At 42.3% G+C, this 121,896-nt stretch overlaps 1 protein-coding gene and 1 pseudogene across 1 annotated transcript; one reads left to right on the top strand and one right to left on the bottom strand.

The window, feature by feature from the left end:
• Positions 1-9,113: 9,113 nt before the first annotated feature.
• ALDH8A1 (aldehyde dehydrogenase 8 family member A1) lies at positions 9,114-34,096 on the top strand. The gene is made up of 7 exons (XM_045544406.1): positions 9,114-9,334; positions 14,246-14,393; positions 15,937-16,092; positions 17,749-17,898; positions 21,982-22,238; positions 25,398-25,559; positions 32,919-34,096. The coding sequence occupies exons 1-7, from the start codon at positions 9,197-9,199 to the stop codon at positions 33,369-33,371; spliced, it is 1,464 nt and encodes a 487-aa protein (XP_045400362.1). The 5' UTR covers positions 9,114-9,196; the 3' UTR covers positions 33,372-34,096.
• Positions 34,097-52,601: 18,505 nt separating this feature from the next.
• Positions 52,602-53,588, bottom strand: LOC123632144 (annotated as a pseudogene).
• Between the last annotated feature and the right edge of the window lie 68,308 nt (positions 53,589-121,896).

Genomic DNA, 121,896 nt, shown 5'->3' with positions numbered 1-121,896 from the left:
AAATATAGGGGCGTGAGAGCTGGAGGCAGGGTTACATTTGCAAAATCATCCATCAGGGCAGCTTTTGGCCTTCAAACTGACACTGTTTAAAATCCCACCAACAGTAAAAACATTCTTTAGAACACATCCGCCTCCAGTAAGAAGAGCCACACACCCATGAGAATCTAGGTGGGATCAAAAGGTGGATTGGGTGCTGTCAGAAAGTGAGGGTGATCTCTACCTATTAGGTACAATGTACACTACGAGGGGTACCCTGAAAGCCCTGACTTCAGCATGATACAATTCATCCATGTAACAAAACTTGTACCTCCTAAATGTTTTGAAATAATAAAAAAAAGTGAGGGTGATTTTGCAATTGGGTATCAATTTTTCAGTAAGGAGTGGGCGGACTGGGAAGAAGCAGCAATCAGGTTAGCCATAAGAAGGATTTTGTTAATCATTGTTACGATTTACACAGTGACTTTCTTTTTAAATTTTTTTATTTCAGGAAATTATGGGGATACAAACATTTTGGTTACATGTTATAACTTTGCCACATCCCAACCATGATTTGTTTTTGACCGTGCTCAGGCATGATTACAGTATCTCACTTATCAGGATCACAGAGTGACCTCATTTGATGTCAGAGATTTGGGAATTGTTAATGTTCAACAGGAGAACACCATGGCCTAGCTGTGAGTGCCAGGCCAGCTCTGAGCTGTCAGAAGCTGCTTTTCCTCTCTCACGTTGAAACAACTGAAATATGTAAAAGTAAATTGATAGTGTAAATATAGTTGTAAAATACAATGCAAAACAAAATAATGAAATAAGTGAATTAAATTATAGCTCCAAATATGGGGATGTGATGTAGAGGAATAAAAAGCATTAAATTACTTATAGTCCATAAAAGGACTACATTATTTTGTTTGTAATTCTGATAATCACATAAAACATAAATCATATAAATCATAAAAAAATTTTCAGAATGTTTAGGGTAACCACTAATGGAATTAGTAAAACTGTTCATATCAATGCAAAAGACAAATGCAAAGAAACTTAGTCTGTACAGCAAAAGATGGAAACAAAATTAATCAAATGAAGAGAAAGGTAGCAATTATTATAATAAATGAAAATAGCTTAGATTTTTCTCTTAAAAAGCTAATGATATACTGTTTACAAAAGATATGCCTAAAGTGAAACCATAGATTGAAAGCAAAAGGGCACAGACGCACTGGGGAAACAAAAATAACTACAATCAGTTGGGTATCTATGGTGTGCCAGCAATTTTCATACAATAGTTCATTTATGAACAGATGACATTTGTATAGTTATGTGAGGCAGGCATTATTAACTTCAGTCTATGGTTGAGAAAACTGAAGCCCAGAGGGGTTAATACAAACTCGTAAATAAATCACGGAGCCATGATTTGAATTTGGATTTAAGTATGACTGAGGCATGTTCACTACAATGCCTTTCTAGAAATTAGGAGTAGCAATATTAATGTTGGACTAAGAATTTAAAACAAGCAAACAAAAAACAGTAAGATAAAGAAAATTTCATAGTGATGGGGGTACAATGCATACAAAAATGAAACAATATGCCACATAGCATAAAAATGCATGGTGAAATTTTATTAGAAATTAAACATTAAAGGATATAAGTACAATTATTAATGAATTCTCATAATACTGCCTTATAGATCATGTGAACAAATATCATAGAAGACTTAAAGCAGAAAGAATGAACATACTTACAAAGAGAATACACTGTTAGAAGTCAAGTTTTCTTCAAGAATTTGATAATGTAAGTAACACTGCTCTGGAGGAGTTATGTTGTAAAGTCAATTCAATGGATCAGGCCATAGATGTAAGAATTATCTTTCAGCTTTGCAATGGCTTAAACAGTTTAAACTCCCCACCTTGGACTACAAATATTGCAATTATTGGTTGCAGAATGTATTAATAAAATATTTGGGTGAAGTATTTAAATCTTTAATATGTACTTAAATAAGAAGTGAAAATGTGAATAAGGAAGAAAAGACTACAAAAATGACCAGACAGGTTTTAAAATCAACTAAGTACAACTTTTAGAAGTGAAAAATACAATAATTACAGCTAAAAACTGGAATTTAGATTAAACAGTTTAGATATAGCTAAAAAAGAATTAGTGGCTTAGAAGATAGATCAGAAAATTTAGTCCATTTTGCTGAGCAATTCTTTCCACTTAATATATCAGTGTATGGTATCATTTTCCCTGATTATCCTTGGCCGTTTGGCCCAGAGCAGCTGCACCTAGATTGATTCTAATGTCTGATCCTCGCCAAGCATCCAGTCACAAATATCAATCAAGGGACTGTGGAGTTAAAGGGCAATAGCTGCTTCCACAGCGTGTGACCTTTGTAATGTCAGCTTGATACCCTGTTAACTGGGTTTAATTTTTGTAATCTCAGCAGTGTTCCCATGCTGGACGACGCACACACCTTTGCCCTGTGAAGTTCCTATCTTCCTGCACTGCCCATAGCTTTAAGTCTTCCCTCTAAGTGGGGCACCGGGCTTTCTCCTCCTCGGTTAGGGTACTAGGCTAGGATTGCATCACCAATGCAGTGTGTAGCACGCACAAAGCCCCAGGCATTTGGCCACTCCCTTTTCTTTAAGGAAAGAGCCCCCACCCCTCACAGAGGGCTCTATCTCTATTTGTGGGGTCTGTGCCCAGGGACTGGTGCCTGCAGGGCAGAGAGCATCAATGAGAAATTTTGGTTGGCTAAAGTTTTATGTTTGCTAACCACGCTAGGCTGGTTTATGCTGTGATTGGTTAGAAATGGGCCTCCAAATACAGTGGCATAGCAAAACATGTTTATTTCATGCTAAGCATCACTATACAGTACAGCTGTACTCCATACAGTCACTCAGCAGTCCAGGCTGACAGAGGTTCCTCATCCTGTCCCTGCCACCTGGAACACACAGCCGGAACACACAGCCTCCTTAGTCTTTGTGAAAGTAGGAGAGACAGTGGACCATCCCCAGCAGGCTTTGCTTCTACACATAGCCCCTGGCTGGAACTATCCTCATGGCCTCACCTAATTACAAGGGGGCTGATAAGTGCTCAGGAGGAGAAGTGGATATTAGAGAACATTAGTGGTGTCCACCACAGGGGATACCTAGCATTTCCCCAGAATGGCTGAGCTTAATGTAAGCGTATGTGTTAGGGTGTTATCTGTTTACACTTAAGTCCCATATAGATATTGCTTGAACTTCTCTCTTCTACCTTGTTCCTCTCCTCTCCTAGTTTTTCTAGCCTTCAGCTCTCTCGGGGCATCCTGCAACCATTATGTTACTACTCCTTGTGGTAGAGGCCAGCTGGCCCCATCCCAAGACCAAGGCCAGTGGTCCCATTCTGAGCTCCACACTGGGAGGGCGGGTACTCATCCCCAAATTCCCCAGAGTGCAGCACTTTCAACCAAAGAAACACCTGGTGTTTCATATTGATCATCTTTCATAACATAGTTTTGATATGTGATTGTTTTAGGACTTCTTCCTCCTAGGAGTGAGGCTAAGAAGACAGTGGGTTTGTGAGTGGTATGTGACAACATCTTGCCACATATAAGTTAGGGTAGTTATTCCTATCATGACAACGCTTTCATGCTCATTCATTCTGTGGGAAAGAAACATTAAAGACACAGGACAGAAGGGCATGGGGAGGGTCTTTTAAAATTTCATTTAACTTTAATTTGTTAAATTATATTGTTTAAATGGTATTATATAGGAGAGGCTCATTTAAAGGCTGAAAGAGCCAGGAGACAGGAGGAGGAAGAGTCAGAGAGAGGATAATTCAGTGATCAAGGTTTTTGTGGAGACAGAAGGAAGATGGCATCACAGAGCAGGAATTTCCTTGGCCTGGAATTACCTTCTTCTTCCTGTCTACCTTTTAACTTCCTCCCTTTGCGTTTTTATCCATCCTCCGCCATCCACCTCCAGTCTCATCCTCTAATAGCTTCATTGCACCCCCATGGAGCTCTCCATTCCCTACCTGGTGTTTCTCCCCAGTGCAGCGTGTCCTTCTAGGGGTGCCTCAGGCCACCATATTGTGATGCTGGTTTGCCACTCCGTCTCCCCTAGCAGAAGGTGAGTTCTTCCAGCATCTATTGCCCATATCTTTCCCCATGGATCCTGGCATACAGGAGGTGCTCAATTAAACTCACTGCCCTCCCTGGACCTGCAGCCTACCAGGATAGTTTGAGCTTCAAAACACTCGGAGCTCCCTAAATCACGATCGCTTCTCCCGTTTCAAAGAGCATAACTCGTGTCTATGAAGTAAAAGCACCGTATCCTCTTCTGGAATAGTCTAGAAATACTAGTTCTCTTAGAATACCAGTATACTTAATACCTCACATTTACAGTTTTTTCTCAGTTGAGCTCAAGGTCCTGAGTCCCCTACCCTCACTGCACAGGGCCTGGCAGTCAACCCACCACGGGGATGTGGTTGGGGGCAGACTGGTCACTGCTCGTGGGTGAAGATGACACCCCAGGCGTGGCAAGAACAGATCAGCGAGCAGCAGGGTGTGCTGGACAGCAGCTGGAGCCAGTGGGAGAATCCAGGAGCAGGGGATGCCCAGACCGACAGCGAGGCGGCGGAGCCATGTGGAAGTCTCAACCCCTAGGCCCCAGATACAGGATTTTATGTCTCTTCCAGGGAGACAGACAAGAGAAAGGTTGGTACCAAGTCTAGAGAGAAGGCGTGGAGGCCACGTCGGAGCTCAGGCAGGAGGACTGCGGTCACAGGACACCGCCAGCCTCTCTGCGAGGCCCCAGGCTGTGTCCTCCAGGGTTGGAGTCTCCCCTGCCCCAGCCGAGCTTCGGTTCCAGCGTCGGTTCTGTGGTTGATCTGCAAGTGGGGATCAGGTGGATGCACGGTGGACAGAGAAGGGCTGACAAGACAGGAAGGGAGGGAACGGTCAGCACATTGTGGAAAAAGAGCGAAGGTCCAGCTCGAGCAGTAAATGGCACAAGGACGTGACTGCCGGGCCTGCTTCCCGTGGGGGTTCGGGTGAGCACCGGGCACTCTAGAAGGACCGTGCCCCGTTCTGACTCTACTGCTATTGCGTGGCAGAAAACTCCTCCCTCGTGCCCTTGGAAAGCTCTTTTCTTCAAAAAGATCTCCCTTCCATAGTCCTCTCATTAGAATCTTTTGGATTGCTAAGAAATATGCAAAAAGACAAACAGTGAAACAAAAATTAACATTAGTCTGAGTTGCATCAGGTATATAATCAGATTTCTTTTTCTCAATAGCTTGGGTGAGATTAATCTCAGCGAAGTGGCAGGGGAAAGGGAAGGTGATGTGTTACTTTGGAGCAGGGAGCGGCTGGGAGAAGGGTGGGCTTCTACGAGGCTCTGCAGGGGCAAAGACACCCTCCGGAGCTGGGAGTGGGAGGCCCAGGAGCCGGGCTGCAAAAACCTTATGCACAGGCTGGATGTCCACCCACCGATTCTCGGCTCCAAGCTCACTCCTTGGTACTTTGCTCCATGGTGCCAGGACTGGGATCTGCAGCCCACGTTCCTTACCTGTCGTTGCCAGCTGACTGTTGCCAATGGGAGACATTGGAGAGAGCCTGGAAGGAGGGGAGGGAGAAGAGACGGCCTTCCTCTCCAGCAACAGGTGATGCGCTGGCCTCCAGCTGCGCTTGGCCTCCCCCCATCAGCCACACCACATGTCTTCAGAAATGCCAGCGCCTGCGCCAGCTGGGGTGGCAGGTGGGAGGCTCTCCTGCCAGCTTCTGGGTTCTGGCAGCTACCTCTTCCTTTCTGTCCCTCAGGCTAAAGAATGGTAGCCGCTTTTTGCACTTGCTAATCTCTGGGTTATCTCCACAGCCCTTTCAGGCTTTTTCAACCTCCAACATCTATGTAAACATTTCCTGGTATTAAACATTGAAACATCTACTGTGGTTTCTTTTTTCTAAATGGACCCTGACTGTGTAGATTATTGTATTTATTTATCCATGTATGTGTGTATAGTCATGCCTCGCTTAACGGTGGGGATGCATTCTGAGAAATGCATTGTTAGGTGATTTTGTCCTCACGTGAACATCACCGAGTGTATTCACACAGACGTACATGGTGCAGCCTACGACACACCTAGGCTACATGCTAGAGCCTGTTGCTCTGAGGCTACAAACCTGTACAGCATGTTACCATACTAAATACCGTAGGCACTTGTGACATAATGGTAAGTATTTGTGTATCTAAATATATCCAAGCAGAGAAAAGGCACAGTAAAAATGCAGTATAAGAGATAAAAAAATAGTGCACCTGTATAGGACACTTACCATGAATGGAGCTTGCAGGACTGGAAGTTGCCCTGGGTGAGTCAGTGAGTGAGCGGGGAGTGCATGTGAAGGCCTAGGATGTTACTGTACACTACTGTAGACTTTAGAAACACTGTATTACATAGGCTACACTAAATTCATAAAAAATTTTTTTCTTTCTTTGATAATATGTTAACCTTAGCTTACTGTAACTTTTTTACTTTATAAACCTTTTAATTTTTTAAAAACTTTTTGACTCGTAATAACGCTTAATTTAAAACACAAACACGTTGTATAGGTGTACAAAAATATTTTCTTTGTTTATACTTTTATTCTATAAGCTTTTTTGTGCTTTACTTTAAAAGTTTTTATTCCATTTTTAACTTTTTAAAATTTTTGGTAAAAACTAAGACACAAACACACACATTAGCTTAGACCTACACAGGGTGAGGGTCATCAGTATCACTGTCTTCCACCTCTGCGTCTTATCCCACTGGAAGTTCTTCAGGGACAATAACACGTGAAGCTGTCATCTCCTTTGCTAACAATGCCTTCTTCTGGAATGTCCCCTGAAGGACCTGCCTGAGGCTGTTTTATAGTTAATTTTTTTCTTTTAACAAGTCGAAGGAGTACACTTTAAAATAATGATAAAAAATATAGTAAATACATCAACCACTAACATGACCATTTATTTATCATTATCAAGTATTATGTACTGTACATAATTGTATTCTCTATACTTTTATACGACTGGCAGCACAGTAGGCTTGTCCACACCAGCATCACCACAAACATGTAATTTGTTGCGCTATGATGTTAGGACAGGTACGATGTCACTAGGTGGTAGGGATTTTTCAGCTCTGTTATAATCTTATGGGACCACCGTCATATATATGGTACATCATTGACTGAAATGGCATTATATGGCATATGGCTGCACTTATTTACAGGTGACTAATGTCTAAAAACAAAAATAAGAAGAGGTTTTCAACAAAAACACAGCAATATGACCAAAAATCATTAACACAAGAGGAAAAGGGAAAAAGGTAATCCGGAAAAGAAAATGTTAAGAATTTTAGGCTGAGAAAAAACATGTATATCTTTATACGGCTTTTCTGTTTTTTCACTGGGTGAGGAGAGAGAATTCTTCCCAAGAACATGGTTTAGAATAAAATGAGTTATATTTCCAAAGCTTTTGCAGAGGTTTTGAGCCACAAAGAAGAAAAGACCAGAAGTTGGTCCTATGTTCAGCAGAGCATCATAGATAATTTTCAGATTGCAGAGAAAGACCTGGAAGCAATGGATTGCCTATAACTTGGCATCAGTGATTAGCAAGAATTTTGGAGAATATCTAGAGAGAGACTAATTAAGAGGAAGCAGGGAGGGACTTAGGAGGTGTGCAGTCAACAAATGTCCCCGTGTGGCCAGTGTATTTTACAATCGTTACATCTAACATTGACTTAATTATAACTATAAATTATAACCATAAAAGTAATATAAATGTAAAAGTAATGTAGGCTTATCATAAAATATTCAAGGAATTTAAAAGTATATAGAGTAAAAACTGCTCCCCCTCAACCCTCTCAACCATGTCGTTATCCAAAGAGATTGTACCAACTTACTAGCTTTCTTTTGTCACTTAAGTCATCCTTCAAATGGCTAAATAATATTCCTTATTATGGATGTAACAATTAATTATACTGTAATTAATATTCTCAAATTGATGCACATTTAGGTTGTTTTCAAGTTTTTAATTATCATAAAAAACGATGTCCTATGACTTATCTACTTTGTTCATGAGCAAGTAATTCTGTAGGAGAGACTTCTGGAAAGGGAATTGCTAGACCAGAGAAGGAAGCACGTTTAAGTGCCGACACTGGCACATTGCCCCAAGCAGTGTTCTGTGAACCCTCCCATCAGAGGAGCGGGAGAACGTGTGCCTCTCCACATCCCCAGAGTGGATGTTATCAACCTCCAGTGTAATTGGCAAATCGGGGCATCTCTTTGTATCTCACATTCCTGATTAACAGGCTGAGCATCTGTTGGTATATTCATTAGCCAATTGTGTTCCCCTTTGCTATAAATTACTTTTTAAATATCTTTTACCTGTCCTTTCTGTTGGGTTGCTGATTTCTCTTACCAGGATGTAGAAATTCTCACCCACACCACGAATCCCTTGCTTGCATTATGTGTTGTGCACATTTTTGGCTTGTAGCGTCATCTCCGTGCACATCTGGGCAGATGCGAGCTGCTGCTGCAGCCCTGGTTTTGGGGATAGAGACAGCTCTTCACGGAGAAGAAAAACAGAGTAACAGTGGAGAGAGAGAGTGTCTGTCTTCAGTCACCTCTGCAGGGTGAGCAGTGATGCATTGAAGAAAAAGCACGTGATTTGGAGACAAAAGGGCTAGAGTTCATTTCTTGTTAATTATGCAACCATGGGCAAATTGTCTAACTCTCCAAGGCTCAGTTTCATCCATAAAAGAAAGGGAGGAATGACATTTGCTTCATATAAGGTTGTCGTGTGGAATAAATGAGTCAATGCATGTAAAGGACTTGCTTCAGGGCCTGGCACTCCATCAGTGTTCAAGCAATGAACGCTTTATGGTGTGAACCCAGTAAAATCCTACGCTCAGATGCCTTCTGGCAGTTTTAAGGGCTATGAACATGTACGTTGATGTTAATTTGACACACGAGTATCCATTTCTCATAACGTAGTGTAAGTCTGTGAAACATTTGAGGGCTCTCTTAGTTCCTAGTTTGGAGACTGGAACTCTCTCTGAGTGTTAGGTCACCTCCCACTTCCACTGATTAGCAAATGAGTAGGGCTGGGAGCCAGGAGACTGACTCAGGAATAGGGAAAGTGGTGGGGACAGCCTGAGTGCAGGACTGTGAAGGGGAAAGGCAGGCGTCTTCCTTGCTATGGCTGCAACAAAGGCACTTCTGATGCTGGAAAACTTCATAGATGGAAAGTTTTTACCTTGTAACTCGTACATAGATTCTTATGACCCATCGACAGGGGAGGTGTATTGCAGAGTGCCAGATAGCGGAAAAGAAGAGGTGAGTACATTCACTCAAAGAAGGCTGAAATGTATTGAAAATGTTGACAAATTATGGTTAACTTAATTTTCTAAAAGCAGGGGGAGTTGGGAGAAGGTGTAGAACTGCTAAACAATAGCAGAAGGAAGATTCTAGTTCTAAGAAGGTTTACTTTGTGACAAGACATGTATGATAGAATAAATCTCAGGTTACCGTATTCAAAAGCAAGTAATTTTTCTAGCTAATCTAACACATAGCCATGTGTACTTTTTTTGGTAATTCTCGGATATTCCCTAATAGGTGTCTAGTACAAAGTATTATTTGTAAGAACTGTCACTGTTAAGTGTTCCCTTTTCTCTACCAAGTGTCTCAATTTACCATTATATTCATGGATTTCTAAAAAAGGTATCATTTCACTTAAAAAAAAAAGAACAGAACAAAAACAACAGAGATCCCCTGGGCTTTATTTTAGATTGTCTTCTAATAATTCCTCATGTCTTCTAAATACCTAGTAAAATAAAATCAACCATTTGAATGATCGAACTCAATCAAATTCCTATATATTTTTGGAGTTACATTTAATACCTTTTTCTTTTCAAAGTGCTTAATGGCATATACATTATATTTTTTAAGTGATACAGAATTAATTTTACTTCAGGAATTTTGGAAAATATTTGAGATATGTTTGATTAGTTATCAGTTATTGCACTGAGAATATAAATATATCTAGAGTGGTAAATGTGGCTGATGTATGTATAGTCATCCAATGCCTATTGGATTATAATTTATTCTTTTTAAGGCACAAAGAACTAGATTATTTAAAATGTAATTGTAGACTTTATATATAAATACATAGATATTATATGCAAAGTTTTTTTGAAGAACTCAGCTATTTTTCTCTTTTGTTAATATTTTAAATCTGTCTCATATTAAAACAACCTTTAGACTTATGGATTAATGTTTGCAAATATTGGCTAATTTGTTGGTTAAACTGTAACCTGCAATTTTGTTTGCTTCAAATGACCTAACATAGATGTAGGAAATCCAGCTTTGTGTTTTCCACCCCCCTTGTCTCAGAGTGTTTGTCAAAGTCAAAAATGTCAAATATGCCAAATTCAGCTGAAATATTTTCTGCAGCTAATGTCTCATGCCTTTTTAGAAAATAGCATGAGGTATGGATGTACCTACTAGTAGCAGAATAATAGATATTTTTTATTTCTCAGCAATTCAACTTGCAAATATCCCATCTGAGTCCCATTTTTTTTTTCTGGCTTGAAAAATATGGTCACTGTAGAAACTACATGCTCAGTTTCCTAAAAAGTCACTCACAGAAAATGTTGCTGGTGCTGCTAACAGTAGCTCCCATGTATTCAGCTTTTGCTATGTGCTTTGCATTCACTAAGCCATTTTCTTAAATTAAAAAAGTTATTGATATATAATAATTGTACATCTTTATGGGGTACATGTGATATTTTCATACATGCATACAATGCATAATGATCAAATCAGGGTAATTAGGATATTCATCACCTTAAATGTTTATCATTTCTTTATGTTGGGAATATTCCAAATCTTCTCTTCTAGCTATTTTGAAATATACAATAAATTATTGTTAACTATTGTCCTTCCTCTGTGCTATCAAACACTAGAACTTATTCCTTCTAACTGTATTTTTGTACCCATTAGCCAGCCTCTCTTCATCCTCCCCTCCACCTCTCTCAGCCTCTGGTAACCGTAATTCTACTCTCTACCTTCATGAGATCAACTTTTTTAGCTCCCACATATGAGTGAGAACATGTGGCGTTTGTCTTTCTGTGCCTGGCTTATTTCACTTAACATAAAATCCCATGCCGTCCTCCAGTTCCATCCATGTTGTTGCAAATGACAGGATTTCATTCCTTTTTGTGACCGAGTAATATTCCATTGTGTATGTTCATTCATCTGTTGATGGACATTAGGTTGATTCCATATCTTGAGTATTACAAATAGAGCTGCAAGAAACATGGGTGTGTAGATATCTCTTTGATATATTGATTTCCTTTTCTTTGCATAAATACCCAATAGTGGGATTGCTGCATCATATGGTAGATCTATTTTTAGTTTTTTGAGGAACCCCCATACTGTTCTTCATAGTAGCTGTACTAATTTACATTCCCACAACAAATGTATGAGTGTTCCCCTTTCTCTGCATCCTTGCTAGCATTTGTTATTTTTTGTCTTTTTGATGCTAGACATTCTAACTGGGATGAGATGTTATCTTATTGTAATTTTGATATGCATTTCCCTGATTAGTGATGTTGAACACTTTCTGTGATCATTTGTATGGCTTCTTTTGTGAAATGTCTACCTAGATTATTTGTCCATTTTTTACTTGTATTATTAGTTAATTTATTTTTTTGCTATTGAGTTGTTCAAGTTCCTTATACATTCTGGTTATGAATCCCTTGTCAGATGGGTAGTTTGGAGATATTTTCTCCCATTCTGTGGATTGTGTCTTTGATTTGTTGATTGTTTCCTTTGCTGTGCAGAAGCCTTTTAGTTTAATGTGATCCCGTTTATCTATTTTTGCCTTTGTTGTCTGTGCTTTTGTGGTCTCTTTACTCAGTCCAATTGTCCTGAAATTGTTTTCCCTATGTTTTCTTCTAGTAGTTTCATAGTTTCAAGTCTGACATTTAAGTCTTTGATTCATTTTGATTTAATTTTTACATATGGTGAGAGATGAGGGTCTAGATTCATTCTTCTGCATGTGGATATCTAGTTTCCCCAGCACCATTTATTGAGGAGACTGTCCTTTCCCCAATGTATGTTTTTGGCACCTTTGTTGAAAATGAGTTGGCTGTAGATGCATAGGTTTATTTCTGGGTTCTCTATTATGTTCCATCAGTCTACATGTCTGTTTTTATGCCAGGACTATGCTATTTTGGCTACTATAGTTTTGTAGCATATTTTGAAGTCTGGTAGTGTGCATTCGCTAAGCCCTTTAATATGGATTGTCCCAAGTAATGAGTTGTAACAACCTGAAAATTAGACCCTATCATCATCCTTATTTTATAAGGGGCAGCATGCTAACACTCTTGTCTTTGATGCTTAGGTCCATGGCTGTGCCCCCTCACACACACACGTGTTTGTGTAGCACATTTGCATTATAGCATCAGTCATAAGCATGGACTAGAGTCAGACTGCCTGGTTCAAAGACCAGCTCTATCATTTGGTATCTTTGACCTTAACTTAGAGCTGACCCTCCGTGTGCCTCAGTCTCCTTATCTATAAAATGGGGATAATAATAATACTTACTTCATAATGTTGTTCTGAGGATTGAACAGACGAATATACATAAAGCCCTTAGTGCCTGGCATATAGTAAACACTTTCTAAGTATTACTTTATGCTCGTAGTATTGTACATAGTAGATTAATATGTATTCGATATTGCATGGACATATGACATGTGACATAAGACAACTTTGAAGATATGAATGAGTGGACTTGAATTTTCTGAATAATAAAAAGATCAGATTTTTACATTGACTGTAGAAATTAACCCTTCTATTGCTGGCTGGCAGCGGGGCTTCCCCACGGCTGCAGCTTGTGGTGGAGGTCACCAAAGCCCCGTCCTCCTGTCCTCAGGTTCACATTATAGATTTAGTTTTTGGGGTGAAGCTATCATCTTTTCAGAAATTTCTAAATAAGATGAGAATCATTTTATACCTCGCTTCAGCTCAGCTGAAAGTGACCTTGTTCGCATGAGGAAAAGGAAGGAGCGGCGCGAGCTGGGATCTGTGTGAGAGGGCTGGCACGGGCTCAGGTGGCTGGACTGCCGTCGGATCACGTGCTACAAGAAAGACGCCTGTGGCTGCCTGAGGCCTGTGCGGAAGGATTCTGAGGCTGAGCCGGGCCCAGTTCAAGGCAGCTTTATGTGATTATAAATGTTTGTCATGCCTGTGTGAGAGGAGAGAGGCGTGAGACACAGGCTAGGGATCTGCCATCTTTGGAAAAGGCATTGCTTAGCCATTTCCTGAGAGAAGAGAAAGGCAGATGAGGACTGGGAAATTCATTTTGCCTACATCGCATTTTGGCCACGAGTTGGCCCTGCCCATACCTTCCCATATTTTGTTTCCTTCTGGATGTAACTCCAAAACCAGGTACGCAAGCTAGCAGTTCAACCATCGATCCCCGCCTCTCTCACACAGGCCTCCTCCACTGGGCAGAGCTGGGCAGGGGCACGAATGGTGCTTATGTCACAGCAGGTCAACGTTTGGTGTTGGGAACCACCAAGATCTGGATCTGAATCCTGATTCTGCCACTTATTAGCTGTGTGAACTCTGGCAAGTTACTCGGATGAGCTGTAATTGCTGTAATGTTGCTTATCTTGAGGCCAGTGTTCCTTTAGCTGCCAGAGAAAAAGAAACACTTGTGAACAGTTAGAACGTGGTTTATCCTCTAAGTGTAGGGGAGGGCGACTTAAGCCTTGCCTGGCATGGCCTTAGATCCTGTTTGTAATTTGTGTCTTATGGCCAGACAGAGTCTGTTCTGTCAGTCTTATGGTATCTATTTTAACACTAATGTTGGTCAGTTGTGTCTAAACTGCAACCAGGAGGGGAAAAAATAAAGCGTGTCCAACCTCCTGTCCTGTCATGGCCAGGAACTCAGTTTTTAATGTTTCTCTAGGGTCTTCATGACCAAGAGGTTTGGGGGCTTAGGCTTTTTATTTCTCAAATGGGATGTTTTTCTCTGTTTTTGTGGTGCCTGTGCTTTGCTGGTCATATAAACTCCTGTGTCATCTACTTTGTGCGTAACTCAGCGCTGGGACATGTTGAATATTTGAAATTAGACAGGAAAAAAATTAGGTTTCTAGGGACCTGTGGATTCTGGATTCATCCAGCCCCTCAGGGGCAATAGCTTTAAGGTGACCTGCTCCCATTTTCCTCTCAAAGATTGAAGCTGCAGTCGAGGCTGCCAGAAGAGCCTTTCCCGGCTGGTCATCCCGGAGTCCCCAGGAGCGAGCGCAGGTCCTCAACAAGCTGGCAGATTTGCTAGAGCAGTCCCTGGAGGAGCTGGCCCAGGCGGAATCTAAAGACCAAGGTGAGAGCTGTCCCTCTAACAGGTGGGACTCAGGACGCTTCTGATTATTCATATTGTCCCTTCTGGGGCCGTCAGGCCAGCCCATGCACGTGCTCCTCATGGCAATGGCAGAGGGGAAGAGCAGCACCCCGAAGGCTTGTCAGGCCAGGGCCACAGCTGTTACACTTCCGCCCCGTTCTGATGGCCAAGGCAAATCGCATGGCTGAACCCAAAGCCAGTGGGCAGGAAACGTACTCTATTTGGTGGAAGGAACTGAAAAGATGCATGGCAAAGGAAGGGCTTGGATATGGGAAGAGATGAAGAACTCAGGCTGATCATGCAATCTTCCACCCATTCTAAGTAGAGCAAAGATAACTAGAAGAGCAGTTATACAGTCAGGTTATTTAGAAAGTCTTTTGATACGTCAGTCACTATTCCATTTTCAATGCAATTTCCCGTTTTTTCCCCACTCCTTCCCAGACAGAGCTCAGGGCAATGGTGTAAATATCTGCAAATCTTTGCAATAGTATCTGTTAGGAAAAGCCAAGGCTTTTAAAATTATATGCATGCTATCAACCAACCTAAAGTTAGGAAACAGCCTGAGTCTGATCCGTTTAAAAAGATGTTTCCTCTGCTGTTGTTCTTGACTGTAGAGTCTCCCTGCATTGCTAAAGATAACCCAGCAACAACAAGGTAATTCACTCAGTAAGCTCATGTGTCTTTTTGTTCCATCCAGGAGCTAGGACGGGCATGTGATGGGTGAGCAAGTGACACACAGCATCCTGTGCCAGAGGTTCCCGTCAGTCCTTCTTACAACTTCACCATGTGTTGGGAGGACATTTAATATATATCCTGTTTTCATAAAAATAGATTATTGATATGCAAATACAGCTGTCTTAACACCCATATTTCAACTCCTTTGTCACATGTACAAAATCTGGTGATTTTGAATTGTAAGAGTTTGTGTGGGTGAAATGAATCTGGCAAATTCATTTTTTTTCTTTTTGAGACAGGGTCTCACTCTGTTGCCCCAGCTAGAGTGCAGTGGCATCACCACAGCTCACTGCAACCTCAAACTCCCGGGCTAGCGATCCTCCTTCCTCAGCCTAGCTTTTAGCTGGGACCACGGTGTGCACCACCACACCTGGATAATTTTTCTATTTTTTGTAGAGATGGGGTCTCACTTTTGCTCAGGCTGCTGGTCTTCAGTTTCTGACCTCAAGTGATCCCCTTGCCTTGGCCTCCCAAAGTGCTAGGATTATAGGTGTGAGCCACTGTGCCTGGCCAGCATCTGGCAAATTCATAAGAGCTGCAAAGTGTTCAGTCCACAAAGCAAAGATTGTCTGACTCTATGTTAACCCCCCTAGCTCATTTTATAACCTCACATCTAATTATTTCGTAGCTTTATCAAACCACTGTCAACTCTTTTTGTGGTCAAGGAACAGCTTGCCCCAGGCTAGAAGGAACCAAGAGTATTTCAGTGTGAGTTGGGATACATGTGTGACGAAAGTTGACTGATAGAGTGTCTCCACTGACGGTGCTTGATGTTGTTTACCTCTTACAGGGAAAACCTTAGCACTGGCAAGAACCATGGACATTCCCCGGTCTGTACAGAACTTCCGGTTCTTTGCTTCCTCCATCCTGCACCACACGTCAGAGTGCACGCAGATGGACCACCTGGGCTGTATGCACTACACCGTGCGGACCCCTGTGGGAATCGGTAGGTGCTGTTCAGTGACAGCCTACGTCACAATTATGCATAGGGATGCTCACAAAATTTCACAGAATTGACCTCAGGGAACAGACAAAGGAAAAAGGAAGAGGCAATTTTTTTGACTTTTACCTAAAATTTGTTGGCCTCAGAAATCTATTTATGGTGTATTCTCTTCATGTCAAATTCCCTACTTATTCCTGGAACATTATCTTGGAAAATCACAAGGAAAAGAATGATGCTAAGAGTAAAGTCATATACCAGGATTTTTTTTTTTTTTTTTTTTGCTGCCTATAATTTAAAAATAAAAAAAATCTATTTCCAGAGAGAGCAGTGGTTAAGATCTAGAATTGTGTGTGGAGGTCACTTCTGTGTGCTTCAGTATCTTACCTGCAAAGGGGATAATAGTTTAATTTTCTCTTTTTACATGTTTTATATAAATTAAATAAATTAATAAGTGTAGGGCATTTAGAATAGTGCCAGGTATGTGGTAAATAAGCCTAGACTGAGAATTATCTACTTCCCTCATTCATTCCTTTGTCTTTTGGAGAAATATATAAATGTCTGTGATGACTGAAACGATCCACTAGATGTCACTGTTTCCTCTGAGAAAAAACAAACCATCTTGTTTTTTACTACAGTTCATGAATAGAAGTTAAAAGGGAAGAAAATGGGACATTTTACTGCTTTGGTTCTTTGAACCCTTCAGAAATAATATTTTTAAAGCATTATGGAAATCTCTGTGTTCCTCCTAAGAAGTATACTAGTATATTTTGCTGCAAAATATTGGTATTCCTTAGAGAACAGATTTTTCAATGGGAAATTTAATAATATAAAATATACATTTACTTTCATAGCACAGGCTTGAGGGCAGAGTACAAAATAAGGTAAGTCCATTTCCTCATTCATAAGGTAGATTTTATGTTGTGGTTGGAAACCTGGATAGCTTTGGAATATTGCATGGAGACACAGTCTAGACATTAGTTACTTACCCAGCAAACCTATCTGGTCTGGATACAGATGAGAATCTAGAGAGAATTTTTATTAAAAAATTTTCTGAGTACCCAAATGGATTTCACAGTCTGTGCATCAGAGTTCATTGGCTTTAGTGATAGGACCCCCCCCACCAACGGCCCCCCTGCCCAAGGAACACTCAGGATATTTTTGTTCCCATTTTACAAATAATTCTATAAAGTTTGAGATTTTCTTTCAAACCACAACAGATTTGAAACAGAGATGGAGAAACTTGTTAGAAGAAATAGCAAGTGGACAATTTAATAATGGGGAGGGGGAATTTTCGTTTTTATTTTAAGGAAAGTAAAGCTCAGTCTATGAATCCCAAAATACATCACATTCTAGAACTGTTTAGTGATAGGTACCAGCTCTTAGCTCTGGAGCTGATATTGCTGTTGCTCATAATTATAATTTTGAACCATCAAGAAATGGGTAAATTGTATTGCTTTTATTCTATTCTAAAAGGTACAGTTGCTTGTAATGCATTTTAGAGTTATTGACCTGAAGGTAGCTACAAATCAGTGAAGTTTGGGAAAAAGAGTGAATAAAGTGTCATGTGACATGAAGGAATTCTGCATTAATAACCCACTTGGCCAGTCTGCTTCTGAGGGGCTTGCCATTACTGGCAATGCTTCCCCTCTCGTCCCTTAGCTGGTTTGATCAGTCCTTGGAATTTGCCACTCTGCTTGCTGACCTGGAAGATAGCTCCGGCGATGGCTGCAGGGAATACCGTGATAGCCAAGCCCAGCGAGCTGACCTCAGTGACCGCGTGGATGTTGTGTAAACTCCTGGATAAAGCAGGTAATTACGTGTTGGGGTTTGAGGGGAGCACAGAGTTGCAGCAAAGTTATATTATAGAGAAATCTTCCACTCAGCAGCAAAATTGATTCCAATGACGTCTTTGGGTTTTGTCTTCCTGATCCTTTTCTGAGAAATCCCTTTCGGGCACAGGGCTCCCTCACCCTGCCTCCTCTCTTCAGCTAGAGCCCTGCTAGTGCAGAACAGTCTCACCCCAGGGGGGTCGACTGGCAGTGTGGTTAGAGCACAATAGTGACCCAGGCTTGAAGGGTCCAGGCAAATCAAAGACACCAGCCTGCTCCAGACAGAATCTTCAATAGCCAATTTAAATCTTATGTTTGAACCACAAGTTCATTTTGATGACAGAATATTGCTAGGTACTCCTTTAGTTTGTATAGCTATAGGATACCTAGGAGAAATAGCCCATTTTCAAGAGATTTGAATATATATCCCTCCGATTTCCCCCACTTTGGACTGCTACTCGGAAGCTGATACAATATGCCTCTTATCAGCGTATCAGGGTTCACATATTTGCTCCTTGTCCTCTTTCTGCCAGTAGTTTCATGGCCACGTTCAGGGTGGCTTCCTGGTTTTGTTCTGGGGTGTTCTCACGGGCACGGCCTGGCGCTGCACCAGGAAGCCCCAGCCAGTAACCTACGAGAAAGCCCCTTAGTGTTGGGTCCCCCAGCTCATGTCCCCTCATGGCCTGGGCAGGAATGACGGCTGGGTGGTAGGGACAGACCTACCATCCTTCTAGCCGTGTGTGCTCTGCCTTTCAGCCCACAGAGTGGGTGCTGCTCGCTCTCCCACGTGCACAGAATGGCTGGTGGATACGAGTCCATCTCTCTCTCTCCCTCTTCTGGGTAACTTTCTCTTGAAGCAAAACATACACGTTCGCTTCCAGTGAAGTTTAGCCAATTCTTTCCTCCAGGATTGAGATGACAGGTTAAAATGGAGGCAATTTAGGGCAGGCATCGGGCATTATGACCCTCTTGTCCTATGGAGGAGTGAGGCCTCCCCGCCTAGGTCTTTGGGATGGTGTCTGTGGAGACCCTGGGCCTCTGGGGGTGCATGACATAAACGTGCCTACCTCTCCCATGTCCCTCACAAAGGAGACCACATTCTAACCCCATTCTTTGTGAAATCGAGTCCCTGGTGTCTGCAAAGGCCCAAGACATTTCTTCCCTGCCTGGTGACTGCAGGCTCCTCAGAGTGGGCTGGGATTCGGACTTATGCTCTGCTTTGATCTGTCGCTGAGGAGGGGCCCTGCGGAGGAGGAGGAGGCTCCACAGAGCCAGGTCCCATAGCCACTCTCTCCTGAGACCAAACACATCTTGATCTGGGCTGAGTTCTCTTTCCTAACCAGTCTGCACAGAACCTGGTCTACACGAGAGTTTTCCGTTACCATCTACTAATATTTGTGCACCGTTGACTTTATTTCTTATTAACTAATAAGTCTGTTACAGCAAATAGCCCTTCTCTTTCCTCCCTGGGCTGGTTTTGCCAAACTTCCCTCCCCTGACAGACACTGAGAGTGTAATACTCACATGGCACCTCTCTTAAGCCCTCAGTTTCCCCACCGGCATTGGTGGAAAGTGTGAACCATATCTTTGTAATCCTGCTTTAGAGCAGTGTAAGAGAAACTTTGAATAGTGTGAGGGGAAAAACCCCTATAAACTGCTAGTACACCTTGGGTATTTAAAGATCTAGCTCCCCCAGTCCTGGGTGTTCAAACAGACTTGACAGATGACCTTCCTTGAAATAAAGTACACAGTGAATACCTCTTTGGGAGTCCTAGAACATTTATTTTCTTCTTGGGGGCACCAAATGTTTGCACTCGTTCCTGGAGTGTCCACTGACTGCGTTTTCCTGGGCCTTCTCCTTAGTTTTCTTTCATGCTCTATTTAAGTTTAAAATCCTTCCCGTTGCCACCCTGCCATGCCCTGGCATTTGAGGGACTTCATTCTTGTCCATTCTTGTCTGTTCCTAACTTGTCTATTAGCCAACTAACTATCCTGAGTTTTGCCAAATTGCTATTTGCCAATTAAACTGCTTTCCTTCTCTTATAACCAGAATCTCTTAAGGGTTAGGGAGCGGATATCTCTAAAAGAATTTCATTAATGTTGGGATAAAATGGCGAAATGGTCTCGAGATGCAACGGCCAGCAGACGTTGACATCAGAGCCCAAGGAAATGTAATAAAAACATTAATGCCGTTGCGCGGCAGCCACTGTCTGCTGAAACGAGCTCGTTTTCCTGTGCTGATAAATATGTGGTCTTTCTGTGTTTTCTCTCACCCTCTATCAAAATGCTGCCAACAGTATTAGAAGTGATTGGATCCATTTTTTGCTTTCGTGGTTGATAAAGCCTGACAGTCCACCTCCTCCCGCCCACCCACCCATCCACCCCCACGCGCCCATGGTGGAGATGCAGGGCCACCTAGGACATGGGGGGTGGGGGGAGGGGAACTTGTCCTTGTTTTCTTCCCATCAGCTGCTGGGAGGGCCTCTCCTCCCACACACTTCCATGCCCCAGCCTGGGGCCCAGGTGCTGTCACACGGGGCCAGGCAGTTCTCCGACAGTGACCCACGATTCAGGACCGACCTGACCCAGATTCAACACACGTGCACATGGGGTGTGGAGGTGCAGCCATTAGTAGGGGGGCTCTGTCAGACGCTCTCATGACTTACGGAATCTTCCCACCTGTCTCCTTGAGGGCTCACCTGGATGGGGCCGTCCTTGCCCCTCAAGGTGGTTAGGCTAGGGCTGCGGCTCTGTGGGAGGGGCCTCTGGATGATAATGAATCTTCAATGTGAAATTATTATTTATACCTTCAAAGCAGATTCTTGAAGAGATAGTTTGAATCCAGGACAGTATGTTTCTAATGAGGAGAGAATGTCTAAGCTGGGGCAAGGGAAGGATACCGGAACCAAGGAAGCAGCTGAGCTTACAGGCTGCACCTACTGTAGTTCAAGCGTGAAGAACCAGAGGGAATAAATTCAGCTACCTGCAGGCAAACCCTAAGAACATCCTGGCCACAGCTTGATTCCACATGTGGTTTTCTTTTTGGACACTTAAAGCTTCCCAAATTCATGAATCATTTCTAATTTGGATAATGTACACTAAGCACTCATTCATTTACTTAACAATTATTTATTAACCTGCAATGACCAGCTTTGCTACTTACTGGCTGTTATTCAATCTAATCTTGCCTCAAATTTCTCACTGGTGAAATAAGTGCAATAATTCTAACCTCATGGGGACATCGTGAGTGAATTGCTGATAGCCTGGGCCTCAGTAAGCACCGATCAATGTTCATTTACTGGCACTAGTTCTGTGCCAGACTAGGCTGTGGCAGGACTATATGACGGAGAATGTGAAACATACACCATTTCTGTCCTCAGCTGGTGTACCTTCTAATGGAGGCAGGCAGGAGACAAGTATATCCAGAAAACATAGATAACTGCATGCAGATATAGGGTGGTAGGGGCTTGTAATAGAAAAGACTGGGGCACCCACTTCTGGTTGTTCTTGGTACTTGCAGGTTGGCTCTAGAGTGTTAGGGTGCTGTCCGTAGTTATGAAGCACATGACCTTCAACTCAAACCCACCCTCCCTGGGGAGCCTTCCCCTGCTCCCCAGGGCTAAGAAAGTTGATCTCTTCTCTGCATCTTGGCAGCAGCTACATATTTCTCTACTTAACATTTTCACGCTGCACTGTGACTCCTGGATACCAAGCTGGAGCCGGGCACTGCTCCCCCATGGGGCTTGGCCGGCCTCTCAGCCCCTAAAGCATCTCAGCTCCTAAAGCCTGGTCAATATTATGGAATGAATTACCTAGAATGTTCTACCCTGTGTCTCTATAGGGCAAAGCACCCAGAGAAATCCCACCTACTGCGTACCGTGGGCAGAGGTGACTGTAATCTTCCCTTTGCTGTTAAACCAGAGGCAGCCACAAGAGTTCTAAGTGTTGTCAAACCCAAGTGCTTCCCCATCCCCACCCGCCCCCCTTCAAGCTATTGGACTTTCAAGGAATCTTCTCAACACCCGGAGGAGAATTACTGTAACTGACACTGTTTCCTATGCAGGTGTTCCACCAGGTGTGGTCAATATCGTGTTTGGAACGGGGCCCAGGGTCGGGGAGGCCCTGGTGTCCCATCCAGAGGTGCCGCTCATCTCCTTCACGGGGAGCCAGCCCACGGCGGAGCGGATCACCCAGCTCAGTGCTCCCCACTGCAAGAAGCTCTCCCTGGAGCTGGGGGGCAAGAATCCCGCCATCATCTTTGAGGACGCCAACCTGGACGAGTGCATTCCGGCCACCGTCAGGTCCAGCTTCGCTAACCAGGTGTGTCCTCCCAGGTATTTCCACTCCCCGACCCCATGGCCCTGTCAAGACAGATCTGTTTCATCACAGCGCAAAGCCCAGGAGTGAGCAGGTCAATCCAGTGCCATTTCAGTGGAAGGAGGATCAGAACATTGTGTTGCTCCACTGGCTGTCTGTTCAATCTCCATGTTGATGAGTGGCTTTGTAGAATCACAGCTTCTGTTCAGCAAATTCCTCTTCTTGAGTTACACAATTTTTATCAGGCACCAGCCATGGGCAGAAGGATTGATTTGCTGCTCCAAGCTTCTACGTTCCTTTACACACACAGATGCTTCTTGCTGTCCAAATGTCCTATTTCCAGTACAGTTTATTCTCCCTCCAAAAGCATCCCAGATGTATTCACACACTGAGTTACAAATACCTGGAACAGTCTAGAGCAGGTCTCTCAGCTTGGAGTCATGAATCAGCTGTAGGTCATCTTGGCATCTCCTGAAATTATATAGCAGATGTTTGTCTGGGCTCCATAGTTATTGTCAGATTCTTCAAGGTCATGGCATCCCAAAGGGCTAAGAACACTAGACTAGATCAACTAGACAGTAGGATTCTTGAAGATGGGAACAGTGCCTGCTTTTGTGTGGCATTTTTAGCATCAGTACCTAGAATATTGCCTAGGATATAGCAAATGTGCATAAACATTGAATGCTTTTCTCCAAAGGATTTTTTATTTTAGCAGAGAATAAAAACATAACTCAAAGAGTTAGAACTTCCATACAAGAAAAGGGAAGTAGAATGAGATATATCTGTATTTACCTAACACAGGTAACACTGGCTATTGCATAACCTTTTGAGCCTGTATTTCTTCACCAGTAAAATCAAGTAAGCAATAATGATGCCTCAAAATAGGGTTTTGGTGAATGTAGAAAGAAGAATATTATTAATACTTTTGTGATGATTATAATTATTTCTCTCATAATTCCTAAAGTGGCTAGAAATATAGAGGGTTTCTGGATCAATAGACAATGCAATTTTACGATGCAACTAAAGTATGATGCATTTTATGATGCACTAAAGTAAGCAAATATCAAGTGAATTATTAAACCAAGTGTTTTAATGGCTTAGAGATGACAAGAGAGGGACAAATTGTGTGGACTGGGAAACTGAGATAAGAGAAAGTTAAGGTGAACTCTCTGTATTGAAGTAAACGAATTCTGAGCATGGAGGTACACACTGTAAGCCTCGTGGCTGCCAGAATTGTGCTAGCATTTGAGTTTGCCTAGAGAGCCCTTCTCTTGGGGGTGTTTTAAAATGTCAATGAGAAACGGGACATGAACCTAACTAATTTGCCAATCCCAATGTAACAAATAGATTTTAGGCAAAATAAATAAAGCAGATTGATTTCTTTACTTAGCTGACTGAAGAGTTCCATGTAGTGCGTACTTCTTCCTTAATTGAATACAGTTGGCTTTTTTGGGAAGCATCTCTGTGTGACCTTGGACATATATTAATTCCAAACTCTATTTCTTAACTGTAAACTGGGAAAGCTAATAGACCACAGAATTATTATGAGGACAGCATCCTATAGGTGCTTGGCATACTGTAGGCACTCAACAGATATTATCCTTTCTCCATTTCCTCCAAAGTCACTCTCCTGGGGAACTTGGCATGCTTACCTGTGCTTTCCTGGCACTGAGTAACAGGAAATTTGGTAAAACCCTCAAGCCTCCTTCCCACTGTGGCACAGGCACTTGTGCCAAATGAAACTGTCAGATGTTTGGACATTTCCCAAGCCAGATATGCAGATGATTCTCATAGTGATCCTGGTTGTAGAAAGGATTTATTATTTCAAAACATTAACTATTTAATTTGGACAATGAACCTTTGTACAGATGCCAAGATAATTAGATGCATTCTACTTCCTAGGATTGTTGGGAAGACCAAATATAAACACGATGAAATATATTTATGCATTTATGTACCTGTCATACATACATCATGCTGTGAAATGTCTAGAATGTGGCTTGTAAACTGTTACATGCTAACTTCATATGAGAGTCAGTATTATTTTTCACTGAAAAACCTGCTAGGCCTTCTCTCCTGAACACTTAGCGTCTCTACTGGGATGTCTATTGTGAGGTGTCTGAAACCCAACATGTCCAAAGCAGAACTCTTGAGTTTCCTTCGTCTCCTTCCCTGCAGCAGCGATCCTGTCCCTGCCTGGTGGTTGCCTTTCTGGGGAACAGCACCACCATCTGCTCTGTGGCTCAGGTCAGAATGCTAGGGCTCATCCTTCCTCCTGCCGCCTCTTTTCCTCATGCCCTGTATCTAATCCATCAACAGGCCTTGTTGGTTCTCTCTTTAAGATACACCCTGAACCCTGTCACTTCTCCAGTGCACCTCTGCCAGCTTCCTCATACTTTGGGGGTCCCAAGCCCCTGTTAGACTCTGTTGGACTGGGTGGATCCCTATCACTCCTCTCTATCTCCATTGGTACAGCCAGGTCCAAGCTACCACCACTGACCTGGACTTCTGGAATGTTCTCTTAACTCTCCACTCTGTCCCCACTTCTGTTTCCTTCCATTGTATTTTCCACACAGCTGTGGGAATGATCACTTAAAAATGTAAATCCAATCCTAGCACTCTGCTGCTTAAAAACTTCCCAAATCTTTTTACTTTTTGAGACCAGGTCTCGTTCTGTTACCCAGGCTGGAGTTCAGTGGCATCGTCATGGCTCACAGCAACCTTGAACTCCTGGGCTCCAAGCGATCCTCCTGCCTCTACTCACTGCAGAGAGTTCCCTGCCTCTAGATCTGTGCCTGTCCCGCTGCTTTACTCAGTCAAGAGCCAATTCAAATAGCCCCTCTTTGCAGGTCCCTCCCATGACTCCATTTAGTACAATAGCTGCCTCCCCAGCAGATTCTAGTCCCACCCTATGATTAATTTTCTTCTCTTGTTTTGATGACTACCCCAAGTTCCATTATTTATTGAGTTTGTTTACTTGTGTTTTTGTCTGTCTTGCCCACAAGATTCTCCATTCCACCTGGTGGGGACTTGTTCTCATTCACCAATGTCACCTGCTGCCTAGACCAGCACCTGATACATGGCAGGTGCTCAAAAGTACAGGGTGATCTATCCATGGAGGAGAGTGTCCTCTAGCCTCGCCATTGTCCTCATTTTTGGCAGGGTGAAATCTGCCTCTGTACCAGCAGGATCTTTGTCCAGAAGAGCATCTATAGTGAATTTTTGAAGAGATTTGTAGAAGCTACCAGAAAGTGGAAAGTCGGCATTCCCTCTGATCCATCGGCCAGCATGGGTGCTCTGATAAGTAAAGCACATTTGGAGAAAGTAAGTAAATTTCTGCCATGTAAGTTACAGAATAAGTTCTTATTTGAAGAGAAGATCAGTGCAAGCATAGTGCACATTAGGCTTTGAAATATTGTTAATTACTACCCTATTTTTGAAAAATTATGACCTGTGAGAAATTGACTATGGACAGAGTCTAAAAATTTTGGATATGAACATGCAAATGTAGTCCAGGTTAAAGTAGGATCCACATTAAATGAATGAACTTGAGAAGTCAGCATGGAGATACCATTGGCAGAGTGGTGAAGTCAATTTCAATACATAAAGGTCAGCTATAGGAATGGTATAGACCAAGAGTGGTGGGGAATTCCACAGGCAAACAAACATTCCCTATGGAAAAGGCCTGCCTCTGGTTTATAGCAGATGGGATTCCAGAAATGCCAGCACAGACAATCCAAATTGTGTGGTCTTTAGTCAGTGGGGGACCAGGGCTAGCCAATCTGGAAGAAAGTGTTGGTGATCTCTGAGTGATTTATGGAATTCGGATCTTTAGAGTCATTTTAATTTATTACCAGATGTGACTCCCAAAATAAGTCACAGATTTCTGGAGTTTGAAGGACCTTGTTTTCAGCTGCAGTAACCGAGGCCCACTGAGGGAAACTTGTCCCCATCAGTCAGCCAGTGAGGGACAGAGCCTTCACTTTGCTTTGTAGAAATCACTGATACTACATCGTGCATTGGACAATCACTACATTTAACTTTGACTTTCACGACACTGCAGCACAGATGCCTGGAGATGGGAAGATGTAGTAGCTTGATGGTCTCTTCTTATTTTTTTCCCTTTTTTTTTCAGTGAAATAGGCAGCAGGGTGAGGAGGGGAGAAGGTATGGAAGGTTTCAGAAGGGAAGAGAGGCGTGAAATAGTCTTGCAGAAGGCTAGAAGAGAAGAAGGGCTGGGGAACGACAAAGTCATCAGCAGGGCAGCTTGAAGGGCTCACTTGAGGCTTGTGGTTATTTATTTAAAGTGAGGCTGGCTAGCATGGCTATATTTTTCTCAGAGCTAAATTTACCTACGAGACTGCCAATGCATAGGCAGCAGTCCTGGGATGTCCATGGGGACTCACAGTTGTGGATGGTCCTACCTTCACGGAGTGAGGGTTCACCAGTTACGAGAGGCTCCCTTGTCCTCTCTCTCTGTCATCTGGCTCTTTAGGACACTAGGGCTACGTGCCTGCCTGCCCACACCTGCAAACACACTATTGATATATGACTTATTCCTTTACTGACTACCTTCCCTTGACTAGAATGCAAGCTTCATGGTCAGTTGTACTCACTACTATACCCTTAGACTCTAGAAAAGGCCCTGGAACACAGTAGGTGCATAGTATTGGTTGAGTGAGTGACTGAATTGGCACCAGATCATGTGTTTCAGTGACAGCACATCCCCCAAACCTAAAGTATCCATTTTCCTCGAATTCGTTTTGATCTTTTGCTTAAACTACCTGGAATTGGGTACAAAATTCCCTGGTCCAGGCCATCTTTTGCTAGCATGGCTCAGCATCAAGACTCTGAAAGGAAAAACAAAATAGACACAAAACAAAAACCCAGCCTTTTTCCAAGAAAACACTTGAAAATACGTAAGCATAGAGCATCTAGTGTCACTGGTCATTAAGTCATAACAATGACGAAGGAACTGTATAGACACACACAAGCCTTTGAGGTTTTGCTTAAAACTCCGCTTTTACTCTTCATCTTGTCACTGGTGCCAGTATTGGTTATGTCAGCTCATGTCACAAGTGTCTTTAGTATTGAATTGCAGTTTCTTAAAAACCTTTGGCTAAATATGGATCTTCAATACCACAGTATTATATAGATCCAACTTTTTAAGTGCCAATTAGAAATTTCAAAAAAATGTAACCAGATTATTATCAACATTACTTTGAGATTTCTCTCACATTGCTACAAGTATACAAGTGTAACAATATCTGTAGGTCCATATTTTTCCAATGTTCTTGTGTTTCTCAAGAACCAACTTATAAAAAAGGTACCAAAAAATTTCTATTATCCCACATTTTAGTTAAAAACACTATTCACATTGCATTTAGATGCCTCCCCAAATCTCAAACTTTTGTTTTGTTTTGCTTTTTGGTGATTCCTAGCAGTTTTCATTATCCATAAAATGAACACAGAGAATTTAGCAAGTTTAGGTGTCAGAATATTTCACCATAAAATATTCACATTTTTTTCTTGAGAGTAAAATATACACCTTGAACATTATGTCTGTGAGTGACTCCACAGAGAAGACCCAAATTACCTTTAGTTTAGTAGGTGGGTGGTTAGGGTCTGCCAGCCTAAAATGGCAACAGGGAGAAAGGCTTTCTAAAGAAAAGAAATGACTTTATTCAGGACTGAATGACAAGAGATTTTTGAACAAGTACTTACGTGGTGTGATGTCAGGCATATCCAGGGGGGTAAAGGAAGGGAAAGATTTTTAAAGGTAAAATGAGGAAGGTGACATATACTGTTTTGAAACAATTATCCTTGGCTACAAGGATCAATAACAAGGGTGGCGTCAGTCCAAGGTTGAACAGGCAGCTGCTGCGTAAGCATCCTTGTAGAAGTATTTTTTGTGCAAGGCTGTGGTTTTGGTAGTCTCTCGTGATAGTTCTTGTTATCAGGCAAATATGCATGTGGACCCTCTCTTCATGGTTTCCCAACTCCATTTTATTAGGGTTTGACATAAGTGACTCCATTTTGTTACAGACAGCTTCCACAGGGCCAATGACCTTGGCCCTGAGCAGGCAGGGGGCTTCCTCATGGAGGTGGGTGGGGCCAGGGTTTATAATTCATTCTTATGTTTCTGGTGTTCCTCCCCAAGTGAGTTGCAGGAACCTCACTGTTGCAGACTGAGACTCCGTCTGGACTCAGGCGGCAGCAGAAGTCTCACTTTGCATGTGCATGTCCCAGCAGTACCTGCACGCAGGTGGGAGGAACCCCACACCTGGAGTTTCTGAAGACCACTCCACCCCCGGGCTGTTTCCTTCTGCCTCAGCCCAGCTCCCTGTTTGGATTTCTGCACACAAATTCTTAACTGAGTCCAGACTAAGATACACAAGGAGGGTCTGGTTTCCCTCGGGCTGGTCTCATCTTGGCCAGACCCAAGCTGCCTGTGCAGGGAGCAGGGGGCACACAGCGCTTTGCTGGGCTTGATTACAGTGACTCCCAGGGAAAAGATCCTCATGTCTGAACTCCTAATATTTTTACAACTAATTTTCATCCCTTGCACCCGCCTAAGTAATAAACTTGCCTTAACTTGTGATGACATCACCCCATCTTATATGCCATGTTTTTACCAAGCCCATCTTTTCCTAAAGGAAGGGGAAATGGGAAGGCTATCATTCCTCATTATTTCTAACATCATCAACACAGAAGCTGTGGACAAAAGCCAAGATTCCTAATAGATCTAAATGATATGATATTTGATTTTCTTAAGACTTGAAACATTGGCCTACATGGTGCCGGTCTTTCCCTAAGTCCAGAATTGTCATCTTCTACTAAACCAAATTATACCTGAAAATCAAGCATCTATTTAACATGTTGTTGTGTTATCCTGATAGCATTCAATTTAGTATACTTACATACCATGGATCACTCTGGAAATTATGAAACTTAACAGTTATTAATTTTTTGACCACATTCAAAATAAGGCCATAAGCACATGTTTATCTTTTAAACAAAAGTTTTTAAAGCCCCTAGATATTTTGATCATTGGATATTTTCTCTCTCGGTCAATTGCTTTTTTAAAAAAATAAACTTTCTATTTTGGAATAATTCAAGATTTATAGAAAGTTTCAAAGATAAGGCAGAGAATTTCTATTTCTATTTCTATTTCTATATAATTTCTATTTCTCTCAAAAATTCACCCGGTTTTTCCTCTTGTTAGCATCTCACATTCCCAAGGTACATTTGTCCACACTAAGAAACCAACGTTGGCACATTACTGTTAACTAAACTGCAGACTTTTCAATCAACGATCTTTTATTTTCTACTTGATCCTTACAGAAAATAACTTTCCAGCCACTTTTCTTATTAAAATAAAGTGCGGCTAAACAGTTTGCACTCAGAAAGCTTCAAAATTCCACTGCTTTAAAGGGGAAGATTTTGTGCACAGTTAAAAAGTTATTCATGGTTAAAAACTTGAAAATAGTATCAGCCAATTTTTTAAAGGGAAGAACAATAAAGATGGTATTTGCATTGCCCCACCACACATAAAACTGCTGGGATCATGCAGTTTGCTTTGTTTTGTTGTCCTCTCTGTTGGATTCCTCCGCCTAGAGTAGAACTCCTCTCAGTTCTGCCCACGGGGCCTGCCCCACATAAGGCCTCAGGGGGATCTGGCCTCTGCTGGAAACCAGCCTGCTGAGCCCATCTGACTGTGGCTGAGAGGGTCCCCGGGCGTCTGCCATCTTCACGGTTGCACATGGAGCACGTGTTCCCTGATGCAGCAGTCACGGCTTCACCCTCCGAGGCTCCCACCCAGTGGACTCCTGACGGGGCTCTCAGCTCAGTTCTCATGAGAAAGCCCTGCTGTCTCTGCCCTTTGGGAGAGAACCAATAGGAGCAACCAGAGCAGTGTACGTGCGGCCTTTGCAGATTGTGGCTCTTTCCAGTTCAGTGTGGCAGACTCTCTGGGAGGGAGGAGGCAGTGATGCCCTCCACTGGTGCTCATGTTTCCTCGCCTTTTTCCAGAAACTCTGGGGGCTGCGTGCCCAGGAAGGCCTGGCTGCCTCCTCTGCATTCCAGCACCCTCTGCCCCTGCAGTTGTGTCCCTGTCTTCTCCCAATCAAGTGGGCTATGTGGAGTCTGGGGTCTGTGTCCTTCCTATTTCTGTGTGATTGTCACAATAGATGGTGATGTGGTTGACAGCAGAATCCAGTTCAAAGATGTAAAAGTTGTTTTGTAATGGCCCAGGGCTCAGAGACGTAGGGGATACAGCATGCTCCTAAATGGAGGTGCGACGTGCCGTGTTCCCAGTAACTCCATGGGGACACACGCTAACCTGCAGGGGATTCCGTCTTCATGGAATGAAGAAAAGCCTCCTTTGTTCTTTCCACAGGGTTGCTTTTTGTTTTTGTTTCTACCCTCCTGAATCCTTCCCTGCTTTCCACTCTGGAGAATCGTGCCTGCTCAAAGATGCAGGCAACTGGAGAGAGGATTCTGGAGAGAATCCTCCAGAAGGAAGCTGGTGGGAGCACAGAGGAAGTTCACGGTGCATCTCCCAAGAGGGGCAGGTGTCAGGCCTAACAAAGGTCCCCCCTTGCAGCTCCCTGTCCCCTTCCATCAGATTAAAAAACTGACATACAGATCCAGGGGCATCTGTGAGGTCTCTGAGCTAGTAAGTGTCGGGTCATGCATTACATTGTCACCATCACCATCACGACCATCATCAATGACAAACAGCAGCTGATATTCAAAAAGGCTTACCACGTGCCAGGCAGTATGCTAAATCTTTTGCATGTATTATTTTATTTAATCCTCTTAAGAACATTATGAATAAGTGACTGTTCATTCTATTTTTCAGATGAGGAAACAGGCATAGAACATTTAAAACCCCTTTGCTAGTAAATGGAGGAACTGGTTGGTATTTGAACAAAGTTTGGCCCCCAAGTCCACTCTTTCAACCTCTATGCTCTGATCTCATGTCCAAAGCTACTAAGTACTATTAGCTCCCCTCAAAAAAAGTTTTATAATAATTCCTTACATTTGCAGCATACTACCAGTCACAGATTTTTTCTCCCCAGATTTTATTGGAAATCTCTGTTCTTCAGCTGCTAGGGTAGATATCATTCTATTATCCCGTCCTACTTTCTCAAGGAAATAACTTCAGTTTAGTGTGACTCACCTTATATATTAAATGTTTTGGTAAGTTCACAATTTGAAAACTGCTACTTCTCTTCCTATTGTATTACCCCAAGAGCTTCTGGGAGATAAACCATGTCATCTTGTTTAGCCACAATAGCGTGAAGCCAGGGCACGCCTTGCACAGTTCTGAATCATTGACAAAACTCCCAGCTCCGGCCTCCCAGCGGGGTCTCTGGCAATATGCACCTTCATTTCCCCTGTTCACACAGGACACTCTCCTTTGGCATCTTTTAATTAATATGGGCAGGCTGTTTCAAAAGAAGCAAGAAAGTAGATTCAGGAAAGGGAAGCACAGACTTATTTTAGTCTCTACCCACAAACCAGAATAGGGTAAGTTCTGGGAAGGCTTTGAGCTCATTATGGGTGTTGGGGGAGGAGGTTGAGTGGAAGGGAATATAAATCTGTACAAAATGTATTATATTTTAAAGTCTTTAACTTCATGGCTTATTAATTATTTTATAAACTGGAAGCACAGTTAATGGAATAAAATTACTTTTTTTTTTTAACATGGCATATAGACATATGCTTCACGTTGAAATAGTTCTACAATGGATTCCTAATCTAACACTGGGCAGAATGCTCAAATAGATCAATAAGTAGGAATCTGAAGCATCATTTCAAAACTTACCCTGCCTTTGATTTACTACTTGACTTCTGTTGTATACTTGTAATTTTTAGGACTACTTTTCTACTTTTCTTATGCTTATAATACCCCTCGGGGGTAGGACAATGAATCATTGTGACTTTGACAATATTTCCATATATAAATATATATCTGTCTCACTATGATGATGAGTTATTTCTACAACCACTATTAATAAACATCTGTCATTATCTCTGAGTCACTGGGTAAATTTATTACATAATTTATTTCCCTTTATAGTTAGCTATACTATATTACCTAGCTATATTTTCAAAGTGTATTCAGTAATGAGACTAGAAATTAGAAATGATTTGTTCTGGAAGCTCAGCTATTGAAGAGCATCCTGGCCTTTTACTAAATCTTACATATCATTCACTTCCCCAAAAGGGAGAAAATATTCTTTTGTGTATTTAACTACAGAATGTAGCTGAGGGTGAATTCTAGCTTTACCATTTATTAGCTGTATAAACCATTTTCACTTTCTTAGGCTTAATTATATCATCAGCAAATAGAGGATAATAACAGATAAAAATAGCTAATAGAATTTTGAGAGAATCAAGTGAGAATGTCTGAAAAGCACTCATGTGAGTGCCTGGCACTCAGACATTAAGTAAATTACTTGTCTCCCTCCTCTTGTTGGAAGGCTGAATGCCCAGCTGATGGTTGGAGCCCCTCTGCCCTCAGGCTTAGCAGCTGAGTGGTAAGATAATCAACCCTAGATTTCTTAGGAATGACCTTATTCCTGTTTGCAAGATGATTAGGAAATACTGAATTTTCTGCTGATTTATGTGAAGCCAAACGGTAAGATGTTTCTAAATACGGTTTTGCCCACCCAGGTCAGAAGCTATGTCAAGAAAGCTCTTTCCGAAGGCGCCCGAATTCAGTGCGGGGAGGGTGTGGATAAGTTGCACCTCCCCGCCAGGAATCAGGCAGGCTATTTTATGCTTCCCACGGTGATAACAGACATTAAGGATGAATCCTGCTGCATGAAGGAAGAGATATTTGGTCCAGTGACGTGTGTCACCCCCTTCGATAGCGAAGAGGAAGTGATTCAAAGAGCCAACAACGTTAAATATGGGCTGGCAGCCACTGTGTGGTCAAGAGACGTGGGGCGCGTCCACCGCGTGGCTAAGAAGCTGCAGTCGGGCTTGGTCTGGACCAACTGCTGGCTCATCAGAGAGCTGAACCTTCCTTTCGGGGGGATGAAGAGTTCTGGGATAGGTAGAGAGGGAGTTAAGGATTCTTACGACTTCTTCACTGAAATCAAAACCATCACTGTTAAACACTGACCTTTGCCCATGGTGAAGCCCTTATGGTCAATGCCTGGCTGCAGAAATCGGTTGCCCAGTGTGGTGAACTGAAATATTAGCATGAATTCTAGCCATGTTGTGACTTGGCAGAAGCTTATCTCTAGCCTATCCTTAGTAGTTAGTAATTTTACCTGCTGGTGAAGAGATGCTGTTTATGTTCAATATGGACTCAGAAAAGGAAAGACTTCTGAATAGGAAGGCACAACAAGAAAGCCAAACAATCGCTAGGTTCCTCCCAAGTATGTCTTTATAATATTTTTTTCCATCATCGTGATAGAATTCTTGGGAACTGCCAGATAATCAGATATTTTCATCTGCAAGTATATGGTAAAAAAAATCTACAAAGCCAAAGAGAAATGAATAACCATAATTTCTTAGCTTTGGGGAGATTGTGGAGATGGTCTCCTCATCCATTAACCACTAGCATGGCCAGTTGATAATTGATTGGACCTTATTATGTAAGGGGACAGTGGATGTCCTTGGAATTTGTCAGGGGAGACCTATATGGTAGGCTCTGCTAAATATATCTGTACAAGGACAAAGAAAATAACTACCACTTTTTGGAGAAAACTTGGAACCAGAAGAGAAAATAGTTTAATCCATTCCTACTGTCAAGTCTGATCAATTCCAGTTCTTTGTGTCTGCACTTAATGATGCTTACAACTTACTAAACCTGAAAGAAGAATAAATGTTAAGCAAATTTAGCAACTGTGGCATAAACCTTCTTCTTGAATTGCCCTTTATTCTTCCTTATCCCATCCTCTTAGGAATATGGACTTTTCATCAAGTAATAAAGGTATTTCTAGCACATTTTTTTTGATCCCTCCAAGGATCAGAGGAGAAAACGGAGGTTTCCACAGGTTAAATTTAAGTAACACACACAAGGTCACACAAATGGCCTGGGGCAGAGGTAGGATTTGAACCCAGGGCTCTCAGACTTCAAAACGCACCATCTCTGACTGCCTCACATTTATTGTGGATCATGCCCCAGAGGCAGTGAAGTACTTGTGGCTCCTGGCACATGTCATGGCTGGTGCCCCTCTTCCAAGTCTCCCTCCCACTTTGCCTTACCCCTCCTCTCTGCTACCCAGTTCCACTCAGAATGGGACAGGGGCTGCCCGCATGGCATGCAGCCCAGCCCCACGTCCAGCACAGCCCTTCCCACACTGACGGAAGCCACCCGTCTGCAGGTTTTATTCCCCCACTGGACAGGACTGTCAAGGCCAAGGCTGGTGTTACTCCTCTGAAGTCTCAATTCACAGCATAGTGCCTGTCACACAGAAGGTGCTCAAAACAAGTTCCAGGAATGGAACAAGGTCTTCCTGTGCTCAGGGGTGTTTGTCCCATAGTTTGTGCCTGTGTAGTTGGGAGAGGTGGTAGAGGTGGTGGGGGAAAACTAAGCTTTATAAATTTGCTTAGGATTTCAGGTATATTGGCTTATTCATAAACACTGAGAAATAAAAGCCACCCCTTTGAGATCAAGTGATGGTGTTGGATTATACCTGGTTCCTAGTGCCTACCTTCCCTCCCCTCTCCTGTCCTCACCCGTCCCCAGCCGAGTCCCCTTGTTCTTGATCAGTTTAGTCCAGAACCGATGTGAACACTAGCAGGAGGAAGTTCAGCGGCTCCAGTCTCTAGGAATCTGCCTCTTCATTCACATAGGTGGTCTGGCCTGAGCTCATCCTTGTCCCTGAGACCTAAGCCATATCCTCCTTCCAGATTCTGACCACGGACTCTCCTTGCCCCCTGTGCCTGAACCCACCTCCCACCACTTGTCTCTACCCAGGAGCCCGTCCTCTCTGGGACCACAGCCAGCCCTGCTCTTGCCAGTCCCTTCTTGGCTCTGGGTCCTGCCCGTGGAGGATCTTGTCTGCTTCCCGCCAGCACACATTCTGGGTGCCATTTCCCTACCTCTGTGTCTCTCAAATCTCTAGAAGCTTCTCCAGGGCTCACAAGGCAGCCTTATTAATGCATGTTTGACCAAATTTTCTTTCTTCACCCTCGCACTATCCTAGGTCTCAGTTATAGCCATCGCCTATGTCTTAGCACCCCAGTCGGACCTTTCCTACTTGGCTCCACCTGTTCAACCGGGCGAATACAGACCTGAGACCCTACTCCTTCCAGGCCATCCATCCTAACTGTCACATCCTAAAAAGAAGCCTGTCTTTGACCCAGGCACACAGAAAGTGTGGAGTTAGTCCACCAATCAGTGATGGCCCTAAGGTAAACGATTTTTCCAGCTAACTTTGCCAATGACCTAATCAACCATATGCTTTTTTTTAATTTCAAAATATTACAGGGGTACAAATGTTTATGTTACATGTGTTACCTTTGCCTCGTCTAAGTCAGAGCTACAAGCAAGAGTGTCCATCCCCCAGACAGTCACACCACACCCATTAGGTGTGAATATACTCGTCCCCTCCTCCCAACCATATGCTTTTTATTAAAAATTATTACTAATCAATCAAGGATTATCAAATATTTGGTTAAAGAAAAATACCAAGATGTGTGAGAGAGCAACTGACTGTGGGAGAAACAGATAAAAGAAAGAATAAACAGTTGAATTAGTCTCCTTGGAAAGATTTGAGGGGATAGTGCATTCATAAACAAGAATAGGCTACTATGAAAAAGGAACAGTCAGAGAACATAAATGAGGTTTTGAGGAAGTAAACACTGATTCTTTAAATAAATTGTAAAAATTAATAGAACTGAAACATTGCTATGGCTGAAAACTAAATTAGTAATCTGGATGATAAAGTTAAAAAAACAGATGTAGAGAATGACAGAAAGGGAAAAATATAAGAAAGACATTGAGATATAGGATAGACCTAGAAAGCTATTAATAGGTAACTCATTCAAAATATGAGAACAAAGTCAAAAAAGGGAAAAAAATCAAATAAAGAGTAAAAGAAAATTTTCATGAACTAGAAAAACTCTTTTTAGATGGAAAGTACTCACCATGTGTTAAGAAATATTCTGTTGAAATTTTAACATTTCTACTATAAAGCTTGCAGAGTGAATTAACAGGATACCTACAAAAAAAAAGCATCAGATTGTCATCAAAGTTTTCATTCATAATATTGATGCTAGAAAACAGAGGAGGAAGACTTCCAAGTTTTCCAGGAAAATTATTTTGAACCTAAATTCTATAGGCAGCCAAACTGTTATTCATGAATGAAGGCAAAATAAGATGTTTAATGACTCAGAAAGTTTCTCTCTATTTATCCTTTTTGGTATGACTTGGTAATGTCATGCAGCAAAAGGAAACATGGATCTAACAAACAGAAGAACTGCCTGAGGAATGAAATGAAAAGACATTTTAAGTTGTTAGCTGCAAAAAAGGTCTAAAAAGCAATTGGCCCAAGTTAGAACACAGAAGACAGGAGGTGGTGATTGAAGAACATCTTTAAGAAGAACATGGATTTAAAAAATATGTTTAATAATCTGGAAAATCTTAGATATGTAAAAATGATTAAAGGGGGCCAGGCACGGTGGCTTACGCCTGTAATCCTAGCACTCTGGGAGGTGGAGGAGGGAGGATCACTTGGTCAGGAGTTTGAGACCAACCTGAGCAAGAGTGAGACCCTGTCTCTACTAAAAATAGAAAAAAAATAGCTGGGCAACTAAAAATAGAAAAAATTAGCTGGGTATGGTGGCTAACGCCTGTAGTCCCAGCTATTCAGGAGGCTGAGGCAGGAGGATCACTTGAGCCCAGAAGTTTGAGGTTGCTGTGAGCTAGGCTAATGCCATGGTACTCTATCCTGGGCAACAGAGTGAGACTCTGTCTCAAAAAAAAAAAAAAAAAAAAAAAGACTAGAAAAACAGTTAAAGGGGATCAGAATATGCTATCCCAAAATATGCTACTTTGGCATATTGATTATTTTGAGCTGAAGGTAGTTAAGAAAAAGCAGATGCAGGACAAGTTCTCTGCCTTCCCCCTATTTGCCTGCAAGTAGGGCATAAATTTCCCTTGTGCAGGTGTTCTCTCTGGTACCAGGATGGAAAGATGCAACCTTTATCACCATAGATGGAGAAGGCACTGAGATGAGTCTGCATAAATGAACCTTACTAAATAATCCTTATCTTCCCCCCACATATTTACCTTGCCACAATTTACTGCCCCTAGGAGCCCAAACTCCTTTGCTTTTGTTAGTGATTTCTTAACAATTTATCTTCCTTTGTTAAAATGGTATTTAAGTCCCCAAGACTGCTGCTTCTTTGGGTTTCTATGGAGCCCCCATATACATAAAATTTGAAATAAAATTTGTATGTCTTTCCTCCTGTCAGTCTGTCCTTTGCCAGTTTAATTCACAAGGCACAGATGCAGAACAAAAGCGGGTAAAGTTTTTCCTCTCTTACAGAAATAAGATGAAAAACGTGTTTATTTACTTCTTGGTTGTCAGGCATGGATCAAATTCAAAACTTTACATTTTCCATGATTACAGACCCAGTAGGAATAAAGAAGAGGAGAAAAAAATTGGCTTCAGGGTTTTTTAGGAGCTAAAATTAGAAGTTGTGGATGACATGACCAAACACTGGCCCATGATGTTATCTCCTTGTTATGTGGTCAGATCTTCCTACTAGGAGATTTCATTTTATAAGAGAAGAATTCATTGCTTTTAATAAGTTTAATCCAAACACTTGAGTCAGTAAATTCTGGATTTAAAATTCCTACAAAATGTTGTCTACACTCCCAATTCAACTTTTTTTTCTTATTAGATTGGTTTATTGGTACTCTCCCTCTTAAGTTTTCCTCTGCACCATATTTTCTTCTTTATCCAAGTCACTGATCTTGAATCTGTAGGGATAAAAGAAATCCTGACATGTATCTAACATGAAAAACATCCCCACCTTGAAGGAGCTTGCACTCTCTGGAGAATGAAAGAGTGTTGGAACTCATTTTCAGAGCACTGCATGTAAGCATAGAGATGATGCTTGCTTATATATGTTTAAAAATATAAAAATAATGTAAAAAAAGAAAAAGAAAAAACAGGGATGGAGCATTTTAAGATTCTTCAGAGTATGGAAATCTAGTGTTGCTTTCTCTATGGTTAACCTCTAAGACAATCAAAATAGGATATAAAAAACTATCTATTGCTGCCAAGGGTTAAATCATTTTTCCAAACTGTGTTTGCCAAGACAAAAGGATGTGTTTTCTGCAGCAAAGGGGAGGTGAGAGGGTGAGTGTGTTGGACATTCCTGAGTAATTATTGCATTTATTTAGGTTTCTGCAGATATCTAACAGGCTTATGATAGCAAATCATAATGAACAGTCAAAAGGCAGAAATAGCAACGTTCACCTTATCATGCCACTGGGATGTTAAATTCTTTCTATGCACAATACAGTGCAAAGGTTCATGGAGAGAGAGAAGTCTGACCTGAAGCAATTTTTCCACTACTCATCACTTTTGACAGTTACAAGAAGTCCAGAGAAGGGATTTTCTTGTCTAATTATCTCTAACCTTTAAGTTCAGGGAGTCAGTCTTTCTCAAGATTAGGATGCACTAAATGCATCCTGAGGAAAGGGTGCGTACATTTTCTGCAAATACTGTCCAGATGTGAACTTTCTCCCTTTATTTAGGATATCAGAGGAAGGGGCCAGAGGGGAGGAGAGTTCGGTCCGCTCAGCTCAGAGTAAGTGCTTCAGTAAGCGCTTTAGTATCGCTTCCAGGGGGACAGTATCACTTCCATCCTGATGACTGAACTCAGCCTAGATGCAGACCACTAACTCAGCCTGAGCCCCAGCCAGTGGCCTCAGGAGTTGCTATAAATAGCCCCTCAGAACTGCTTCCTGGCCAGCTATTACTATTAAGTGGGAGAGTGCATTCCCCTGAAGATACCTAAAATCAATGCAAAGAGGACTTCAGAAGTATGCATTTTGCTAAACTTTAAACATCAGAGAAATTGTTCAAAAATCCCCCTGAAGAGAGAAATATGCTGATCTTCAAATTTTTACCCATCTTGATGAGCCTCACAGGCTTTGATTTCTCAAGGCTGTTGCATGAAAATCAGATTTCTCCTGTTAGAAATTCATGAGCGCCTGCAGTTTATTTCGCAGTGGCAGTCCTTGTGATCAGCTATCCGGGCACCTTCATGAGATGCTGCAGGAGAGCATTTTATGCCCCGCGCAGGAACCTGTTCCCAAGGGCAACGGGCACCTGGAACCGCAGAGCCTGCAGCTCTTGGGCTGTCACATAAATGACACGGAATCAGAAACCACTCCTCACTGGGCAGCCCAGCCGCCCCTGATGGTGCCGGCTGAACTTCAGTCCTCGGGGAGGGGGTTTCTGCTCTCTCCTGCCATTCACTATGTCTGAGCTTGAAACATTGAAATAAAGTGCTTCTTGTTTCACATATAAACTCAATTCCAACAGCTGTAATTAAGAACATATAGAAGCCAGCTGCTTACCGTACGTGGGTAGGAACTCCAAAATACTTACCAGAATCTGCAATTATTTTTCATTGTCCTCAGAATACCTCTATTTCTGTGATGCTTGTATATTTCTGTATGTTCTATACATTTGTATTCTAGTTGCACTTAGGGGGAACTGGAATTTCCCCTGTGTTAACATTTTTCTGTTTGCTGTAAGACCTTTGGCAAGCCAGGGCACCTCTCTGTGCCTCAGCTGTCCCCCTGGGAGCGGGGAGAGAGCTACCCAGGGTGATCTCAAGATCTCTGGCAATCAACCTGGTTATGACTCAGTGACTCCATTGGTCCTTAATATTCCAAGGAGTACTTTTCAATGCTCTGCTGGAAATTGTTGAGTCACACTGGAATGGATTGCAATTATAAGACGGGGTTGGAATGTTACAATAGCTCCAAGGGTAAGACAGGACTGAGGAACGCGGAGGAGGACTGTGGCGAGGCGCGGGATGGGAAAGCCGCAATCAGATGCGTGGCAATGGCATCTGCCAGGCCAATAGGTGAGATCAGGCGAATTTCCAATGCTTGACGAATGGCCAGCTGCAATCGGAAACATGACACTTCCCAGAAGAGCTGCCTATCATAGGGTTGGCAGAGGCTGCAGAGTCGTGATGGCGATGGTTTGCGCAGGCCCTGGGGTGAGTCAGCGCTGACGGGGCACTGATGAGTTGGCAGCGGAGACTGACAACGCAAATGCTCAGGACTGTGAGATGCATTCCAGAAAGCTCGCTGTAGAGACCCACGAACAAAATGCCTTCCTAAAACTGCACCCTGAAACCCTCATCGGCAAAGCCTGGGACGTCACAGGGGCAAGTCTACCTTATTGACGGGGTCCCAGTTAGTGGCAGTCTCCCCCAAGTAAAGGGCAGTGGAAATTCCCAGGTGACAAGCAGATCCAAAGCAAAGAAGGACCAAGGGCATTGGAATTTTCTTTTAAAAGTCTGAGCTCAGGCTTAGGGGGCATCTATGGATGGCCAGAAGGCAGGGGAATTATCCCGAAACGGCCTCTCACCGCTCCCTGTGCCAGGCAGGAGGAAAAGAACAGGCACAGTGGGAGCACGTTGTCACCAGGTCTGCTTCTCCAGATCCTTCTGCTGAACAGCCTGGCAGCTGGGACACAGAGGACTCATCCTCCTTTGACCGCATGTGAGTCGGGCGTCCCAGGTTGTCTCTGGAGGAAGGTGTTCTCTCCCATGGCCCTGGGTCTCCCAAGACTCCAGGTGATCTCAGACCTCTTAAAGCAGCTGGGGTGAGAGGGCTGGAGACCTGGAATGCCCTTCCTGTTCCCACTCCTGTGAAAGAGCATCACAAGCAGTTTGTAAATACATACATTACTATTTATAAAAGGCTGATCCCACATGTTAAAAAAAATGAAAATAACTGAAAGAGTACCTACTGGTATGAATGAAAGTAAAAGTGTTTCTCTCTCTCTGTTAAGCTAATCCCCCCTCTCCAATCCTTAGTTCTTCTTCCCAGAAGAACTAACCATTTAAAATAGCTCTGGTTTTAGATCTTCTATATCATAGAACTAATCTGTATTTCTGGCCTTATTAACTGCATGTAATATATACAGTATATCAAATGAAAGGTATGAAATTCAGTACAGGTATCCTACCTCATTCTACCTGCATTTTGCCTTTCAATTTTTATTAGTTACATTGATATTGTAAGATATTTAACAGTTCGATGAATAACTTTAAATAATACGCATAAATTCCTGTTTCTTGATTTATCAGCTTCTGACATTATCAGTCTACTCCCTGTTCTGTAAGATGGGGAAAGGGGATCACAGCCACCAGCCCCGGCTCCACCCTTTCCCCCTCCCACCTCATCAGCTGATTACTTTCGTTATCTAGACTCATAACCTTTGCACTCTGCACTGTAATTTTAAGTTAGCTTTCTGTCCTTTGTCTACAGCCTGACTTTGAAAACCAACAAGAGACATTTGTAATATTAAGAGTATGTAAACGTTATTTGCAGAATCAAGTAATACATAAAGCCCATAAAGATGGAAAGGTGATTTTATGTTGACAAAAATATCCATCCAAAAAAGGATGAAAAAATGGGTTCCTTTTGCTTATATACTTATACCCCTGCTATTTTTCCAAGTCACGTCACATTTCAGTTTGCCTGTCTTATCATGACTTCTGAATAGGTTTTTTGTTCCTTTAATGGATAGAACAGATAGATATCTTGTAAGGGAGGGAGAAGAATTTTCTTATACCCCTTAGGTTCTGCATCTGGGGCCTACAAATTAGACTGACAAAAAACAGATTAATAGAAAAAAAGGCATACAATATTAATTTGATATTAATATTTTAATTTTTACATGCACAGAGGTCTTCATAGAAAAGAAGACCCGAAGAAATGGTTACACTTGGTAGGGGGACTTTATACCATCTTAACAAAGGGCAATAAATTGTGGAGAAGTGATAAGAGAAAGAAGGAGTTTGGGCTTCTAGGGGGAGGAAATTTGCTTACCAAAGTTGAAGAGGTGGGGGTTGTTCATTTTAAAACCATTAGCCTCTCTATGGAACGAAGTGGAGGGCACTCAGTAATGACCGTCTGTCGCGTTGTGTTATGCTTATGTGGGCACCTAACCTGGGCGGGGGATGTGGGAGGCCTGTTTGCTTTCCTCTCTTTTTGCATTCTTTTTCCTTCTCCTCTTCCATTTCCTTCTCCTCCTTCCCCGTCTCTTCATTTTTTATTTTTGGTAGGTTTTACATAGTAATTTTATTAGTGTGCTGATCTCTGGATTTTTGAAGTATCTGCATTATCAAACATTCTCCAGCCTCCTCCATCTCTCCCACCCGTAGGTATTTCTTAGATACCATCGGAACAGCCTGTACTCAGAGCCCATATCATGGGCTCCCTGGCAATCTGTCCACACATTTGTGTCACGGAGCATTGCTAAATAAGAGGAAGTGTTAAGATTACGGGGCTGTGTGTTAGGTTACAGATTCTGGGACATCATGTGAGGTGACATGATAACTAATGTTCCCTGGCACATTTTCCCAGTTTGGCTTTTGTGCAACCTGTGCAGTTTACAAGGAAATGGCTGAGTGGTTTTGTTCTGGTTGGGTGGCAGGGGACGGGGACATATTAGGAGACACCCATCTTATCTTCTTTGCACATTGGGTCAAAGATCAGAAACAGAGAAAAAGAAAAGTGCAGCTTGGGTGGGTGGTTGTTCCCACTGACCTAGCATGTGACTCACACTGCGATGCCCTCCTTGGTCCAGTGATTGTTGAGGTGGCTGGGCAGGGACAGGCTCCTTTTTAGCCAGGTGTATTTCTACAAGGCCTGGTCAATATTGGGAAGAATTGATGGTTTTCACCTTTCTGCTGCCTTGAGTGCTCCTGAGAGTTGAGCAGAGAAACCCTGCAGCCATTTGCAGCCTGTCCCCACGGGAACCCTGGCCTACTGCAGGGAGAGGAAGTGGGTGAGATCTGGTCAGATCTATCTGTGTGTCCTGACCTAATCATCGTGGCTCCTGGCCACTCAGTTTACTGCTTGTGGTATCTGTCAATCTGTAGACAGTGTGAGTTTCATCAGGCGGAAGATGGCTGCACTGCAGAATGTCTTTTGAGCAGCCAAAGAAATATCACACCGAGGACGACAGTGCTCCTCAAGTAATGAAAATAATATCCCTCACTAATCATGAATTATTTTTCACAGCCAAATCTGAGCTCACAAATCCCAGTTCACAGAGCTAGTTTTGTTTAGCAGTTATAGGACTTGGATGGAATTTGAAAGAGCCTGGACCAGCCATCAGGAGAGGTGTCTCTGCTGGATTCCAGACCAAGGTCTGCTATGACTGGGCTATGGCCTGGTTAGTTGTAGAAGACTAGTAAGAGCCGGGACCTTGCACTGGGTGTTCCCAAAGGACTGAGGCAGGTGCTGAAGGGCCAGATATGCAGCAGAGCTGTGATAGGAAGTGAGAGCATGACTGGCAATAACCACGAGGGGTGGTCACTGCAAGCAGAAGGGCCCTAGTGGAGGCAGCACATTACAATGGGAAATACAGAGCAGGAGAGGGCCCCAAATTCTGGCAAGTGGAATGGGGCCTTAGGAGATCTGGTTGTGGACAGCAGGGCTCTGCTGGAAGTCAGGGGCAGGCCTCTGATTCCCAGCAAGGAGATAGGAAAAAGCAAGGCAGAGCCCCAATGCTAGACGGTGGTGGGAGCACCAGGAAGGTTACCCAGAGAGGGAGCTGTCACTAGGTGTGCAGGGAAGATAGTCTTATCTTAGTGACCTGATTATCAGAAGTGAGGCACCACCAGGTCGGGATAAATTAGCCACCATACTGACTTGAACCTGGAGTCCTTTAATCCCTCCTGTCTCAGCCTAGGAGGTGCAGCTGGGCAGAGCCTGCGGATGAAGAGCAAATGGATGGGGGTGTGCAGAGGAAGGTAAGGAGGCGGGATGAGAAATGGGCCACAGAAGCTGGGACCTTGCCCAAACCTGGTAATTCTTGATCTAACAGCACTGTTATGAGTTCAACATTAGACATAGTATATTAAAGCAATTTCAGAAAGAACATCCTTGTGAAAACTATCAGGTAAAATAAGAATGGAAGTTTCTCAATGGAAATTTCTTGAGACAGAGATGCCAGGCCATCTTCAATCATAGAACTTTTGCCTGTGCTATCTGTTCTTCTGCGAAGACCCTTCCTTCCTGCTTAGCCCCCCACTATTCCACGTAGGTAGCGCCTACTTAGCCTTTATTATAAAACTCATTGTAATCAACCTTTCCTGGGGAAGCCTTTTCTGCATCCCTGACCAGGTGACATCCTCCTTCAAAGTTTCTTAGTTAGCCGAGCTGGAATTTTATGTATTGTTGCCCGTTGGTCTCTCCCACTGGAAGGCATGCTTCACAAGGACACAGGGCATGTCTGTCTTGTTTGTTGCTGGGTCCCTGGAACCTAGCCCAGTGCCTGATGTATTTTAGGTGTTCAGTCATTATTTGCTGACTGAATGAATATTTTTGGAGAAATAGGACATTTTTTGGTAGGAGAAAACAGGAACATGACTGTCAGCATTTGGTATTGTAGAACACTTATGGAAATCTAGGCCATCCTAGAAACATATTTCAAAGACTATGAAGATATTTGTGGAGACCAGATTGGAAGGAGTTATAAAACCCAGAAATACTGATAACTAAGTCCTTAAATGTTTGGCCAAGATTTGATATAAAAATAAGCAAAAATGAATATAAATAGTTTCTTGAAAGAAATTCAAGTTCATTTATAGGGCAAATAGATGGCATCACAGTCCTATTTTTCTCTTTCCCTCCATGCTGCACTCTGCATCCTGTCCCCACAAATCTATGCAGGCAAATAATACAAAAGTGAATATTGAATGCATTCTTTTAAGGGGGAACTAAATCATGCCTATAGCTAGGATGGAGGCTGTGGAAGTAGGGTACCCCTTATTTAGTTGTGATGAATGTTAGAGTTTTTTGGTTTCCAGCAGCCAAACCTAATATTGGCTGAGGTGTAAACTGTATAATCAAAAGGAAGGTTGGATAATCAGACTTGGGAATGAATAAGAACTGGAACAGTTCTATGTAGCCAAAATGACCACTCAGTCTTTACCCCACCTGGGGTATAGCTGTGTGTGTATTTTTTTTTAAGACTTTTCCATTTTTACTCTATTTATCATGTTGCTTGGGTTTCAAGTTCTTGGAGACAGCAGCTGCTTAGGTTGTTTCCTGCCCAGAGAACCTTAATTAATACTTGCACCAGACTTTACCCAATGGGAAGAGATAATTTCCTAAAAGAAAGCTAAAGTGCCATTTCTCAAGGAGGGAGGTAAGAATGCAGAGCATTATAACAAACGAAGGGATGAAAAAAATGTAGTCTAGACATATGGTGCATATTATTCAGCCTTAAGAAGGATTGAAATTCTGACTCATGCAACAACATGGATGCGCCTTGAAAACATTATGCTAAAGTGAAAAACGCCAGACACAAGACAAATACTGTCTGATTTCACTTATATGCACTTCCCAGAGTAGTCAAATTCATAGAGATGGAAAGTAGAATGGTGGCTACCAGAGCTGGAGAGGTGGGGGGTGGGGAGTTATTGTTTAATGGGAGCAGAGTCTCAGTTTGGAATGAGGGAAAAGTTCTGGAGATGGAAGATTTTATATATTTGGGTGCTCCAGTGTTGGGGGCATATATATTTAGAATTGTTATATCCTCTTGCTGAATTCACCCTTTTATCCTTATATAATGACTTTCTTTGTCTCTTTTTACAATTTTAGTCTTGAAATCTATTTTATCTGATAGAAGTATGGCTACTCCTGCTCTTTTTTGGTTTCCATTTTCATGGAATATCTTTTTCCATTCCTTTATTTTCAGTCTATGAGTGTCTTTATAGGGGAAGTGTGTTTCTTGCAGACAACATATAATTAGGCTTTTTTTTTTTTTATCCATTCAGCCACTCTATGTCTTTTGATTGGAGAGTTCAGTCCATTCACATTCAATGTTGTTGTCAATAGGTATGGACTTACTACTGCCAAGATATTTGATTTCTGGTTGTTTCCTGGTCTTCTCTTCCTTCCTTCCTGTCTTCTTTTGTTAAAAGTGATTTTTCCGGTAATGTGTTTTAATTTCTTGCTTTTTATTTTTTGTGTATCTGTTGTTGTTTTTTTGATTTGAGGTTACCATGAGGCTTGCAAAAAATATATTATAACCAATTATGTTAAACATGTGACAACTCTGCCTACAAACAGACAAGCAAAGAGAAATCTAACAGAAATTCTACGCTTTAACTCCATCCCCCCTTCGCTTTTTAACTTTTTGTTGTTTTCATCCAGATATTTTTATACTATCTATTTCTCAACAAGTTGTTATATTTGATAGGTTTGTCTTTTGGTCTTCCTACTGAAGAAATGAGTGAGTTATACACCACAATGACAGCAACAGAGTATTCTGTATTTGTGTCCTTTCTGTTGCCAGTGAGTTGCATACCTTCAGATGATTTCTTGTTGTTCACTAATGTCCTTTTCTTTCAGATTGAAGAACTCCTTTTAGCATTTCTTGTAGGACAGGTCTGGTGTTGATGAAATCCCTTAGCTTTTGATTGTCTGCGAAAGTCTTTATTTCTCCATCATGTTTGAAGGATGTTTTTGCAGGATATAATATTCTAGGGTTAAAGTCTTTTTCCTTCAGCCCTTTGAATATGTCATGCCACTCTGTCCTGGCCTGTAAGGCCACTGAGAAGTCTGCTGCCAGACGTATTGGAGCCCTGTTATATGTTATTTTTTTTCTTTTTTCTTGCTTCCCTTAGGACTTTTTCTTTATCAGTGACATTTAGGAGCTTGCTTATTAAATGCCTTGAGATAACCTTGATTGGGTTAAATCGACTTGGTGTTCTATGACATTCTTGTGCCTGAATATTGATATCTTTCTCTAGGTTTGGAAAGTTCTCTGTTATTATTTCTTTGAATAAAACTTCTACCCCAATCTGTCTCTCTACCTCCTTTTTTAAGGCCAATAACTCTTATATTTGCTCTTTTGAGGCTATTTCCTAGATCTTGTAGCCATGCTTCATTCTTATTTATTCTTTTTTCTCTTCTGACTGTGTATTTTCAAATAGCCTGTCTTCAGTCTCACTTACTCTTTCTTCAAACTCCAGAATTTCTGCTTGATTTTGTTTTATTATTTTAATCTCTTTGTTAAATTTCTCTGATAGGCTTCTGAATTCCTTCTCTGTGTTGTCTTGAAGTTCATTGAGCTTCTTTAGGACAGCTATTTTGAATTCTTTGTCATATCTCCATCACTCCAGGATTGGTCATTGGTACCTTATTTAGTTCGTTTGGTGAAGTCATGTCTTCCTGGGTGTTCTTGATGCTGTGGATGTTCATCAATGTCTGGACACTGAAAAGTTAGGTATTTATTTTAATCTTTGAAGTCTGGACTTGTTTGAACCCGTCCTTCTTGAGAAAGTTTTCCAGATAATCCAAGGGAATTGAGTGTTGTGATCTAAGTCTTTGGTCACTGCATTGTATCAGTACTGGGGATGCCCCAAGCCCAGTAATGCTGTGACTCTTACAGACTCCCGGTGGTACCATCTTGGTGGACTTGGGTAAGATATGAGAGAATTCCTCGGATTATCAGGCAAAGTCTCTCACTCTCTCCTCTCATTCTCTGTGCTGGGCTGATGAAATTGGGGAAGGAGTGACATGGGCTTTCCTTTGTGGCCACCAGTACCAGGTCACACCTGAAGCCAGCCAAGCTCACCCAAAGCCTATAGTGACTTTTGCCTGGCTACTTCTAGTGTTTATTCAAAGCCCAAGGGCTCTTTAATCAGCAGGTGGTGGATCCTGCCAGGACTGGGTCCTTCCCTTCAGGGCAGCATGTTTCTTTCTGGCCCAGGGTGGGTCCAGAAATGCCTTCCAGGAACTAAGGCCAGGACTCAGGGGCTTCGGAGTCTGCTTGGTACTTTATTTGACTGTGGCTGAGCTGGAACCCAAGTTGCAAAACAAAGTCCTCTGAGCTCCCCCCTTTCCTTTCCTCAAGTGGAAGAAAACTCCCTGAGCTGCACTGCCTGGAGTTGGGGAGGGGGGTTGTGACACAGATACCGACTTGGCCGACACCACTGTTGTCTCACTGGGTTATGTGCACCCCAAGTCCACTGACTCTGAGCCAGCACAGCTGTAGGAATTGCCTAAGGACTGCAGCCTTTGTGACCTGACTGCCTTATGAACTTAGTCCAGGCCCCAGGCTACTTTTTCTCAGCTGGTGGTGGGGCTAGTGGGAACTCTGGTTTCAGGGTGGAGGATTTCCCTCTGGCCAGGCTGGTCTAAATGCTCCCTCCATGGGCATTGGCAGATTTCTGCCCTGTGCTGTGTTCCCCTGAGCTAGGGTGGTGCTGGGTTTCAATGCAAAGTCCTGCAGTCACTTCACTCTCCCTCCCCCAGGCACACAGAGTCTCTCTGGGAGCGCAGGGTTGTGGTGGGGATGGGGGGGCGTGGGGGAGGGGCCTGCAATGGGGCAGTCGTGGTGTAGGGAACTTGAGCTGTCTTTTCTGCCCTCTCCAGTGCCTCTTTCCTTGATATAAAGCTAAAACCAAGTAGTATGATCGCGCAACTGATTTTTGGTTCTTCTGAAGGTGCTTCCTTGTTTTTGTGGATAGTTGTGAATTTGGTGTTTGTGCTGAGCGACGATCCCTGAGGTTTCTATTCCACTGTAGGATGGTGGTGATGGTTGCTAATAACCAGAATGTACCTGATGCCACTGAACTGTACACTTAAAATGCCTTATGCTATATTTTACAACATTAAAAATAAAGAGTACATGGCAGCCAGGGACAATTGGCATCAAGACAGGGAGAATAGGAAGCCAGGGACATTGGAAGCAGAGGCCACCTGGGCTCCTGGTACAGTTGGCTGCAAACCTGTGAGCCGCAGCTCTGCTGTGTGTCTTTGGGTGAGTCCCAGAGTCTCACTGGGCCTGTTTTTCTCATTCGAGGGGAGTAAATCCAGCCCCATTACCTGCCTCATAGAAGACTGGGTTATCCTGTGAAAACATTTGGTAAACCTTAAGTATTCTATATAAATGGAAGGCATTGCTGTCTCAGGGATGGAAATGACCTTTGTAACTCTGTATTTTAGTGGCCTGGCTGCTAAGTGGCAAATAATAACCACTTTCTTAGGTTAGTATTCTGGGAGTGGCTATTCCAGGCAAATGGAAACTGTTTGAACAAAAATCAGAGCAGGACAGGAAACAGTGGTTCATGTACATCCTACAAAATCTAAATTGGCCTGAATTGCCCTACGGTGCTGCCACTCCACTAAGACTTTACAGCCCTTGGTGGAAGGCTCAGACATATCCATAAGTTCAGCGAAGCAGCTGGCATTTCTAGCTGAGTGTCTCCAAATGGCCTGGCAACAATGGAGCTGTTAATTAACATCCATAAAAAGCCAATCAGGGGTGGCTGTTGGACACATATGACCTATGTCTGATACAGGGTATGGGCAAATAAAATAATGATTGGTTCCGGGCAAAATTCCAAAGTTTCAGCTTTAGAAACCAAGGGTCTATTTCTGTGCTAACTGCTCATTTGCTAACATGAAATGCAAGGTACAGGATTGAATCATATTTCATTGCAAAGATTCTCCTGGTTCTGATTTCTGCCTAGATTAAAATCTTGAGAGTCTAGAATTATGGCTTGATCAGCCTTTAGGGTTATAGGAAGAAATTCTAGCAGCTTTATCACTTTTGGTAGAGTCTTCTGGTTGCTCTTCAGAGAGGGCACTCTTCTTGGCTTTATGCAGGGAGCTTACTTCCAGCACCTACCGAGCAGGACTGACTTAGGGGCTTCAATTCCAGAGCTTCAGTTCTGAGGTACATGTCTGCTCCCCGCACACCTGAGGGCTACCTGAGTTTAATACTTTTTCACTGCTATGTCCTTGAAGGTCTTATTCTCAAAATTTTATTTCTTTCTTTTGAATTTGGCTATGCAGTATAACTTTTATCTATCTACACACACACACACACACACACACACACACACACACACACTCAGGTGGCCCCTTTTTCCAATGACAATGACCTCCCGTTCTCCCTGTCTTGACACTGATTGACTGGTTGCCCTGTTTAGTTTTATTGTGGTAAAATATACACAATATTTACCATCTTAACCATTTCTCAGTGTACAATTTAGTGGCATTAAGCATATTCACACACACATATTTTTTATCCAGCATTTCCACCTACTCTATGTTTAGGAGTAGAAAGGGTGCTTCCTACACATGCTCAGTTTTCCACCTCAACTGGGAATGGAGCTAGAAATTGGCATCATTAAATTTTGATGATTCTGATGTTTGGCCATTCAGGGAACCAGGGAACCAAGATGGCACTGCCTTTATGGAGCTTGGTGGGTCCCACTTGGGCTGGTGGTTCTGATCCATGGTGGCCAGCCCATGACCATTTGGAGGCTTTTAGGAGGAGAGGGCAGACCCCACTCATTACCATTAGGATTAGTTTCTTAAGGCATTGAAATTATTGATTTATATTGATTGAATGTGACTTCATTTACATTTATCCAGGAGTAGACAGACCAGAGTTGGGGTTAAGTATTAGAAAGAAGAGACATGGTAAAGAGGAAAATAGGAAAAAGACAGAAAGAGGAGCAGAGAGGGAAGAATAAGAATGAAGCCAAAGCAAAAGGAAAGGAGGTTCAGGGGAAATTTGGATGGTCCAAGGCAGAGAAAAGAAGAAGTTAGGAGGTGGCAGGGGAAGGTAGGGAGAATGCTGCTTTCTTCTCTCCTGCCCTCCCTGGGAGGGGCCAGCTTCCAGCAGCAGCCAGCCTTGGTTGCAATGACACCTGGATGAGGCAGCTGGCAGGAAACACTCCTTTAGTCGCCTCCCTTCATTTGTCAGACACACTCAAAGTCCAGCTCAGACCCTGGAGCCTGCCTCTGTGTGGCCTCAGGGAAGCTCATTTTCAGTAAACACATCATCTGGGAAAAGGACCAGTTGCTTTGACCACAACTTCTAGATGTTGACTTTCAAGTAAGGCTGCTGCAACCACATTTGTTTTCCTTTTTGGGCTGGGGAAGGGGCATGTTGGGAAAAGTTTTCAACAAGCTCGATTTCCATATGGGAGGAAACATTATTGAAAATTAACAGGAAATGAATGTAATGAAAGGATTTTGACAGTGTTCTTCAATGTTCTTGAAGATCTAAAGAAGCAATCTCTCTGACTGACCTCCTGCATTCAAACGATCTGCCATGCAGGTTTTGCTCCAGTGCACAGAATTAATGTGGGGCCTCTGCATTATGAGATTGATGAATTCCAATTAGTTCTCTCTTTAAACAGCAATTTTTGGTGGATGGTGCCATTTAGAAACTTCTACCACCCTATTCTATTTATAAATTGCTTTTATAACCATAGGATTTAAAGACTGAAAGAGACCTTAGAAATGCTTTAATGAAAAGAGCTCTTTCCAATTCCAGCTCTGACACCCAATTGTTCGTGACCTTGAATACACCACTTAACTTCTGTGTCTGATTTTTCTCCTCTGTAAAATGAAAATGCTTGAACTGACTGTGAAGTTACTTTGAGTCCCACATGCCTTTACATATTGCCCCCCTGTTGCCTCACAGTGAGAAACTGAGACTCTGAGTGGTTAAGTGTCTTGGTCAGGGCCCCACCTCTCTTTCCGAGGGACCTTCCCACATACTCTGGGGTGCGGTGCTGTCCCCTCACAGGGGTCCCAGAGCTGACCCACATCAGCCCTGGAGAGTCAGCTAGGATGGGGATCCTTGTTCAGCGGGAGAGGGACCTACCACCCAGCATTCACCATGTAGAGCCTCTCTCACCTTAGCGAGAATGAAGGTGAAGCTTTTCCAGTCTGAATATTAACACTTTTCTAAACGAATTTGATATCTCTTCAGAGTCACTCATCTATAGCTCTGGGCTATTTCTACCTCCCTGCCTAGCTTAGCCTTTTAAATGCTGACTGGACATGTCCGATTAGGTGGACCATGGGGCTGTGACTTACACATCAGACGCTGAACTGGTGCCTTGTCCCCGCCCACTGCTCCTTCTACGTGTTCTATGTCCATTAGTACAGATCACGGCACTAACATGGACCCAGTGGCCCAAGGCAGACTCACCTAGGTCATCGCTGATCCACCTTCTTCCTGGCCACTCTCACCAGTTGGCCTCTGTATTAGTTTCCTAGGAGTGACATAACAAAGATCAGTGGTCCTGCCTTATCTGAGGGGGACATGTTCAGAGATCCCCCAGTGGACGCCTGAAATCGCAGATTTAGAAATAACTTTCTTCTGTTTTTACTTCTTTAGGCAACAGTGAATCAATGGATCAATCTTTAGTAACAAACCTTCACTTGTTGAACTACGAAGGAAAGCATGTACCCCAAAGCGACCCAAACTCAGCGGTCTGTGCCTACAAACTACGTTAATAGCTGTGTGCAGATTGGCAGTTACATGGTTGCTTGACATATCCAATGTTGCTATCTTGGTCTTGAGAAAGTTCTCCTTTCCTTCATCTACCTTACTTTCGTGCCCATTTTTAGATAATTCAAGCATTTTGGGGATGTCACAGCCCATGGAATTTTGAATAAACTTTGGAAATCTTTTTTTTCAGTTTCTTCTTTAATGGATTAAGCTCAGGCATTATTTCTGGAGCAGCTACATAAAAGTCTATGTGAATTTGATCATTCAAAATCTTCTGAATCAGATTAGTTCCTCCTGTAAATGCAGCTCCATTTTCTCCTGCTATTTTAAACTCCAATGCCTTCCCTGTACATCCAGCCACTTCATTGATTTCTGAAAAGAATGGATGTGGCAGACTAAGAACACTGGCAAATGGCTCCACCTCTTTCTTCCTTCCCAGTGCCATGTCTAGTGTCAAATCAAGACAAACACCTTGCTTTGGGTTAGTAAAGTCAAGAACTTGAAAAATTTTAAGTAAGTAAATAGTTTTCTCCACCTCATATATCTGCCGTGGGTAGAAGATGTAAAATAGACATCATCCTCAGGTTTGCCTTGCACAGAGCGGTATGACTTTATTTTTTCTATTACATCTTTTTTTTCATCTGGTGATTTTCCTTTAGCACCTTTTTGTTTGTTTGTTTATTTTCTTTGCAGGCTTTGTAGCAGCAGCAAAATGTCTGTTGGGTACCTGAATGTTTACAGAACAAGGATAAAGAGATGTCTGATAAACCACCTTGGAAAGGCTATGTCTTTGATGATGTATCCAGATTCTACCAAGGCACCTTACAGCTGCCTTCATGTTGACCACTCCAGATGGTCTTCTGTATGTCTTCTTTTTTTGAGACTGAGTCTCGCTCTATTGTCTGCGCTAGAGTGCGGTGGTGTTATCATAGCTCACTGCAACCTCAAACTCTTGGGCTCAAACGATTCTCTTGCTTCAGCCTCCTGGGTAGCTGGGACTATAGGTGCATGCTACCGCACCTGGCTATTTAAAACAACTTTTTTTGTAGAGATGGGGCCTTGCTATGTTGCCCAGTCTGTTCTCAAACTCCTGGCCTCAAGCGATCCTCCTGCCTCGTCCTCCCAAAGCACTGAGATTACAGATGTGAGCCACCACATCTGGCCTGTGTGTCTGCTTTTGAGAAATGTCTATGCAGCCTTTTGTTCATCTTTTAATTGAAAGTATTTCTTTCTTTCTTTCTTTCTTTCTTTCTTTCTTTCTTTCTTTCTTTCTTTCTTTCTTTCTTTCTTTCTTTCTTTCTTTCTTTCTTTCTTTTTGCTATTGAGTTGTTTGGGTTCCTTATATATTCCGGTTATTAATCCCTTATTGGATGGATAGTTTGCAAATAGTTTCTTCCTTTCTGTAGGTTGTATCTTCACTTTATTAATTGTTTCCTGTACTGTTAAGAAGTCTTTAGCTTGATATAATTCCAGTTGTCTAGTTTTGCTTTTGTTGCCTGTGCTTTTGAGTCTTACCCAGAAACTTTTTGCCCAGATCAATGTCTTGCAGCATTTCCCAAATGTTTTCCTCCAGGAGTTTCATAGTTTCAGGTCTAACATTTAAGTCTTTGGATTATTTTAAGTTAGTATATATTCCTTGATACAGAAAAAAATCAAAGAGCCAGATTTGTTTTCTGCTTTTGTATACACATTTGTGACCTTGAAACCCCTCTTTTTATCTCTGTGCCTCTTACACATTCAGGGCATCTTTTCATATCTTAGAATAATTTCATCCTGCATGTGACTGTCAGGTGAGTCTTCTTAAGACACAGTTTTTATCAGTTTATTTTCCTTCCCAGAAATCTTCAATGGTTTTCAATTGCTTACAGTAATAAGCTCAAACTCCTTATCCTTGCATTTACGGAATCATCTAATCATGTCTCAGCTTCCCTTTCCTGCCTTATCTCAAAGTACTCTCTTAAAAAGTCCTACTCAGGTTAAATTGATCTTCCTGGTGTTTCTCAAGCACATTTCATTTTTTTCTTATCAAAACTTTTAACCTGTTTTTTGCCTCTATTTTTTCATAGTTGCTTCATTTTTTCTCATCATCCCTGAATGTCATCAAAATTCTTGTCCCAGGTGTGGCTCAAGAAACCCTTCCTTTATAAAACCCTTTCTGGCCCTCAGCCTGAAACACTGGTTCTCAAAATAGCTCTTGCCCACCCCACTCTTGGACATATTTTGTCGACTGGCATGATTATTTACTTCTTATAATTGCTATTTATCTTTGTATATTTTCATGCTAAGTCTCCAAAACAAGAGATCAGGGACATGTCTTACACTTCTCCATATATCCTACAGTATATAAAATACCCACGTTTAATAGAACTCAATTAAATACGTGATTTTCTCCATACAGTTAAATTCTAAAGCTGGAAGGAGACTTGGAGGTCTGGTAGTCTGATTAGTTGGGCAGTTGCTTAATGGAGTCTGAAGTAAAGGAGACTTCAGACCTGTGAGCCAGCTGTGTACTCTAAATAACAGATTTTGACTAAGTGTTTTTTATTAGTACATATCGAGATTGATTTATGAAGAAAGATGTATGGCATGGATGAACAGTTTGAAGCAAAAGTAAATCTGAGACATGGCTAAAATTAACCCATGGAGAAATCTTTCCACAGTCTGGTGGTCTTGAAAACTCAGCTTCTGATTAAGATTAATGGTCTCCATTTGATATTCGGTTAAAACCCAGGCTGGCCAGTCGTCACGATTTTCACTTATTACATGCAATAGCACCTCATCCCAGCAGGGGGCGCTGCTTCTCTGCAGAATATTCTCCGTGACTCAACAGCCTTTCCCATCCTCACTTGCTTTGCTCCTGCAAAGGCCTGACCCAGAAAAGCAACTTGAATCTTTCACTTCAGTGGAAACACGAATTGCTTGCATTTGTTACCCTTGATCGACAAGGGTTTCCAAAAGGGCCAGGTTTTTTTTTTTTTTTTTCTGCTTTCATTTTAACATTTCTGACCTTGGAATAGGGCTCCTCCTTAAAATCCCTGAGCCCTGCTCACAACTCGGGGGCCTCTCAGGTATCATCACCAGCTGAGACTGAGAGGACTGGGGTAGGCATGGAGCCCCACCCCTCCTTTCTACACCTGAGGATTTTGTAGCTCAGCTTCCTTATCAAGGTCATTCAGAAAGTCAAAGTCAGAGCTGGGGGTCAAACTCCTATCAGTGGCAGTCATTACCCCATGCTAACTTGGCCTTTACCTTGCCACATAGATCAGGTGTTCCGCACCACTAACTGTAATGTGACAAGAGCCAACAGTGGTCTCAGTCCAAGAAGCTGCTCTCCTGAAACAGGAGAGCTTGTTAACACCATTCTGCGTGTGTGTGTGTGTGTGTGTGTGTGTGTGTGTGTGTGTGTGTGTTGTGTCTGTCTGTGTTGAGCAGGGATTTGTGGAATTATCTTTGTGTCATTCTTCTTCATAGCATCTGGCCTGGGGTAAACCCTCAACAAGTATTTATTGAATGAATGAAGGATGAAAGGAAATGAAGAAAGGCAGGAAGGAGAGAAGGAAGGGAGAGTGTTATCGGCTGAATTGTGTTTCCCCTCTGCCCCCTGCCAAATTCATATGTTGAAGTCTGAGCCCTCAGTATCTCAGATTGTGACCTTTAAAAGAGTGATTAAATCAAAATAAGGCCATTCGGGTGGGCCCTGATCCCATCTGACTGGTGTGCCAATAAGAAGAGGAGACTAGGACACAAGGACAGACGCAGTCTTCACAGAGGGGAGACCGTGTGAAGAGGGAGCAAGAGGGTGGCCGTCTGCAAGCCAAGGAGAGAGGCCTCAGAAGGGAACAAGCCATGCTGGCACCTTGATTTTGGACTTCCAGCCTCTAGCACGGTGAGAAAATAAATTTCTAGTGTTCAAACCACTCAGCCTGTAGTATTTTGTTCTGGCAACCCAAGCAAACTAATATGGGAGGGAAGAAAGAAAGACAGGAGCAACAGAAGGGAAGAAAGGAAGGAAAGGAAGGAAGGAGGGGAAGGAAGGGAGAAAAAGAGGAAAGAAAGGGAGGGAGGATGGGAGAGAAAGAGGGAGGGAAAGAGGAGCCCAGTGACTTGTAGCAACTCCTAATGACTGGTGACGTCTGGCAGATCTTGAGATGATTCAGCTTGGTTCAGAACACTCTTACAAATAAGATGTAGAAAACTTTCTGGCCAACTGGATTATTTTATTAGCTCTCATTTCATTATATTTTGACTCAAGAAATAAATTAAAAAGTAAATTCAGTGTCTCATATATCAGGGTGAGCATAAATCTTCACCTGCCACTTGGGGCAGATCTGGCGGCCGCGTGACTCTCCCTGAGTGGAAACTGCCCATTCAGGAGGGCAGATGGAACATGGACGTTTTTGGGAACAAGTCCATATTCACAGTCAGAAAAATTGCAGGAAATCCAAACACAGGGTTTCATTAGATTCATGTCTAGAATGAGAATTATCGCTCTAAGTGGAAGCAGGGTGTGAGCGGCTGTGGCCCCAGACAGGAAGTACAGCCTCTCTTATTTCTGACTCGAGCATGAATTATTGGATTTTCTTTCTTATGATAGTTCTGATTCCAGGGGCAAAGCCTAAATGCCCTGAGTTTTATTTCTGTGATTTTCTGTTAGACTCAGTCCCTCCATGGGGCAATATCTTGTGCTGTGGATCTCACTTGGCCTAATCAGCTGTCACAACTCACCCACCCGTTCTATGTTCCATTTCCTCAGGACCTTGAGAATTGACGCAGTATATTGATCTGATGTGATAACTTTTATCTTAGAGAACTTATTTGATTTTTAACACCGGCCTCCTGGAAACAGCGCTTTAGCTCAGGAGTTAAATCCATTCCACCAGAAGAGATTTCTGGCATTTTGTCATGCTGTGAGGGAAGTGCGTTGGAATCACTTCTGCACTCCATTTGGTTGCCTGCCAGTCATACCACCTGGGCAGCCATATGGTCTTGCAAATGAATGAAGAGTTTGTGTAAGAAAATCATTGCTTCAGCAATTGTGATTGAGGACCTACTAGGTGCCAGGCACTGTGTTGTCAGGGGCTGATGCACAAAGACCGAGTAAAAATGGGTCTGAGCCTTTAGGGAAGAGATGGTCTTTTCACTGCAGAGTGCTGAGTGCTGGAATAGGGTGCAGTGGGTAGGGGGAGAAGAGGATGGATTTCAGGGTCTTAAAGAGGTAGATTGAGGCAAATGGCTACTGGAGCGGAGAGGACAGAACCGAAGATGACTCCCAGTTTAATTTTAGATACCAGGGGAGTATAATGAAGTGTAGCTACAGGGGGAACCATAGTTACACAAAAGTAAGTCTGTGTGTGCAGGCATGTTGTGTATGAGAAATGTGTATGAGAAAATGTGAGTATGTTGGGGGTTGGGGAGGGTAATATTTCAGTTTAGAGGACTAATGACTTTAAGCCTAAAGAAAGGCAAGCCTCGAGAGACCTCATTGGTACCGACCAGGAATACAGTGCATATCACACTCTTTAACATTGCCATAAAATTTCAATTATTAAAAGTTCAGGCTCGGTTTTCTGTATAAGGTCAAACATATATAGTTTTTGCATTTCAGGCTCTTACGACTAAGAAAAACTGTATAGATAAAGACCACAAGGACAACTGAGCACACATAATCTGAATTTCATGTAATTTTCACTTGCCATGAAACCTTCTTTTGATTTTTTTTCACCATTTAAAAATGGAAAATTCGTTTTTGGGTCGAGGACTGTGCAAAAACAAGCAGTGGGCCAAATTTGGCCCATGGGCTATAGTTTGTTGACTTCTGGTCTAAGAGCATAATTAGAAGCAAAGATTTTTCCTAAGAGCAATAGGAATTTGTTGAGGATTTTAAGGAGGTGTGGGGCAGGTGCCTGGGGGTGGGATGCAGTTTGTGACATCATCTCATTCAAAATGAACGAAGTTGAAAAATTATTTATAAAATTCCCTTACAAAATGACTTTGAAGACTGTATGGAGAGGGCATGTGAGGGGCTATGCATGAAAACAGAGCGTCACTGTGGGAATTTGGAGCAGTGGTCCAGGCTACAGCCATGGGGGGAGGGGGAGGGTGGCGGGTCCCTGGAGCAAAGGGAGCTAAGGAGGGCTCAGATCTCACTCCCTGTTCCAGGCCCTGTGCTGGCTCCTTCCACACATCTCCCCTTTATTTGAAGCCAAGTGCAAATCTCCACATTCTCTCAAGCATTCCTATTTCCAGCTTTAAAGATGCCTGAAATTCTTGCCATTCTGTCCCGTATTTCAGTAATAACATTGTCCCCAGAAAGCTCCTATTACCTAGGAGATTGATATACTCACAAACTGAAAGGATCAAATTGTTTATCATCTATAATTTGTCAGATAATTTGGCTATAATACTTGAAAGTAGAAATGATAAGGAAAACCCCCAGCTATTACTTGGCGCATCAGCCACCTGAGACTCCCACCCCTCACGGAAGACCCGCATCAGCATAATACTAACCTGTTACCTGGCCCATCAGCTAATCTATTACCTGGTGCATCAGCATAATACTAACCTATTACCTGACACATCAACTAACCTATTACCTTAGCCACCTGAGACCCCACCCCTCGAGCACCCCAACTTAATGAAAGTAGGAAAAATTGGGTAGATGGGGCTCAGAATTTGGTGGCCAGACCCCTTTGAGCCTGCTGGTGAATAAACCTTGATTCTCCAACTCTCTGTGTGCCGCTTGGTTTGTCTTCAGGACCACCCGCCTTAGCACTTGCTGTAACAGAAAGAAAGCATGGTCTGAAAGAAAGGGACCAAGGAATGACGCATTTTGAACAGGGGAAGAGAGGGAAGGCCAGAGCAAAAACATCTTCCCTTTGGGAAGCCATGGCATGAGTTGCACAGGAGAAAAGAAATAATTATTGACTGTTATGGGCTGAATGTGTTCCCCCAAAATTCTGGTGTTGAAGTCTGAACCCCTAGAACCTTCGAAAGTAACTATTTGGAGATTGGGTCTTTAAAGAGGTGCCTAATTCTACCAAAGAATCCAGGTTAAAAAAAAAAAAAAAAGAAAGAGGTGATTAAGTTAAAATTAGGTCATTAAAGTAGGGCCCTAATCCAGTATGACTGGTGTCCTTGTAAGAAGAGGGGATTAGGACACAGACACGCACAGAGGGGAGATTGTGTGAAGACATATGGAAAAGGGGGCTGTTTACCATCCAAGTATGGAGACTTTGGGAAAAGCCACTACCTTGATCTTAGACTTCTGGTCTCCAGAACTGTGAGGAAGTATATCTCTGTTACTTAAGCCACCCAGTCTGTAGTATCGTGTTATGGCAGCCTTGGCCAACAGGTACACTAACCAAAGACATGAGTAGAGAGCCTGCTTGTTATGTAGAGATTCTACGAACCAGAGTTGATGGCTATTATAACTTTACTGAGGGCCAGGGTATTGTAACAAGTTTTATGATCTTAAAATGCACTTTCTCTGTGCCTGTAGGGGGAAAGTGGAAGCTGGAGCACTTATTCAGGATGAGCTATGGAGCACTGAACTAAAGAAAGCATCCTTAACACACTCAAGCTAAGTGATTCAGAACTGTCTGGCATAATTGTCCATTTGTCAGGCTCTGCAAAATTGGAATGACACTGCGGTTCTGTGTCAAAAGAAAGGTATGTCTGAGCTTCATTTTGCCTATTCAAGATGATTCCAGAATCCATTTACACCATTCTTCTGTTCTGTATTTTTCAAATCTGTATGGTTTTTCTAATAAAATATGAAAAATGCCTTGCAATTTGAGTTCTGCTTGAAATGATAGCCACAGCTGGCTAACCTCCTCCAAATCCTTTCTTTCTCTCACAGTCCTGTTTTTCATCAGAATAAAAAAAAAAACTTTAATTTTTTTCAAGACACGTAAGTGCACGGCTAAATGATTTGATTCCCTACTTGTTCTTGAGGCTACACAGAAGTAGAAGAAGGAATGCAGAGTGAAGGGAAGGAAAAGAGTATGAGCCTGGGTGGGTGATTCCCCTTTGCCTCAGTCCCCCAGCTCCATCTTGCACCCTGCTGTGTCCTGCTCTGCACCTGGGAGCTGAACTCAGTGGACTGCAGCACCTGGGCTCTTGCCCTCTGCTTTCTGGTTGGTTTGGCCAATGGGAGGCAGTGGAAGAGGAGGGAGGGAGGCGTAGAGAGAGGTCTGGCCATTTATCTGCCCCTGTCCCTGCATGCCTTGCCACAGTTCTGGAAGATTCTCTCCCTGTGGCTAGAGCTCCTCTTGGTTGGTTCCAAGAATGGCATCCTCTCCCTTTGCTCCTGCAGGCGTAGGGGTAGTGATGGCTCCTGTCTCCTCTGTCGCTTGTACCTGGATGCTTCGGCATTCCTTGTTGTTTCCCTCAACTCTGCCCACAGTGCTGCAAATAATCTTTTCATTAAACTGTTCTCAGTTAAAGCTTTGAGTATGCCAATGTTGGGATCCTGGCCAGTACACACTCACAGCTCAGAGGACATTTGCTTTCTTCTATTAGACGCTGAACACAGTTAACACGGATTCTAGTGCACCTTGGTATCATTTCTCCTTCCACATATTTTATGGAGAGGAAATGTAGAATTGGTCCTCATCACGGTCTCCGAGTGAACCCTTGTACCTTTTAAATCATTCATGCTATGCATCCTGTGGTTTTCACCAGACATACTCGAGGTAGGACAGGAAGGAGGGTGGATAAAGTTCCCTATGTGAAGCAAGGACAGATGTATCTATCCAATGGTGTGCAGGTCAATGTTTAAAAATCAGCTCTGGTGGGGGTGGGAGGATAGGAAGCCCTGATTTGTGCCGTTTGCCATTTTCTGTGGTGTAAATTTTTTTGCCATGCTGCTTTTAAACTACAAGTGCAACACCGTTAAACATAAACTGGGAATAGATGCTACCCAACCATCAGCTCCTGCAAGCTGGTACAAGCTGGTTCCAGCAGCCCACTGTTTATACCCAGTTATAAGACAGATTGGGATGAACACATTTATGGTACAGTGGGAATTTAATAGGTTAAAACATGACAGTAAAGTAGTGTGCCAGGAATGTCATTGTGGGAGTATTAGTCAGTCAGCAGGTGAACGTAAATAGGAAGCACAGGTGTGTTTGTGTTGTCCGTGGAGAGCCCAACTGCTGCTCAGTCATTCCAGGTTGCAGATGCAAAGCGAAGGCAGCCTTGTGATTCTAGCATCCTGGTACATTGTCACAGTTTCTGAACTATTGAATGCATTGGCTTATCATTTGCAAATAAAACTTCAGTTATAGCTTGAGGCTTATTTTCTCCTTTCTCAAATTAGTTTATGTTTAATTAACAACATAAGGTGGGATGAAAAAATTATCTACAAATGGTAGAACAACCAATATGAGTTCATTGAAGTTCTCTGAATATATTCTTGAAATATGACCAAAATCATATGACCAAATCTCAGGATTTAGAACCCAGAAGATAGCCCTTAGTGCTTGAAAGAACAATTTGAAGAGAGCAATACATAGCAGTAGGAAACTGCAGGCATTGAAGTTGTGGTACTTATAACATGGGCCGTGATGAAAATATAAATAGGTTCCAAAAGTAGTTAGAGAAATTCTGGGATAAAAAAGTACCATAAGTTATTTTTTGAGAACTAGTTAAATTTTAAATTGATACCAAACTTCTTAAAGTGGAGTAAGTGCCAACCATGACCCCTGACATGTTATATCTCTAAATGAAACTGTCAAAAATCCAGTGGAGGCCGAGATAGACTATTCAGAATCTATTCCAATATTTTTTAAGTTGCTTGCAAATTGCATTTCTGCAACCACACATTCCCTTAGATGCATTAGTGGAACTTGGTGGTGTACCGAGAGTGAGGTGTCAGGAGTGGTCAGTCCTCTGTGCAAACATACAGAGATGCTTTGTCTAAAGAGAATTTAAAAACAATAATAAAACTGACTACAAGCCAGTCTGCTTTTTATCATCACCATGAGCTAGCAATTCTAAACATGATAGGTCCATGATAAAATACTCCTTGAAGGAAATCTGTTGTTGGTTTAAGTTCTGAACAATTTTTATGATTACTACTACGTTTTAATCATATATATATATATGTGCTTCAAATTCACATATATTTATTACTTGTCCTTTAATAAACATTATATTCTACATGGTAGTTAATTCAGAAAATTCCCAACTATCCAGTGAGCCCCCAGCGTGTGTGGCTTTAGTCACAAATGCTTGTTCCTAGAGTACGTTTATAACAGTGTGGAATTTAAATCCGCTTCTGACAAAGTTTGTGTTTCCAGTCCCTGGGGTGCAACATACGCCTGCATTTAAATAGTAGATTTGAAATAAACAAGAAAGCATAGAGATTATAAAGATGAAGAAACAGAACTTGAGTTATGTCTACTCTTCATTTTTTGTGACCATTTTGCTTTTATTTGTGTTTAGATTAAAAACGGTGAAGCAGTGCTAGCTGCAGGGTGTAATATTGTTATTTGGTTAGCACAAATCTAATTCCTGCATGATATAGTTTTCTGAATTTGACTCAGTCTTTAAAATAGAAGTGTATTCTTCTTTTAAATTGTTAATTAGTTTAAAGCTAAAGAAAAAAATCAAGAAAACAAAACATTACAACAGTGATATGATTTTTAAAGCCACCTGAATTTTAATTTTTGGAAATATTTTGGCTTTATTAAAATCACTTCTTATTAATTTTTACTGGTATGGTTACAGATACAGCGTTCCATAAAAGAAAAGTTTAACTGCATTGATTTTCTGTCTATTATTAATTTCATTTTGTGTTTTTACCAAAAGTAATTTTGTCTTGGAGAAGAGGGGGTGAAAAATGCTATGTTGTATGTGAACTAGGTAAAAACTTTAAGTAAATATTGGAAGTACTATTATAGTTATTTGCAGGATCTAAGATGAATGCCTTTATAGAATCACTCCCTAGTGTGCCTGCTGTGTAACTATAGTGTTTTATCTATTCTTAAAACAATATTATTCATAGTAAGCAGTAAGAGCCTACCCTAAAGGATGCCCTGTGTAATAGACTCGGTGACACAGAAATAGAAATGATATCTGTTCATGGGAGCCTGTGGAGGAAGAAATGAGGGTACATCCAAGTTACCTTTGCCTAACACAGTGGTCACTGCGGGCTCAGAGACTGAGGGAAAATTGCAAACTCAGTGCTAAATAGTCAGAGGCCAAGAGAGAAAGAAGCATAGAAAAATGTCTTTCCAGGCTGAGCAGCACACATGCACACACACATTTTGGTAAGATGGCATCTTTTCTTCCTTTGTCAGTATTGTCACCCAATGTGAACTCTGTCCGTCTGTAATTCACATGGGAGTGATAGGAGGAATCAGGTTGCCTTGTCACTGAAAATACTAATCACAACCCACTCTGTGGTTTCCTACAAGATCTATTACCTGGAGCTGGAATTCATCTTTGGAGTCTCGTACCAGCAACCAATAAAATGAAAATGTTGCTATTATATTTTAAATTGCCTGCTCAATCTTCAATCTTATATTTTTTAATGAACATCACTTTTTATGTCCTAGGTGGAGACAGGCAACTGTGCAGCTGTGTTGTTACTAGAAAAAAAGCTAGCTGTGCCCAAAAGCAGTTTTCATAACAATTAAAAAAATAGCATATTCAAAAAAGTTTACAGTTGTGACTTAGTTTGAAAAATTTTATTTGTCCTTTCTTTTGAAGAGCATGTGTTACAAGGGCAATAGGTTGAACTCCCAATACTGGTGGAGGCAGGTTCTCTGAGTTCCTAACTTAATGTGCTTTTAATTTAATTACATATGGAATCTGTGTGATTTCTTTATAAAAATAAATCTATCAAAGGTTGGCAGCATCTCTTGGATGATGGAGTTTAAAAAATTAACTCCTTGATGTCTTAGATTATTTTTTAAAGCATGGGGTGGTAGGTGAGAGAACATTTCTCACAAGTTTCAGGGAGTATAATCTCCACTTCTTCACTCTCTTTCCCCAAGTAATCTTTGAATGTAAATTTAGAAGTTAAGGACTAAATTAAGAGGTATATTATAGACCAGGGTATGTATGAAAGATATGTCCATTTTCCAAGCCAAAGCCAAACTAGTTGATCACAGGTGTATTTGTCTCATCAGTCTGATCAAATATGCCTTTCTGCCTTCAAGTTAGCTACTTACTTCCTTATATCTCTTATGGCTACTAACGACAGTGCTCAGGTGTTGGAACAACCCATTATACTGATTTAAGTAAGACTGATAACTAACCTGAATGTTTCAAGATGCATTCACTCCACAGGTTGGTGTTTGTAGTAGGACAATAAACTTGAGAAACCAACTTGTACATTCTTTTCTTCATGTGAGTGGGAGATTTGGGGAAGTTATCAGACCTGTGCTTGAGAACAAAGAGAGTAAGTTCTTAATCTTCCAAGCTTAGAAGCTGTAAGTCCAAGTGCAAGAAAGACAGAAAGAATTCCAAAGTAGACTGTTGTGTCTACTTCCAGAGATGTTTCTATTCACCTGTGTCTTCCTCTACCAGGAGAAATGCCTCCTAAGCTGGGATGGGGAGTGAGAAGAGAGTTTGGAAATGAAAGGGTAGGATAGGAATTGACATATTATGAAATACTTTTTAAAATTTGAGCATCTGAAAAACAAGCGGACCTGTGCCTGCCTTCCTGGTTAAAGCCTAAGTGCTTCAGGCTTTGTGGGGAACCCCCCTCTACCCCACCTGTGCCCTCACACAGTGGCTGCCATATGCACAGCTGGCAGCAAGGGAGACCCAAGGTTCCTGGAGTCCCAGAGTGGGTGGGATAACATCTGGAAATTTCTGGGGCACTTGGGAAGCTCCATAGAAGTGCATGGGAGCACAGTTCAAAGCCAAGTTCCTGATCCATGTGTACTAAAGTTTACGTAATAAGTGACTAATGAAACTGTGATTAATTGGATCAAGCAGCCAGTCCCATCTTCTGATTCATTCTCCAGGGCTCATACAGTACATGGGAACTTTTAGTGCCTCTGAGAGAATTAACCAACACAAATGATAGAGAAAACTGTTAGGAAAATGGAATATTTTTATTTTTGGCATGACATGATCCCTCATTTGGCACATAGTGTCAGGAGATTGCTGTTTATTTATCATAAATACATCACTATTATCTGAGCACCTTGTGGAAAGTTCATAGTGTTTCTAGGCTGCTACCCTACAATGCTGCTGGTGGGCAAGAAACGGCAAGCTTGAAACTGTCCTTTTCAAGTGTGAACAAGATAAAACCTAAGATATTCCATGCAATTTATAATTTTAATAATCTCAAAGGAGACATGTTTCTAGATTTGTGATGTTTTTCCTCACTGGTTTTTAACTTATATAAATCATAGACTCTAAATCAGCAGTCTCCAACAGAACTTTTTGTACTGATGGAAATGTTCTGCATCTATGCCATCTAGTACAGTGACTACCAGCCACATGTCGCTATGAAGCAGTCGAAATGTGGCTAGTGGGACTGAAGCACTGATTTTCAATTTAATTCATTTTAATTTGGATTTAAATAGCCCCAGGTGGCTACTGTCTATCATAATTGGACAGTATAGATCTAAACTCAATTGATTTTTTCCTCCAAAGTCTATGTAAAAAATAATTCATGACATAGCCATGACAGGAATAAAGTCTGCATACCTTTTATATAACATGTATTATTTCCGTTACTCAGCCAACACTGGCTTTCTCCTGCTTTATTTGTTATTTATTTCATGCACAAATTCTTTGGCTCCCCAACAATCTATACTTGGGGAAAGCGATTGTGAATTCATACTTTTTGCACATTTTTAAGGATCTATCACAGAACCCTGTGGCCTATAGTAGGTATCAATAAATATTGATTGAATTATAATGTGACTATAAAGTAATGACACTGATTTTATATATATATATATATATATATATGGTTGATACTCATTATTTGCAGAGTCTGTACTTGTGCATTTGTCTACTCACGACAATTTGTTTGCAACCCCCAAATCAGCACTTGCATAGCTGTCTCGGTAGTTCACAGACACGTGCAAAGCAGTGACAAATTTGAGTTGCTTATTGTGCATGTTCTCAGCTGAGAGCAAACAAGGCTGCGCTCTGCCTGCTTGTTTCAGGTCTATTATGTAAACAAGTATCCTTTACACAGTCTATCTAGTGCCACTTTTTTCCCCACATTTTTGTGCTTTTTGGTGATTTCAGAGTTTCAAATGGCCCCATGCATGGTGCTGAAGTGCTGGCTAATGTTCCAAACCCCGAGAAGGCTGAGGAGTGCCTTACAGAGAAATTACGTGTGCTAGGTAAGGTTCATTCGGCCACGAGTGACAGTGCTGTTGGCTGTGAGTTCCATGGCAATGCATCAACAGTATATGTTACATACAGAGTCTTTAAACAGATACACACATAAAACAAGGTTGTATATTGATCAGTTCAGAAAGATGTTGTGAACAAAGGCTCGCAGGAACCCAACCCCGTATTTCTCCCTAGGAGCAATACTTCAGTATGCACGAATTCAGTGCAGAGACTTCACAGAACATAAGTACCATGAATAATGAGGGTCTACAGATATGCGTGTGTGATGTATGTGTGTACATATGTACACACACAAAAATCTGGGGTGTATGGACCAAGTTCATTACTTTACAAGCCAACTATGTACATTATTCTGAGCCCGGGGAAGGATTGATTTTAGTAGGTGATTTGTAATGACACTGAAGAGAGGGAAGAGTCTAATGGAAGCCATGTCACTATTTCTACTGCCTGTGATCACTGCCATCAATTTCATTTGTGGCTTCTTTCTCGATCTTTGGACTCCAGCTCTGCTTGATATTTTCTCGCCTTAGGCTCTGTGATGGGGAACAGGTTGAAAGAATGCCTGATAGCCGGTACTGAATATAGAAGCACGGCCAACCTTCCTTAGCTGAGTTCATCCTAGTAAGGTTTATAACAAAGCTAAACATGTCACTCCTCGGTATCACTTTTCCCAACATAATGCCCATCATTTTTTACATCCTCCTGGGGGGAAATAGAACATATCTACTTTTATTTCAGTAATAGTGGCTGTGCTGGTCAGTAGCAGATGAAATAAGGACCCCTGCAGTCTTTAGTCTGTGCTAGTTCGGGGAACTAGGGAAAGACAGGGAAACTAGGTCCCTTTGAATAAGTCATGTTGTCATTTTTATCTGCCCCAGAACACATCTCATCTTTGAAAGGAATAAAGGCAAGAGCCATCAGTGGCTTTAGTAATAGTGAATTGTTCATCCATAAATTAAGATGCTGAGGATCTAAATGAAGAAATGGAATCTCTAAGAAGCTGTAGGGTTATAGCAGAGAACAAAATAGCTGTTCTCCTGCTTCCAACTGCAGTGTTAAGTAACCTGTGTTAAACTCAGAAGAAATTCGGACGGAAGCTTGTGGCTTCTTGAAGAGGTACGGTCAATTGTAACCAAAATGAACTCCCAGTCTCAGGCAATCTTTAAAATTGGTTTTCATTTGTATAAACATAAAATTTATCAGCCCTGAAAACTTTCTAGAAAACCAACCCATTCTCTTGATTGCAAACATGAAAAACAAGAAACGGGCACTCTCTCCCCCACAGCCTGCATGCATCAACACCCACGGAGTACGAATGGTTATATTTGATTGAGCAACTTTAAAGTTAGCTAATTTTAGTGCCCTTCTCTCTGATATTAGATGCAGTTCTGGTGTGTACCTTTAGCATTCATTCCCCTGGGAATCGACAATTTGCCAGTGTTGTAAGCAGCTGTGTCTACCAACCATATTTTATTTATTGAGGACATTTTTTTCCCTTGGTAAAAATGCATATATCTTTTTTACTTGTGACTTGTTTTTATTTTAGGAGGGCATCTGCTACCTCGTTTAAGTCTGGAAATAATTTCAAAAGTTAGTTGTCAAAATTTGTCAGCAGCCCTCATTCTACCTTCTGTTTCTCTCTCTCCCCCAACACTCTTGAAGCTGGGTAAGCATTGAGCTAGAATGTTCTAATTTCATATTCTTTTTCCTAAAAAAGATCCCTCCCTGCCCCTCCACAATGGTCTAAGCTTCAGGTCCCACAAAACCTGAGTCCATCTCTGTCCCTGTGGCTCCATGGATGATCCTTAGTCCCGTGTGTCCTTTTCCCCCTTCCCCAGGCAGCCTCTCCTGGCCTAGAAACCGAAGGCTGTCCCAGTCGGAGTCTGAAGGCTGGCCGGCTGCTGTAGAAGCAGGAAGATCTGATGTTCTAGTTCAAAGGCTTCTAAGGCAGAAAAATTCTCTCTTACCCGGGGGATGGCCAGCCTTTTGTTCTATTTAGACTTTTAACTGAATAGAACATCCATATTATGGATGGCAATTTACTTTATTCCATATATTGATTTAAAGATTAATCTCATCCAAAACAACCTCACAGAAACACCCAGAATAATGTTTGGCCAAATATCTAGGTACCTTGTGGCCCAGTCAGGTTGACAAATACAATTGTCCATCACACTCTACGAACTGCATTAACTGTTATTTCCATGGCTGGCCTATTTATATCTGGGTTCATAATAACCCATTTTTGTTGTTATTTTTAAAAAGCATATACGTAATTCTATTTTAGTAAGCATTATTTGAAAAGTTACTGTGTCTTATAAACAAAACGTAGAGAGAGAATAAAGGTGAAATATAGTGTCTTGTCTTTGAGAAATTTGTCATCTAGGTGTAACCCCGTGATTAAACTATTCATTGAAACACTTCAATGAGAATTCAAAGGTCAGGCAAGGATTTAGTTCAGCTCAGTCTGTAGATTCTATGGGGGGCGAGGGGCAGAGTTCTTTCCAGAAAGAAATACTCAGGAAAAACTTCAGGTGGGTTTTGAAGCTAAATTAAAAAAACAAAGCAAAACAAAACAACATAGCAGTTGACTTGATGGGGACCAGGAGGTGGGAATTCCTGTCAGACATGAACAATATCTGCAGAGATGCCAAAAGCACAGTTCGGAAGCCTGGTTGATTGACGAGGTGAGACCACGTTCGGGCTGAAGAAACCCCAGACGAACAGGGAAGGTGGGCTAGGGGTCGGCAAGACACGAACTCAGTGTAGTTATGGTGAAGTTTAAAATTGAGAGGTGGCTCCTCACAGCAGAGAAGTGACATTTAACCAGCACTTCTAACTGAACCAAAGGGAAAACAGCTTTGTACAACAAACGGAATTCTTATTGCAGTACTTTTTTCCCCCTCTTTTAAAGACCAAAGAGAGTTGTTCTTCTTTATAACATTAGCCTAGCCTTTGAAAACTGTGAATTTTTTTGTGAGGCTAATTGAGAATCTGGCACATATAAACGTAGTCATTTTGACCTTAAAATGCTTATATTATTATGCCTCATGTTGTCTATAATAACTGTGCATTTACAAGTTTAATTCCTTTTCCTGCATCAGTGGTTTCAGACTCTGCTTCAGGAGTACCTGCGGGGTAGGTGAAGGGGAGAGTCCTGCTTTATACGATGGGGGTCTGTCTAAAAAGTTGCTTGAAGAAAGAGATTCTTGATTTGAAGAAAAAAAAAACAACAGAAAAAACCATGACCATAGTGTCGCGCCGCACTCGCCTGCAAGGACGACGCAACAAACTGGAGTTCTTCCAACAGCAGTTTAATGAGGCATCTAGTCTAGTTACATGGCGAGAGACCCCGAACAGGAAGGACAGTGGGCTTATATACCATTGCAGGTAGTCGTGGCGGGAAGTGATTGGTAGAGGGCCCTGACAAGGCTCCCAGCAATGATTCTATTGGCTATGTGCTCACCCGTAATCAGAGACCGCTCCCAACACCATAGGTTAAAATTAATAGTTACGGAGAAAATAAAAACGAGGTTAATAAAGCTCAGAAAAGTATGTGCTGCATGTGTGTTGGGGGGAGGTGAGGAGAGAGGGAAGAAGAGACAGGAGACATAAAGATATCATTTGATTTTCCAAAACATTTGCATACAGAATCTTTTCTATTATGTCTATAAAACACAAGATGAAACACAGTTGTACATTTTAAAGTGGTGTAGGTAACTGAAAAAGGCACAAACTAGCCATCATCGACTTTGTGGGGTTACAACAGAGACCTAAGAAGTTAACATTTAAATTTTTCTCCTTTCTATCAGCAGTATGTTCAAGAGGCAAACATTGGACCTGCTTTAAAATTATTTAGTCTTAATTATGATTTAGCTGATTATTTAGTCTAGGAAGCACTATATCTTAGCAAGAATAATTGATTTCATTTTTTCGGATAAATCAGATGCTCCTTCAGGAACTTGCAAAACAATACTGTGATGTATTGACAGAGACTCTAAATTGGAAACTCCCAGCTTTCTCACTATCCTTTTGTTTCCCTAATTTCAAATGTTATTTTTATGACTAGAATCCACTTCAGATCATTTGGCTGACTCTATTTCCAGACCTGTTTCCCCCCACACCACCCTCAATCATCTCTTTATCTAAATCAGAGGCTGTCACTCAAAGGTGATTTTGTCCCCCAGGAGATATTTGACAATGTCCGGGGACATTTTTGTTTGTTACACCTGGGAAGTGCTACTGGGATCCAGTGGGAAGGGGCAGGAATACCGCTAAATAGCCCATGGTGCACAGGAGAGTCCTTGACAAAGAGTTTTCTGGCTCCACGTGTCAGTAGTTCTGAGGTTGGGGCCCTGGTCTAAATAGATCTAGCAAGTCCCATTTTGTATTAGGTGTCTGATCGGTTGTCCATTTTTCAGTGCATTTGCTGTAAAAAACAAAAGGCTGTGTCTGTGATAGCAGAAAAACATGCATGCAAGTATTTAGCCTCGCTTCAAATTAAACGTGCTGAACCTCTTGTAAGTACTCTTGAAATAATGAAATCAAATCAATCCCGTGCTTGCAAGTAACATTAAAAGAGACCTTTTTTTTGCCCCAAGAGAGAAAAAAACTGATTAAAGAATTTCTAAGTAGTGAGAATAGCAGATTCATGAATATCACATTAAAAGGCAATTTGGTGCTTAACACCTTTCCTTTGTTGACCTTTTGCATGGGATTGTTGACAATTCTCATCTGATAGCAAAAAATGATCACTCTGATTCTTTGAAAAGCAGAGAGCAGTTTACATAAAATTGCCCCACCTGCTCCAGTATAAATGATAACACCCACCCACAAGTCTTGTCCTTACCGGATTCAAGGAGAACCTTTTTGTTTTGCCTTCCAAGCGGCAGCAGCAGCCTCTCCGAAGGCAGCAAACTAAGTGTCAGAGTCGGTGGAGGGACCGACTTCAGATCTGGGTGAATTTCTTTCCTGACTCTCAGTATATCAAAGGGATACCTGCACCTCTGTGTTTCTTGCAGCTCTATTCACAGTAGCCGAGGTAGGGAACTATCCGAAGTGTCCATCACTGGATGAATGGATAAGGAAGGTGTGGTGTATACACACAAGGGAATAATATTCAGCTATAAAAAAGAATGAAATCCTGTCATTTGCAGCAACATGCATGGAACTGGAGGTCATTATGTTAAGTGAAATAAGCCAGGCACAGAAAGACAAATATTGCATGTTCTCACTCATATGCAGGACCTAAAAAAGTTGATCTCATGGAGGTAGAGAGTAGAATAAGAGGTACAAGAGGCTGGGAAGGGTGTGTGTGTGGAAGTGGAGGTGGTGAAGAGAGGTTGGTTAATGGATACAAACATACAGTTAGATAGAAGGAGCAAGTTCTAGTGTTTGATAGCATGGTAGAGTGACCATAGTTAATAACAATATATTGTATATTTCAAAGTAGCTAGAAGAGAAGATGTGAAATGTCCCCAACACAAAGAAATGACAAATGCTTGAGGTGATAGATGGCCTAAATACCCTGATTTGATCACTACACATCATATGCATTTATCAAAATATCACATGTACCCCATAAATATGTACAAATAATATGTATCAATAAAAACTTTAAAAAAATAGTTCCTTTTATTCTAGCAATGATCAACATTTTCTCCCAGTCCACCTGGGGTGCTCCAACTGATAAAAGCTTAGGAACATAAGCAAAGGGGCTGAGATTTTCATCTTTGCGCATTTGCAATAAGAGAATGCTTTGAAACATTAAAAAAATTATATTTCTTCCAAGCAAAGAGAAGGGCTGTTCAAAACAGCCCACTGAGAGCTATTTGTTTAACTTCAAGTTTGCTTGACCTTGTTTTGACATCACGTGTCCCTGCTTATCTGCCTCATGATGAGAATTTTTCGTCAGCTCCTGCAAAATATTTTGACTACAACGAAAGCTGATCTATCTTGTTTTGTTCAAATGGATTGGGAAACAAAACCTTGTGAAAATCTCAGGGACAGAAATGAAGCCTGCATGGATTAGGGTTTGCTTTTGATTTATGAATTCTTTCGGTAAGGGTCACCGTTCACAAACTGGAAACGCAAGCTACCTTTAATCCCAAAGGGTAGTTTAAATATGTTTAAATATGTTTCTATGTAAACTGTGTGATTTACAGACCTGTTCCTGAATTGTTTGCAGTGTGCATTGGAGTGTCAGTTCTTGAGAAGCTATAAAACAGGGCAGCACCCGGCCGTAAGAGCAGGTACAGTATGTACAGTAGACCTCTTGCCCCTTTCAGACTGCGCCAGAGTGTCATGTGCCCTCACTGCTATCTGTAGCCTTGGTGCCATAAAGGAATGAATGTCCAGAGATCATCGTTAGGTCCTTCGATAAAGAGGGCTGATCTAGAATAAAGGAATCCCAGTCAGCCCGAGTAATCATGTAATCAGAGAAACCACCGGGCAATTGGACTCTTAGCCACTGGCATGAAAGGCAAAGTCCACTCGGGTAACAAAGCAACCTTTTCCAGATCCTCAAATAGGAAGGGCAGCAAGTGACCCATAAAAGCAGGGCCTAAGGCTAGGTGCATTTTATAATTAGCTCTCTGTTCCTCAGGTACTAGTTACACAGTTTCTGTTTCATGCTCTGCCGTCTTCTCCTTCCTGTGGCTTGACTGTAAGCCAGCTTGGAGCTTAACACCTTCAGAAGGATGTTGGTTTTCCTAGAGAGATATTAGAATACTCTGTCCCTGTGACAACAATTAAAAAGCAAGGCTGAGGCCAGGCACAGTGGCTCACGCCTATAATCCCAGCACTTGGGGAGGCTGAGGTGGGAGGATTGCTTGAGACCAGGAGTTTGAGACCAGCCTGGACAACACAGTAAGACCCCATGTGTACAAAAAATAAAAAAATTAGCCAGGTGTGGTGGCATAGGCCTGTAGTTTCAGCTACTCAGGAGGCTGAGGTGGGAGGATCACTTGAGCCCAGGAGTTTGAGGTTACAATGAACTACAGTCGGGTCACTGCACTCCAGCCTGGGCAACAGAGTGAGACCTGTCTCTAAAAAAAAAAAAAAAAAAGGAAAAAAAAAAAAAGCAAGGATGATAAGTACAACTTTGTTCTTTAATCCCATTGCTACATAAAAAGATACTTGCCATGTTTAATCCTATCTTCGCTTGACTGAAGACCAGTGGCTTACTGGAATGTTTTTTCAATTCTCAAACCACTTACTGATGAACAGAGGCTCATTTGGCCGAAGTCACCACTCGAGTTTCCCTTTCTGGACTTCAGTCTGACTCTGGGAGCTTAGCCCTGAGAGAGTTCACGCTGGTGCTACATTCTCGCATTAATTCATGTGTGAGAAGAAACTTTGGTAGATTCTTAGGGCTGCAGGGGTCTGGGGGATCATCGCTGTTTTACATTTGAAGAAGGCCGATAAAGAAACAAAAGCAGTTGTCTAAGGTCACAAAGATATTGAATGAATGAGTCAAGATTTGCTCCAGGTATTTTGGGTCCATGTTTACTACTCTTTTTACTACAGTGTTCTGAACAAAATTATGTAGTCTCATGGTTGGGCAATGCAAATGATCATCGTAATACAACAGATACGCATATTGGATTGTACCCAGGTGTCCAAAAGATTCAGCTACAAGATATAAATTTAGTTTAGCCTGGTTTTCATGAATATGCATGTTCAATATGCTTTCCTAAATTGGAGCCTTACTTGGCTGTCTGGATTAATGGGCTGCTCCCCGTGGCGCTCCTTGGCTCTCTGGCCACTTGTGGGAACACATGAGGGTCCGGGGGTTGATGGCTACCTCCTTCTGCTAGCTCATGCCTGACCCGTTAATCCACTTCTGGATCCAGCCTCCTCGCCGCCATCCTGGGATTCTCCACAAGGTCTCAGAGATTGGAGAAACTAATGAAATGCACTTTTGTTTTCTTTTCAAATTGAGAATGGGTTTGAGATGGCTTTTATTCTCATTATTTGTTTCTCTCTAAGAGCAGTGTGGGAGTTTACTTCTTCATAAGCAATGAAATAGCACACCTCAAGCAAAGATTTAAAACCATAGATGGCTTCCTAGCCTGGGGCTGTCATGAGCTTGCAGAAGGGTTTATGGTTTCACAAAGCTTCTATCCTCAGTCTCCTTCTATAGGTCAAGTCTCCTAGCAGGGGAGATACTGAGTCATGCGCCTTAGCTGTCAGGGGTTCTCTGCCGACGTGGTGGAAAACAGGGAGGAAGGAGGCTGGAACAATAGGCCTGCGGCTCTGTATCGCTGTTGTGCTGTGTGGGATGGAAAATGAGCTTCAAAGCTTAACATGTTTCAAAACCCCAAATCCAGCTGAGCCTCCCCCTGTCAGCCCACTGAGAGGCTGTTACCATGAGCGAATGCAGCTGACACTTTATTATTTTTGGGGAAAAGGGTGGTAGGATCCTGTTATTTTGCTTCTAAAGTGTAAAGGTTTCTTTCGTAGTTGTGTGATCTTCACAAAAGGCCACAGATTGTATGATGCCATTTATATGAAATGTCCCAAATAGGCAAATCCAGAAGCAGAAAGATCAGTGGGTGAGAGAGAGGACAGGGTGGGGGGCGGGGTGTGACTCTATGGGTGGGGCCTCTTTTTGGGCTGATAAGACACGTCCTGGATTAGATAGTGATGAGGGTTGCTCAACACAGCCGATACACTAAGAAAACCGAATTGTACACTTTACAATGGTGACTTTTATGTTATGCGAATCAAACCTTAATAAAAACAATTAATACATAGTTGTGTCATCTTAATATGAGGATGTGAAAAGTGACATTGAGGGTGACAGGTCCTGCAATGCTCTGGATGACAATAATAGCAGCTCATGCTTCTTGTGCACCAGCCATTGTTCTAAGAGCCTGACCTGTGCTCACCCACTGAACTCACAACGGCCTCCCGAGGTGGATGCTGTCATTACCCACACCTTACAGGTGAGGGAACTGAGGCACACGGAGGCCCTGGGATTAGTTCGAGGTCACACAGCTAAAGAACGGCAGGGTCAGACTCCTCACCAGGTAGTTTGGCTCCAGAGTCTGCCTCCGGACCCTAGTCCTGTGCCCTTTCTGGATTCTAACACGATCACTGCAGCAGGATAGTGGGGAGGTCGTGAGAGAGGGCGGGAACTCAGGGCGTCCCGGGCTGAATGTTGGCGTAGGCTCCGTGTTCAGCAACGGTTATCTGCACAAACAGAGTAACCCACCTGGCTGTCACGCCAACACTGAGGCTGACGTCAACTCACACGGGCCCCTGTTTGTTCAGAGCTGGGGCCCACAGGTGTCTCCTGCTGCAGATTGGTCTGTGCGACACACCTCTCCCTCCCCAGGGGACCTTCTTTCTGATGGGTGGGACGGAGCGAGCTGGGCACCCGCTTCTGAGGCAACATTGGTGTCTGTCTCAATCAATGCACCATGACCTTGAGGATTATTGTGTGCACGCACCACCCTCCACGTTAGGTCCTCTGCAAGAAATAAGCTGTAAAGCAACTTTGCATATTGTTTTATGCTTTAAAATCAGGAACGCTGATCTCTGAGGGACAGAAAATGGGTCACTTTACAGACCTTAAAATGACCTTCATTTTAAGTCAATAATATATAGAAATAATGATCTAGCTACTTTCCATTTGCTGAATACTTCAAAATATATATAATTTCTAGTGTTCTAATTTATCTTTATAGATTTTCTTTTCTTTTTTTTTCCTAACAAGTGAAACATAGGTACCTGTTTGGCACCTGGCACTCCAAGCCACATGAACTGAGGGCTGAGACAGAGCAGTGGGTAAGAAGTTGCAGCCTGGGTTTGCAGCCTGGCTTGACCACCCAGCAGGCGTGTTCACGTGAGTAGAGCTCTTAGGCTCTCTGTGCTTCCAGCAGAGAATGCAAGTGTAAAACGAGGACAGTCACGACACCTACCTCTTGGCGTTGTTGTGAAGTTTATGTGACCTAACAAGTGCAAAGCACTTAGGAGGTGGCACAAGGTCTGTGCTACACCTGCTCTTCATATTAAATCTGGATATTTTAATCTCATAAACGACCAATTAAAATGGCAACAGTAAGTTGTACATTTGTGCCAATCCTTGTACTCTTCAAAGCATGTTCTGTCCGTGACCTCATTTGATTCCAACACGGTCCCCATTCGATACATGGGGAAATGGGAAGAGTGAGAGGTGTCTTTGCAGACTTGGCGCATCATTAACTTCTCAGCTTTCCTGCTGGTAAAATAGGCACAATTCCACTCATTCCATAAAGTTTTTGAAGAGATGAAATGAGCTAATAAACGTAGGTGATCTGGCACAGTGTTGGGTACGTAATTACTTAGTACAGCTGATATTGTAACAGTATTATTATTCTGCACTGCTCTTCGGATTCCTCTTAATAAGAATGGAAACTTGTTGGTAGGAGTAGGGACAAGACGTTTGCTCTGGGCTCCATAGCCGGCAGGCTTGTGCCTCCGGCTTTTGGTTCATACAACTTCAGCCCTCAGTGTTGTCCGGTGGAGACTTCACTATGCCGCTTTTGCTGACTCCCCAAGGGTCAGGGCTCTGTTTCTTCTCTGGTCAGAAGGTGTGACAAGAGACACCAATTACACTCACCGGAATGCTAAAGACAGTTGTGCGTGCCGCCTACTGAAAAGACACACGCACATGAGAACATTGAGGGGTCTCCAAGAGCAGCGGCAGGGTGGGTTCTGTCCTTCCTGGCTGTCCCCTGGCAGTGCGCTGCGCTTCTGGACTAAGAGCCCACCGGCAGCAAAGCACGTGCTGACAGCTTTTCTCAGGAGTAACATGCAGGTCTTTGCTGAACTTTCAGTACTCCCTCCCCCACCCTCCTCTATCAACAGCAGCACAGCATTGTTTAGCACTGGGGGCTTAGGCTGCTCACAGGACTCTTCACACTCGACTGAATGGCCCCCTTGCTTGCCCTTGTCTCCTGCTGGACTGTGCACTCCCTATCCTTAGGGATTATCTTGTCACCTATCCTTTCCAAAAAATCACCGGCTAGACAAACTTCCGTGCAAGGGCAGCGTGCATGAACATGGACCCAAGGATGAAACGTGTTGAACTCTCCAGGCTTAGGAGACGGGACTTGGCACGACCTGGCCTTGCCTTATCTTGTGTCTCTGTCTCCCTCACCCTCCTTGTCATACCACTCTGGCCCCCTTTCTCTGTGTTCATCACGTCCATTCCTGCCACGCAGGGTGCGCAGTACCCAAGGCCACGCCATCAAAAGGTGCACCGATGCTGGTCAGTAGTAACGACATTTGAGCCATAAAGCCACCTATGTTATTTTAAATTAAATTTTCTTGTAGTCATATTAAGAAAGTAAAAAGAAACAAGTAAAATTAAGTTTAAGGATATGTTTTATTTAATCCAATATATTCACATAGTATCATTTTAGCATATAATCAATATAAAAGTAATTGAGATAGTTTACATTCCTTTTTTATACTAAATCTTTAAAATCTAATGTGTATTGTGTACTTACAGAGCATCTCAACTTAGACTAGTCACGTTTTAAGTGCTTGGTAGCCACACGTGACTAGTTGCTATGATACTGAGCAGCAGAGGGTTATGACACTCTAGATAATGCAGAATTGTCTAAACAACAGTTTTCTAGAAGTTAACAGTAAAAAGTCTTGCTCTAACAAAAAATTAGTCAACTATGACAATTTTCTAATAGAAGCAAAGGGTCTCAAGGAGGTAGTACCTTTTTTCTAATTTGCACACAGATGCTGTCTGGACCAGTGGGGGCCTTGCTACCACAGGGCCTTTGCACATGCTGTTCCCTCTGCCTGGAAGCCCATCCCTCACCCCTCCCCTTTGAATTCACTTCTGTGAAGACTTCTCACAGAACCCTAATTTCTTTGATTCATAGCATTTATTTGGATTTGTAATGTTATATTCACGGGTGAGACAATTTGATTACATTCTGTCTCCAACACAAAATGGTCAACTCTAGGAGGGCAAGTTCACATTTGGTTTTGCTGACCACTGAATCTCTAACTTGCAACACTTGGAGCAGAGAAGGAGCTCAGCGAAGACGCACTGAGAGACTGCCTGGCTGACCTCACCAGTCACTGCCACCAGCCCAAGCAGCCAGAGACACTCCTGTTCTTATGGCCCCAGATATAGATACCTTATTCTCTGCCACCAGAGTTAAGCAGGAGTAGGATGTGGTTCAGGGTCTCTCCAGGGAAGAAAGGTGACCCTCCCCTCCTCACTGCTCAAACATGTTTCTTGTTCCAAGTGTGTGAATGCATCTGACCAGGTTCACCCAAAGCTATTCCCGGGTGCAGTTGCCCTATGTCTCTGTAGTCCTGAGTGACCCTGAGTTTTATCTTTGACTCATTCAGGAGATTTAATCTTTAATGGCCATTTAAAAACAAACACATTTTAAAAGTAGGTCAGTTTGTTATAGAGAAAGCCAGCAACTTGGACGATAAAACTCCCTGCATTTTGGAGGATAAAGATTGTGCAAGTTTTTATCTGAAACCCCAGGAGCTGGCAAGCTGGGAAATTTACTCAATTGCTTCATACACTATCTTCTCCCTTCCCATCCTCCTAGTATTCCCATCAGTAAATAAAATCCACATGGGGGACAGTTGCAAATAAAAGCTGTAAGATGAATTATTGGCACAAGGCAAAATTCTTGTTAATGAATTAGCATTAATTACATGTGTATAGTGTTTAGTGATTAAGATTTGGAGCTCTAATGTCATCAGACTACCCAGGTTCTAATTCACTAGCTGTGTGACCTTGGACAAGTTACTTAGCCTCTCTGGGGCTCAGTTTCCCATTGTGAAAAGAAGAATTAAAAAAAGAACCTACCTCATAAGTGTGTTCTGAGGCTTAAGAGAGCTACTGACCACATAGTGCTTGCATAATGTGTGGTATGTAGGTGATCTATCGCTGAAGTTATATATTTTTTTTTTAAAGGAGTTTGTATCTATATGACATGAAATTGCTGGTTAAGAATGGACACTTCAGGTAATTATTGTGCAGACGCAGCCTCAATTTGAGGGGAAACAATCAAGGCCCAGCACCCACTAATGTTGTGATTGCTCCTTGAGTCCTCCTTGATAAAGCCTTACTTATATTGCTTATTGGTAATTATATAATTTTTTTTGAAAAAACATTTCAACAACAACAAAAAAGACCTTCCACGAATAAGGTAAAAATAGAACTGGTCGCTTTAGAGTGTTGGGCTAGATCTCACTGAGGCCTCTCCCTGCCTCTGAAATTTAGAAATCTGTAACTTATGGCTAATAGGAAAAATAGTCAAGAGACACAGAAGGCAGTGGAAGTATTTCATAACTTGGGAAATGCTCGGTCTCGTATGAGCCAGTGGATTCTAACTGGACTCTGACCATCCTGGACGGTGTTTGGCTCAGTAGGGAGGTGAAGCAACTAGTATTAATTAAACACTTTCTGCTCTGTTTTCTACCAGGCTTGGCAAGATGCATGTAAGGTGGTTTCTTACATAGTGGGATTAAAAGGAAGCTGCCTGGAAGTGTCTTGCACAAATCTGCCAACGTGCCCACAAGCCCCACCGCTGACACTGAGATCTAAGCTTTGTGCTGCAGTGTTGGGTCTCAGGCCATGCCACGTTAAAGTGAAAATTTCCCTCCTCCTTCCTCCCCAAGAGACAGAATGCACTTAGCCACTGCCAGCTACAGCCACCTTGGTTTGTCTTTGACACTTGGCAATGGTTGATTGTGGGAAGGACACAGGCTTTTAGATCAGAGACACTCAGGCTTAAAACTGACCTTTAAAAACAAAATTGTATTATCTTTACAAATTATTCAGGGTCTTAGGGTTTGTTTTCTCACTTATACTTAGGGGTGGTGTTAATAGACTCCTCATTAGGGTTGCTATGAAGATTGAATCATGTGATGGCTTCAACACAGGCAGCACATAGTTACCCGTAATCGTTATTGTTCTATTTCCCTGAGAAATGGAGAGGCCAATTATGATACCGGAAGGCAAAAGTCCAGGTCAGGGGGTCCTGCCTGGACCTGCCGCTCCAGAACACAGGAGACAGCGAGAGGTTATGGGTGGGAATGTGGGAGGGAGGGAGGGGAAGGGCAGAGCGTCTGACAAGGGAGGACACCAAGACAGATGCCACTGACGTTAAGCTTCAGACTTATCCCAGCACCTGGGTGCTGCCTGGGGACTAGAATTAATAGAATGGGGAGAACATCAATCATTCAATCACAATGAAGGCAGGAAAAAAATAATGTACTGCTTATGGGGGAAAGAGCTGTAATGTGTAATCCCAATTTTAGTTTAAATTCACTGATTTATGCAGCCCCTTTGGACTGCTTGCTTGGTGCCAGGCACTGTTCTAAGCTTGGGGCCACAGCAGTGAGAATATCGGCCTGTGGCCAATGAACTCACATGAAAGAGGGGGAGAGAGACAAAAACTGATGAAGAAATACAGAATATATCGGGTAGCGGTAAATGTTAGGAAGAAAAATAAAGAAGGCAAAAATACAGGGAGTGTGGAGGGGTGGTATTTTTGGGTGATCAGGGTAGTCCTCTCTGATAAGGTAATAAATGAGCTTTTTAAAACAGTCTCTTCATTTGTTCAACTCACTGAACACACCCTTATGGAGTACCAACTGTGTGCCCGGCTCTGCGCTAAGACATGGACAAATTCCCTCCCTTTCACGGGGCTTTCATTTTATGGAGGGGGAAGAAATAAACATATAAACAAACGAATAAGTGAGATAACGTCATACAGCATCAATATGTAAAGGTGACAATGACAAAATTGGGGAAGATGACAGGAGTGTGGTTGTTTGGAGGTGGGGGCAGGGGTAGGGGAAGTGGGTGACTGGTTATAAGGCAGAATTACTATCTCCAGAGAACTTTAACAAATGTGTGATAAAAATTATAACTTTTTCTGACATTTGTATTTGAAGTCCTAGGACATGTTTAATACATTAAAATACGTTAATAAGAATTTAGGTGCAATGAATTTCTATGCAGGGGGGTATGAAAAATTTACCGGGTTATTTTGTATCTTTCTCCCCCTATTTTTTACCATTTCCCTATTGATAAACCCAGTTTCCTCTCTTCATTGTACCCCCATGACCTGAGTATTTTAAAGTAGAGGCCAACTGTCTTCATACACTGTACTTATTTGAACTGTCTCAGCATATCCACCACTCTCTGTCGTCTCCAGCTAAATAAAATATGCTTAACATTGCAGTTTAAGGCACTCTGTTTATTTCCAGAACTGTCTTGAGATCTTCATGCAGCAACATGGCTACTCTCATTCTCCCAAAGTGGACGCTTAAAGTCAGGTTTTTCAGAACTACTCTCTGATATTGGGACAATGTTTGAACCATTTGTAAATGACCCCAAACAAAAAGCCTTCTAAGGTTTTCTTTCAATCTTTGAAATGGACTCAAAGTCTCTTCTTTAGGGGTTTATTCTTAAGATATTTTGTGGCCGGGCGCGGTGGCTCACACTTGTAATCCTAGCACTCTGGGAGGCTGACGTGGTTGGATGGCTCAAGGTCAGGAGTTCAAGACCAGCCTGAGCAACAGCGAGACCCCGTCTCTACTAAAAATAGAAAGATATTAGCTGGACAACTAAAAATACATGTTAAAAAAATTAGCCGGGCATGGTGGCGAATGCCTGTAGTCCCAGCTACTCGGGAGGCTGAGGCAGGAGGATCGCTTGAGCCCAGGAGTTTGAGGTTGCTGTGAGCCAGGCTGACACCATGGCACTCTAGCCCGGGCAACAGAGTAAGACTCTGTCTCAAAAAAAAAAAAAAAAAGATATTTTGTCGCCATGACCTTATTACCTAAAGACATAGTAATCAATCGCCTCTCTTCAGATTTTACCTGCTTTCTCAGGTGAACACATCTATTTCTATAGCTTGAAGCAACAATAAACAATGTGCTGTCGCTGTCCTTATCTGTAAGTCCAGCCTGTACTAGATTCATCTATCAATAGCCTACCGGCAGCTCTGTCTAGATACTCCATAGGCTGAGAAACTCACCGTCTACAATGAAACTCTTATTTCCCCCAAATTGGTTCTACTTCCTATGTTTCCTTTCTTGGTTAATGGTTTTCCACTTCAGTCACTTCAGCCAGAAATCTAAGGCTCACTGTCAACCTTGTCTTTCCTTTGTGCCCCACCAACTGCAGGTGGCCAAGTCCCGCGGGGCAACTTCTTAACACCTCCAGGATCTGTTGTCTTCTCACGCCCCACTGTTGTCCCAGTTCAGCCCTCACTGAATGTCTTAGGCTGGTTTTAAATTCATCCTTCACACAGTTAACTGAGAGATCTTAAGATGCCAAACTGATTATCTAGCACTTTGTTACTTAAAATTCTCCCAAGCTTTTTGGTCAGCGACTACAGGTTAGAACTCTTTGGCATGGCACAGAAGACTCCCTCACTGGGGTCATGGCGACCTTGGCGACCAGTGCTGTTCCTCTGTGTTGTAGTTCCAGCAACCATTCTCTTCGTCATCGTGCCCTGCATGCTGTGTCACACCACAGATCTCCCAAGTATGATTTCACTTACTTTGCACTTAATTTTCACAACACTCCTATCAGATAGGTGCTATTATGCCTCCATTGGACAGCAGGGGTTAATGTTCCAAGGTTACACAGGTAGAGAATTGAGATTTTTAATACAGGTCTGTCTTATTGAGCATGGGTTTGCAACAGTTTTGCCTCAAATTATGGCCATTTCATTTAATTGTGGCGCATGTCTTCAGCTCCACGGCACTCGCATATGCCATGACCCTTGGTCAGCTGTGGCTTCCTCCACCTTGTTGTCACACTCACTTTTCAGGGCACTCTGCAGACAGCACTTCCACAAGGCAGATTGTCCCAGTGGGACACCCCACAGCCTCCTTCAACTTCCATCATGCCCTGCCCTCCTCTCTGCAGCTCCCGCAGCTCAGTAGGACACTTAGATTTTGCATCTGACTCCCCTTCTGGGCTATCCATTCCTTGAGAGCAGGAAGTGTATTTCATTATTTGTGGAACTTCAGTGCCTAAGACACTGCCTGAAACATGGCAGACGTTCAACAAATGTTGGTTAAATAAATGAACGAGTGCATGAATGAACAGCTAAGTCTGGGAACAGGATCTGGGCTGAGCTTACCCACCAGTTTCACTAAAGTGAGTTGATAAAAATCTTTATTTTTATCTGCTAAGCCGCCTCCCTGGATTCCCCAGCACATGAATTCTAAGTTGAACACACATTCATTCATTCCCTCATTCATTCATTCTTTAAACACGCACCAAGTGCTACTAAGTCCCAGCTAAACTCTGCGATGGAAAGATGAATAACAAGAATCCCCGTCCGCAAAGAGCTCACAGTGTAAGGAGTGAAGAAAACTAGTGAGTAGGTGATTATAATAGAATGAGATATATATTTAAAGGAAGTATTGTATAATGCATTAGGGTTGCATAAAGAAGAAAGTTTCTACTCCATTTCAGGACACGGGGGATTCGCAAGAGGACTGGGAGCTGAGTCTTGAAGGACTAGTAGAGATCAAGCCAAAGAGGTGGGAAGGGAAATGACTTCAGGGTTGTGGAAATGTTTAAAATGAAGGGCATTTGAAGCAGCAAGAAAAATACAAAGACGCAAAGGCGTATGGGTTCCTGGAATGCTGGGGGTGGTTTCCCTAAGTGGTGACATGAACTGGAGAGGCAGTGGAGGCCCAGGTCCTCACAGATTCGGGGTGCCCCAAGAAGGAGTGTAGACCTGACTCTGTAAACACTGGAGCACTCGTGGAGGAGTTTGAGTGTGTGAGTGAAATGATTCCTTTCTTCTCATTTAGAATGATCGTCTTGGGATGCAGGTAGAGAATTAATAAGGTCCTCCTGAGTTAGGACAGCTGCTATGGGAATGGAGAAGGAGAGACGGATTTGAGAGCTGCTCCAGGGCTAGAACAAACCAGACTTCGTAGCTGAATAAATGTAGGACAAGCCCTGAAGACAGATGGGGAAGAAGAGAAGTGAAAGTTGGTGCCACTTAACTGCACGTGGGGTATATGGTTCTATCTCTTTAAGAGAAAGAATGATCCAGATACAATCGGAGGCTGAAGAATGTTTTAAAAAATGTACTCGTTTAATTGGACAAAGACATTCCCTTAAGAACTTTTTGTTTTGGGGGGGGCATATGTTGCCTTTAGATATTTAAATACTTTTGTGTCAGGGATACCTTTCAATAATCCTTGTGAGAAAGCCTATATCTAAGTTAGTGGCTCTTCCACCTAGGTTCTTAAGGTGCCAGGAAACAAGAAGGGCCCGGGCAGGCCGAGCTTCAGGCCACTTCTAGGCTGTGGCGACCACAGTGCCTCCACCATTATTGGTTCTGACACTGGGCTTAGGTTTGGAATTTCAGAAATGGCTCCAGAGATTTATAATCTTTGAAATTGCTAGTCTAAATATCAGTTACTCATGTAATATGTTTTATTAAATGTAAGTACTTGGTTGTGGTTCTGTGTTATGGAGTGCTTGTTTTGTTTCTTTGCTTTTTTTTTTCTTAGAGACAGGGTCTTGTTCTGTCACCCAGGCTGGAGCGCAGTGGCACGATCATAGCTCAGTATAGCCTTGAACTCCTGGATTCAAGTGATCCTCCCACCTCAGCCTCCTGAGTAGCTGGGACAACAGGCGTGTGTCACCATGCCTGGCTATTTAAAAAATTTTTTTGTAGAGATGGGGTCTTGCTATGTTGCCCAGGCTGGTCTTGAACTCCTGGCCTCAAGTGATCCTCCCACCTCAGCCTCCCAAAGCACTGAGATTACAGGCCTCAGCCACTATGCTCAGCCTATTTATTTGTTTTGTTTTAGAAAATTGTAGGTCATGTCACTAGAAATTCATAAATCTAGTATATTGTGCCTGATTGTCTTTGATTGCAGATAAGATTATTTTACTTGCGTGTTTCCTAACAAATACACAGACATCTCAGGCCATAATGATCCTTGTTTCTTTTAACTATGGCCTTAGAATAAAACAGCTGCCACCAGAGCAGGCCACAGGGCCTCTGGTGCTCTTTTGCCATCAGTCCCACTGAGGTGGAAAGTGAAAACTAGCCACAAATCAGCTGAGAATGAGCACAAGCTGTTTGCTGTCTTTGAGTTTTCCAAATATTTTCCAACTCTCATTGTGTGTTTTTGTGTTTTGTACTCAAAACCCCTGCCAAAATCTCCTCCAACGGCATTCCTTCCTGGGTTCCTAAGTCATTTGGATAGCAAACCAAACTTCTCATAGGTCATTCATCTCATGGACATATTTTTATTTGTTATTAATAAAAATGAGGGGATGCATATTTTTACTACTTCAGGGTTTACAAATTTGTTTTGCAAAGATAAGGCCTTTGGGAACTGAATTGATATATAATCTACTTTTGATTTGCATTTTTAGGATGGTTTTCAACTGAGCAAATACTCAAAATGTATCTAAAATGAAAATTATACCCCTGTGGAGTTAGTAGGTACAGAAAGTGAGGAAAGGATGGATAGAACAAGAGAGGACAGAAGGTTAGGTGACCTTAACTAGGAAGTACAGACATACACATGGTGCTCTTTTTCTGATATATATATTTTACTGCCCATGGTCTTCTGCTTATATTCCTTTTGTTGGATGCTTTGAATTTTCAGTATACTTTTTTCCCTGTAACTACCATTAAATTCTCTAGATAATAGCAAGACAGTTTTCCTTTTTTCTATCCATGTGTATAGGACCTGTGTTAACATTGATGAAAAGAAATCATATGTGTTAAGTGCTGCTCATCTTCATTCTTTTATTGCCGTGGCCAGTGTAATAGTGTTGATACGGACACCTTTGTGCCCTAGGGGCACAGAAAACAGGGGTTGCTCATCTTTGCCAAGGAAATTGATGTCTTAGTCAATATCACCGTGGGACACCTGGGAAAAACAGCCTCTCTCTTGTCCCCACAGTTCCTTCCTGACTTTCAGCTCACCAGTGGTCTTGATCTGGTTTCTTCTGTTATTATAGTCAGAGAACGTCAAGCTTTAGTAACTCCCAGCACAAAATGCCATTGCAGAAGGACAAGAAGGTGTCAGCAAATGATAGATTCTCCTAATAATTCCACTACCAACCTTTCAAATGTCCTTGGGAAAATGCTATTGTATTTGACTCAGTTTTCCTCTCATGTGGGGATAGTAGGTGTTACAGGCAACCAAGGTCTACCCAGGGCTTGCCTTGATACTTATTATAGTCGACACAATAGTAAAGTCTTTTCTATAATGTCTCCTTTGGTTTTCATATTGCCTTACTAAATTTGAAAACACCTAAGAAAGACCACTAACATCATAATTGAAAGTCAGCTCTCTGCTTTGAAATAAGCCACTTAGTTCTGCCTTGCAATAAAAATGGGAAGGGGCTGTTGTTCTAAAGGTCAAGCAGTTTCTTATTATTTTAAATCTATGTTCCATTTTTCTGTGTTTATTTTTAAAGTTGAAATCTATTCTGTAATTCTAAAGAATATGAAAACCTTTGAGAGAAAAAAGAAAAACATCTAACACACTAATATTTTAAATCCCTCTCGTGTGTACAGATAAAATCTATTGTAGTTTGTGTGTGGGATCTTGATTATGTAGCTATGAATTATTTAAACACGGTTTATGCAACATAAAGAACAATTGTCTAAAACTATGAATAATCATTTTCTTACTTTCTTACTTTGGAGGTTTTGTGTTTCTCCATTCTGTATGTCATGGAGGAATACTTTATTCTTTATGGGTCTAGGTTTCATGTTTGCTTCTGGCTTAAGACTGAAAGTCAATGAACAAACTTCTCCAAGTTCAACCTGTTGTGCATGGAAACAGTGTCACATGTTACAAAACAATGACCCACATACCACCAACTTCAGGCTGCCATCTCTGACGTTCAGGCTGACTCTTGTTTGGGCAAATGTCTACAATTATAGCATCTAACTGATCGTTTTTCCACAAGAGAAACAGTATGAGAAAATAGCCCCAGGCTCTGAGAGTTGTTAGAGCATTTGCTCTGGCTACCTTTATTTTAGGGTCCAGCTTAACTCTGTGCCAATACAACCTTTTCTGTCTTCCCTACTATAATAACTCATTATATCTATGAGCTAATTAACAGATCACTTGAATTCCTTTATTGTACATGGAATAGACTCCTGGGGTGGAATGAATGCAGAGTAATCACTCTGTTTTCCTCTCTCTCTCTCTTTCTCAGGGCTTGAGGAGGGATCTATCATTAGTGATTAGTGATAAATATTAAATCCTACACTTGTGTTTAAAAGGATAATTAAAAGTATATGATGGGGCAGGTTTGAGTTAATGAGCATTTGGTATGAAAAAAAGTCCTCAGGAGCTGGGGTTGGTTACAAGTTGGCTGTGAGTGAGCGTGTGCAGTGCGCGTCAGCCTTGCAGTCATGGTGCGATCCCTGTGGCCTCTTTAGGCCTTCAGACGATTGTCTTTGTTCCCAGGCCCTGCATTTCAAATGAGATTTGCCCCAAACTTAGAAAGCTCCACAGAGAGTGACCAGGATAATTGGATCTTGAAATAGTGGCACCTGAGTGTAGAACGAGAAGCCAGAAGGATATGATTCAGGATTGTGCATAATCACTCTTCCAGATGTTTGAAGGATGCTGAGGAAGAGGAGGTACATGTCTTCACTGTGACTTCAGAGAGTAGAATTCTGTCCAGCAGGTGCAATTATAGAAAAGTGTATTTCAGCTTAAGGAAAGAAGCCATTCCCAATGGTCCCAGCTCTCTGAGGTGGGAGCAGAGAACTACGGGATGCAGTGAGTCCCTGTCCCTCGGGGTGAGCACAGAGAGAGTGGCTGTCCCTCCTGGGGTTGCGGTAGGGATTGGGCTGGATCTCTGTGGAGCCGGTCAACTCGAAGATCTTTGGATTCTGTTAGTGAAGATGAATTCACTGTGTTTCTAAATATGCAAAGTTTCCCCCTATAACAGGTTGTCTACAAAAACAAAATGGAAATGTACACTAAGGACATTAGGGCTAAGTTTTGGGATTCTGGAAAGAGGCTGCCTGGGTTTGGCATTTATGAGACAATATACTTACCCTTTTAATTTTCAAGTGGTGTAAAATGGGGGTGGTGGTAGTATGTGTCTCATAAGGTCATAGCAAGGATTGAACAAGCTAATATATACAAAGACGTTAGACCGGCGAGGGCATGAGTAAGCTCTCCATATCAGGCAGCTGTTATGACTGTTACTCGGGCACTTTTTGAGTGGAAGTACTAAGTTAATGCTGCATCTGAACCAGATCAAGTCATCACATTCAGATGGTGGAGTCCTATGAGTGAGGTTCTTCTGGGAAGTCTGGTCTGAGTTAACCCTTAGCCTTTTGTGACTGAATACAGAACACCCATCTAAAAAATTTTTTGTAGCATTAGTGGACAACGATTCTTCTGACTTAAACACATATCAAAATGCATCATAGTCTTGTTCAACTAGTTGCTTTCACGAGTCAATAAACAAGTTAGTTAACATTTCTTGGTTTCATCTGAAATATCGAAAGTTTTCCAATTGACTGGCTAAAACTTTCATTATTATTCTAGTAACAAAATGGGGAGCAGTTCAGGAAATCAGTGTGAAATGACTTTCCCTGAATTTTAGTATCAATCAGTCATCAATCAATCGTGCCTAGTTTTAGAGGTAAATGAATTAGAAATGTTTAGTGCAAGCATGTACCGCAGCAGAAAAAGGATTCAGCAAAGAGAGAAAGGGATATTTTGGATCAAGGGAAAAACAATAGCATGTGTAATAGGTTATTAACTCTGCACCATTTGCCCACTCCCTTAGTAATGTTTAACAAGGCTTTATTGATTACAATAGCCTTGATTTGTAAATGGGAACAGAAGATCACATTGTGGGCACCAGACCAATCCTTGCATACAGCATCTGCCAGCTGAAGACTTCATTAATAATTGATTTTAGGGGGATTATACAAGTCCATATGGGCCTGTCTTTTGCCAGCATGCTTCACCACAATATACAGCTTGATTTATGAATAATTGTAGGATATTAGTTCTGGAAGGCACCACAGACTGGAAATTGGAGGATCTAGTCAGTGGCAGAGCCAGAGTCAGATTTTCTGACTCTGATTTCAAAGCCTTTTATACTAAACGTATGTGGCTTCTTTCATCAACAGAATCTGAGCCTTGGCCGCAGATCTAAAAAACCTGACAGCTCAATAATATATTTCTCCAAGCAGCTCGCTGCAGGTGACCTGCAGACGCTCTTCAGTTGTCTTCCGAGCTCCCCCGTGAGGCTGAATCTCTGTGTCAGAGCCCACAAAGACTGTGGTCAGAAATGGCTTGTTCAGTGAGACACGCAGCCCCTGGGAAGGAGGAAATTGGTCTCAGGTGGCTCAATTCACAGTCCAGAACTCTACCCAACATCGCATACCGTACTCACCTGGACACTATAGCTTTTGCTACTCACTAACACCCAGGATGTCAGGCAGGGTTAACAGGTCGTGATTCGCCCAGATGCCTGGCTTGCCCTGTCACTGACAGCCTGCCATGGAGAAGGCCACACTTGTGCACCAGCAGCCCTGGGGGTGCTCTCCCAGCTCTATCATCTAGCACCCACCTGGCATCTCTGATTTCTAGCTTCTTGCCTCTGGTATTTATGGATTATGTTTCTACCTTGCCCTTGGCAATGGCTGTTTCATGTGGACTGCCTGCTTGGTGTTCAGTCTGGTCCTGGTCATCCTTACCTCCACGATCTGTGGGCCAGTACCAAGTCACTCCTAGTCCTACCTGGCCTGTGACTGACAACCCAGACTCTTTTTTGTCTGGGAGTGGAGTTTGGACATTCAATCCCTTAATCACCAGTTGTTTGACTTTATTGTTAATCTACTGCCCGGGGCTGGGGCTGGGCTGGAACATTGCCCATACTGGGGATTCACCTTCAACCCAGGCTGGTTTGACACAGCTGAGTGCTCTAAGTTCAAGGGAACATGAGGGGTGTGCTCCCCACCCTCCTGTGCCATTGCCAGCTCAAGGTGATGATGGAACTCTTCCAGATGCCTTCCAGTCACAAGGCAGCCAGCCACTTCCTAGGCCCAGAAAATACCACGGCTTGCCCTGCAGGAGATGGCCAAAAAGGCCAGCCACAGGCTCCATGATTGGGCGGTTGGGCGGGGAGGATGGATGCACAGCCAAGGCATGAAGCCTTGAAATAAAAATACAGTGCAAACTGGTACTATGAGGAGAGCCCTGGGAAAGCCTCCTGAGAATGTCCAACATCCTGAACATCCCAGCCTTTCCAAAGCACCTATTGTAAGAATAACAACTCCTCTTTTCCCACTCTCTATAGGCATGGTGGTTCCCTGCTCTTTCTCCTCTCACAGGGGGACTCTCTGGCTGCCCACAACCTTCTGACACCCATAATATGAGCCCAGGCCATGTTGTGTGGCCAGTCGCTGCTGGGTAAGGTTCCCTTTTTCAGTGCCTAGCCCCCAGGAGGTCTCCCACCTCACTGGCTTCTGCCCAGATCACACTCTGGTGCTCAGTCCCACGAGGAGATGATTCCCATTGCACTAAGTGCTAGACTTGGAGATGCTGGGCTGTGTCATGGACCAAGGTCTGGTCAGCCAGGCTCTCTTGCTTCCCGGTAGGTGTGGATCCCATTACCTCCTGCTTGAGAAAGCCAACGATTTATGGGAAAACTATGTTGCTCTGTCTTATCTCCAGCTGCCCCTGCCGAACTCTGAGCCCTCCAACCACACAGCTATCTTCTGTAGAGCCATTTCCTAATCCTCTGTCATCAACGATGCTTCTGTCGCCATCAGATTCCACCTTCACTCTAACCATCACACCGGGAATTCCAGTAAGAATGTCCCTCACAGGAAGGCATTTCCAGTTATAGAGAAAGAAAAATCAATCCATTGTCCAGAGCACTGTTGTGAAATCACACTGGTGCTGAGGGCTGTTTCCTGATAAGCGGATATACTTTTCTGAGCCTGATATCAATGCCCTCCACAAACAGGTGGAAACCACCTCATGGGGGAGGGTAGTCATCAGACTCTCCATCTCTTGGAGCTACTGTGTGGTACCAAGAAGTTGCTTGTCCTTGACTGTCTTAAGTACTTAATGTTTGGCATTTGGCCTCCTTGTCTGAAGGGCCTTGGTCTACTTAGGAATCCCTTCCTAACATTTCATGAACTTGGTTCATGCAGTCTCTATCAGCTGTGGCAGGAGATGGCAAGCTTTTTCTATACAGAGCCAGGTATTATAGAAAATATTTTAGGTTTTATGGGCCATACTTTCTGGCAACTATTCAACTCTGACATATGTAAATGAATGGGCATGATTGTATTCCCATAAAACTTACTTCTGAAATCACATGGTGAGCAGTTTGCAAATACCTGAGATATTACCATACCCCTAGTAGGGTGCTCCTGATCCATGAACTAGTCAGACTTGAGTAGAGTTTTGGGACTGTATTTCGTACAGTTAAGCAGGCCGTACAATGGTAGACAGAGCTTCAGCTGTTCTAGAATGGCAGCCCTGCCTAGGTCAATCAAAGACATCTAGTATTTTCTGGGATTTATCCCTTTGTTTCTGTGTCTTAAGACCTTGGTTCCCTCTACCGCCTTTTTCTTAGTCTCTGTTTAAATGCTACTTCCTCTGGAAAGTCCTTACTGGTTTGGACCCTACCCCAGTTAGTTCTTTTTGCTGTATGTCACCTGTTAGTCCCACAAGAGCAGGACCAGGATCATTGCCAACACAGTGCTGGGCTCATGATTGGTGCCCATTTATGTTCCAACTTTTTACAAGTGTTCAGTTGAACTTGTTTCTGTGCATGTTTCTCCCAAAAGGTGGCTCCAATGACTGTGAACAGTCCTCCTTTGTAACGTTTTATACCTTGTCACAGCTGTCCTGGAGGCCTGGACTCTCTGCCCTGTAGAGTACTGGGCCAGGGCTCTCAGCAGACCCAGAATTTCAGTCCACTCAGTCCCATCCTCTTTTTTGTTTGAATGTTTGGAGTTTTCATTTCTTATTGTTGAGCAGGTAAAACCACAGAGCAGACACTGTCTCTCAGAAGGCCAAGTATGGAGATGAAATCCCCCAGCTTGTGGATTCCATGGTCATCTGGCTCTGTTTGCAACTGGCAGGGGGGAATCCACACGGATGTTGGGTGTATAGTCTGGGCTTCTGAGAGCTGCAGGGCCTCCGGAGGTGGCTCTGAGAGGGGCAGAGTGCCAGGGGCGCTGGCTGCGTGACAGTGGGAAGCTGGAGGGGCAGCCCGACCTCAGGTCATCCCCATCTCCTGTGGTCAGCCCCAGCTACCACTTTTCTGGGAGGAGACTTTAGAAAGGGCACACCCAAATCTATGAGTTGACTGTTGAGCTGGGCCAAGGAGAAGCTGCATGAGTCTGGTTATCCTTTGTGGTCTGGCAGCTTCGGAAGCATGACAGTCCATTTTGCTCCCCATTCCATCGGGTGTTCACTGGGTAAACAGAATGCCACTCTTGACATAAAATGCAATGGTAATGACAGCATCGGCCAACGCACCACATCGTATGATTTTAGCTTCTGTCTCTACACAAAATGTCTGGCATTCATTTGGAGAAAAATGTCAGCTTGGACACATATCTGGTATGTTCTATTGCCAAGGCATGGAAAAGGGACTGGAGTTTTGCAAGACCTGATATTTGAATGAACATAGCTAATAAAAAAAACAAAACAAAAACAAAAACAAGAGCAGGAGTGGCTGGTTGCCTTTTGAGTCAAGATTTTAGCAAGTAGTTACTCCACTTGCATGAGCAAAGCAGAAATAGAAAATGCTGACCAAGTTCAGAAACAGAAAGTTCTTATAAAGAAACGCCAGCCTCTAGATTATCAAGTTAGGATTGGTTGCTAAGATTGTCTTTTAATGATGCCTACTATCTTGTTCTCTGACAGCAATGGGACTGATGTCTTCACAAAGCTAGTAATAGTATTAGAATTTTCTAGAAATATTGACACAGCTCTGCTTTTCTGATGCTTCAAGTGACCATTCCTGCTCCTTTATTCTTCTGCCCATAGTGGCTTACATTTGCCTTATTTTCTTTCATCACCTCTTTGATCTGAAAAGTTTCTGACTGTTTCTCATGTAAGAGCTTTCAAATAGAATGCCTATCTGATTATTTTCTCATTTACACAGCAGGTCGGTGTTGGATGAGGATGATATCATTAAAAAGGACAATTATGACTATTTAATAATACATTCAGAAGATTTATACGGGAACAAAATTGGAGGAAAACCTGGAAAGCTTCTAATTTAAAATTATTTTATTCTTCTAATAAATATTTTGTGCAATTAGCTAGCTTTTTACTACAAAGAAATGGGTTGGGAGTCAACAGGTCTGAGTTCTTGCCCCCACACCCACAAGTCATTCATTGTCAGCGCCTCTGTTTCACCAGTTGTGAAATGAGGGGGCCGTTTTATGAAGGAAAACAATAGTTTCACGATGACTGGGATGAGTAAAGTACTTTATTTCCCGGAGATCTCAAACACAGGCTTTTTGCTGTGCCATATAATTTTACGGCGTCTAATTGCATCTCAAGTCCAAGTTCCCTGGATGGCATCTAAGCACCTTTCTATTCTGGGCCTGAACTGCCGTCCACAGCACTTCCCATCCGTGTTCTTCTCGGGCCCTTGATCCTTTTTAACAAGGTGCCCTTTCCCCGCTGGGGGCCTTTGCCTCCCTGCCCTGCTCCCGCCTGGCCCTGCCCTGCTCCCGCCTGCCGCGCGCCGCGCCCACTGCCGCAAGCCCCGCCTACTTCACAACCCACATCCAGCGTTTCCTCTTTTGTGCAGCTTTTTCTAACCTCAGCAGAATGGATTTTCCCCTTCCTTTTGTGCTTTCTTATCATAGAGCATTTATCCTATGAGACAATGACTTGTTCACGGATTTTGTTTCCTACCTGCAGCGTTAGGGTTCTGAGGCGGGGACGGGTCTGGCCTGGAACGCAGCGAGGGGGGCCAAGCTCAGAACATGACAGATGAGGGAACAGAGCCGGGGCTCAGCCGCGTGCTCGCTCCCAGCAACGCCCAGAATTATTCCAAAGGCAACCAAAGCGTCCTAACCTGGGAGTAAAAGCAAATGTTACATCAGCGTGGCTGAATGAAAAGCACAATCTGGATCTTCGTAAGAAATGACGAAACTTTGATAGGACACGCCAGTTGGTAAAAGGCCTGAAGCCATGGTGGAGAGCGTTATTTTGCTGAAAACTTGAATCAAGAAACACTCGAAGGACAAGGCAGACGTTTCCTGGGGCCGTGTTGGAAAGTTTGACACGAGAAGATGCTGAACGATGCTGGCAGGCGAGGGAGCTGTAGGAGGTGCCCACTGGGCGATGCCTGGGCTTTGGAAAATATGGGAAGACGCAATGGGCCAGAAATGTCTCGGGAAGCCAGGGACAGCGGAGATGCGAACGCGAGAGGTTCTTCATTCCTCTGTGTATGGAGTTGAATCACAGCCTGTCTGGAAAACTCTGATAAATTGCCACTAGATGACGCCATTTCCTCATCTGGCGAAGGAGACTTCTTGCCCCCACCTCCAGGTCGAGTCTGGCTCCAGATCTGCGCCCCTACCCTCCGCTGGGAGGAGCTGACCTCTGAGTCTCCCTGGGATTCCTCCTTTGTAAAACAAAGAAATTTTGGACTGAATGATTTCTGAAATGTCTGCAGTGACTTTTTTAAGCTTTTTTTTTTCTTTTTAAGTAAGACTTTAGAGATACTTTCTGCCTTTTAGGTATACATAAACTCTTTGTACAAAACTATCAATTTAACCAAGTCTCATTTAGATATTTAGACTCTGGAAAACATATAGGGCAAGAATCAGATGAGTAATGGAACACCTGTATACACTGCTATGCTTCCTGGGCCTCCACGACATTTCCCACTTATGTACTCAGTGACTTGTAGAGCCAGAAAGAATCTTAGAGGTTGTACACACAATTCGGTCCTTTATGTATCTAATATCTAAGCATAACCTTCTCCAGGGGGAAAATATCCTACTACTTCTTTCTGTTATCATACTATTTTTAGGGTCTACAGTTCTGGAACTATGTCCTCATGCTCCAGATCAGCTCTGTAGTGCATTGTCTTATGCAGGTTGGTATATTTGACATATGAGTTCTGAAGCTCACTTCAGTCTTAACTGGATCATTGTATAAATGAATGACATCAAACACTTGGCTGTTGTGTTTGAGGTACTGTTTTTGCCTACTGTTGTAATACAGGTCTATGAAGCATTGTTTCTCTCTGTGTTTGCTACAGATGTTTTCAGTCATACAGAAATTAAACTCCAAGGCAAGAATAGGCTGTAATTGTGTCCATCCCTGCCTCCAAGCCAGAGGAAGTAGCCAGCCCTGTGTCTCTGCCTCATGTTCACTATTAGTGGAGCCCACATCGTTTCAACACATGCAGAGGCTCAGTGAGTCTTGAAGGTCATTTGTCTGCTGCTTCTTATAACAATTGTAACAACCGATTATCCCTTGTAAACAAATAGCACACTCTTAAACTACACACCACAGAGAAAACTGTTATCCCAGTAGGACAAGGGAGTTGCTGACTCTTAGAGGGAGTTGGCGAGATGGGGGAAAAAAGCGAGGTTTAGTCTATTAATATCTCTTACAAATGCGGGTGGTGTATATTTCTATCTGAAAGAGATGATGGACTTCAATTTGGTTCTTCCGTTTTCTTTGTATACCCCAATAAGGACAGTTTTTAGTAAATATTTAAGTTCTCTTGTTTTTAAGAAGAAAGACAAGAGTGGTAATAATCCCAGAATGTACCCACTACCCCTCCCGAGACCCCTCAATGACTCAGCGACAGCTCTCACTAGGTTAGCTCAGCCCTAGCGTTCGCAGTTAACAAGGTTTCATTAGGGCTGAAAAAAAATTTACGTTTGCTTCCAAACATGGGTTGAGCTCTGATATGGCCTCAGCAGGGAACAGATTTCCCTTTTTTTAATCTTTTTGCTTCCCTGGTATGTAATCTTGTCTTTTGAAATAGTTGCAATCAGAACAAATTACCTAAAGAGTGGGGAATGAAAAGATTTCACAGTCATTGTGGGTATTTTTTAGTTTTCTTTAACAATTGGTACCTTCCCTTAATAACTGAAAATGATCCAAGAAATCTGTATGTACTTGGCAATACTTTTCTTCGTGTGCAGCTAGAGCTTTTAAGGTGACAGAGACTGTTTCAGCCAGTGCTTGGGAGCTCCAGAACACCAGAAATCTACCGTGTTGCCTGGGTCCCTCCCTCAACGGTCACTGCCCGGAGTTTCTGAGACAATGGCTGCTGTGGTTGGAAAAGTCGAGCCAGGAAAGAGGAGAGGGCTTTGCAGATGGTCTAGGCCCAAATTCCAGACGAAGAGCTAAGCGTGATGAGTGCAACCCTTACCGTCTTGAAAAGAGGATGAAGAACGGTGCTACTCAAGATCTGCCCTCAATTTTCCTTAGGGCTTCAGTCCCACTAGGACTCGCCTTATTGTCAGGAGGGCAGCCTCCCTGTGTCTCTGCAACACAGTGTGTGCTCTGCACTGGCTGCTTCATTCATTGTCCCTTCTCCGTCCCATGTGCTTTGGAAAGTGTGTGTTCGCTTCCTGAGGTTCAGGCAGACGAAGAACATGTCTGAATTCACTAACACGACACAGGTGTTTGAACCTCTGAGAAGAGAGATTGAAGGGTTAGGGTGGGAGTTTATAATATCCTTGGGGGATGCTTGGAGACAGCACCTGCCAAATCAGGTGTTGTTTCTGGAGCTTCATACTTGATGAGTTAGAGATGTGTGGAAATAGGAACAGCCTATTTATGGGATTACCTTCCTGGACAAAGCAATGTTACCTGGGATTCACTTAGAAGGCTGCAAGAAGTGTGCCAGAGCTAGGTGTCGAGGGAAGGTTTCCGGCATGTCACTAATGGAGAGTCAGGTGGCAAAGCCCTGACACCTGTCAAGGTATCGTCCTTCTGCATCTAAGTCTTTCTCCCTCTGCCTGCAGGACTGTAAGTATGTGGGTCAATATCAGCTTCTAGTGCCTTGAACATAAATGAGCAGAAGTTGGAGGGACCCTCACTAGGACCTAGGACATCCTGAGCTTCATGTTATCTAAGACTAAGGTGTTTATGGGATGGGCCATATGTGCAAAGTACTGGGGGACTTTAAGAGGTGATAAAGGCTCAGTTGTGTGTAGCGTTAGGGATTTAAACAAGAAAAATTTTGGACGGTGACTAAAGAAAGTGGATCAGTACTTTCTAAGGGGTGAGGACACAAGTACCTTAAGAAAAGTAGACATAACAGCCCCAAATTGGGATATGTCTAAATGGGAATCGGTGAAAGTCATCTCTGCAGACGTATTTTAATCAAAATGAGGTATTAGAGAGTGAGGAGAGTGTAGGGTCTGAGGCATAACCCTCAGTCTTTCAGCTGAGAGACCAGGTACCTGCCAGGGAGCTCAGTCACTAGGAGACTGAGTTCAGGGTGGAAAGTCCAGCCATTGGTGGCGGTGGACTCTGAGGTCAGAGCAGAGTAACCAGTGTTATCAAGGTTACTAGACCAAGTTCAAGATAAGGCCAATATCCTCTCTTCTCCCTTGGAACAGTGCAGAAAGTCTGTTTACTCCTTGGGTTACTTAAACACTGGGTGTTTCAAATATTCATTTCTGTCTTTTTTTAGCCAAGCCAAATTTTTTAATATACTTGGCCAAAAGCTATTGAAAAATCAGGATAATAGCCAAGGTTCAGAGTAATTTCTAACGTACAAGACCAAGTATAAAAATTAGACTGCTCCTTGAGCATAAAAACAAGTGACATTACCAACATCAGTTCAAACACAGCATCACAAAATAGCAGGATGATTGTAAATTTTAACAGCTGCACTGAACCACATTTCGCACGGATTGATAAAGCAGCCTGTGCACAAACGGAGATGATGAGTCATGAGCATGTCTGTATCAGACTTTGAGGAGTACGTCAATTTCTAAAATTGATTTCGAATATATTTATGTCAGAGTCATCTCAAGATGCTTTTGATATGAGTCTTGTACTAAAGAGGAAGATTACTTTGGAGATGTCCTGACTGGGGTCATGAGAAATCCTCTTCCCTCTTGGCCAGGGGATGGGACATGGCACAGTGCACCCTGCTGCGCAGAAAGCAGCCGAGCTCTGGTTGGGGCAGAGGCCGGCCCGTGGTGATGATGGTGAGGAGGTTGTTTGGGCAACTCTCCTGGACGCCTCCTTGAATTTGACCTGGATTCCACCCTTTCTGAATTTCTTCAGTGGAAGAAATAGTGGCAGAAGGTGACAATGATTGAAGGTTGGTAGTAGGTAAAGGGAGGTTATGAGACTATTTTTGCTTTTGTTTAAAATTTTCTATTGTAAAAGTTAAAACATTTCTTCAAAGTAGTTTCTAGGAATCCTTTCTTTTTTTAATAAAAAAATTCATGAGATTCTTGTATTCTCATTGGTCTTAGTTGAAAACCAACTGAAAAGGAGAAATATATGTATATTTAAATTATATATGACTATTATTTGGCATATTTATACATGCCTATTTATTTATATTTTTAGTCTATAAGAGAGAGAAAGTGAGCCAATGGGTATTTTCCCTAAGGAGACTACATATTTTGTCTTACCATCCTAGTGCTTATAGCCTGAAAAATTCCATTAAGATATGGAAAGTAGACAACTAGAGCCCACTTTCCACTTTATAGGACAGGCTTAGGACATGACTCTTTGTTGAATCCACACCAAAAATATACACTTTCCTTTCATTATATTGGCCATCTTTTATGCAGGGAAATGCTAACGAGCATTGATTCGAGCTCTGACGTGTGGAAAAAAGTTTCCTGATAACTTATATTCCAGCTGGAATGGAGCTTGGTTTAGCCACATGTACATCATCTTCATTTTAATAATTAGGCATAGCTTATAAGTTACAAGCCACAGCCTGATGTGTCTGCTCATGTATTTTTAAAGATCGGTGTAAAAACTCATTAAGATGTGTGTGTGGGGGTGGGTGGGTGTGTGTGCGCACGTGTGTGTATTCGATTATGTTCTCTTTTGGTGCAGGAAATATAAGTAGGCGGGGAAACCAAATTGGTTATATTTTACTGAATATTAAGTAAAACTTTAGAACCATCTATTTATTATTTAATAAATTTCAGTGAAGAAATTTATGAAGTGTTTTATGAGCCAGGCACTGTGTTGGGTGTTGGGATTACAGTAAAGAGCAAAGCCCTGTGGTCACTGCTCTCATGGGGCTTTCGGGGCAGTGTGATGACTCTGAATAGCCACGTGTGTGGCATGTGATTACATGTGCTACAGAGTGGAATGGTAAAGGATGCTTTTCGAGTGTCTAATAAGGAATCTTCATCCCTGAGGACGTGATACTTGAACTGACATCTGAAGAGTAGGAAGAGTGCCAGGCTGCGGGAAATGCCTGTGAGGAGACCATGGTTTAGGGAGAATGCGGCACTTAGCAAGTCCTAAGAGGCTGGGGTCGCTGGGAGTAAAAGCAGAGGGAGACTAGTGAGCGGTGGAACCAGAGAGGCACCTGCAAGCTGACTCCTGCCGGGCCATATATCCCATGGAAAGAATTTGTCTTTGTCTCACAAGCAATTGGAAAGTCCATTAAGGGTTCCAGGCAGAGGCATAACATGATCTAATCTACAGGAAATCACCCTGACTGGAGTTTGGAGAATGGACTAGAGGAGGGCAGGAGAGCCCGCAGGCCCGGGGCAGGGTGGTGAAGAATGTGCCATGAGCAGCCTCTGGGCCACACACTGGGAATGTGCCAGGAAGTGAGTAGAATATGCTCCCATCCTCTTTAAGATCATGTGCCGTGGCAAATCAAGACTTGTAAACAGATGATGATGCAATGTGATGCACTTCACATTAAAGGTGAGTAAAGCACATTATGTGAGCTCAGTAGAGAAGGCCATTAATTAGGACTTGGAGGATCCTGGGAAGCTGCATGAGGAGGTATCATCTGATCTGGGCCTTGAAGAATGAGTAAGAGCCAAAGAGGAGATTCAAAATTATCACAACAAAAGAAGAGCAAGAGTAAATTGCAGAGCACGTAGGAAATGCCCTGAACCTCAGGGAATGGGGAGTAGTCTGATGTGTCAACCCACCCTCCCTCCAGCCCAGATCAGATGCTTCCAGATGACTGACTGCAGTAGCTTGACGTCAGTAATTCTTTGATCACACCAGGGCTAGGAATCCATCAAACCCTCCAGCCTCCCATTGTGCCTTGCTCCCTCCGTGACCTCAATTGCCCAAACTAAAACCCACGAACCATCATTCACGTCATTTTCTGGTATGGACCCTCAATTCCCCCACCCTTCTCTAACTTCGTCTTAACAACTCAATAACCCTCAACTCTGGTTTGCTGCAACTCTGCCTACTCCACCCTACATTTGAGCCGCTACATTTGGCTGGAGGAAAACACATGCTCACGTGCTTTGGTCTTATTTGGGACCACAACACACAAGGGAGCTCTCAGTGCAGCCAGGCCATCCTACGACATTTCCCTAGTCCATTGACTCCCTTTGCCTGGGCACATTGCCTTTCCCCTCTTCAAGGACATGGCTCCAGCAATTTTTTCTGCTCCTTTCTTCCATCATTAATTTCCGCCTTTATGGAATCATTTCCATCAACATGAAATATATTGTAATATCTCTCATCTTAAACAAATTAAGTCTCTTTTGACCCCATATCCCCAGAGACCACCTCATTACTCTGCTCCCCTTTATAGCAAAACTTCACTAAAGATATTCTTTGTTCATCGATTCTAGTTACTCTTATTTCTATTTTTTCTTAAAGTAATTCTAATCGGTTATCTCCCCAATCAGTTTCCTGAAATTGTTCTTCTCACTAACCAAGACCTGCACGTTGTTAAATCCCATGGTAGATTCAGTCTTTATTTTACTTAACTATCTATAATATTTTATGTAATCAGTCATTCCCTTGCTTGAAATGTGTTATTTCCGTCTGAGACTCTAATTCTGGTGTTTCTCCTTTTTCACAGGCTGCTCTTCCTCAGTCTCCTGCGTTCTGTCTTCCTCTTCTCACCAACCACCAAATGATGACAGAAGGCCTCAGGGCTCAGTCCCTGGATCTGTCTTTTCTCTATTTACATTTATTTCTTAGATGACCTCACCTAGTCTCATGGATTTCAATACCACAATGCACTGGTGACTTCTTTCTTTTTCTCTGTTCTGCAACTGGATCTCTCCACTGAACTCCAGGCTCAAATATCTGCCTACCTGATGTTTCCCCTGGATCTTTAAGAGGTACCTCAAACTTAGGACTGCTGATTGTTACCTTCAAGTCTGTCCCTTACTTTTCCCATACCCCACATCTATTACATCACCAAATCCCATTAACTACATACTCAATAAATGCCCATAATCTGATCATTTTTTGTGACCTCTACTGCCACCACCCTAGTCCAAGCCACCATTGCCTCTCACCTGGATTCTTGTAACAGCCTAACTGCTTCTGCTTTTGCATCTCCATCCCTGCACAGCACAATCTCAACACTTGCAGTGATTTTCTTATAACACAAATAATGTCTTGTCACTCTGCTGCTCCAAATCCCCCAGCTCCATTCCATCTCATTCAAAATAACGTCCAAAGATCTTACAACAGCCTACAAGGCTGTAGGTGATGGGGTCCCGTTTCCTCTCTGACCTCATCTCCAACCAGTCACCCCATTGTTCACTGCACTCCAGGTGTCCTGGCCTCCTTGATGTTCCTTCGATGTAGCAAGTATTTTCCCTTCTCAGGACCCCTGAGCTCACTCGTTCTTCTTTCTGCAAACTTTTCCCTAAGAATGTCACTCAGCCTGCTCCCTCACTTTCTTCCAGTCTGCTCATATAACTTATCAGTGAGGTCTACCTCTGCCACTCCATTTAGATTAGCAACTTATCCACCCATCGCACTTGTCGTTCCTCATCTATGTGTTAGTTTCCTTCAGAGTGCTTGTGGCCACCTGACATACTATATCAGTTAGGTTAGTGATAGAACTTGTAAACATTAGCCACAATGTTTCTGCAATTTAACACATTTTAGGTATATTACACACTCCCTTAACAGTTCAACAGTAATGTTTCTAGCTGGTGGGTGGTTTTCCTTCACCTGGGATTCGGGAACACAGATCCTTCCATCTTGAGGCTCTGCCTTCAGGGTTTCAGAGTCCTCCTCACCTAGTAGGAACCAGGGAAAGAATAGTAAGTGGAGAAGGCACACTGTGTTCTTCAAAACCTAGAAGGACACAGCATTTCTACTCACATTACATTGGTAAGAATTAATTGTATGGACACAGTTGGGTACAAGGGAAGCTGGGAAGTGTAGTTCCTGCCTTAAACTTAGCCACTTCCTGCCAGTGACAACTCCACTCTGGAAATGGTTCACTGAGGGTCATCCCTGCCACAGACAGGGATGTCTAGAGACAGACCTTTACACGTCTAGAGATGGTGTTTCTTCATTGGAATGTGAGCTCTACGGAGAAGTGATCTCCTCCTGTTTCTATCTCTCTTATAACTCTAGAACATAGAGCAGTTCCTGGTTCCTGGTAGAGATCCAGTGATTATTTGTTTTTATTTTATTTTTTTAAAAAGGCCATAGACTGGAGGAGGGTAGGGGTTCCGAGCACTGTGGGATTTGGGGCTGAAAAGGTAGAGTCATATCAGGAAAGATGTATATACATATAACCATTATGAACATGGGCTTCCCTAATGCAAGAATGTGGTCAGATCAGGCAAACTGGACTAGAACCAAAGGATTTGGCTACATTTTTTTTTCCATAAAACCATTTGGATAATAGTTGCACAACAGGAATTTCTCTATTGTCATCCTGTGGCTTTGTAGATAAGCAGCAGTGAATCAGCCAGGACCAAAAAATGTAATTCTGTTTGATTTAACTGCACTTGTATACACATGGCCTACGTTCCTCCATGGGAAAGTTTTACTTTGTTCAGTGAACTGCGTGTTGAATCTGTGGCATAACTCCAAATTATTTCTTTGGCTTTTTCCTCTACATGGTCTCCTCATTTCGGCTTGAACTATTATTACACAAGTGAGTGTAAAGCATGAAATTCCATCAGTGCACTTTGGGTGCAGTGCTCTGTCTTAGTCTGTGTAGTGTTGTTATATAACAGAAACCCAAGACTGGGTAGTTTATAAAGAAAAGAGGTTTATTTGGCTCACGGTTCTGCAGGCTGGAAAGTTCAAGAAGCATGACACTGGCATCTGCTTAATTTCTGGTGAGGGCTGTTGTGCTTCATCACAGCATGGCAAAGGTCAAAGGGAAAGCAGATGCATGCAAAGAGGCAATACCAGAGGGGTGTTCTGGCTTCATAACAGCCCACTCTCACAGGAACATTCTGGCAAGAACAAATCCAGTCTTGCTAGAGTGAGAAATTACTACCACTAGAATGACACCAAGCCATTCAAGAGGGATCTGCCCCCATGACCCAAACATACACCTTCTGCTAGGCACCACTTCCCAACATCGCCATATCTAGGACCAAATTGCAACATGAATTTTGGTGGAAATAAACCATAGCACGGTGTAACAGAGGTAACTTCAGACTTCAAGCCAAGCTCTTAGGCTCTATATAATACAACCTCCCCCAGTACCACCATTTGAGACCAAACACTGACTTGGTGGAGTGTATTTTTGATTTAGTAATTCATGTTGTGTTCCTTTAAAGCAATGACTATGCTGTATCAGGCGGAGAGAAGGTACACATATATATTTGGTTGACATGTTGCCAAACATTCAGTTATTTGGAAAGGTTGCATAATTGACTGAATAGCAGTTATGTTGACATAATCTTTGTGTACTTGCAGTTGTTTTTAAATGGCCACATAGCTTATCTGTACATCATACAAATCACCCATGAGATGTGCCCCCAAAACAGTTTGTGTAATGAGAATAATCAAAATATGCATCAAATGCTGGCTTTACAGAATCTTTTATTAAGCATTGGTATGCTTATTATTTGAAGAGAAATCAGTCCTAAAAATTTGTCAACCAAAACAGTGGGTGTGTACATGCAAGGGTGCCATACAGAGCTGTCTGAGGAGAGAACTTGACAAATACCTCACAGAGCTCTCATGCTCTTAGTCAGAAGTATTTTTATTCGAAAGATCAAGGTATGTTAGGGTCAGCTTATTTATTAAATAATTTGCATCTTGAGGCAACGTTCTTTTGAAACATCTCCATGGACATTGAGACCGATCATATGATGTTTACAATATAGTTGAGATGTAGCTACTTCTGCACCTCAGATTAGGAGACGGAAACAAATGAGAAGCACTCTGACCTTGGAAGCCTGGGAGTTCCAGGACATAACACTGGGAGGAGGTGGAGAAAATCTTTGGTCCTTGACCATCTACAGTACACAACTCCCTTGATTACAATTAGAGACATACGGATTGATGTTTTTCTACTAAGTAGTAGTGAGAAAAAGATGAAGGGTAGGATGTATGAGTATTTTTTCCCTATTTTTTCTTCCTTTTGCTAGTATTTTTTTCTTTCCTCCCAAACAACAACAACAAAATAATTTGCATTGAGCAAGCTGTTTCTTGGAGTTAATTCATTGTAGAGATACCCATAATTCCTAAGAGCTATGACTATGACAATTGCCTTTCAGAAACCTGTTCATAAATAAGCTTATTTATTGATTCTTTTTTCCTCATCCAGACGGGAGGTGTTTCCTGTCTGTTTTAGTTTTCTAGGGCTGTTATAACAAAGTACCACAAACTGGGTAGTTTAAAAAATGGAAACTTGGCCGGGCGCAGTGGCTCACGCCTGTAATCCTAGCACTCTGGGAGGCCGAGGCAGGTGGATTGTTTGAGCTCAGGGGTTCGAGACCAGCCTGAGCAAGCACGAGACCCCGTCTCTACTAAAAATAGAAAGAAATTATATGGACAGCTAAAAATATATATAGAAAAAAAATCAGCTGGGCATGGTGGCACATGCCTGTAGTCCCAGCTACTTGGGAGGCTGAGGCAGAAGGATTGCTTGAGCCCAGGAGTTTGAGGTTTTTGTGAGCTAGGATGATGCCACAGCACTCACTCTAGCCCGGGCAACAGAGTGAGACTCTGTCTCAAAAAAAAAAAAAAAAAAAGGAAACTTACTGTCTCTCAGTTCTGGAGGTTGGAGGACTGAGGTCAAGGTGTCAGCAGCCTTGGTTCCTGCTGAGGGATGTGAGGAAAAATCTGCTCCAGGCCTCCCCCCAGTTTCTGGGGGTTTGCTGGCAATCTTTGGCCTTCCTTGGCTTGTAGGATCACCCCGATCTCTGCCTTCATGTTCATATGGCATTCATCCTGTGAGTGTCTGTGTCCGAATTTTCCCTTTTTATAAGGACACCTGGCATATTTGATCAGGGGGCCCAACCTACTGCAGTATGACCTCATCTTAACTAATTACACCTGTGACAACCCTATTTCCAAGTAAGGCCACATTGTGAGATACTTGCTTGGGGTAAGGCTGTCAATGTATGAATTTTGTGAGGATAAAATTCAGCCCTTAACACTAACCACCCAATGCTCCCAGAGAAAGAAGGAGGGGGAGGGAAATCTAACAAGTGGCATTTACATTCTTTTTTTTTTTTTTTTTTTTTGTGAGACAGTCTCACTCTGTTGCCCAGGCTAGAGTGCCGTGGCGTCAGCCTAGCTCACAGCAACCTCAAACTCCTGGGCTCAAGCAATCCTTCTGCCTCAGCCTCCTGAGTAGCTGGGACTACAGGCATGCACCACCATCCCCAGCTAATTTTTGTTTCTATATATTTTTAGTTGTCCAGCTAATTTCTTTCTATTTTTAGTAGAGATAAGGTCTTGGTCTTGCTCAGGCTGGTCTCGAACTCCTTAGCTCAAACGATCCTCTCACCTTGACCTCCCAGAGTGCTAGGATTACAGGTGTGAGCCACCGCGCTTGGCTAACATTTACATTCTTAATGCTGTATGTCCAAACTCAGTTTGGTTTTTCTTAGGTGGTTCATTTTCACCTAAGAAGATGAAAGAGGATACTTCAAGTTTCCCTTCCCCATTGAACTTGTTTTCTACTTGCACCTAAAGAGGATCAAAAATATCTACCCCACATTTTACTCAACAGATGTATATGAAGATGAAATGAACTAAAGGATGTCACAATATGTTAAAAATATATAATGCATTGTGTATACAAGTGATAGCATTGGTTTTTTTTGTCATTGTTATCATAAGAGTCAATGGTTACCTAATTAATTAATTGTGAAAATAGCCGTGACAGCTTTGTATTTATAAAGATTCCTAGGCCCATTCCCTAGAGATTCTGATTCACTAGATCTGGAATGAGGCCTAGGAAATATTTTTCAAGTGTTCTCCAGATAATTCTGGTGATCAGCCAGGTTTAGGATTACCGGTTTTGGGCAATTTCTCCTTTAAGATTGAGCACTGTCAATAATGTCTATTTAACTATATTACCCACATGACAGGGAAAATATGGATTGATGGTTCTAATAATGGCACTATCAGTTGGTTTTAGGAAGGTAGTGTGTGTTTAGTGGAACAGTTCCAGGTTGGGTGCTCCTGGCTTTGAATCCTGATGTATATGTAGTGTATGATGTTTATGTATGCATTTAACAAATGTAAATTGTGGCAAGTAACTTCTCTGAGACTCAATTTCATTATCTGTAAAGTGTGGATAATAATGCCTACTTTCCAGGGTTCTTGAGAGAATTAAATTGGATAGCTTATGAAGAATCACTGGACTTCAGTCTTCATTAAAAGATCATTTCTTTCTTACTCATCTAATACTTTGATTTATTTTGAGTCACTGATTTTAAATTTTTGGAAGTGGGAAACAGTTAAAATGGATTTACTAGAACTATATACAACACACTCCCTTTTGCTCTTCCTTTTATCCTTTTTGATTAATATTTCTTAGATTTAAAGGTTTAAATGTGGAATTTTGATTGCTAGATGTTTTCAGAGTACACCATGTCCTAATGGAGCTATATAAATTTTATGGAAAAGTGAAAATGTTGGCAACAAGTCCTTAATTCTAGAGAAGTGAGTGAGCTAAGAAAAATCTATCGTGATGAATGACCCATTAACTTATGAGAGGCTTGGGTACATGCTGCGGGGCAGGACAGAACTGAAGGCACTGGACCATGGTGTAGTTAAGCATTAAACTCTGAATAGGGTGCAGAAGAGGTCTCCATAGCATTCCCGTGGAATGTTTTAAGTAAGCATCTGACTTTTAACGAGTCACCGTTATTAATGAATGGCCGATCTTTCCCCCTTAGAATTTTCATGTTATTGATCTTCCAATAATGTCATTGGTGCGCCAAGAATTTCCAAAGTTGGATAGAAAATAGTGGAAAACAAGGGAAGTGCAAAGTTTATTTGTAATTGGTTGGGTCTTTGAGACAGAGCCATCAACCTTTTAATTGCTGAATCTATCATTTTCTTTCCAAATTAGTTCAGACACCCTTTGGGACGCCCAATTGGAAATTCTGAGAAACTCCATTTGATTTCAGTTTCTTTCCATGCATATTAAAGACAGGTGTTAGCACCTATTTCTATTTCAAAGTCTCTCTTCAGAAGATTTTTCTGTCTTTTGAGATATTCTTCATTCAAACAGGAAGCCTACCCAGAACACAGACTAACAAATGATTTCACTATTGGTCATGGATTAATTACAATTTGGCTGGAAAAATCTCAAATACTGTAGAAACTTCCATTTTTATTGAGTGGTTTTAAGTGTGTATTTCAGAAGTTACTGTTTTATCTTCTTTATGTGTGATTAATAATAATAGATGTGGCAGCATTATGTTGATGGACACTAAAAGTGTAGTCAGGTTTTTCTCCAGCTGTGGAGGCTTTTCTGTGATGACCTTTCATTCTCACTGGCAGATAATAACAAAGGGATAAGTTTTGTAAAGGAAACAAGCAAGCAAACAAACAAATAAATAAAACCAAAGTGAAAGAAGATTGTCGTTTTCAGGCAGATGATCTTTGCAAGAAGATTCTGAACTGAAGCATTTTTTTTCCTCTCTAAATCCACAGGGGAAAGATAAGTATTAATAGCACCTCTTGATGTGCTAGGAAGAGTGAAACAGGTTATTGGGACCTACAGTCTAGAAAAGGCCTGTATGAGTTACCAACCACATTGAAGAGTAGAGTTGTCAGACCGGGAGGTAATAACCAATGTGAGGCAGGTTTTGAGATGTAACTCATCAATATATGGTATCCATGCATTTCAGCCAGAATATTTGTAGTATCACCAACTGGGGAGAGAAAATTGATCACTGAAGACCTTGATCCTGTGGGCTCAAGGGTGGGGCTCCTGGGTTGACCAGGTGGTCTGACATTTGTCTTTAGGTAGGAAAGGGTTAAAGTCAATACTTCTCAGACAAGGTACAAAGAAGAGAGCGTGAGGCAGCCTGAGTCCATCACAGAGTAATAAAATAAGTGTTTGTTGAGCTGAACTGTTGACCTGGCCAGCAGCCAGAACAGCAGAGGCAGAGAGCTTTTCAAGGTCAGGTTCAGATATGGAAAATGGAGAAGCTGAGACCCTTGTACTTACCCACATCCCTAAGGTCAATGGCACAGATTGGAGATGCAAGGAAATCATGTCCAGGAACAGGTCCTAGAATTTTGCTTTTAGATACTCACTGGCTTAGAAAAGTCAGAGCTTAATTTTCTTGATTTCAGAAAAATAGAATTACTGAGTAAATCAGACCAGGGTTGTCTCACCACTTAAAGTGAGCAAACACTGGGAATGCTGCAAATGCAACTCTTTTGCAAGGCATATTGGTACCATGGCTACCTGTTGCTCAGACGTCTGCTATAAAATGCCTGTGCATGTCTGTGAAATTGTACTGTGGCTGGTGGTGGCAGGGAGGCTTTCTATGACTTCTTGGCTTTGTGTGCAGACATAACTCTCAGATTAATGTTGTCTGGAAAATCATCTATTATTCCCAAGCAAAATACGTTTTCTGCTGCAACAGCTCATTGCTTCATTGTTGAACTGTTTTGCTCATTCATTCAACCTGTAACTGGGCACTCACTCTCTAGCAGGCATGGCATTTTCCATGAACATGCAGATTGTATTTGCACTGATCCTTGCACCGTGGCTGCATATTTAATACCATTTAGATAGAATGTAAATGTGGGGGACAAATTATAGATGAAGTTGTTTGTTCTTAGGATGAAGGAGTAGAGACATAATAACATCAATTATTTCTATGAAAAACCACAACATAAAAGGCTATCTTCTATCAACATGATTTGAAGAAAGAGATTTATTTATAGGTTACCAGGGCTCATGCCCCGGCTGGACGATTCATCTTTTCACAAAGAAATTCCAGGAGAATCTGCCTGATTTCTAGTCTATTCATGTTCACAATGGGAGGATCTGTCCAACTTTATATTTACTTTGTAAATGTCTCTCAGCCATGCATAGCTTTTTTAGAGCACGAACCTCAAAATACTTCCCATGCCTCCAATGCAACATTAAACTAAAAGAAAACTTGAAAGCTGTAGGAGAAATAAAGAATTGTTTAAATTCGGTGGTTTTCTTTTTGGAAAGTAGTAACCTTAACTGGCTGAGATCAGAGCTTGTCTCTCCTGGTGTAATAATAGTCAGTGTTTATTGTAGCTTTGGTGTGCTAAGTGCTTTGCACATATTAAGTCTTTTAATCCTTCTAACAACCCTATGAGATTGATACTATTGCTTTCCCTATTTTACAGGTGAGGAAACAGAGGTGCAGAGCCAAGCACTGTGGCCAAGGTCTCAATGCTAATAGTAAGTGCAAATTTGGGGAATGAACTTGGACAACCTGGCTCCAGAATGGGTGCTTTCAACCGCTACCGTAGGCTAAGAGAAGCCATGAATGCAAAATAGGTGGTTATGATGTGCTAATTCTCTTCCTACTCTCACGTCTTGGTTTATTTCCAGTCACTATCTCTGCCTTGTTGAAAATGAGAAGCAAATTAAAATATCAGAACTGCAGCAACACCCAGTGTTCTTTTCACTCCTTGGTCAAGGGTTCTAGTGTGTGTGTCAGGAGCTGGAGGAAGGAACACGATGCTGTGTAGGCCAGATGCCAGCTCCAGATTCTGATGACCTAAATGTGAGCCCTGTAAATTGAATAAATAACAGGTCCAGTTCTTAGCTCATTGGCTTATCTCCGACTTACCCCAGACTTTACCCTGGTGGTGGGGGTTGGGGCAGGGATGCGGCAAGGGAGAGACATCTGGTATTGAGGTGAATTCAGACCAGACACCTTCAAGATCAGAGAGATATGGGGAATTTAGGTGGAATGGCAGAACTAAGGATCTTTTTTTTGAACTCAGGGGAGTTGGAATTCACTGTTGTTTAATTCCAGTGGTTTAGATAATACTCATTTCTGTAGGAATAGAAACGTGCATGGGGAACATGAGATCAGGGGTTCATTTGGAGCCAGGCTTGCATCAGCAACCTGATAATGGCCAAAAGGACCACAGTTGGAAGTGATTTCCCCCTCAGTGGAGGGATCCTTGAGGTTGGCTGTAGAAAGAAGGGGAGGAAAGCTGAGAGTGAAAAGTGCCTCACTAAAATGAGCCTTCTCATGGCTTCCTGAAATATCAGAGCCAGTCAGCAGCTATATGAGCATCCATTGCATGAATCCCCTTCAAACCATGGCCTCCACCTCCTGACAGCTTCAGGGCCTTGCCTCACTGGCAGGGGTATGTGCTTATACTCAGGACTGTGAATGAAAAATAAAGCATTAGCTGTGTTACTTTTTGTTACCTGCATAGTATAAACAGACCTCTAAGAGTCAGGACTTCTATACATCTGCCTCTCACCTTCAAACCTGTAAAGGGGAAATTTTCATTGCCTGGAAGGATCTACGTGAGACCTGCAAGAGGTTGGCCTCAAATCTGGCAAGCAGGTCTCCAAACAAGCTTCATATCATTGAGTAAAGAAAAAAGTCAAATGTTTATTGTATTCCTTCATTAATATCTACCATGTTTGCATTTTGCCATTCAGGTTTTAAATAAATATACTTAGAGATGGACGTTTACGTCAGTCACTTAATTTTTTCCTCAGAGTATATCGAGCCTGTGAAAGGGGCCAGAATGAAAGGCAACTGTTTATTGAGGTCTTTCTTCTCCTACTGTCTCCAACAGTCTCTGATCTCCTGAGATTTGCTGTGATATGAAAAGTCAACTCCTAGTCATCAGGGTGTGCCTCCCGTTCACAGAAAGGAGATCTTGGGGCATTTATAAAACACGTCTTTGCTTTAAAGGTATTCGTGACTGGTCTGTTCTAAATAAAGCTTCTCTTTTGCTTTTAGAGATCATTTGCATGCACTTTTTCATAAACAAGTTTACTTACTGTGTGCTGCTTGGACGCTAGAACTTGTCTTAAGACGAGAGAGAATGTACAAGAACTCTTTGGTGAGTTTGAAGGACTCTCTTGTTGGGGGCCTTGTGGCTTAGTGATAAAATCCCCGAGGATCCGGTTACAGCACTGTCCTGCCCTCCTTTCTGGCCAGACATTTGCATCCTGACAGGTGCTTCTCTGGGAGCCTAGAACAGGTGAAGAGGTGAGGTGCAGCCCGAAACCTGGGGTAGTAGTACGAGGAGCCAGCCCAGCCGCCGGCTTCAGCTGTCCTGAGAACCAAGCTCTCCTCTACCACTGACTGGAGGTGCAACCTCTGGTGATGTTTTTAACCCCCATGAGGCTGGGTTACCTTACTGGGAGTGTAGAATCAGTCACACACACCTCATGGGGTTGTGGTCATGATTCAACTTCCCCTTCCCTCCCAATCCCCGTCTTTGCTTAGATAACTCCTGTCCAGCCTTTACTCCCCAGCTGAGCCGTCACTTCCTGCAGAAGCTGTCCCTGACTGGATGGGAGTCCTTCCTATGGTCCCCAACAACACTCTTGTCTTTTCTGGCCACATCACATTGTGTGTCTTGCCCACTGAACTGTAAGCTCTGTGAGGACAAGAAACAGATATGTCTTGTTTATCTCACACCTGTTGCGGTGTCTGGCATTGTTGGCTCTTGCTATTTGTGGAACAGAATTGAATTAATGCATGTGAAATACCTAGTGCAAGTGTGGCCTATGGTGGCGGTCCCTTTCCTGGCCTTATTCTTCCTTTAACACGTCACTACTCTAGGTGGCCGATTAAGACTCTAATGGCCATTTGCTCACATAGCTGGATTTCTCTTCTGACCAAACCGATGCCTAAAGCTAAAACTTCTTGGTATCTCCGTCTCCATAAGCACGTTTCTGTATAAAAGTGCTTCCTGTTTGCATCAGACAGCCCTGTTCTTCTTATCTTTCTTCAATCGCGTTTCCCATATGCTTATTTCTGTCTCTGTTTTGTTGTCTCACCAGTTCTATGTACACTACCAAGTACCTTCTTATGTGCACTTGTGGATTCCAGGGAATGGGGCCCCCCAATCCCAATATTCACCATTATTCTCCCATCTTCTGTGACTCAGTGTACTTTCCCACCCTGTGCTCCTTGACATGCCACCTTTAGAGATTTGCTTGTCTGTACTTAAGGTGTTTCATCTGGTTTGCAATGCAAATACTTCCAGTGACCAACTCTGTTAGCTCGTCCCAGCTCATCATCACTGGGAACCAGCTTGCTGGGTAACCCAGCTCTGGGTACAGCGAGAATGGGTGTGGAGGAAGGGGAAGGTGACCTAGGAACCTGGAATTCTTCATATGACAAGGGCAGGGCAAAGTGGGCAGAATGTGCTGTGATCAGCATAAGAACTGGGTGCCAGAGGTGACCTGGAGCCTGGCCAAAGAGCACTGAGAGGGGAAATGTGGGCCAGCCAGCAAGGAACAGCCCTACCTCCCTGTTCCCCTGCAGACAGCCCTTCTCCTTTGGGTTAGGAAGGGCTCCGTGAACACTGCTTGTCTGACTACCTAGCTGGGTGGTCTGTTCTAATGCCTTCGACCACCACCTCATTGTTTTCAAGTATATATTACTTAAAAGATTGAATAAGTGTCTTCAATCAAAGGGGATTCTGATTTATTTATACCTGAAAAAGAACCCAAAGGGGAAAAACATCAAGGTTCCCTACTAAGAGATGAAGGCAGGAAACAGGAAAATACCATAGATCTCTTACCTACGGGAATATCCTATGTTATGCTATAGCTCTCCGCAGTTTTAAGGGCAAGGAGACAGATAATGAGGAAAGAGAAGTTTTAAGGAGATGAGCGAAAAAGGTCAGAGGGAAAGGCCCATCATACTCCAGGGTCATCAGAATCCTGGAGCGAAAATGCAATTCTCCTGCTGTTGAGTACGACTTGGCTGGGAGGCCTATTGTCCCGTAAAGTCTTGCAGCTCCTGGAGGCCGGGCTTTGTGTCCTGGACAACTGCCTTGTTATTGTTTCTTTGTGTAAAGCAGCATCATGCACCCCTTAGTGTCGTACAGGGCCTTCTCCATATTCATAGTTTACCAATTAGCGATGAACACACTAATTACTTATGAAATCAAAGCACACTTTTCTAAATAAAATATACTAACTAAAATATGGAATAGAACTTAACTAAAAGAGTTTGCCTAAAATATTATAAATAAGAATTAGGACCAAATCTCTCTTAGTTTCCATCATTTGGATTAAGGGTAAGGCAGACATAATGAAGCTTGCTGCTGTGTTCCCAGCTCAAATTTACATTTATTCAGTCAACAAATATCCATTGTGTGCAAGGAGAGGACCTGGCACCGTGCAGGGCATAGTGGTGGGCAAGCTAGACCCTGTGCTCACCCTCTTGGCACATCTGTCCTTTTGGAAGAGACGGACATTAATTAAATAATCACAAAAGTCTATAATTACAAAGGCAGGTATGAACTCTGAGGGAAAGTGCTATACATGCATACACCTCCCTGCAGTGGATAAGAAACAGGGTGCTGACGTCACAGCAATGCCAAGCCCTGGATGGAACAGGCTGGGCTTCTCCAGACCTACGTCTAACGGTTATTCTTTCTGCTGCAAAATTGGAAAGAGGAGAATGAGGATGAACTGAATTGCTGAAGACTTGATTGGACAGTAAGAATTTTATTCGACTCTAGACAATATTCTTTTGTCCAATAAAGCTGCCAGTAATCCTCTTCTTGGGTCACCGAGCATTCAGTTAAACTGATATAACTTTGGCTTCAAATCTGTGAGGCTGAGACATTTTTAAGATCCATCCTTGGAGAGAAATTAACTTTACAAACCCTCCACAGAATACCAGATGATATTAAACTGCTTCCTGATTTTTAGGAATAACATTTAATGCATTAAAATGAGCACTAGCAATAAAAAATTAATTAAAATAATTAGTGTAATAGCCAAAATAAAAATATCTAATTAAAACAAGAGTGGTTATAAACACATATTTTGATTCTTCAATGGGATTTTAAATATGTTTTCAATAAATTTGCAGGAAATTAGATTTTCGATTTTATGGCCAAATGATACATTCTAAATACATATAACTGATAAGTTATTTTGTTTAAATTCCAGAGCTTATACAACTTTACTATAAATTGAAGTAACCATCTATAATTTTTACCTAAAACAGATATGAGAAAGTTAATTTGAAGACTAATATTGATTACTTTATGATCATATTCTCATAGAATTTTAGAACTTTAAATTCAGAGTGTTTATATTTATAACTAATTCTTATCCCATGTCATTGTTTCTGTAAAAAGTTTCCTTTCTCTTTCTCCTGCTATCAGAACCCCATGCCTGCAATGTCTTCACTGTTTACATGTCCCTTTATTATTTCACACATTCATCCGTAAAACTTGATTTTGAAGGTCTGCAAACTGTTAATGCAGTAAAGGAATATATAATTTATTCCAGTTATAGATCCTTTACAGATATTTCTGTCTGTAGGAGGCATTAGGTTAGTGCTCAAATGGGGGCTAAGTCATAGCTACACATGTCAGAGTGGACGCATTTAGTAACATCTCATGGTTCTGTTTCACTAACTTCTTAGCTTTAGTAGCTTTATGCTGGCCAGGTTGAAATTTTATTTATAGCCTGAATCCCTTACACTAAGCCAGAGGTCTGGACAGTCTCAGGAGGCCATCAGTCGCTCTAGTCCCTAGGGCAAATCCCTATCGTCTTTTGCATTATCCAATCTCCAGTCTGTATATACAGAAAGGAATGACTTGCTTTCTAAAAGATGGAAGACAAAGATGGTTTTCAATATATGAGTAGTAACAGGTTATAAGGTTTGGTCTTAATAGAGAATCTTATTTCTTTAATCACAGACCATGCCTAGGAATTTTTTTCTGTTGCAGCTTGACAAAGTATCAGATAATCAATCAACTGTAGACCTTGTCCCCCTCAAAGAGCTTGTACATGCTTGTCAGCAAGCCATAGGTTCTAGACTTCTGTGTCCATCTACCAATTCCTAGCTGTGGGGATGGATACACGTACCTATGCTAATCACCAAATCTGAAATTGAATCAGAGAAATGAATTGACAGGGAATATAGACATACTATATCTATTTTATATCTGTTGAGGTGCTTTTGCCTTTTACTGAAAGAAGCCACAAGAAATAGACAATGAAGACTGTGTTGGCATCCTCTCTCTGATCCATTTATCATAATTCTCAGGACTCAGATGGCTAATTTCTTTTAGACTTAAGTACTGAAAATGTTTTGCTTTCTTTGGAAAATTGGTGCTTTCTTCTGATGAACAATATGGGAAAACACTGTAACTGATGGCACTTCTATTTTTGCTTTGGGTCACGAGAAACTTGGAAACAATTTGCAAACCAACCGTTGTTACTCTCTTGGACCTTTTGGCCTATAAATTGGGGTCCTATATTTTTCCCTCTCATTCTGACAATGTATTTTGATTTATATCTTTCTTGGTGTTTATTTTTACTTTATTCTTTTATGGCATATATTCCTTTTCAAGTCATCTCAGAACCTTTGTGATTTAAGAAAGATTATCAATCAATCAATAAGAAAGCCAAGTTAGGAGTTTCCAATCATTCTCATAAATCCTGTTTTCTGACACCATTTCTTACAAATGGTCAGGCTTTATGTGTTTTTGGATCAGTATGTCAGGAGGAGGAGGCCAGGAGGAAAAACTAGGATTTCCTTGAAGTTGGCTTCTCTTGACACCTCCCACTGTTTAAAGAGGCAGCTCATTTGTCTCTAAGCCAAACTGCTAGGATTCTCAGTCATTTCTCATTCTCTTGGAAGCAAAGTCAGGTTTGAAAGAGGCAATTTATCTCTCATAGGGAAGCAAAAAGACCCAAACTTTGTAGTTATAAACCCTGAAAAATTTTAGGATTATTTTATTTTCCTATTTCTACAGGCAACTTCATTCAAAAAGTATGTTTTGTTTGAAGATCAGTTCAGATTTATTTTCATAGTTTCACATCTTGTGTCATGTTCCAGGGTTTACAACGTGAAAACCACAACAACTAAAAGTATACCGGATTAAGTGACACATTCGCACATGCCAGATTCCAGAGCAGCCTCCCCCAGCCTGTGGAGGTCTCCACTCAACCTTGAATCTCTCTCCCTCCGCCACCCTCCACCCCGCCCCCATTCCCCTAGCATGTGCAGCCTGAAATAGCCAATAAAAATCACTATGGCAGGTTGAAGCGAGACCACAGAAGAAAAGGGAAAGTTTTATATTTTAGTATCTTTGAAGGTACCTTTTTTCCAAATAAGAGGACTTGCATTTTCATTTTGTGCTGGGCCCCACAAATTATGTAGCTGGCCAGTCCTGGGAATTTATAAGAAAATAGGCTCTCCAGCCTCATTCCAGACCTACTAAATCACAACGTGCATTCCCAAGATTTCTAGGTAATTCATATACACATTAAAGTTTGAAAAGTACTGACCTGGATGTGAATTGTCCAGATGTGCCACTGGACACATGTGAGTATGGAGCTCTTGAAATGTGACGAGTCCCAATTGAGATGTGCTCTGAATGTAAACTACATGTCAGATTTTGAAGACTTAGTATGAGAAAAAAAGTAAGATATTTCATCAATAATTTTCATATTGATTAACATCAAAATAATAACATTTTTGATATATTAGATTAAATAAACATTATTAAATGTAATTTTATCTGTTTCTTTTTTACTTTTTCAATATGGATAGTAGAAAACTTTATATCACATAGTGGCTTGGCTTTTTTGTGGCTCACGTTTGTGCTTCACATTGTATTTGTATTGGACAGCACTGGATAGATCCCTTTTCTACTTATTTTTCCATCTAAACTCATTATCTTCTGTCTCATTCTTTCAGGAACAGCTTTAATGATTAATGTATTAAAATTACAAATGAATTCAACCTAAAGTATAAGCATCAATCTAGTAATTCATCATGTTACCATTTCTAGGTTCTGAGTTTTGCCTTATCTATTGCAATGTTCTCTAAATTTAGCTGGCATCAGCATCCCCTGGAGGGCTTGTTAAAACGCAGATCAGATTGCTAGATCCTGCCCCCAAAGTGTCTGACTCAGTTAGTCTGAGGTGGGGCTCAAGAATTTCATTTCCAGCAAGTTCCCAGGTGATGCTGAGGCTGGTTTGGGACCCACACTATGAGAACCACTGTTCTCGTGGCTCTGAACCACAGCTTCACATTGGAATCACCAGGGTAGCTTCAACAAATTACCCTTGAATGCCTAAGCCCCCACCTCCAGAGACTGTAATTTAGTTTAAGATGGGGCTTGAGTAATGACATTTTAAAAAGCTCCCCGGGTGACCCTATCATGAAGCAGAGTTGAGAATAAATACTTTAATTCAAAAACAACAATAAGTAGGAATTACAGTTGTTGAGACAAGGCCAGAGTAGAGATGCTTTTCTTTTTTCTTTTTCTTTGAGGGTATGGAGGGCGAACCATATGTTCCACCTTCACCGTAACCTGGTGGGATAACTAGGTTGATTTGCACTATTTTAGTTTTATCAACAATGGAGTTGAGGCTCAGGAAAATACAGTGATTTGCCCACATTGCACGGGAAGATAACAAGAGTTCAATGCTCCCTCTTCTTGCTTTCAAATATTCCCAGTAAGTCCCTGATGTGCAAGAAGGTCAAGACCTGGGCATTTTAGGTCTCTCTCTTGTCTTGCCCTGTGTGGTTCACACCCCTCAGTGGCTTTTGAAACACGTGGCTTTCTGCATTGTGCAGAGATATCTGATTTACTTCAGGGAAGCTTGACATCAAATGAAGTTATACCCTTTTTACTTGCAAGTCTGGTGTGTCTTTCAAGAAGATGCATCTTAAAAATAATTTAATCTCTTGTGTTTGCCTTCAAGCATGAGGAAACATGAATATGAATTCAGTTTAATGATGAATCACCAGCTCCGCAGAGCCCTTGATTTGACTGACTCACCCAGTGTGTGACTCATGTGCTGTTGGATTTATATTGTTTGAAGACAGATTCCCACGGCTTCTGGAGGTGCTGCATTTTCTTCTTAATGTTTGAAAATCATTGTTTATGATTTATAAAAAGTAAAGTGGCAATGCAAATGGTTAATCCATGTTGCTATAGCACGTATGTGGACACTAACTTTGGCAGAGAGAGAAGTGCTGTAGTTCCTAAGGTCATGGCAGTTAAGGTTTACTTAAGGTAGAGTAAACCCTTCATCTTGACTAGATCAATAACAAATATGTTTTGTTTCTCAACAAATATGATTGATGTGTGTGGACAACCATCCTCAGGATGTGTATTTTGAGTTGCTTCTCAATAGCTTGCATAAGTTTGAAGGATAGTTCATTTCTCCCTGCTTTTTCTGCCACTTGTCATTCTCAAGGTGACTGTGAAGATTAAGTATTCTTTAGTTCAAATTCAAGTTTAGTTCTTGAGTTTTGGCTTAGATTACAGGGGTTATACTAATTCTCAATACTTAAGGACATTTTTATTATTTTCTCTTCTCTCTTAGATATATGCTAACAAGTTGAATGTTTCCTGGGTTCTAAATTTCTATCACAACACCCCATTGCCTGCCATGCTTTCCAGCAGAGGTGAGATGCAGACTTTGAGCCGGCACACTTGCGGCAGCTGTTGTGCTGTTCATGGCTTTGCTCTTTCAAGCCATGACTATCTTTTACCTTGATGACTACTCACAACACATCGAGAAGATGGCTCTTCACCAAGTGAACGGTAGGTTACTGGATAACAGAAATCAATCTTTTAAATCAAAGCATCTCAGGCCATATGCTGATAATTTTAACAACATCCATTAAAATGACCAGGAATAGATATCCTTTCCTTGTGACAACTCATGAAATAGAAGATATTTTAAAATACCTGACCTTTCCAAATATTAGTGACACAGAGGAAACTAAATTATTTTGGGAATCTAAAATAAGTACCTTAAGAAAGTTATGCAAAACATTTACCATCTTTAATATAATAGGTAAACAAAGTCTCTAAATAATACAGAACACTAATTTCACCTAATAAAAACTGTGGAAATGATTGGTTTGAATTTTATCCCTCTTTTCATCCCTAAACTTTAATTGGTTAAAATACCATTGATCAGCCGGGTGCGGTGGCTCACGCCTGTAATCCTAGCACTTGGGAGGCTGAGGTGGGTGGATCATTTGAGCTCAGGAGTTCGAGACCAGCCTGAGCAAGAGCGAGACCCCGTCTCTACTAAAAAAATAGAAAGAAATTAGCTGGAAAACTAAAAATATAGAGAAAAAATTAGCCGGGCATGGTGGCACATGCCTGTAGTCCCAGCTACTCGGGAGGCTGAGGCAGTAGGATTGCTTGAGCCCAGGAGTTTGAGGTTGCTGTGAGCTAGGCTGACGCCATAGCACTCTAGTCAGGGTGACAGAGCAGGACTCTGCCCCCAAAAAAGAAAAAAAAAAAAAAAAGATATTATTGATCAGCAAAGTGTTTAAAAGGATTCTACTAGTTATGCAAAGAGCCTACATTTAAACAAATGTGTAATTGACAGTTTATCTGAAAGAGCTGAGTGTGAAAGACTTGGCAGACATTAAAGCAACTCCATGTAAATAATTCGTGAATATAGTAAGTTTGCTAAAACAATCTGGAAAATCTTCAAAATTTGTCTGACCTATGTAACTGTATACACCAACCGATACTTTTAGTTATCCTAGAATGTTTTTGGTGTATTTATCTTCTGGTCTGTAATAGTCAAGGACTCCTAGGTGCAAATAACAGAAGCCCAATACAAATTCTTTAAAGCAGAAAAGAAATATGTCAAACCCAGGGCTCCCAGGTGTCGTTTTCAGGGCCTGCCTCTTTTCATCTTGCTTCTCCTGACTTCTCTTTACATGCCGGCCTCATTTTTGTCTGTTGTAGATGGCTTATTTCCATGGTTAGGAACCGTGGAGGTAGGCAGCTCCAGATTTCATTTTTCTTAGAACTTGCCACCTTAGAGGGAGGAAGGCCTTTTCTTTTACTACTTCCGTGTAAGACTTCGGTGCCCAACCCCTGGGCCGTGATACCAGTCTGTGGCCTGGTAGGAACTGGGCTGCACAGCAGGAGGTGAGCTGTGGGCAAGTGAGTGAAGCTGCATCTGTATTTACAGCTGCTCCCCATCCTTCGCATCACTGCCTGCGCCCCGCCTCCTGTCGGATCAGTGGCAGCATTAAATTCTCACAGGAGCACAAACCTTACTGTAAACTGCGCATGCGAGGGATCAGGTTGCGTGCTCCTTATGAGACTCTAATGCCTGATGATCTGAGGTGGAGCCGAGGTGGTGATGCTGGCGCTGGGGAGCAGCTGCAAAATCATCCCCAAACCATCCCGCCCTCACCACCTCCCCATGCCCCATCCCCCGG

Source organism: Lemur catta, chromosome 2 (genome assembly GCF_020740605.2).
Source record: "Lemur catta isolate mLemCat1 chromosome 2, mLemCat1.pri, whole genome shotgun sequence".
Classification (NCBI taxonomy): domain Eukaryota; kingdom Metazoa; phylum Chordata; class Mammalia; order Primates; family Lemuridae; genus Lemur; species Lemur catta.
Note: the sequence above shows the minus strand (reverse complement) of the source record. Positions and strands in the feature narration are given on the sequence as shown.

Coding starts and splice junctions, on each gene's coding strand:
- ALDH8A1 (XM_045544406.1), top strand. CDS start 9,197: ATGGCTGCAACAAAGGCACTTCTGATGCTGGAAAACTTCATAGATGGA. Junction 22,239..25,397: donor GGTCCAGCTTCGCTAACCAG/GTGTGTCCTCCC, acceptor CATTTTTGGCAG/GGTGAAATCTGCCTCTGTAC. Junction 25,560..32,918: donor GTAAAGCACATTTGGAGAAA/GTAAGTAAATTT, acceptor TTGCCCACCCAG/GTCAGAAGCTATGTCAAGAA.